The sequence below is a fragment of the Episyrphus balteatus genome, chromosome X, assembly GCF_945859705.1.
Source record: "Episyrphus balteatus chromosome X, idEpiBalt1.1, whole genome shotgun sequence".
Classification (NCBI taxonomy): Eukaryota; Metazoa; Arthropoda; class Insecta; order Diptera; family Syrphidae; genus Episyrphus; species Episyrphus balteatus.
Window position 1 is genome coordinate 2,076,231 of NC_079138.1, and position 144,179 is coordinate 2,220,409.

At 30.6% G+C, this 144,179-nt stretch overlaps 5 protein-coding genes and 1 long non-coding RNA gene across 16 annotated transcripts; 4 read left to right on the forward strand and 2 right to left on the reverse strand.

Annotated features, from left to right (window-relative positions):
• Positions 1-2,095: 2,095 nt before the first annotated feature.
• Positions 2,096-35,178, reverse strand: LOC129920496 (tau-tubulin kinase homolog Asator). 10 transcript variants are annotated; one of them, XR_008773260.1, is made up of 18 exons: positions 34,740-35,175; positions 34,378-34,425; positions 17,175-17,529; positions 16,663-17,028; positions 16,206-16,595; positions 15,931-16,143; positions 15,796-15,867; positions 15,160-15,567; positions 14,225-15,100; positions 13,927-14,027; positions 13,544-13,688; positions 11,329-11,431; positions 10,738-11,262; positions 9,020-9,886; positions 7,071-7,164; positions 4,455-6,963; positions 4,287-4,345; positions 2,096-4,225 (listed from the first exon to the last, which is right to left on the reverse strand). XR_008773260.1 is itself a non-coding variant. In XM_056001756.1 (16 exons), exons 2-16 carry the CDS (start codon positions 34,419-34,421, stop codon positions 6,468-6,470), a joined length of 5,055 nt encoding a protein of 1,684 aa, XP_055857731.1. In that variant the 5' UTR covers positions 34,422-34,425; positions 34,740-35,175; the 3' UTR covers positions 2,096-6,467. The 10 variants fall into 10 exon arrangements, 6 of the variants coding, with proteins under 6 accessions (XP_055857731.1, XP_055857737.1, XP_055857732.1 ...); XR_008773259.1 differs by having other exon boundaries at positions 2,096-4,345; XR_008773257.1 differs by having other exon boundaries at positions 4,287-6,963.
• Positions 7,052-7,669, forward strand: LOC129920497 (uncharacterized). Its single transcript, XR_008773261.1, has 2 exons — positions 7,052-7,177; positions 7,373-7,669. It is a non-coding gene; the product is annotated as an uncharacterized LOC129920497 (long non-coding RNA).
• Positions 35,179-40,445: 5,267 nt separating the features above from the next.
• Positions 40,446-47,351, forward strand: LOC129920730 (43 kDa receptor-associated protein of the synapse). The gene is made up of 9 exons (XM_056002291.1): positions 40,446-40,547; positions 43,147-43,279; positions 43,345-43,427; positions 43,487-43,653; positions 44,156-44,818; positions 44,880-44,978; positions 45,042-45,233; positions 45,494-45,693; positions 46,670-47,351. Exons 2-9 carry the CDS (start codon positions 43,242-43,244, stop codon positions 47,097-47,099), a joined length of 1,872 nt encoding a protein of 623 aa, XP_055858266.1. The 5' UTR covers positions 40,446-40,547; positions 43,147-43,241; the 3' UTR covers positions 47,100-47,351.
• Positions 47,352-55,799: 8,448 nt separating this feature from the next.
• Positions 55,800-62,979, forward strand: LOC129920648 (homeobox protein 5). Of its 2 annotated transcripts, none has more exons than XM_056002088.1 (8): positions 55,800-56,358; positions 56,435-56,991; positions 57,051-57,284; positions 60,464-60,770; positions 60,832-61,165; positions 61,388-61,478; positions 61,551-61,699; positions 61,771-62,979. In XM_056002088.1, the coding sequence occupies exons 2-8, from the start codon at positions 56,455-56,457 to the stop codon at positions 62,780-62,782; spliced, it is 2,664 nt and encodes an 887-aa protein (XP_055858063.1). In that variant the 5' UTR covers positions 55,800-56,358; positions 56,435-56,454; the 3' UTR covers positions 62,783-62,979. The 2 variants fall into 2 exon arrangements, with proteins under 2 accessions (XP_055858063.1, XP_055858062.1); XM_056002087.1 differs by having other exon boundaries at positions 55,801-56,358; positions 56,451-56,991.
• Positions 62,980-64,937: 1,958 nt separating this feature from the next.
• Positions 64,938-70,660, forward strand: LOC129920629 (vesicle transport protein SFT2B). The gene is made up of 4 exons (XM_056002045.1): positions 64,938-65,159; positions 69,842-70,011; positions 70,077-70,194; positions 70,258-70,660. The coding sequence occupies exons 1-4, from the start codon at positions 65,088-65,090 to the stop codon at positions 70,387-70,389; spliced, it is 492 nt and encodes a 163-aa protein (XP_055858020.1). The 5' UTR covers positions 64,938-65,087; the 3' UTR covers positions 70,390-70,660.
• Positions 70,661-79,557: 8,897 nt separating this feature from the next.
• Positions 79,558-81,725, reverse strand: LOC129920631 (fork head domain-containing protein crocodile). Its single transcript, XM_056002046.1, has 2 exons — positions 80,516-81,725; positions 79,558-80,410 (listed from the first exon to the last, which is right to left on the reverse strand). The coding sequence occupies exons 1-2, from the start codon at positions 81,668-81,670 to the stop codon at positions 79,565-79,567; spliced, it is 2,001 nt and encodes a 666-aa protein (XP_055858021.1). The 5' UTR covers positions 81,671-81,725; the 3' UTR covers positions 79,558-79,564.
• Between the last annotated feature and the right edge of the window lie 62,454 nt (positions 81,726-144,179).

Genomic DNA, 144,179 nt, shown 5'->3' on the forward strand with positions numbered 1-144,179 from the left:
TGAAAAAAATTTTAATGTATATGAAAAAGGGCCCAGGCTTTAAACAGTAGATTTCACAACCCTCATCAAGTCATTTAATTCTGGGGGTAGTAGGTACTTTGGATGCTAGAACTTGTCGATGAAGAAAGCAGTGTCAATGAATCGTTTCGTTTGGCATTTTAAATTTCAATTTTGCAATAAGTCCACTTTTGATGCTGATCTAGGGTTACCATTCGTCCCCCTTTACATTTCAAGAACTAATTTGTCCCCCATAACTGAAAATATGAAAGGAGGACACAATATTCCCCTTTTTTAAGCATCCGTTATATATTTTTATTTTGGATCAATATTTTTCTTCGCAAAAACTTGTTCCAGTTCTGAATACATCCATCATAGCTATTCAAATTTTCACAGCTGCAGGATTGTAAAATATTATATTTTCAATGGATTTGCATTTATATTAATAAATATTTTGAAACAAAAAAAAAATAAAATAAATAATGAGTTTTGATACTAGTCGAATTTCTTACAATTTTTACTATAACTTCTCACTTAAAAAAAAAAAAAAAATTACCAAAAATCCCTCATTTCCAAGATTTGGAAATGGTAACCCTATGCCAATCAATGCTTTAACACGATCGCTACTATGGCAAAAAATTTGTCCAATGCAATTCGTGGTCGTGACACCTTTCTAAAAAATGCAAATACAAAATAAAAACAAAATAAATTGTCTTCTTAAACAGATTGATTGATTGATTTGACAACTCAGTTCCCAGTCTTGGTATAGTTTGTTGATACGTCACTTACAGACTATATTGTGTCAGTTAGCCAAAATGTTTTTCTTATTAAGGAGGTCGCGAACAAACACTGATCTAGAGTAAACTCCTTATTGGAGAGGAGGAATTCGACGATTTATGCTTCGAGGTGTGTTTCCGACAGGTAAAAACTGTCCGATTACCTCGCTAGAAACGAACATTTTATGGGTTTTATTAGTTTCCTGAAGAAAGAATGAAATAAAACAAATAATTATGTCTGATTTAAGCCATGTTTATGAGAACCTCATTTTTTTTATTTCTTAGTTCAAGTTGTTATAGGTTAATAAAATATGTTGTTTTTCTTGTACGAATAAATATGTTTATCATTTTTACTTTTTTAATTTATTTAAAAACAAAAGGTTAATATCAATGCATGATCAATAATGAAGTTTTTTTCTCTAGTTTTTTTTTTTTTAAGCCATGTTTATGAGAACCTCATTTTTTCACTCAAAATCAAAAAAAAAAATATAAACAGAAAAATATGTGTGTTTTAAAACATTTATTTTTTGTTTTTCATCTGTTTTTTATGTATATTCTAATATATTCTTTTCGGTTTTTTTTTTATTAAGTTTTTTTATTCAACCATGTGTATATATATTTTTATTATTTTTTTTTTCGAAGAATTAGGAAATGCACTTATCGTTTTTATTTTCTGTCTATTATTATTATTATAGAACATTATTATTTATGTTTGTTTTATTATTGTTATTTATATCAATAAAATCTTTTTTTTTTTGCCTTTGGTTATTAGGTTCGTTTCATATTTTTAATTCTTTTTTTTTAAGGAAGTACAATAATTTATTTTATTAGAATTCTAAGCAGAAAACACTATGTACATATATAACATTTTTTTCTTTCATATTATTATTTTTTTTTTCTATAAATGATTCTATAATTATTTAATATTTCACTTAATAATAATAATAATTAAAGGTGTGTGTGTGTGTGTATTGCAGGGTAAAGTGAGATTCGATTAAATTAAAAACTTGATTATCATCCAGCTGTCTTTAAATGATTTTTGTTTGCTTGGTTTGTCTTTTAAATTGAAGCGCTGAAAGCGAGGTGTTAAGTGACACATTTTTTGTTTAATTCAAAAAATGTTTCAAATTAACAATAAATTATAATTGAAACTATAGGTTCAGTTCCTTCGTTTAAAACTCGATATAGTAAATCTTAACATTATAGGCTTTCACTGGATTCGCATTTATAAGCTAACAAAAAAAAAAAAAATAAAAAACATAAATATATCAAATAGTTTAACGTAACCCCTTTTCATTCTAAACGCTTCAATTATTCTCATATTGTGTGTTAATTTTTATTTCAAATTTGTTTATTTTTTTCTTATAATTTCACTCCAAATTTCTTGTATTTCCTTTTTTTCATACAGTTATCCATTTTTATATCCACTAAACATTATCACAAGAAAATCCAAATCTAATTAAATTGCTTCTTTAATTTTTTTTTTTTTTTGTATAAATAAATATAAATAGACATTCTAACTAAATTGATAATTTAAATGTTTTAATAAGTTATTATTAGCAACTTATTTTAGGTACAATTTATGTATATATTTTATTCGGTTTTTTTTTTTCTTTCTGATCTTTGCACATTAATATTTGAGTTTAATTTGTTTATAAAATAAATTTATTATTTACTAATTTATTCATCTAAGCTTATAGGTTCGTTCATCTATAAAATAATAATAATAAAAAACAATAACATAATATTCTTTAAAAAAATCTTTCTCCAAATTGTATGGCATTAGTTTTCTATTTTAATTTAATGCTGTTTATATATGTTTAAAGTGGAAAATATTATCCACTCTTTTTCGCAAAGATTTTCTTAAATGTATTTTAACGTTCGTTACAATTTAAGATCTATTCATGTCTCCAATTTATAAGGAGCACATAGGGGAAGGCATTAGTGGCAGTGAATGGGCCACAGTCTTCGAAAGGTTAAGTCTTTTTTGCGAACTAAACATTCGGCGTTATCATAAATTCTATTAGTATCGTAGTTTTGTTAGAACACACAGAAAAAAACCTATCACTTGTCTTTGTCGTACCAAATCTATGATACGGATGGAATTCATGATAAAAACAAATGTAATGTTGTCCCTATAACAGAGGAGGTGCGTAGAAGTAACATCACTTCAAATGGGTAAAACAATAGTTCATCTTTAGAAACATTGCACAAAGGTATGTGTATAAGAGTACTCGAAGAGTTTTTAACGAAAATGAAGCCCATACACAACACACAATATATATCAAAATTTGTTGATTTTTTTGTGTCGGTGTCACGATCTAAAACATGTGATTAAACAAAGTATATGCTGTATTCGAGAAGGGAGGCACAACAATTTAAGGAACCAAGAGGTCCTTTACAAGACCTTATACATCCAAGTCCTGCTGTATGGAGTGAAGGCATTAATATCAACAAGAGCGGATGAAAACCTTCTGTTTTGCTTTGAGAGAAAGAGTGTTCGAGTAATATTTGATCCAGTATGCATCGGCGGTGAATCGAGGAAAAGGTACAACAACAAGCTGTATTGCCTTTACATCGACCTGGTCAGAAAGCTGTAAATTCAGGGGTTAAAATGACTGGGTCATGTGGAGCGTATGAACACCGACGCACCAGCCCGGTGAGTTTTCATATACATATAACCCTGATGGACAACGTGGAAGAGGATGACCTCATCTTAGGTGGCGCGCTCAATTAGAGAAAAACCTCAACCAACTTGATGTGCGCAACTGGAGAATAAGGACCGAGCTAGCTGGAAAGGCTTGTCCGTTCAGGCCGAGATCGACCCGGGACTCCGAGCGCCACCTTGATTAAGTAAGTAAGTCACGATCGGTGTTCTGCGTACGAATTATACACAAAACTTAAGAACTTAAGAAAATAATAGCTTAAATGCATCATCAAATGATGTTTTCTATGTGGACACTGAAATCATATGAAAATACATTACAATCTTACTAATATTTTCTTTCAAATATTGATTGAAGGTTGCACTTGGGATACATTATATACAACACATATACATATTACATATTAAAAAAAAAGAGAGCGAACAAGCTGAAAACACACTCGAGCATTGCGTGAACAACTATTCAAATAGCTAACATCGATCAAAGTATAAATGGGGAAATATTTTGTTTTGTTTTATAAATAAGGGCAAAATTTAAATTAATTCTAGTTTTAAGTCTTCCATCTTCAACAGTCTTTAAGCATATTGCAGAAATACTGCAAAGATAAAATAAAAATATCATCAATATCAATTTGTTTCATAAATCTCAGATATCACCTTCGTGGGTAACTTATCTCTTTTATTCTGAAATCCAATGTAACGCAGGTAAATTCACTTAGTAATTAAAACTTACTAATGCAATTCCTGCCTAAAGCATAGTAAAAAACAAAGGACAATTGCCATACAACTGCGAATTAAATAAAAAGAGAATACATAAAACAATTTTTTTTTACTAAGGTAGATTGTACCTTTATTATTAACTTATTAGCCTGTTAAGTCCAAGTTAAACAACTTTGTAATCAAGAAACTCAAAACAATTACAAATCCGATTAGATAAGCCGTGTTTTTGTGGTAACTCAGTACTTAGCTGAGTAAACATTTTATATTGTGAACAACAAACGATTGTTTAGACAAACATTTTCTATGTAAAGCAACCATTGGTTGTTGTTTGCCGTGCAAAATTTTACTGAGCTAGCTAAGTACTGAGTTACAACTAAAACACGGCTATAGTGAACAAAGTCGCAAAGACTTTCCGATTTGTTCAAAAAATTTTTAATTTTCAAGTTGAGATTTCTCAAAAACGAAGAATCAAATGTGCGTTGAGATGCCACAAAATCAGACTAACGCGTTTAACTGCGTGTGATCTTGTTTTTTGTAAGCTTTATGTAACCGACACCATGAAGAAATAACGGATACCATAATAGGACTTTATATCTTAAGAAACGACCTTCTGCACATATTTACATGTTGGCAAATGTTTGAAGAATAAGACTTCTATTGTCAGTCAAATCGACATACATTCTTATAATCAATTTTCTTGCTCATATTGCTGTGTGTATTTGTTTATTAGGCTATACAAACAAACAATTACATATGTATATTATATTTTTTTCATAAAGTCAAAGAGGCAAATAATAATTGCATTTGCCAGATCAAACTGAGCATGGGTGGCTGATGACAGTGTTTGACTGAGATTCAGTTTGCATATTTCAGGTTTTTTTTTTCAGTTATCATTTCTTGAGAGCTGTAATTATGCTCGACTAAAAAGTCAGTTTGATTGCAGCCTTGAGACAAAATAGCATTTATGTACATACATAATATGTTAACATAATAAATTAACATGAGGTATATATTATATACCTCATGTTAATTTATTGCCTCTCTATTCGTTTCAAATTTTTGAATGAACATTTTGATGCTACAAATATTAAAATATTTTGTTTTCTTTTTTAAAATTTATTTTTTAATTTTTTTCAAATTTAATTGCCTTTTTTTGGGGCTGGATTTTTATACAATTCATTGATTATTCTTATTTTCTTTTCATCATTTCGACTAATAATTCTATATATATTAAAACAGGCCTTAAATATATCATCTCTTTTTTTATCTTTTTCTCAGTGCAATATTGCTTAATTTTAGAAACTTATCAGAAAAAGAGAGAGAAAGAGAGCATTAGATACAGATTTAATTTGTTTGTTTTTTAAGTTAATTTTTAATTATTATTAATTTTTTTTTTATGTGAAACTCAGTTTTTATTGTTTAATTTAGACAGGTTAAGATTATTATTTTCGGATTATAGTATGTATATTGTTTACTTATGCAACTAAATAATCCGGCAAAAATCTTAAAATGTCTAAGGACCACAGCAAAAGCCTCAATTTTTTAAATTTATTTTTCTTTTTTTTTAAATGTTTTTTTTTGACATAAATAATTTATGTATATATATGAGCTACCCTAGCAAAACTTGTATTTGTTGCATTTCATTTTCTTTTTGTTTTATAATCAGATAATGAATTTTTGTTTTTGTCGTATTTTAATTTGTATATATATAACGAGAATTTTTGGGAAGTAACTATTTTGTCTTAGTTTAATTTTTTAATTTTTGTTTTTTTATATTTACTTTTATTAGATTAGGAAAATTTATATTAATAGATTTATAGCAATAAAAAGTATGTTTATGAGAAAAAAAAGATGAGGAGCGATCTTTTGAGGGTGTTGGGGAATTGGATTGTTGGGTCAGCGATATTAACAACGACTTATGAATACCATTTCCTTACATAATAAAAGAAAATAAATTCATAGTTTTTAGGCCTGCCATCATCTTGACCAAACAATCAAATCATACATATTTAAACTCAACATAATACATATGTATATTTTAGGGGCAATGCGAAACATGAATTTTTTTGCATTCGTATTATTGAATAGAGTTTTATTGGCCTTAGTGCTACTTGGATAAACTTGTCATTTATTCTCAATTTATCTATAAATAATTCGCTTGATCCAACAATGACCGTAAGTGTGTTGTCTCTTTTTTTTTTTTCTTATTTGTTTTTTTTTTTTTCTAAAAATTTACCAATAAAAATACTTGCCATTTTATGTTTTTTGTTGTAAATATTCAAATCTTCTAGTTTTATTTTTTATTAGTTTTAATCTAAATTGTGTCTATAACGTCTTAAACGAGCTGTATTTTCAAGTTTTGGTGCACCTGGAGGTGGTGTAATATCATTACGTATTGCCTCGGCAGCAGCAAGGCTTAAATCTCTTGCCAATGTAGTATAAACATCAAGTGGTTCTTGATTATTTTCAAATTTACTATTAGTACCAACAAATGAGTGATGATGATGTTGATGGATAGATGTTGGTGTTGTTGTTGTTGTTGCATCAATATCACAACTATTGCCGTTACGACTCATTAATAGCTGTGTTGTGGATGGAGGACAAATCTTATTATTTGCTGATGGCTCAATCAAAAGCTCAGACTTGTTATGTCGTTGTTGTTGCTTTTGTTCAACGGGTGCTGCTGCAAAAGCTGTTGGATGTTGTAAACCTCGCTGCTGTTGCTGACTAAACGATTTCTCTTCACTATTATCGGATGAATGATCATCAAATTGACCCAAGAGATGTGTTGGAATACTTTGAGTTCTTTTGTGTCGTTTGATTGTTTTTTTTTTTTTTTTTTGATTTATTTATATTTTATTGTTAAAATTTTTGAAAATTATTATTGAAAAAAAAAATTATTATCTATTTACCTGCTAGCATTTCGAGATCTAGGACGTGCAAATCTTAAATTTAACTGAGATGGATCTGTGACATATTTTTCAGTTTGGCGACGTCTTCTTAGTCCTGCATTTCCAGAGTAAGTTTCATTAGGCAAGAATGTAAAGTAAAAAAGAAGATATTCCAAAAATATGTTTGTTTTTTTTTTCTTTTTTTTCAAGAAAATAAAAATAAAGAAAAAAACCTTACAACGCGAGATAGAGAGAAATAAATACAAAATCAAGATGACAAATATGAAAATATCAGAAATAATATATTTCTTTTTTATTTACAGGGAAAAAATGGGCAAGCACTGGGATTGGTAAAAGAACGAGTATTATTAATATTTGTTCGTCATTTGGTTTTCAAGTGATCTCACACAGTTTTGAAAATTGTATGTATTGAATAATATTGTTGAAGGAATAATTGGAAAAAAGTGGAAGCATAAAACAAATTAAATAAAAGAACTGTAAAAGTGAGTGTTTTTTTTTAATTTTTGGTTTAAGAAATTATGTATGCTCATGATTGTATTTTTGGTAAAAAAAAAAAAAAATAAATAACGAAGTAAAATCCCAATTTTCAAGTTAATGTATGACGTTGAATCCGCACTCGAGACTCTTTTTGAGTTTATACACGTTAATGTCGTAATCGATTGGTTTCACTCTGGGTTTATTATTCATGTATAGATTTGAATCAATTTTAAACGTTAATCAGAAACTATTTCTATCGGGATCATTTTCATTGAGCCAAACATTAGTTCCAATTTTGATTAACAGATGGCTTTTCTACACACATGAACATTGTACAGTGCGGTTGGAAAAGTTTTGGTCGCACATTTTACTACTCTTTTCGGGCACATTTAAGTAGCAAATTTTCGTTCAAATACTGCACAAAAGTCTGAAAAATTTATTAAAATCCTCTGCGGTGGAAAAAAAAACAATACAAAACAATATTGCATTTTTTATAAATCGTTAAAAATGAGCCAGGCACCAGAAACCTTTGTTTCTGTGTAATCACTTTTTGCTGCCGTGACCGTGTATAAAAGTAAATGAAACGTTTAAAACCCTATAATATAAACAAATCCTCACTAAAAATTATATAGTTCTTGCAACACATTTGACAAAATTCGAAAAAAAAGTTTGAACAACATTTTTGTGAAAGCCACTGTAAGAATAACTACACTTGTAGTAGATCTGCTTTGATTTTGTTCTTCTGATTTGAAGTATTTCCATCAAGTTTATTTTACATTCAAAATCGTTTTAAATGTAGAAGATTTTCTAAAGAAAGATAAAAAAACATAAGCTTATAGGTATTTGGGAACGAATTTCATATTAGAATTTTTTGAGAAAATACGGTTAAAAAAGTTATCATTACTTTACTTCTGTTTAACAATAGAGGTAAAAGAATTATTTTTGTTATCATAATATTAATTGCCACATTTGTTTTGGAAATCTTCACTTTTTCTTAAGCAACTTTCTTAACTTTGCTGTTTTAGATTTTTAATCCCTAATTGAAAGTGCAACGAATGTTCATAATTTGTATTTTGAAAGATTAAAAAGACCACCCGCAGGTTTTCTTTTTTAAATAAATACATACTTATACATAAAAACAGTTCTATCAAGAATTGCCAGTCTCAGCAGCATTTTCGTTTCATGAGCAAAAAAAAAAAAGAATACATTTCTTTCTTGGTTTAAAGAAGAAAAATATGACCTTCTTGTTTTATTTTTCTTCGTGAGTGCACTTTTAGAACTTTCAGCTTTAAAAATTTCATACATTAATATCATCTGTTTCTTAAAAAAAAAAATATAACAAAAACAAAATTGAGGAAAGTATAAAAAAAAAATCAAATTTTCACAAAGAACACATTACACACGATTTTGTTTGTATATTATGGTGGCTATGTGTTTTAAAAAAAAAAAAAAATAAAGTCTTTCTCACCAACCTGGATTAATATCCGCAAAATCAGGATTTTGATAGCCAATTAGAAAACTACCACCACTTATATTATTACCCTCACCACTACCAACAAGACCACTGTTATTGCTTCCGCTTGGTGCAACAACAACATTATTACTTGCAAATAAATTGGCTGCAGCGGTAGCATCACAGCCGGCCCATGAAGCACACTTAGATAAGCGTAAATTGGGATTTAAAATTGGAATTTTACTAGCACCAAGTCCAATACAACAGTTTGCTGGTAATGGTACTGGCGCTGCTACTGATGATGAGGCATCACCCTTTGTACCTGTTGATGCTGTTGTTGTTGTTTCTGTGATGGTTGTCGTTGTTGTGTGTGCTGAATTAATAGTAGCAGGAGTACCAATTTGTGTAGAATCATCAATAAACGATGACGATGATATTCTTGATTTTTTTCCTTTCAATTGCAATGCTGTTTTTATGAGATCATCAGCTTCACCACCACCACCACCACCTTCATGCCCTTCTCCATCATCAACTGTACTATCTGTAGTTGTATCATTTTTATCACTACAACAAGGTGCTTGTATAATATTATATTTTTTTAATTTAAGTGCATCTGTTGCGGGTGGTGCTGCAGAATCACTACAACTGCCGCTGCCTATCACATGAGCTAAGCTCGAAGAATTAATATTTTTGCTACTATTTGCTATTGATCGCTGACTATTGTTACTTTTTAGTATGGCTTGTGGTTGTTGTGCTAAAGGTGTTTTACTCAAATTTGCAGTGGATATTGGATGTTGTTGTTGGGTGAAAATTGAATTATTTACTGTCACACCAGTTGTTGCTGCTAATGCATCATAATACACAGATTCATCAGGATTTGGACTCTCTGTTGTTGACAAAATAAATAAATAAAATAAATGAATAGGCAGTGCAGTTATGTTAAGGCTCTTTTGAAAAATTCAGATTAAATATTGAAATATTGTTCTTAAAAAATAAATAGTCCGTTATTTTTATGAATTAATCTTAAATATTCACGTACATATGTATACTTTTTTATACCACGAAAAGAAAACAATCGCAAGATATTGCCAGGTCTACCGAAGTGCAGGGTTTCACTAGCCCACCACAACATAACCCCTGGTTTGATGATAAATGCCGGTAAGCACATGCAGCTTAACAGAAAGCCCAAGTTTTTGCAGTTTGTGAAACCGCAAAATAAATCTCCACATGCGAATTGAATGACAAGAACATTGATATCTTTATAGAGAGCCAGACGGAAATCAAAGCTAGAACCCAAAAAAAAGCTCTCGGGGAATACATCTTCGACGAGCTAGATGACGTCTAGTCCTTGCCACTAAAGAACATTATGAAATTTATTAAAATTTCAAGATGGTTCAGGGAGACACCCCATACCAATAGTTAAAATTCAACTAAACCAAAGGAAGGGTGATACATGGAACAGCGAGTAAATTCTTACTACGAATACACGAATTATTTTTCGATTCTTTTCGGGAAGCGAGTTATTTCTTATAACGAGTACACGAATTATTTTTCGATATCTCCATTTCGTTTTCAAAATTAAAAAAAAAATATATTTCTCATCATTTTAAATTTCATGTACTTAGGTATTTTTTTAGTAATAAATGAGTTTAAAGAACAATATTTCGTAAAAGGAACAGATAAAAATAAAAACGGGTTCAAACAAAGTACACTTATGTAGATAACAAAATAAATTACCTTGAGGAATCACTCGGATTTCTAAGCGACCACTTACAGCACATCCGTCGTCGTTAGTTGTTTCTTCGCCGGCACTATTAACACCGCCAGTTGATATTGATGTGGCGGCGGCACATTGAACTTGTTGCTGTTGCTGCTGCTGTGATGAAAGACAGACAGAAGGAGGATGAGGCAGAGGAGGGGGAAGAGGTTGTTGTTGTTGAGCATTAGGCGTTGCTATTGTAGTTTGTGTTGTTGTTGTCTCAACTCTCCATGGAATAAATTTAAGCTCACAATTTGATTGAAATAAATTTGCTGACGATAAAAGTTTTATACTATCGCCACCTAAAACTGTTGCTGCTGCACCTGTACCAGTAGCCCCTTCTATTAATGGGGCTTGCTCATTGCCTTTGACTGGAAGATTCAATGTGCCATCGATTTGAAGTTCTTGAAATTCAGGAAATGCAACATTTGGTAAACTGTTACGATGCTTCGATGTTAATAAACGACCGCCATTGCCATTATTGTTATTATTGGTATTGTTTTCTAAATTTTTTTTGAACAAGTTACTTATTAATTAACAATATTGATGTATATAATAGAATTAGTTACCTTTTGTTGCAGCAGAAATAACTGCATTAGCATCTGTTGTATTTGCCTTATCTGAACAAATTTCACGAACGCATACATTTCGAGTGATATCCATGCGATAAATCTAATGTAAAAATAATTAATATAATTTAACATTGTTTTCATATTAAGTGATAATGAAATTTTAAGAGCATTTCATGCAAGACATAAAACATTAACAAAACTAAGCTAGAAAAAACAAAGATGTTATTACATTTATAACAAAGATTTTTTGTTGATATTGAAACACATACTTATTGAAACACACTAACATAGCCACGCAAAAAAAAAAACAAGGAAAACAAAACCTCGAAGAGAATACATGGGTAGGAAAAATGTGAGTTTTTTGCGTGCTTACGTTAGCTTGTATCAATATTTTTGTACAACTATACAATTGTAGGGTCAAATGGAAAAACGGCACATGTCCACTTCAGATCAAAAATAAACTAATGATGAGGTCTTGTAGTAATTACTGAGCTCTAGCTGATGACATCCTTACTTTTAGAAAACAAATAAAAGCTTTACTGAACAAAATAAATAAAAGATTTATTTTAGTACAAAGTTGTAAAGAGACAAAATTTTAAATTGCGTTTCTCTCGGAATGAGATGGAATGGATGGCCATGTGCTGTTTTTCCCTTGGACCCTTAAATTTGTAATGAAGTCAAGAGAAAACGATTATTTTAAAGCAAACTAAAACTATGGGGTTAAATGAGGAAAACCAATACAAAATGGACGAAATAAGGTTTCAGTTTATTCAGTTCAAATTTAAAAGAATTTTTTTTTGTTTCTGCTGTCTTTTTTTTTTGTGACATCAAATTAAAAATCTTGAGGACAATAAAATCATCTAGCACATTATATTTTAATTAATAAACAGAGGTAACAACCAGCAGTCTACTAAAAACCTATCTTTAAAGAATTTTAAAACAACAAAATGCGGACGAAAACTCTTCGAAGCTGGTATTGACATATTGAATGAAGAAGGGCTGTATACTTGTGGAAAAAATGAAATAAAATTACCTTAAGAAGAAGACTTAAGAAGAAGATGTGACAAATCGTTATAATAGTAAAACCGAGCCTGGAATCTCAAAATAAAATAAATTTTATTTCTTTGTTAGGGTCGACAAAAAGGAAATTATTACAAATCGTTTTTCTCGGAAATTAAGATTTTTATAATCAGATTTATATCACAAACAGATTGCAAAATGCCAAAAGAAACTGAGTGTCAGACTGGGGTCTCAACCAATATTATGTATATAAACTAATATCTTAGAAAGTTTTTTTTTTAAGGAACCTGTTGTGCACTTTTTGAAAGAAAAATGTAAAAATCTATTGAGAACAGACCTTATTTATTTTATTTTTATATTTTTTTACTTGCTTTTTAATCAGTTCAAGTTGAAACACATTCTTGAAAACAAATATGTTGGTTGTTTTCAGTGTTATCTTGTTCTAACATTTTTCACTATACAGAGCCATGTTACTCTCTGCCCTTTTTCTAGGAATCAGGATCAGCCATTCATGAGTCACATGAGTTTACATTCCTATAGCAGTCATGAAGGGCTAGTCTTCTTATTTATTACTGATACGTTTCATGAGTTTTGATATTAAAACGTGGCACTCTGCGTTAATTGGGTCATCAAGTGGGTTAGCTTATGACCGCCACTTCTACCTACCTTATTTATTGTGCTTATTTATTGATCGACTATTCATATGTCTACATATGAATCAAACTGATACTTACACAATTGGCAAATCGTACATCACACTTCATTCAATTAAAAAAAAAAAGAATCGCTAGTACAAGTAGTTGTGTAACAAAAAAAAAATATTGCGTACCAAATCAGGATTTTTGAGGATTGTGTACTTTTACACACATGCGAAATATTTGAGATCTTCGATCGTATGGGATTTTGTTAAAATTTTTTAGTAATAATTGCTTCTATCATCTTTTATTATTCATAAAATAAAAAAAGCATTTTTTAGATTTATGTCCATTTGGTTCCTAAATTTTCGTCTCTAGTGATCCAAAGTTTTTCAAGTAAATTAAAACTTTTCCTCAACAATAAGTTATAAAGACTTACACCTCATTTCAACCATTTCGCTAGGCAGAGTTTTTTTTTGTTTTTTCATTTCAATATAGAAAGCAAAACATAATTGATTTCTTTTTTAAATAAAACAAAATTAATAAATATTTCTTACTGTATAATCGAATGCGGCCTGTTGTATCACTGGCGGTTCAAGATCCCTGCGTAAGATATTACCCAACGCTGGCTCTGACCAACAATGAGGTAGTGATTCTTGTAAATTTGTATAGTTTTCAATACCGGCTATATTAAGATTGCACCTGAGATAGAATAATTTTTTTGAATGTAAAATATCGCGTTATGAAATTCATATATCAGTCAGATTGTTAAAATAATTATAGTTAAAGTCTTGAGGAGTTCAATTATCTGTTATTTTTGTTTTTAACTCTATTTTGATTCAAAATCAAAAGCAACTCCTCACAAAAGGAATGAAAATATAATTAAAAAAAAAAAAAACTATTTTAATAAAAAAAAAATAATTAAAATTTGAAAACATACTTTTTCCGTTTAGCGTCACGTTTACGCGAGGTCGGTTGCTTACTGACTAAGTTTGGTTGTGATTGTGAGACTAAATGACTTTTACCTCGGTGATCAGGGCTCTGTAAGAAAAAAACATACAAAAATAAAGAAAAAAAAAAAGGAAGACAAACAAAAGCGAGGGCGAAGAATTTACATATCAAGAAGAAAAGAGGAACAGATTTTTTTTTGTGCAGTGTGAAGAGGGACAAAACACACAATTATTCACTCTTTTTACAATTTTATACTTATATTAGACATTTGCTCAATATATTCTTACCTGTGGCTCTTGTTTCCATTCATTGTCAGTGGTTTCTTCAGAATCATCAAATTGACTCTTCCACTGAGAAGCTAGAGTCAAAGCACCACCACCTTTAGTCATTTGTTGCAATGCGGAGACATTTTCATCGTCGATCAAAGCAAATTGTGTGACCGAGTGATCTCGAGTTGTGCCACCACTTAGTCTTTGAGTTGAACCAGTTCCTGTACCAGGAGATGGTCTGAGATTAGAACGGCGACCTGAACCACAACCGCCAGCACTGCTAGCATTCGCCGAACCACCTCCACCTCCACCACCACTTGAACCACCTCCACCAACTAGGCGACCACTCACAGCCGCGGATTCACCAGCACTTTGATGATTTCGATTATTACGCACATAATCGGCAGAACTTTTATTGGCATCAAGAGAGAATGGAAAAGCTTCGTTTTCTCTTGGAGAACCTGTCTCAGAAGCTATCAATTCATGCACACAACTAGGTGGGGCTGTGAGAACGCGCAATCGCCCATAAGTTGACTTATCCTGGGACTTATGACCACCAGCTGTGGTCACATTATCGTTCGCATGAGTTTCAGTTTCAGTTTGATCAATTTGCGATGTGGATCGGCGTGCTTTGGCAGGACTACTGATTCCGTTGGGATTTGCTGTTGTTGCAGTTCCACCTCCGTCATTTACTGTAGTTCCAGAATATATTTTCTTTGGAAGAATATCACCAGTTAATGAGCCACCACCACCACTACCATTTCCAGTTGGTGGCGTGAAATTGTGCTGAAGATCTGTGGGTGGTATGCCAACCATGGAAGTTAGACCTTGGAATTTTGATGATTTATTAGCAGGCGAATCGATTAATGATTCAATTGGAACGCCCTGATGGAACTGAAACGAAAAGAAAATAAAAAATCCGCTAAATAATTGGATTGTGTTGAAGCACGTACCATTGGCGGCAAAGAAGCAGAATTATTTTGTGTTTGTTGTTGTTGTTGATGAATGTGAGTATTTGTTAAAAGTTGCTGCTGCTGCTGTTGGTGTTGTTTTTGTTGCAGCAACACTGGATTTGAGGAAACATTTGGTATTCCGGCTGTAAGATTAGTTGATTTTAGAAGACCTGTCGATGATGCCGTAGCTATATGCTGAGCCATTGGATCATTTGAAATTATTCCTACTGCTGCAGAAGCCGCTGTATTCACACCAACAACATTAGGAGTTTTCGAGTTTACTTGATGTTGTTGGAGCTGTTGTTGCTGAATATTTTGTTGCTGGCAACTATTATTCTGATTTAAGCCGCCAGCATTTTGAATAATTTCATTATGCGGTGATGTTGTGGCATTACAATTTTTATCAACCTAAAGGAAGAAATCAATATCGAATATGAGAGAGTGCATATTGTTGAACAATATTTTCGAAAATCTTCCGCGATTAACTTCAGAGACAACATTTTCGGGATTGAAAACTCTATTTTTAATAATCTTCGATATAGTGATTTGTTGTTTGTTATATCCATTTTTATCAAGACAACGCTTTAACTTCAAGAAATTTCAAAACTCTAATTTTCAGAATTTTAATATATTTACCTTATCTTTAAGATGATTGGCGGGCTCAGTTGATGCTAAATGCGCAGTGTCAACTTCATTTCTTCTTCGTATCTGTTATAAAAGATTTTTTTTTACAGTTTAAAACATAGATTTCTTGGTTTAAATTTAGCTTACATATTCAGTTCCGCTAGCATTTGAAGCAGCTACCGTCATTTGTGTTACATTTCCATGCACATATTCATTTTTGGTCTGAACTAGAACGTTATTGACTTGAGAAGTAGATGTTGCACCACCAGTCCCCACTACATCAGTTTTTTCCCAGTCATATGGATCGGAATCTTTAACGCCACGTCTTTTCATACAGCGCTCAAATAGTGAGATCAACATCTGCAAAAAAAAAAAAAAAAAACAATCAGGAGTTGGAAAATTGGAAAGGTACAAGAACTTACATTATAATCCGGTCGATCAGCATAAGTCAACGATTGTATGTGTTCGAGAAATTGCTTTAAATCGGATGGAAGATGTTTGAGTAAAGCACGATGATCGTATTTTTCTTTGGTTAGACCAACTTGTTCCTTATCTTTGATTTTTCGCCATGGCAATTGGCCATTGACAAATTCGACTAGCATATAAAAAAGTGACCAGAGATCATCATGACGACCCATTTCACGATTTCGATGAGCATTTATTGAGGCATAGCGTACAGTTCCACGAAAGCCAGCAGCTGCTCGGGGACATCGTACTTCTCCGGTGCCCGTAGTGTATTGACGTGCCAGACCAAAATCCAACATATAAACGCGTCGGCAATTGTATGGCAATCGACCAATCGAAAAGTTGCTCTAAAAAAAAAAACAAAATTAAAAGAATTTAGTTCATCTACAGATTTGAACAAGGCAAAATGCTTACCGGTTTGATGTCACGATGTAAAAACCCAACCGAATGTATGGACTCAATAGCTTTGAGAATTTGTAATCCTAGACGGAGCGTAGTACTCAAAGAAAATGCTCCTCTAGGTTGAGCACGCCGCAATTCGGCCAAATTCTTACCCTGAAGTTGCATTACAACATAATTGAATCGGTCATTTCGACCACAACCGATAAATCTGCAAACATGTTCTTTGCCTTGGAGTTTTTTCAACACAGCAACTTCCATTTTGAGAACTTGTTTTGGTTGTCGCGCTGATTCAACTTTTAAGGCCACTTGTTCACGGGTAATTAAATCTTGGCCTTCATAAATCTCACCAAAGCCACCGCCTCCAATCTTTCGAACAACCTATCAATATAAATGAAATGCTTTAAAACTTATATTTTATATAAAAAAAAAAAAACTGTAACTAAATAAATTAGTTAATGAGTAAGAAGATTTAACAAAAAAGAAAAACAAAAAATGAAAATACTTGAGCAACAAATATTAAATACCTTCCATCGCTCTTTAACCACATGACCTGGTTGCAATAGATCTTCTGAAGTCATTTTTGTGTTTAGAAAATTATTGTTTTGGTGATTTTGTTGTTGGATATTACAATTATCGTTGTTATTGTAATTATGATGTTGGTTGTTATTGATATTTCTTTCAATTGGTCCAGCTTGTCCCGGCGAACCCACACGAAAAGTGACACGGTTACGGACACCTAATCGTCTTGGATTAGCGGGAAGTGTTGCAGAACGTTGTAATGCATTTCCAGGCGACTTTACATCATTAATATTATTGTTGTTTTGGTGTGATTCAATATGGTTGTTGTTGTTGTTGGTGGTGCCGGCATTATCGCCCCGCCTAAAATAATTAAAAATAATAAAACGTTCTACATTAGTAATTATTTAACTATTCGGTTGAGTATGAACAAACAAAATCTTGAGATTTCTTACCGTTAAAATAAATTTATTGCATGGGTCAAACTTTAGTCTTGAGTATGATTTGGGACCATATATTTTTTTAATTAGAACTTAAATACCAACCCCTAAGGGCCAGAAGTATGAGTGTGCAAATTTTTTAATTTCGAGTTTATTGGTTGATTGGATTACCTTTTAGGTGATCGATCTATGATTTACCAAAATTTAGAATACACAGCCATCAAGGAGGAGTTAATGGCATGAATGAAAAGTTTATTTTCACTAAGTTTGGCCAAAAACACGAATGTGATGCATTCAAAATTCTGGCTTGTAACTAACAGTTGCATATAACTTAGTCATAAGGTAACCAAATAGAAGGCTTTATTTGGACCAATAAGTTTTAATTAATTTATCTTGTGAGCCAAACTGCAAGCCTAAGCAAAATCTTTAAATACATATATGTAATTGATTCAGGTGACAGAAGCACTCAATACTTTTTTAACCCCCGATATAAATCATATTAAGATTTCAAGAACATTGATTAACCCGTTTTGATAAAATTAATTTTTCAAAAATCCAAAATTAAAAGTTAGGAATTTATTTGGTTACTAATAACGTTTTGAACAAAAATATTCATTGAAATCAACGATCCTGACATACAAAAGGCGTTATGTCATGTGTGATTGTTATTCGGACTCGATTTTCTTATGTAGGTATCCTAAGCGGGTCAAAATTCTGGCTTACAATTTTTAACATTTACCAAGCCCTTGTTTAATTTTTTGAAAAGCAGAATTTTGAAAAACAGAATTTCAAAAAGCAGAAATTTGACAAAAGATTTCGATCCCGGCAGAATTTTGACCCTAACCCATCCTAAGCTTGCCCTGCTATAGTACCAATATCACAAGTAAAAAGGCTAAAAATCTTACATAATTAAATCATTATTAAGTTAATTTTTTTTTAATCTATCAAAAGTTTCTAGGGGGGGCAACTTTCCCCCCCCGCCCCCCCCCCCCCCTTGCGTACGGCCTTGAATGCAACCGCCCACCCATCACAGCTCAGCTCACTTTCATATTTGGTAAAGACATGCCAAAAGCTGCAATAAAAACTATTACTATTACTGGCAAAAGTTTGACCTATCAAAAAATATTTTACGAATCTCATTTGTTGGTATTTGGCCTGACCAAGTCTGTAATGATATCTTTTATCAATCATATCATAAAAGAATAAAAGATATTGTGTGGCTAAAAGACTTTTTTAAAGTAGCAAATTTCCAATAGAATAAGATACTTTTCTTTTATTTATACCTTAATTCATAGTTAAATGGAATATAAGTAAATTGTAATTGATACAACACCGAACAAAAAAAAAATTTAAATAGGTCAAATCAATTGCAGTTGCAGCTTCCAAGAAGGGGAGGGAGCACCAACAGCAACTAAGTTAATCAACAAGCAAAGCAGTAACCCTGCTTCGATAAATATAATTGACACATGCAATTTATTTACTGGACAGCTCCACCAGGTCAAAATCAAATTAAATATTTCAATGATGCAGCCCAACCACACACGTCTTAACAACAACACCATCAGAAAAAAAGCAATTATAATCTCGAAAAGAAAGAATTAACCTCCTGCAGCTCATATTTTGCAAACCAATAGCAGCAACAAAGCACCAAGATTAGTCTACCTGCCCTTTCATCAAGGAACCGCCATCGCCACAAAGAAGATCGGGCGTCCTCATTGTATTCAATTGCAATCTACACAACCTACCACCTCTTTTGGACGACTCTTACACTTGATGCAGAGTTATTTTATAAAGAAATAGTTTTTAAGAAGAATAAAGCTCATATTTTATTTATAAACAATAAAGGTTATACATAAAACACTTTTGTTTAGCTTTTATTTTTCTGTAGGCATTTTATGTTTTTTTGTGATGGCTTCTGCCATTGGTTTGTTGATGGTGGAGTAAAGATTTTTAAATTTGAAAAGATTTTTGATGATACGATTCTCTGATTGTGTTTTTTTTTTGGGACAAAAATATGAAATCTGTCAAATTTTTAAAAGTTGCGTGAAATTCTCTTGAATAAAGAAAAACTGTGCAAAGTATTCAAAGGCTTGTTACTCAGTAATTTACTTAGTTAATATTTTTTGCTGTAAACAACAACAAACGATTACATTTATGTATTTTTAATAATCCTTTATTTTTGAAGGTTAACAATGTAGATGTTTAGAAAAATGATTATGTTTTGTCTTTTTTGTGGGATAAAGTTTTTTTTTTCGGGTGCAATTGATTAATAGAAGGGTCTTAAAAATAGTTCTTGACCTATCTGATATAATAAGAGGTTGACCAATCTCAAAAATACAAAAAACAAGCCATACAATTCATATAAATCTGGTAAAAATAATTCTTAATAATCAACGAATTTTTTTTTTTTTTTTTAATAAAACAAAATCTAAAATCAAATTGCCCTCCGAAAAAAGTATGCAGTTTTATTTGATATGTTTAGGTGCATTTTTAGAAAAAAAATTTTCAAAATCGTTAGAGCCGTTTTTTAAAAAAACTAATTTTTTATAAATAATTATATAAATGCTTCTTCACAAAAAGTTTCGTTGAAATCGAATAAGCGGTTTCGGAGCAAATCGGATTTTAAAAAAACGATTCTATGGCAGGTACCGTTAATAATGATTTTCAAAAAAAAAATTTCATTAAAAGGTAGACCTTGTCTTAAAACTTACATTTGAATTTTTTAAACAAAATCGTTGGAGCCGTTTTTGAGAAATTTCAACTTTACTAAAATCGGTATATGACAAGTACCGTTATTTTTGGTCCAAAAAAATTAATTCCAAAAACCCCTCTGGGGAGTCGCCAAATAACGCTAAATACCAAGTTTGTCATTAATCGGTCCATCCGTTTAGGGTGGAGCTTCGTATATAGACAGACAGACTGACAGACGGACTTCCGGGACCCACTTTTTTGCAAAAATTGAGAACACCCCACAAACCTGCATTTTTTGAACTAAATATTAACTTTTATACAGATATTAATTTTTTTGTTGGTCATAGTACTAATAATGCAATCGCTAATGCATTAATTTTCAAATTTTGATTATTGCAACAAAAAATAAAAAATAACACTGGTTTACATCCAAAATGGACACTCAATTCCACTATTTTTTTCTTACGTATTTTGACCTCAGGAACTCCGGAAATCACTTTTAAAAAAATTACGATGAGGTATTCATTACAAAAAAAAGCGGAACAATCTTTTCAAAATTTAACTAAAAATCACATCTTTAACCCTTGTTCCCGTAGCATTTTTTTCTTAGTTTTTTCACAAAAAAAAAAAAAAAATAAAAGTAAAAATTCTAGCTAATATTACAAAAGTTGGAATGTACATAGTTACAGTAAAAAAAAAAAATTTTAAATTCCATTAAAATCCAATTGCTCAAAATTTTAAACGATTAAGAGCCAATTTTTCAATCTTCTAATAAACAGTCAGTTAACTGTTCGACGAATAAAGTTATTTGGCTCATAAACAATCAGATAAAAACAATCAATTTTTCAATCAAGAATAATTTATTCTACAGAATAAAGCTAGAACTACATCGAAACACAAAGTGAAAAAAAGTTTAAAAAGTAAACAAAAGTACAAAAAAACAAAAACAAATTCATTGATGTGACATTTAAAAATTTAAATTATTTGAAAAATAAGAAACTTTTTTTTACTTTTTTTCACTTTGTGTTTCTATGTAGTTCAGGCTTAACAAAAAAAAAAATTGTCAAATTCAAAAATATTTAAAATTAAACGTCATTTTTATTCATGATTGTTTTTGTTTTCTTGTGTTCCACTGTATTTTTTTCAAAATTCTTTCAAAATAGCTTTGACAACTGACACAATATTTTTGTTGAGTTTATTCCTTAGAATAATTTTTATTCGTCTCTGAAAGAAGCAGATAGTTTTATTCTAAGGAATAAGCTATATCTGCTTGTTGAAAAATTGATTTTTTCTCTATTTTTCTAAATGACTGTTTAACTGACTATTGAAAAATTGGCCCTTAGTTAAATGCTAATAGAATTTTTAGTTAGTTACTATTTAAGATAAGAAATGGTCTTTTTGACTTAGCAACTTACTTAAGCGGCCTTATATTTTTCTTAAACGTTTAAAATTTTGCTACTTGAGTCTAACAATAAGGTACCTACTGTAATAGATAATAAAATTTAAATTAATCATTAAAATAATGTTTTGTTGGTCAGAGAATTCACTAACCAGTACCTCATACGCACATTTTTGAGTTTTGATTATATTGGAACAGAACACAAAAAAGAATTGAGGAGATAATAGACCAAAATAAAAACGCCTCGCTTTTAATGAACTCGATTCGTTTTTTGAATAAGGAATGAATTAAGAGTAGCATACAAAAAATGAGATTTTTAAAGGCTTCAAAAGAGTACAATCCCGGACAATTGATAGAAACTATCCCGGACGTCCCCCATACAGCCAAAAAAGAGTACATGTCCGGGAAAACCCGGACGCATGGCAACCCTACATTATGATTTATTGCAAACTAAATTCCCAAATTTGTTTTGAACTAAAATTTTGCAACTAATTTACCTATATTTTTTCTATTTAAATGACTTTTTTATGCATTACAATTTTTTTTATATATAAATTCTGCGATTAGATATCCCCCAAATTCAGTGATTGAGATATTCTCTCCTCGCAGATCACACTCACAATACACATTTGTATGTAATCTGCTAGCTTCTATTGGAAAGATTTTGTAAATTAAGCCTACGTTTGACCCAACATGCAATTAGTAATTTTAGCCTAAGACATTAATAGTAAATTAGGACATAAGGTCCATCCCACTGACGCACATTGAAATTATGCAGTTAGAACGTGGGAGTGGTACTTTGTAGATCAGAGACAACAGAAATACAAAAAAAAGCAAAAAAGGAAAATTTTAGGGTGTTTAAATTTGTAATTGGAAGAGATTGAAACAACAAACCTGAACACATATTAATTAACATTGATTAATCAAAATTTCTTATTTATATTTGTTATTTATGAATTTTTTGATTGTTAGTTGTTCGTTAGTCTGTTTTTTTTTTTTCTTAATCTTTATAAATTTCTTGTTGCATTAAGAAGATGAATGAAAAATAACACAAATTAACTTTGCAAAACTAAAAAACAACACTTTCTTGCTAAAAACAATACAACAAAAAAAAAACCAAACAACACTGTTGCTATAGCAATCAACAAACAACAACAACAACAACAACAAAAATAACAGGCACTTTGGTATTGTTTTTGCTTTCACTGCTGACGGATATACACGTTTCAGATTCTAATTTGTGTACTTGTTTTTTTTGTCAATTATTTATTAAGGAAACAATATTTAAAATTTACATGGATATTAGTTTCCTGGAGTGTGCTAAGCATCGCATTTCAAATATTTTTGTATTTTTTTCATAAAAAAAAAGTTTATGTAAATAAAATTAGGTAAAAAATAATAATAATAATAAAAGATCACAGCACTGAGAGAAATAATTTACTTACTATAACTGTTATAAATGACAGCTTGTCATATGATATTGAATGAAAGATGAGAAGGTTTAGTCCACAGTACAGTTATGTATAAGTGTACTCTGGGTTTACATTAGACGATTTTTTTTTTTTTTTGAATCACTGATCTTTAGAGCGTCACTGTTTTGTATATAGAAATTGTATACAGATTCAATATATATATATAAATAACAAGGTATTTCAGGGTAATTAAATAACTAAACTCTAATATTATAAAACTTAACATATAATTCTTATAAAAAAAAAGCAATGGATGATTTATTACTGAAAAAAAAAAATTATTATAGGTATATTTTTCATTTCAATCGTCATTTGAGCTGTAAACCAAAATCGAATGGGGAAATTTCATTCATTAACTCACCACGATTTTTTTTTCGCACAAAACAATGTGCATCCCATTGTTTTGGCTGAAAAAAAACATACAATTTAATTTGTGTTTCAGCCACACGGAAAACACTGAATGAGAATGGTGGATTGATATACAAAAATGTTGACTTCAATTCAAGCACACACATTGTTTATAAGGCGATCCGAATCGAATCAGGATTGAAGTATATGTATAAGAAAGATCGAATTGAATCTGGATTATGCAATTCGATCCGACTTAGGGAGCTGAATCGAATCGAAAATATGTATGTATATCTAGATTGGAGAATTGACGACTCAAAATATCAGCTCAGATATCAAAATATCATACTCAGATTTTCGTAATTTTATCTCATTCTCATTTTATGAAGTCATCTATATTATTCAAATTTTTTTATACGAAGTTTCCATAGATTAAACATGTGAATGTGTTGTATTTGTTGCTTTCCATAGATAAGACATTCAAGTGTGCCTGCCTTTGATCTGTAAGGCGCTGTTAGCATTCGATTTATAATACACATGACGTCATCAAAATTCCGAATGTATATTACCTTGTATTCTGTATATATTGATACCAAGGCACAAGGGAAATCACAAGACACTCCCAAAATAGGCTTGTTTCGTTCGCGAACGAACTACTTCAATCGTTCAATGAGCTAGTTCATTTTGGTAGCTAGTGAACTTAGTTCACTTGCTAAGTTCAATTTAAGTTTGCGATTAGTGATTTTTTTTTCAACAAAATAAACAGCAACCTAGAGCAGTTGTAAAATGGCATGGCAAAACAGCTTGCACTAACCTTACACCATCATTTTTTTTTTTTATAAATTCTTTGGCGAAAGAAAGTCCCACCTGTATAGGAAATTTTAAAATTTTTTCACTGACAGCACCCTTCTTTACCGCAAGATTTAGATGTAAAAGCGCACAAAGTCACTTTGTTGCACCTTTTCTTGCAAAATGTAAAAACATATTTTATAAACAATTTTAAGCACTTGTGGTAGGTATAAAAAAAAATCTATAGGAATGTACCTACCCTTCAAGTAAGAAAACTGAGTTCAGAAAAGACACTCCGAACTCAAAACGCGAAAAACGAGGTTGCACTCACACACTTGCACCTTTTTGTGTATGAACACAAAGTCGAAGGAGAAATCGTGGTGAAAATACCAATACATATGCAATCGGCTTCGCGGTGATCATAATTTCCATACTGATTTGAGCCGCCGTGAGACCCGTTTTGTAGTCGAGGTTGGACTCACTTCGGAGCCGATTCGGACCGAGGACGGACTCGTGTGCTTGAAGGGTAGATGACCAACGTTTTTTAAAAACATGCACGTCTAAAGAGAACTTCAGGATGGTAGCATTTTTTATCTTATACTACGTTTCCACCTACCTTATCCATTCCTTACCGGACACCCTGTATTATATGTACAAAGTTTTATTACGATACGATAATTGAAAGTAGGCTAAAAGGGTTTGGACCACTAAAATATTGTGTTGTCGTCTGAACTACATATGTGCAAAGTTACAAATCGATACGATAAGTTGAAGTGTGTCAAATTTCAGTTCCAAAATTTTATTACTGAAGCTAATAAAAGCATATTAAAAATAAAAAAAAAAATAGAAATAATTTGTTTTACTGCTTTTATTTTAAGGTATTTTTGTGCGATTGTTCCCAAATTATTTACTGATCATTTAAAGTTTATAAAAACAAAATTTTAACTGATAGTAGTAAACAGAAGAAATTTTCAAAGTTTAAAAAACCGACTTTTTGATTAAGTGATGGTTATTTTTAAGAAATTAAAATTACTTGGTGCAGTTTCAGTACGAGCTTTTGAATAAAAAAAAAAGAAAATTTCTTAAGAGCCTAGTTTCGAGAACGCTTTTTTCTTGTCAATCACTAATATTTTCCAGGGTAAGACTTAAAAAAAAAAAAAAATTGTTTGAAGCACCCTAATATACATACATATACAATATACATATATTTGTAAACCATTCTAAAAATTTATTTTAATAAGAATCAACTACATAAATAAAATAATCGTGCCATAATTAGATGTTTAGTGGTCAGTTATATAGTTGTCATTGAAATGCATCATTGAATTTTGAATTTTTGTTTTCGTTTTTAAGACAGTGAAGTGCTTACAAAGGGTAACAACGCAAGGCTTACAACAATAAGTTATAGAATGTTTCTACTAAAAAAGATACTTCATTAAAATTTCAATGATATATTTGATATGATAAAATTGCATTTAAAAAAAAAATTACCTAAGTTTTTTTTTTGTAAGAAATCCAGGTATTATTTATTAAGTTGAGCTTCTTATTTCTTTTTATTTCGATGAATTATATTGATAACTACAAAAGTTACACCTGTTCAAATATTGAAAGGTCAACAAAAGAAATAGCACCAGTTGCAATTTATTTTTTTTTTCTATAAAAACAAAGTTTAAGTTTTTCAAAATAACTTTACTTCTTACTTTGATTCAATCTCATTCCAAAATATAATTAAAAAAAAAAATAAAATATTTTGTCTGAGTAAGAAATAAACAAATAGATCGTACTAAAATAACGAACAAAATTATCGTATTTTGTACTTTCTAAATCACAATTGCTCAAATTTAAAAATTATAAGGTCGAATATTTTAAGCCTTTTTTATTAACTAAATAATAAAATTTATTTCATTCAATTATCTTTACAAATGTGAAAGTTATCCACCAATTTAAAAACATTAACCCGTTTATGTGGTGTTACACCCAGCCTTAAATCTGACCGTTTTACACCCCAAAATAGAAATGAACCGTTTTAAACTGAAGTCCGAGCCCTGGTATGGAGAATGAAGGTACTTATCTCTCACATCTTGAGATGAAAATATGTATAGTTCCATTAGATTTTTTTTATAAAATAGAAACACACTTTTAATGCTTATTACTCAAACTTTTATAAACAAGTATGTCTTTTGGCTTAATACTCGATGAAGTCTCAAATTAGGATCAACTCTTAAATGATTCAAAGTAATTCGACGTATCATTTACCAAGTGACAGTTAGACCGTTTATACATAGGTAGGCAATGCACATTTTCACAAAAAATATCGCCCACGTCTTTTGCTACACAAACCAACATTACTCATGAAGCACACATACAAATTAACGCATAGGCACATTTCAAAAAATTAAAAAAAAAAAAAATCATGCTCTAATTTAACTAAGTAGTTAGAATACCAAAAAAAATGATATAAGAAAAATAAATTTTAATTAAAACAGGCGAGGCCCTAAAGTCACACCTTAAAAAAATAATAAGAAGAATCAGGAGCAGAAGTAGCAAACGTACTATAATGTACCTATATAATTTTATCTTTAGCAAACACAAAACTTTAAAAGTTAAAATTATTCAGTTTAACTTAGTTTTTTTTTTATTTAACTTTAACAGTTCGATGACACTAGGCTATCTTAGCTCAATTAAAAATTCTATAAGTATTTTATACTTTTTGTTTAATAGGTGGGTGGATTGCTGTAATGATTTATAAAGTAACAGGACTATAAACTTCAAGGATTACTCATCTACTTTTCGAGCTGTTCTCTTAGTGTAGGTTGCTAAGGAGTTTTTCCTTTCTTATTCTTTCCAGGATTATATTCATTCAATTTAAACTAAATTCTTAGATATTCTTACCTTCAAATTCAATTTTTTATTATCAGCCCTTTTGTCACTGCTTCTTATGTTGTAAGTTAGCAACAAATCACCACAAACTAAATAATATTGCTTTTGTCGAGGATTTCACACACACATTGAAAAACATAAAATTCCTTTGGTTTTCTTTCTTTCTCACTCAAAAAAAAAAAAAAAAATTAGGAACTTTTTTCCTTTGCACAAAAAAAAAATATCACATGCGCATGATTTGTGTCATGTAATAATATGGGAAAGTGACACCGAGTATTTTTTTTTTTTTTTTGGTTTACAAAATTCTAACACGCAAGGAGCCTATCAAAAGTCAACTTTTGTTTATCTCCAAAACTAACCTTAAATTTGATGAAAATTTTTTTGGTTTTTTGGAATCGACTCAAATGTCAGAAATCTAAGTTAAAAATAGATAAAATGACAGTTCATAAAAGAGAACAAAATACATTATTTATGTAATTTTGTATTAAAAAAAAAAATATTTAAATATTTAAAACTTTGTGTGAATGCAATACACATTGAAAAAATATACAAAGAAATAACGAGCACATTCTAATGTTTAATACATCACAGAGCCTTTTATTTTATTAAAATTATTATTTATAAACTAAAAAATGGAAAATAAGTATTTTCATGCAATATCCTCGAATAAGATAACTCAATTTTTCTATTGACTTTTGCTTCATAGAACCGAGATGAAATTTTTCAAATTTAATATTAAAAAATTGATTTTTGCTAAAAATGATGATAATTTTTAAGCTAGAACAAGATTTTCGATTGCATAGTTTAAGGAAATTTTTTGCATGTAACTTTTTCTTAAGAAACAAAAAGGCTTTATCTTTCAGTACACACTAATAAATTATACATATCCTTAATATGTAATAAAATAAATCGATTAAGGCAACAATAAGAAGAAGGTACACTTAGCCACCTCACAATTTTGTCATTTTTATCTAAGAAATAAAATAAACAATACAAAAAAAAAAAAAAACTTGAACAAAATTTCAGTCAAATGTTTATTTTTATTTTTATTAATTTAAATTTTTTGATTTTGCACGATTCCGACACAAAAAAAATATTATCGTGGCCGCCTATAGAGAAAGTGATGCTTCGGGAGGGTTTCTAGGGTGTTCTAATGAGTTAACGTTGGGGAAAACTTAAGTTCACCTGTGTTTACACGCAATAGAACAAACAAAAATAAGAAATAAAATAATCCAAGAATTTATTTAATGGAAAAGGCTTGGCAGTTTGTATTTTTTGACATATTCCATCATCATCGTCATCACATCAACTTGCGTGAAGCTTTCTTTCAATTACGCGCATGTCCTTATTTTTCTCCTGTCCTGTTATGTGAATATGATTTCTTCCAACCCTTGTTATGGGGTTTACTTCTGTTCTTCATGTTTGGAGTTTAAGTGCTGGGGGTTTTTTTTTGTCGTTGTGGTTTTTGGAGAGTAAGAATAACCCTTTTGTAATACGTTATGAGGGGTAATCATGGAACGGTGTGTAAAATCTGGGTAAACCTGGTAAATGTGGTAATGTCAAATTTTTGTATGGATTTGACAGTTCGGTTACTACATGATAAACACAAAACAAGGTATACTCAAAAGAGCATACTTTATACTTATTTTCACAAAAAGTGAGAAAAAAATATTTTTACTTTTGGAAAAAGTGCTGCATGTAGTTAGTGAAGGCTTTAAACAGGGTTGTACAAAATAATTTTTTTTTTTAATGCATTTATTTCCAAAAATATTCTTAATTCAAATTTTACATTATAACGTACTATGATGATATTGAATGAATAGTTTTGAAATATAAAGGCCCAATTATAGTAGGCAACATGAGCTCGCATGATCATAATATGTATTATATTATGTCAAAATCGAACGAACTACTTCTTCATGTTTCTGAAAACATGAGGAGCAAACATAATGAACACATGAGCTCACCAGCTTTATGTCACAATTTGTGTTTTTTGTCCATCATTAAATTAAAAAAAGACGCTAAAGACTTGCGGTTCAGAGCGCATGACATATTATGCTTAACGAAAGTTAATGAATCACGCATATGGGCATTATGGCTATTTTCATAAAAATTGTTTGTATTTACTTAACCGCTTATGCCATTTTGACATACTTATGCATACATGCTTACTACTTCTGAGTTCTGACTTCTGAAGGACTCATTTAAGTGTTCAAAGAAAGTACTGTTGAATGTGAATTAAAAGTACATCGACTAGTATTTCGTTCATGGGGGGAAATTCACAAATTTTTTGCATGTTAGAAATAAAGTAAATACCTGAGTTTTTTCACGACTGCCTATCATTTTTTCAGTGAAAACATAGTTTTTGAAGTTATACTTCTTTTGTGGCATTTGGGTATGAAAAACTTCTTTTCGAAAAGAAATGTCAAAGGGATTAACAAGTAGCACAATCTAGTGCTCATAATTGTATAACAGTTTTGTTATGGTATGAACCATTGACTTAATATATATGGACTGCTAGAAGCATATTCAGGTTGGTTCCACTTGTTTCTTCGCGATACTAGCGCCCTAAAAAAAAGCGGAGAATAAGTGCAACATTTTTGACGAAGTGCGAAAGGAACAAATATAGAAAAACAGAGAAAGCACTACCTTTTAACGACAGATGTCATTCACTAAAAGTTTCCTCTTTTCGCCGACTAAGGTTATACCGCTAGTAGAGCTAGAAAGATGTGGAATCATTTTTTTTCAATTTTTCTATGGAAAAGTCAAACGACTAGCAGTCCATATATAGTAGGTCAATGGTATGAACCTACTAAGTGAATTTCTGTGAGTGAGAAATATAACTTCATTGCGTGTACCTGTACATGTGTACTACACTCACTCTTTTTTAATTCGTACATAATTCACCGGTTGTTTGTTCGCTAGCTGGTTATGCGATTTTGGTCGTTCGGAAACATATCGAAAACTCAATTATTTTCGATAGCATATCTGATTCCCGAACGTGACCATTGGACTCAACCCACAGTACACGTCATAAGGTACACATATAAATTATACATATTGCGCATGCTATCAAGCGCACTAGATGACAGAATACAAACAACATGGTAAACAGAAAACAAGGTATGCTCGATAGATTTTTGACAATTCGCTGTGACGTCATCGCCATCTTACTTAGAATTAAGGTCTTACTACATTGACTCGAAAAGTGTAAGGGAACAAAAACGAAAATTTTCAAATGTACTTTTTTATAGTTTTTCCAAATGGAAAACTTAAAAAAAAATGATGCAGAAAGCTTAATTTGTGATCTAAAAAACTATTTATATTGTCTTTTTCACAAATTAGCGACAAGCAAAGTATTTTTACTTTTGGAAAAAGTGGTGAATGTAGTTACGGCTTTAAATAAAAGAAACAAAATTCCAACAACAAATTCGATTGACAAACTCGGAGAATGGACGAAAAACTAGCGCCCCCTATAAAAGATTCACGTTTGGAACTCCACAAGCTCTTTATATAATTTCTTCTAAGCATTTCTTTTTTATATAAAATATTTTAAATTCTTAACAACTTGAAATCTAAGACATATATTATGTGCAACGAAGCCATGCATTTTATTTGTTTTACAACTAAATAACTTTATATAAAGTAACTATGGATATTGCAAGGACTCAAGTTAAAATCTTTCACTGATCACCGTGTTTTGGATCCTTTTAAGGTTTTTTACATTACTATCCATTATAACACGTACATAATTGCTATCTACCTACATCATACAGCTGGAAAATTCGTTTCAACATTGATAATTCTAAGTGAGGTAAAGAAACTTCGTTCCAGGAAAAAAATAAAATAAAAAATAAAATTGGAGGATAATTTATTGACAGATTTACTTGCGTAAAAAAAAGAACAAACAAAAACCTAAATGTCATATAAGTTACATGAACTTTGTTTGATGTCATACATCGTTAGAAACAGTAACTTGCGTAAGACATTTCCAAGAAAAAAAATGAAGTAAACATATCTTCATCAGTAGAAATAACCCCTGTGGACTTGTCAACAGCAATCGCAATTTTTCGAATTGTTTTAACAATTATACCCACATATGAATGTAGAGTAGGTAGATATAGCCTTTATCATATAGCTTTAAGTATTTAAAATTTAATTGTTTCTAGAAACTACATTTTTGGGAAGGAGTCTTTTTTCAGCTAATTTTCAATAGTTGGCTTTATTTAACTTTCACCAAAAGAAGCCAATCAAGATGTTTAAATCATTTCAACTTTTTAAGGAACTAGTTTTATTGCAAAGTTGTCTTATATCAGTTTGAAGACGTTTTGAAAATTGAATAGATACTTCAAATACTTTTTGGAAATTTTCCAACTCTTGAATTTTCCAAAACTGGAATAGGTATATAACTTTTAAGTTGAATGTTAATATTTTTTAAAAGTGGGATATTTTCTTTAGAAGGGGTTCATTTTAGGTCACCAATACCTACTTTTGCAAAAATTGGCCAATGTTGTTGAGGCTTTGTTTTCCACAATTCTCACAAAATTTATCAAACAAACTTAATAAATAAAAACCGATCTTTTGCAAGCTATGTTTTTGCTTTTTTAAGAATATGTATAGGTACAAGAATTCATGTGACGAAATATATTTTATTTTATTCTGGAAAATATATTCGACATAAATAAACAATTATTTACAAGGTATACAGCCAAATCATATGCAACACCTCAAGTTGTTTGTGCCAAAAAAAAAAACAGGTGAAAAAATTTTTTTTTAGCATGTCGCTCATAACATTATTAAAATGCCAACCAAATCCATAAGCAAAACAAAATATAAATTGAGTTGTATTCAAAAGAACTATTTTCGCTGCGAGAATTGCGACGACAAAATGTTGACAGTTATCCAATAAAATTAAGATAACATGAATATTATTTTGAGAATGACAGTGAGAAAAATACAAGTGCCAGGACCAGATTTAGGGCTACACGATCGCCTCGCCCTGGCTACAACAGTTCGGTGAATTTTATTTTGACATTGATAATATTCTACCCTTCAAGCAAGAAAACCGAGTTCAGAAAAGTAACTCCGACCTCAAAACGCGAAAAACGAGGTTGCACTCACACACTTGCAACTTTTTGTGTATGAACACAAAGTCGAAGAAGAAATCGTGGTGAAAATACCAATACATATGCAATCGGCTTCGCGGTGATTATAATTTCCATACTAATTTGAGCCGCCGTGGGACCCGTTTCGTAGTCGAGGTCGGACTCACTCGGAGCCGATTCGGACCGAGGTCGGACTAGTTTATCGCAGTTCACTGGCGATAACAATTTTTCATCTAGATACATGAAAATGCTAAACTAAATTGTCTTTCAAAAAAACTTTTCTTAAATCCCGCTTTTCAAGGACTCGGAATTAGCAAAGTAGCGCATATCTGTGGTGAACAGATGACAGTTGTAAGTTTTTTTCCGCAAAAAACAATGAGCTGCACATTGTTTTGCGAGAAAAAAAATCGTGGTGAGTATAATTTTTTTTTTCGATTTTGGTTTACAGCTGTGGTGGTTTTCGGAAAAAATCTAAAAAAATTTCTCCCATAAGAAATGCATTGGTTTGTTTTTTTTTTGCTGGAAGAACTGTATATTTAGCTCAGCAAAAAAAAAAATGCAGACATATTCTATTTTATAAAGACATTGTATATGATTATAACTTCTTCTCCGTGTGGGGGCGCTTTTTCGTTCGGGCCTGAAAAAAATAACTAAAGCCGGCTGTGATAATTGCATTCGTCAAATTCTATCTTTTCCCTTTATTCAATCACAAAGATCAAAAAATTATCATTCATGCGTATACTAGGGGACCATCGATAAAAATGGGCAAACGTTGTATGTTTTTAAAAAAATTGTATAGAATTTCTCGTTTCAAAATTTAATTTGTATTGTGTATCGTATCAGAATTTTGCAAAGTGTTAAATACAGCAACAACTTATCCTCGGAAATATTAGCATGAAATTAAATTCTTTTGCTCTATCTATTTTGCGAATGAGATGGTGATGACGTCACAGCAAAACTGTCAAAAACCTGTCACGCATACCTTGTTTTTTCAATTAAGAGTTTGCAAAACAATATCAACTAACCTTAGAAGGCGATATTAAGTTAACTCTCCAAATTAATCAAAATTGGTAAATCTTTAAAATTTTAAATCTTAAAATTGAAAAATTTGTAGAAATGACTTTTGGATTTCTAATATAGTTATGAGAAAAAATTGCATTCTTCAGATTAATAAAATTCTCAATATGCACGACTTCCTAAAGGCAGTCCATTCTCCCCTTATTTGTAAGCTCGTTGACATTGAGCAGATGAATTTTTTCAAATAAATAGAAATAGTGTCTGTTTATTTAAAAGAACCAACCAAAAGAATCCAACAGGTTGTTGTTTAGCTATTAATAAAACTCTCTCTTAATATTTTAAGAAACTATTTAAAAACAGCAAAACCATAATTTTCAAAAATTTAACAAAAAAAAAAAAGAAACATTTTTATAGGTAGATAAAAATGGAGATGGAAAAGAGCAAGGTATTAATATGGTTGCGAAGGGGAGGAACATTTTGCGGATATTTTGGCATTTACAAGAAAAAATGATAGCGAACGTTTCGATGAGATACAAAATAGGTTGCTACATATTTATATGAAAGGCAATTGAATTTTTTTGAAAATTGCAATGACAAGCTTGAATTTTATAAATATTTTTGACATTTTTCATTTGTTTATTATGAATCAAATAAAAAAAAAAAAAAACACACGTGTGTAAGAAAACTTGATGATCGTGGGTTGCAAGAAACTAAATTAAATTTTGATGATTGCACATCATCCACCAGGGTTTTAATCTTTCTTATACAAAATTATAAAAAGAAAAGAATTTCCGATTATTTTTGTTAATTCCAAATGAGTAATAAAATTAAAAACAAACAAACAACAACAAAATATAAAAGAAAAAAACATCAATTCGCCTACACAAACGCCACATGCTTTGGGGTTAAATTTAAATTTAACACATTAAACAACAACAAAACAAGGTAAAAATGAGAACACATATCAAAATGTTATTAAATTCAAAAAATTTAAATTGCACGTATTTTGTAACAAAAATATAAAAATTGTTTCATCAAGAATAAAAAAAAGGAATGGCTGTCACTCTCACCTTTGCTTTTCGTTTAGTTGCATTTTTGGAGGTCTTTTTATCATTTATCTTTTTTTATCACCAAATTTTCAAAAAAAAAAAAAAAAACAAACAAACAAAGTAAATTGAATTTTAAAATAAATTTTCGGATTTTTAATTGTTTGGGTGCGAAAGGGCAAAAGTTATTAACTATATGAAAAAGGATTATTAACAATGATTGAGATATATTCTACAACAATTTGGGAATATTAAACAATAAAATATATAAATACTTTGTATATTTGTTTAAGCAACATAAACATATATTTTTTTTTTTTATTTATTTCAATTAAATATATAAAGTTATCTACATGAAAATATATGCATATGTTTTCGTAACTCACAAGTAATTTTTTTGATTGCAACTTTGCACCCAAAAGCAAAACATAATTTAATTAATGTTTGTTAAAATTATTGAGGAATAAACTGTTATTCTACTCTTCCACAGCACAGATGATTTTTTTTTTTTTTTTTTTCTAAACTTATGTAGGTTTTTTTTGTTAATGTTTTGTTCCGAATAATTTTCGCTCGTATAACCGCTAGAGACTATTTAGTTTTCTTTTTTAACAATTTTAAAACATTTTTAACCGTTATTGTTGAGCTAACATACATACATACAAATTTTTTTTATTTCTTATTAAATATTAAAATTTAAGAAACAAAAAGATATCACTTTGTGTTGAACTAAAAACTTCCCCAGTGAATATGCCCAGTTTCGATATATATCGGTATCGCACGTTTCAGAACTTATGCAAAATATGGAACGAAAAGTCAAAAACAACAACAAAAACAACAACTCAACTCGGAACGAGGAACAAATGAACATGAATTTCAAAAAAATAAACTTTCGAATTAAGTTTTCTTTTTTTTTGTTGTTTCATCTTTTCGTTTGTGGGATTCTTCTACGAAAGTGACACACACATTTTTTTCAATACATTTGCACTCCGAATCGCTTGATTTGAATACCTAGATATTTATTTTATTTATTTATTTTAAAAAACGTATTGTTGAATATTGTGAATTTTTCGTTCAGTTTTCGTTCATGTTAAATATTCGATGACATAAAAAGTATCTGTCTTTCAAGATATTATTAAATTGTTCATTAATAATGACATTAACTTATATTAAGGTACATCATTTTTGAGGTTTCTGAATGTTCATTAATCTTACATTCGTAGACAAATTAAAAATTTATGACACAAGAGTAGGTAATTTTCGAACGATCATTGCCAAAAATTTCATCACATGTTTAAGATTAACACTTAAATAAAAACAAAAAACTTAATGAAATCACATGGAGTGTATTTACTATTTTATTTATTATTATTTTTTTATTTTAAACACACGGGTGTGTTAGAAAATAGATGAACTAATTATATTTGTTTGTACCCCATAATAAATTTGTTGTTTTCTTTTTTCTAATGAGAAAAACTCCTGGGTGAAGGTAGATATATTTGCATTATGTTGAGAACCAGTGGTCGTTTTTGTTAGCGTTGCCACACAGAAGTTTCCGATGGGGCCTTATTTTGTACTGATTTTTTTGTAGTTTACAAGTCTAATTTTTCTACAACTCAGTAGTTATCCTTTTTTTTTCATCTAAATCCCCAAAGCTAAATATATCATCTATTTTCCCAAATAGGTTTTCCCATTGTACGATGAAAAATAATTTAAGAATTCCAATTTTTTGCACACGTTCTTAAATCAATCTCTCGAATATAAATATCTGAACGCACAACTTACTTTTTGGGGCCAGTTATAGCGATCAGGAAAATGAATCCGGAAAAAATTTCAAAACACAAATGCTTTACCAATCGAATTATAAATGACTGAAAGAATTTTTATTGAAAGTAAAATTTACAATAGAGCTGTTTATTTTTTCTCAAAATTGTATTTATTTGTTTTCCTGATGCAAATTCATTTTTCGTGCCAACTGATTGACATTTAAAACAAAATGAAACAAATCGTTCCCCTGAAGTATATCAAACTCCCATCAGGAAAAAAATATTTAATGTCATACTGATTCTTTTTTCATGATTTCCAGATCGCTATAAGCGGCGGCGGCGCCTTTAATATAATATCTGAACGCACATCATATAACACCCCTGGGTTTTGGGTACATGCAAAATATCCCACTTGATGTATACAGCGCCACCTCCTGGAAGGAAGAGTTCTAGAAGAAGACGAGAAATTACCCACTAACTGGAACTCCAAAATGGATATAAATCGATAGTGCGGACTACAACCGGATACAGTTAAGTGATTGATATAGTTTGTTTATTTGAGCTCAAATAAATGTAAATTGAATTGAAATAAGGTGCGGTTTATTTCAAGGGAAAGTAGAGACATAAGTTTTATTGCGAACCTCAATAAAACATTGCAATATTCCCGATTAACAATTTTGCTTCTATAAAGCTTTACAGGTGCTATGGTTGCTTGTGTAAAGCTTTATATAAGCAAAATTGTTTGTAGGGTTATCTTTTCAAATATCCTATTTCGATGTGGAAGTGAAGCTTCGCTTAGAATAAAGATGAGCTCTTTTCTAAAAAAAAAATTGAAATTGAAAATTGTCTCACTACATCATTCATCGTGGCAACGCTAGTTGTTCAAATAGTTTTATTTTAATACATACAAAAAACAAGCATTATCTAAAAATACTACAACGAAACCACTATGTTTCTCTGCATTAAGTTTATCAACTTATCGCAACATTTTTGTTTAGTTTTTTTATTTTTCTCACAAAAAACACATGAATTAAATGTCCGAAACGTGAACAATTATTTTAAATACCTAGAGCCTAGACCATGCCGCACAGGGGTATAATAAAAGTTAAAACTTTTGATTGGTTTCACAAGGTAATTCACGCATTCTGAAAATTGAAAGGAACAGGTCAGTTCGCTTCCGCTTCCACTAAATTGTGAAACTTCATATCTACTCTGTGTTTTCTCAAAACCGATTGTTTTCCGCTTTTGTATGTGTGTTTCAAAGTTTCAAATTGTTCCCGAATCATGTTTGCTATAAAAAATTAAATACACAACTGGGGCGCACGCACTCGCTCTTATTTTAAAAGTTGCTTGGTATATTAAAGGTTCTTAGAAATTCATGAAAGAACTATTTTAACAAATAAAAAGAGAAATGTAAAAATTAAATTTGGTTTTGAGTTACAAACATCAAACAAAAAATTGATTTTTCAAATTTTTTTAAATTCAACAATGATTTTTTTTTATACACATTCTTGGGACACATTCAGGACACGTTTGGGACAAATTCGGGACACATTCGGAACACGTTCAGGACACATTCGAGACACGTTCGGGACATGTTCTGGGACACGTTCAGGACACATTCGAGACACGTTCGGGAAACATTTGGGACACATTCGGGACCCGTATGGGACATGTTCGGGACACAATCAGGACACGTTCGGAAAAAAGAGTTGATTTAGTTTAAGTTAGTATTAATAAGTTTTTCAGTTATAGCTTGTACTAAGCTTAAATAAATAAATAATTTTAGTACTAAGGGTAGGCTAGCGAAAAAAAAGGTTGGGCTATCCTGGGCTAACCTTGAGCAATCGATCCAGGCAGTTTAAAAAAAAAAAAAATTAGCATTTGGCGGTGCCAACTTCACATAGCCCTCATGAAGCTACTCCATGGGAATAACCCTTGACGTGGCGGAGGGTGTTACGGTGGAGATATGTTCTATAAGAAAAGCATCGTTTGATTCAAGTGTTGTTTATGGATGTCACGAACCAGTAAACCACATGCTACTAAAAGTATGCAATCCTCCAAACTTTCTGTCAAAATAATTCGTTAACGTGAAATCCGTCTACATCAGTGGTAACTATAATAGACATTGGCGTATGTCAAAATGACATAGTCTTATGGGGCTAGCCATACCATAATGCGCAGATGCGTGATTCCTTTAACTTTCGTTAAGCATATGCTTGGGCTATGATAGAACTAATTTAATTTTTACTTAGTGAAAATATTGATTTTAGATTTTGACATAAGGCCTTACAGAGCCAGATTAATTAGGTTTTCCATTGGTATAAAAATATCTATTTATTTTTTATCTAAATCTGATTTCTGATTTTTGATCTTTTTATTTTGAATTGACTCATGTCAAAATCATTTTTTTTTTTGACAGATTAAAACTAAATTGTTTTTCATTTATCAATTAAAAAATCCCATAATTTTCTTTTCACAATATTTGTCTTGCAAAATAAAAAGAACTGATTTATGCAGCTGAAATATAGTGTTTTGTGTACTGTAGTAGATACGTATGCATCTTTCTAGTTCAGTCAATGGGGGAAAATCTGAAAAAAGTTGTGACGTCATTCAAGTTTAGATGATTTTTTTTTCTTTTTAAGTACAAATCTTAGTTTTCGAATTCTTTGGGCTTGTAGAATGACCATTTTAAAAAATCCGTTACTCGGGAACGACATGTCGCAAAAAAAAGCACCTATACATTATTTTCTTATGGCATACATAATTTCAGACTTACTGAACCTCTAATTCTGTTTTTCCATGTTTTTAATAACTGGTAACGGGCAAATTTTCTAAATACATCTGGATGTAAGCAAATTTAAATCCAAAAAATAAATCCAAGTTCGTTATATGTACTTTTTAAATCCTAACTTAAATACAATTTTTTAAATACAATCCTGCTTATGAAATTTATTTATGAAATTTGGATTTTAGAAATTCGGATTTGAATCATTGGATTTAAAATTCACTTTAATCCAAACTAAATCCACAGTTTATAATAATATTGTTGTAATAGTTAAATGGGAAATGACTGAAAATGAAAAACATACTTTCCGGTAGTCTAACTCTAAAATGTAAAAGAAAGAAAGATAATATTTCCAACCAGAAAGTTTCTATAGAAAATTGTAGATGATGCAAGTTACATTTTACAAAATGGCGGAGTTTTATACGCATCCAAACTCTGCTGACGTCACAACTTTTTTCAAATCCTTTGCATTCGCTTCCTCATTGACTGAACTATACTCCCTGGATGATGAATATGAGGATGCTGTATGGTATTCTGATGACGATGACTATCTACTCCTTTTATTTTTCATCACGTATATCTGAGAGAAATCTCATAGAGCAAAAAAAAAAAAAAAAAAAAAAAAACAATAATTTTCCAGTAAAAATTTTCCGCGCATGATTTTCATTTTCTCTCACATAGGAAAAAAAGCTGAATTATCCTTCTCAGTTCTCATCCTTGCTGTTTTAACTTTGGCATTGAGAGTAATTTGCTTCCTTCCTTCCATCTCTCTGTCTAGTTGTGAAAAGCATATCCGTTAAAGAAGAAGAAGCAATTTTATAGTTTTCTCCTCAGAAAAACAGAAAATTCGTCTCGAATAATAAAATCCTCCAAGTTAGGTTAGGTTTGTTGTGGGGAGTCTTTTTTTTTTTTTATGTGCCCATTTTCCGCGTGTGAAAAGTTCAAATAAAAAAAAAGGTAAAAATGATGTCTTTTCCATCCGATGGGTGGCATTTTTTTTGGTGAAGATGTATTTGTTATTGGTCCTTAATTTTTTCTTCTTCTCCTAATACGTATGTATCTGTTATGCATTTTTGTTTCCGAAGCTCTTAAAATCGTCTTCAGTTCGCATTCATAGCCTTAACATAGTTCTCGTCTCTTGTTAAAACTATAACAAGAAATAAAGAATATAAGAAAAAAAAAAGAGAGAAATCATTGTTTCATAAACTATATTGCAAAATTTTACTGGATTATTGATAACAAACAAATCGAAATCGAGGGACGAGAACATAAAATACAATTCAACTTGCATATCTAAAAATTATTTTTAAAATTTTTGTAAATTTAAATATAAAAACAATTTTTTTGAAAAATTGGTTGTGCTAGTTAGTTAATTTTTGAACTAAAATATCTCTTGTTGTTGTTATTGTTGGAAATCAAACAAAAAAAAAATGTTTTTGAAATTTTCTTTTTGAATATTTAAAGTTTTGGAAATCTTAATTTATCTTAATTAATGTGAAGCCTTAATTTGTGTTGTGGAAATATTTTGATATTCTTAAAAGTTCTTAAAAGAATTTTGTTTTTTTTTTTTGTGTTGACACAGTCGAGAGTATATTGTGACATTTTCACAAGAAGAATACCTATCCTCAATTTTTGACAGATAAGTAAGTTTTGAAAATTGAAAAACATTTTTTAAAAAAAGCAAAACCCTGTATCCCAGATATATGCCCCTTATGTATTTTATCAGCCTTGATGTGTGTATATCTACACCAAAAATATTTGTTCAATTATTCAACCTATTTTTTGTATGGCAGATAGACTCTTGAGGATGTGGTGCTGATAATGTGAAGTAAAAACCTATATTATGTTTGATGTTCAGCCTCCAAGGTTTTGGGTACATCCCATACGTATTTTTCGAACGTTAGGTACATTCATAGAATGTGTGAATGTGAAGTGATGCTCCTTAGGCATATTTTGAATGAATGAAAGGAATAATTATTAATATGGGAGATACACAAACAAACACAAACCGCACCTCCCTGTATTTATTCTCACAATGGTGATGTGATTGTGCATTGAATCAAATAATAATAATAATTAAAAAAAACTACCAGAAAAGTTGTCCATTGTGAATCTGTTTATATGTTACTGCACCTATCATTGACGTCAAGTGCACGGTATAAGATAAGTTACATGTAAAATTGTCAGAAATTTAAATATTTTGTGCAGCGCACTAGCAGGTTTTTTTTCATACTTTGTACCTACAACAACAAACCAGCCCCTTTTGCTCCTGTGGTGTGCAATTCCTTCCTGCAATTTTAATTTTTACTATTTTCACGTTAGTAGGTATAATATATTTGTAGCTATGTGTGTTGCTATAGCTGTTCTGGGTCAAAGTGGTGCATCTTCTGTTCAGTTTTCAAGGACATGGCAATTACTGTAATGATTAAGATTTAAAATGAGCCCATTGTTACTTATACGAAGTGAATACTTAAAATTATCCACTTGACTTTAGGAGGTTAATTCTATTCATGGATTTACGTGATGGAATGTCCCTGAACTTAAACTTTGAAAAAAAAAAAGAAAAGTGAGAAAGTCACCAGCTGATATTTTTTAGAATTTCCCCGCCAAAATAATGGTCCTGCCCATATCCAAATTCAATTTTATATTAACACTCTCTTCCCCTCCGCCTGACCACAAACAATTTCATTTGACCTTTAAAGGAAAATTACTACTAATCCCCTTGAAACCGCAGTAGGTATTGGGTTAAAAATTTAATTGATAAAATCATTCTTGTGCTCGAAGGTTGATCCTGTGAAAGATGAGATAGGAGGAGTATTTTTACATGCAATATTTTAGCACATAGGTTTACAAAAAGCGTGTGAAAGCTACATTCTTCTAATTTTAGGATATACATTAAACATTTGGAACTATCCAAAAGCCAAAATTTTCGAATTTTTGTTTGTTTTTTATTTTTCTCTGATAAAGTTATTTTTTATTTAAAAAAAATGTGATTTATTAAGCTTTAAGTTACTTTTTGTTTCAAACTCCTACAATTTTTTAGGCTGCAGTATCAGTTATCAAGCCAAAAACCATACTCTTGACTTTGACTATCAACACCTGAACAACGGATCACTTTATAATTCAAGCCTGGTACGCAGATCGCGCTAAATTTTAGCCGAGATAAAATTCCCATATAAGTTATCGATAATTTTATGGGATACGTTTTAGCTCGGATAATTTTTTTTCGATAATTTGTATGGGAGCTTAAATTTAGCGCGAACTGCGTACCAGGCTTCAAAAATAAATTTATGAAAAAAAAAAATGTTTTCTTAAGCTGGATCCACACTAGGTTGATCAACACGTTCAACATTTCCAAATTTTTCTAACTGATGCATATATGAAATATCTGAGCCCACACATCAATTGAACTAGTTTGGAACGGTTTAACTTGTCAAAAATGTCACTCTGTCCAAACATAAGTTAGTGACATTAAAAGCAAAGGGCTCCTTTTCCATTTTTTTGGAAAAAGTGGTGCTTAATCATCCCAGATCTTTCTACGAGTCATTGATGTTGGTTGCTCGTCTAATTTGTGTACTTTTTAAAACTTCGAATGTTTAGGATGCTTTGTTGCAGATTTTGGACGGAATCAAAGAATTTTGATAATGCGTTTTTAGTCCAGGACTGTTTCTCTGTAGATCGTTTATATTAAGCAACCATTTTCACATTAAAGAAAATGAAAATGTAAAAGTTAGTATAAAATGGCACGGTATGCCATTTTACCCGAGTGCTAAATAGAACATTTTTCCCGCTTTGGTGGCTAGAGACCTGTAAAATTTTGAATAACGGCTTGAAATTGTTAACATTTCGTATAAATCGGTTTTGCCAGGTAAACTAAAGAATCGCATTTACAAAAGCTTCTAATTCTGTTCGATTCTACGATATACAAAGAAAAAAAAATTTAAATTTGAGAATTTTAGCCAGGGAGCGTGGTAACCGCCCATTTTAACTCAATTTTCATCAAATATTATAGAGCACTTAATCTTATATAGCTTGGTAGAATCTTATGTAAAATAAATATTTAAAAAAAAGACATTCTCTCCCAACTAACAATTTTGCTTCTATAAAGCTTTAAAAGCAAAAGAAGCAGGTATAAAGCTTTACAGAAGCAAAATTGTTAGTTGAGCTGGTCATATTTATAACTATGGTTGCGTGAATACTTATGTACCTATATACCTACATAAATTCATTTTTTTTTTTCAGAATTGGAAAGTCACTGTTTGACGTTAGACTCATTATCCTTCTGTTTATTGCAATAAGCAAAGAGCGAATCGAATAAGATTATCTTTCAGGGAGTCATGTCATGGGAGACTATCGCTTCAAGAGATCTTCTTAGGTAAATAGTTTTCAAAAAAATAAAATGTATATAAAACTATCAACTAAAAATGCTCAAACATTTAGCATACCGCATAGTCATAATCTATCTGCAACACACCTCTTAGCATCTCCAGATGGATCAAGATATTTACTTGAAAATTCAACTGGTAATTTATATTTTTGCCAAAAATTTTTGAAAAAGTTTGTTAATAAATTTTTTTGATAGATATTTGTCAGTTGGATGAAAGTTATTCACGATTGGCTGGATACGGGTCAAGCCCGGATGGTACATCATTATGGGCTCGCCACGGATTTTCCCGGTCTAGGAATTCTGTAATAAATTGTTTTTTGGCATGTCAAAGATCTCTAAAGCAGTATTTGGCGAGGAGAAAGGTAAATAAAGTTAAAAACAAAATACATTGTTAGTTGTTTTAAATTTCGTATGTTTTTACTCCACTTGGCGTTAAAGGTATTTTTTTAACGTCTTCAATATTTTTTTTTTTTTTCAATATTTATGTTGCATTAAATTTATATATTTATTATAATCGACTCTATCTTAAGTTTCACGTGAAAAATTGAATTTCACTTTTCCCCTATTGCGATAGTTTCGGGCGAAAAGTTGTTCAAGTTCAGAAAACCGATCGTTTTTGGGAACGGATCAAAATTCTGACTTCAAGATTCTGGTTTTCGAAATTCTGTTTTTTTCACGAAAATTCTGTTTTCAATTCTGTCTTTCAAATTGCCACACAATAACTTTTAAGATTTCGGGTGAAAGATTTCCACGTGAAACTCAAAATAAGACTGATTATATTTTGCCTTATGTGTAGTTTGAGCCTTCTTTGCTAATTTTTCAAAATGAAGTATTTTTTTTTTGTTGATAAAATCAATTTTATAGATGGAAAGAGGTCTACGTTTGTACGAGCAACACAATCAAAATGCAGCAGTTCGAACATGGCGAAGTGCTCTAAAATCGACAAATCGTCGCGAAGACAGATTTACACTTTTAGGCTATCTCTATCAAGCTCACATGGATTGGGGAAAATATAGAGAAGCTATAGAATTTGGTCATCGACAACTTGGCATATCCGAAGAGTTAGACTCACCAACAATGCGTGCAGAAACCTATTTAAATTTAGCTCGGGCTCATGAACGTTTGGGTGGTCTTGAGCGTGCCTTAAGCTATGCACGTCATTCGCTCTACAATGAATGTGGTACACAATGTCAGACAGGTGGATTGGTTCATCTGACAGTTGCTAAAGTGTATTTAGAAATGGGTGGTTTTTCGAGAGCTTTGGAAGGTCTTCAAGGAGCGCATAAAATTGCTACATCAATCGGTGATCCATCATTGGAATTACAAGTTTATGTTGCTTTATCCGAGTTATTTGGTCGTTTGCAAGATAATGACAAAAGTGCCACGTATGCTTCTAAGGCGTATGATCTATCGCGATCTTTACAGTTGGGAGATTTAAATTCATCACATCATCGGGCAGCACTTCTTCGAATGGCAGCTGCTCTTCGCAAACAAGGAGATTTAGGAGATGCCCATGACTATTGTACGGTAAGTGAAAATTTAGTTATTTTTATTGAACAAATTTGGTATATAAAAAATTATATTTTAGGAAGCTACACGACTTGCTCTTATATCCGGAGATCAGGCAACATATACTCGCAGTATACGTGTTATGGGTGATATTTACAGAAAAAAAATGGATATTGATGTTTGTTGATATTATTTGGGTAAAAATAACTCTTGACAGTTCAATGGTTTAATTTTTTTTTAGAGGGCATTTCGCCAATATGAACAAGCTATGGGCACTGCTGCAGCCCTAGGTGATCGCATGGCACAAATGGAAGCAATGGACGGTGCTGCTAGATGTTTAGAAGCTTTGAGACTGCAGCAAAAAATATGCAACTGCCGTCCTTTAGAATTTAACACACGTCTGCTAGAAGTAGCAAGTTCCATTGGAGCTAAGGTTTGAATTTGTATACACGTTGAGAGCAACTGTGACACTAAACAAAAAAAACTTTGTTTTGAGATACCGGCGACATTAGAGACTAGACCAGGTTTCCAGAATGACAATCGTCGCAAAAGATGCGAGTGCCACTGTTGTTTAGTGCCACTGTTCATCTAAACGTGTTAAGTGACACTGTTGTTATCAACCTGCGACTATCGAAATGAAAAAAGTAAAATGTTATTATTGCTGATACCTACTTTATTGTTCTTTTTATAAAGCTTTTAGTAAGAAAAATTCGAACTCGCCTAGCCTTAATATATCGAGCTTTAGGAGATGAGGAACAATTTAACACACACTCCCGTTTAGCTACTCAAACTGAAGCAGCTTTGGGACTTAATTGTGGAGCTTGCGGTGAAGTATTTGGAATCGACGCTGATGCATTGGAGGCATTACCTTGCGCGCACATCTTACACGCTAGGTAATTCAATATTTTGTTTTACATTGAATACCATAATAATACTGGTAAACAATAGGGAAGCTTCTGAATCCGTCAAAGCCATTTTACACGACGCGACCATGAAAACCATATATAGTGCAACCCCAACAAATAATTTTGCTTCTGTAAAGCCTTAAAGAAGTTAAAAAAGAACCTGTAAGTCAAGCGTTACTTTGATGAAGCTGATAGATAGTGCAACCCCAACAAATAATTTTGCTTCTGTAAAGCTTTAAAGAAGTGATACCTGCTGTCAATGTCTCTAAGTACAATCCCAACTTATAAATTTCTCTTCTGTTAAGCTTTACAGAAGATTAAAAGAACATGAAAGATTTTACAAAAGCAAAATTGATAGAAACAAGAAAGATTAATGCCTCTTAAATATCTTAATTTTTCTTGAGAAAATTTGCATTGAAGCTATAAAGCTTAAATTCTTTTTTTCCCTATCTATCACTCCTTATTCATCATATTTTGGGAAAAGTGACAAACGAGTTCGATTAAGCTGAAACACTTTTTCACAGACATACTTACAGGAAGTTTTATATTTCAATTAGCTGTTCAAAGTCACAGTGACAGAAGAGCGCTTTGAGGATTTCTTAACGTTAATCGAAGAAATCTTTCGTAGAGCATGATTATGTTTTAGCTTTTTAATTTTTTTTTTAATTAACTGATATGAGCTACTTAGGTACTATCCCTACTAACAATTTTGCTTCTTTAATGCTTTACAGAAGCAACAATTGCAATCCCGGCAAACAATTTTGGTTCTATAAAGCTTTACAGATGCAATTGTTGCTTCTGTAAAGCATTATAGAAGCAAAATTGTTAGCAGGGATAGTTGGGTCTTAAGATTTATATTGGTCATGTTTCATAATTATCAATTTATACCAGTAACAATTTTTATTTGAAGGATTTTTGACAGCAAACTAATAAAAGAAATTTTCTCCATTTTATTTATCAACAGATGTGCCCATGAAATATTTCGTCGACGAGAAAAAGGTGTATCAAGAGCATGTCCAGCATGCAATAAGGTCCTTAGTTCTAGACTCCATCTTTATGCTGAGTCAAATACATCAGTTGTCGGTGGTGCTAGTGTACCTGTCAACAATAGCAACACATTAACTTCAGTACCAGCCGTTCCTGCTGCAACCACAACAAATGTTACTACATGCGACGGTGGCGGCAATGATGCATTTAATAATAATGGCGGTGTCACCTGTATTAATGCCAAAAATAATGCATTGTTGGCTATGCCGGCAGTTGATAGTACTGCACTCCTGCTAACATCATCTCCCAGTACATTATATCGAAGTAATTTGTCTTTGGCATCGTTAAGCTTACGTGCATCCAGTTTGACAATTGATAGTGAACGTCATGCAACATCATCTGTTTGAGACCAAGGGCTAGTGGCAGTATCGACAATTGATCTGCCATGGTGAAACTTAAGAGACTATTTTTGTTTAATTATTTTTTTCTTCAGATATTGCAATACAATTATGTTTAAAAGCAACTTTATAATAGGTAAGTTATTTTTTAATACTATTTTGTAACATATACCTAATTTGTTTATTTAAGATATTTAATTTTGTTGAGAAAAAATCCAAATCGATTACGATAGTTACCTGGTGGCAAAATAACATGACTAGAGCAGAGTACGATAATTTAGGCGACAAGAATTGATAACGGTTTTTTGTAAATTGACAGATAAAAAAAAATTATTAAAAACAACGGCAACACTTACAGTTATTAATGATTCCCAAATTTTGACTTTGAAATCGTTTATTTCAAAAACAGTTGATTGAAATAACATGATTTAAAACATGTAAATTAAGTGTACAATTTTTGATTTAGAATCATCTAAAGTACGTGTTTCCGTTGTTTCTTAATATATTTCGTCATTTTTTAGAAAATTGCCCCTCCAGCCTAAACGGAGGAAGTTAGATTACCCCCCTCAAATAGTAAAAAGTTACAAAAAACCGTTATCAATTCTTATCGCCTAAGTTATCGTGCTCCTGTTCACGACTGACTGACAAAACTAAATTATACCTAAACAAAATCATGAACGAAATCTGTTTATATTAGAGATTTTTCTGTGTTTTTTTTGTATCACGCCCGGGCTGAACTGGACAAACAAAAAGCAGTCGAGGCTGAGCAATTTATATGTTAAAAGAGACTACACGCTAGCACCTTGGGCTAAATTGCTTAGCCCGGAGAATTTTCGGGACTTAACAGCATTTTTAACAGATTTCAATCTGCGCTACCAAAATTAATTTTTGTCATAAATTTATTTAGAAAAGTCAAAACTGACGTTTTGAACATAATTGAACTTTCTCAAAATTGACAGTAAATCTTGTAAATCACAAACCCATAGAATACGTCGCATCCGTTACGTCGACGGATTTAACTGACGGCTCGATAAAATACAAACTTTGTTATGAGAACCATAAAACGTATCCGTCGTGTCCGTCATGCATGGGTCGGTTCTCATAAGAACGTGTGTGAATTTTATCGGCCTGTCAGTTGAAAACTTCGATTCTATTTCACCTTTAATGTATGTTCTATACATAAACAAAAGCAATAACATGACACAATTCGAAAGAATTAAAGCAATTTAAATTTTTGATAGCTGCCTAATTTAATACTCAAAATGCCAGTAATTGACATTATATTCAATGATAGGTACATATTTTTAATCACAGAAAACTTAACAAAACTTAGAGTATTTTTTTTTTTTTTTTTTTTTTTTTTGTTATTTTACTAGGTATACAAAACAGACCGTCTATGGAATCTTCATTTGTCTCAAAATATTATGTATAGAAAAGGTTGTATCATACTATTTTATTATACAACATTACAATAAACTTTTTTTAACTGCACAATTTTTTTTTTTTAAATTGCATTTTTAAGTTTAAAAAAAAAAACCAACATGTAAGAAATATTTTAATCAAAAGTAACTGAAAGGAACAAACGAATGATACAAATGAAATGCAAATTTTAAGGAAAAGTTAACAAGGACAATCAGGGAGAGAAAATTATTTGAAGAAAACACTTAAAAAAAAATGATTTATCTTTGAAAGAATCAAGTAAATTAAATATAATGACAAAAGAAACACCGAATTGGAGTGAGCTGATGTGTAACAAATGGAACGCATTTTCTGATATTATGTAAGTAAGCTGCCCTCTGCCCTCTATGCGGTTTTTTTTACAAAAATAATACAAAATTATAGAATGAATGAATAATTTTAAAATTTATGTATGATCGTTTTTTTGTAAGCACACTTTTTTGTTGCGATTCAGTAAATAACTGAATGAAGAAGTTTTTATTTATTTATTTTTTAATTATTTCCTTACACAAAATATAAAGTTGAAGATTATATCAATTATATAGTTAAAATGTCAAAAGAAATACAATTATAGAAAAAAAACCTAACTAATAAAACCTTCACCATTTACGCACTCAGATATCACTGCCAAGTTACTGTTTTCATCCATCATGCTTTTTTAAAATTAAATAAAACAGATATATATATATATTTAAAATAAAATAAATCAATATATTTTACAGATTAAGAAAATTTATTAAAACAAATGTAATACATAAACTCCTACAGGTTCCTTTATTAATTTTTATTTTTGTTTTAAAAACTATAAAAAAAAAACAAACAATAATTTTTCGTTGAGAAAAGTTAAAACAGAAAAACAACAAAACAAAATCTACCTATTTTCGTATGAAAAAAAAAGGATAATTAAAGTTTTCCTTAAGATAAATAAAATTCATACCATTGAAGGAATAATTTATTAAAAATAATAAAAAAAAATGTGGCTCGAGACATGCGAACAGTATGACGATGACGGTGTGTAATAAGCGTATTTCGGTAATAATTGTTGATCAAGTTCGCACAGATTGTCAGGATAGTTTATGCGATTGTTTTAAGTGTGTTTATGGGCCTGACATTGACAGTTTAACATAATGTACAATAATGACACTAAAATCCATTTTGGTTTCTAGACAACCTGAGCAGTATAATTGTTTATTATTATGTTAACTATGCTTTCAAGTATCGTAAAGATCAGTGAAAAAATTGTATGCTTCTAAACTTTGTATAAACAATTGCCACATCCCGACTAATTTTGCTTCTATAAAGCTTTACAGATGCTACCCTTGATTCTATAAGGCTTTATAGAAGCAATATTTCACAATTCTCTCTTTCCTACTTGTGCTTGGAGTTATACAGGTTTAAAAATCTCTTGTTGCAGTTTCATTTTCAAAAGCATGCTTTCGGGATCGTAGCCGTAGGTGGAGAACGATAAAGCAGCTATATATTTTCATATAGCAAGCAAGAGAAAGCATGATTTTAAGATTAAATAGAAAAATTATTTCTAAATCTTGAATTTCAATTTTCCAATACGTGCCTAAATCTTTTTAAATAGGTGGGTACCTACTCAAAACTTCAAAAAAAAGGTTTCATGCCAAAAGTTGTTGCATAGAATTCAAGAAGTGCGGTCGCCAAAAATGAGGAGGAGAGAAGAACTATGTGGAAGTGTTCTGATGGTGTCCTTATTAAACTCATATTAAACGCAAACCTAAATGACCACTTGAGATTTGACTAGACTATTAATACAAATACTCCGATTTGCCCCACAATCACAACTTGTGGGAGTCACAAAAAGAATTTATTCTTCGTTAAAGCCTGGTATGCAGATCCAGATAAGCCCTTCAAGCAAACAAGTCCGACCTCGGTCCGAATCCGCTCCGCCTCAGGTGGAGCTGTGTCCGACTTGGTCCGAAGGCGGCTCAAGTTAGTATGGAAATTATAATCACCGCGGAGCCGATTTTATATGTATTGGTTTTTTCACCACAATTTCTCCTTCGACTTTGTGTTCATACACAAAAAGTTGCAAGTGTTTTTCTCGGTCGGAGTGTCTTTTCTGAACTCCGTTTTCTTGCTTGAAGGGAGTTTTAGCCGAGTTGTGATCTGCCCCATAGGAGATCACAACTTTAAGAATTTTATGACTGTCACAAGTTGTGACTGTGCGGTAAAATAAGGATGTAAATATACAAGGAACCCGCGTTTAACGCAGGCAACTTGAAATTAAGTTCTGAATTTTTAAAGAGCTATGATTGGTCAGATGTCATAAAAAGTTAAGTGAAATTTAACTGACATTTTGTTCTGGCCAATCGGAGCGTCTAAAAATTAAGAACTAATGTTCAGATGATGAAAAAAAAAGTAGATACACAGCCGTTCAACTAGTTTTTTCGAGACACATGAATATGAAATAATGACATAATATTAAAGTATGTAAAATAGCTGCCCTGAATCTAGATTGTTTAAAGAGAAAAGAAGAACATGCATTTGAATTATAACATTACTTACACTCTTCTACACCAGTGTATTAAGGTTATTGTTTGTTTTTTTTTTTTGTTCAAATAATATTCATATACAGTCATGGCCAAAAGTATTAGGTATCCTCTGAAAAATGTTGCTTTAAAAAAATAAGATGTAGGAGAAAAATATCGTTAAGTGTTGCCATCTTCGGGTCTTAAGAACTTTTGCTGTAGTGATTTTATGACTGTGCATCACTACCAGTGCTGCCAAATATAATGATTTGGCAAAGTTTTTCATGCTAAAATACGTTTTTTGAATGTTTTCGAGTCGAAAAACATGTTTTATCTTTTTTATTACAAAATTTATAGATTTTATTAAATTTGAATTTCTGAACAACAATATTCTAAACGATTGCTGTTAGAAATGCTACATTAACAAAGGAATGAAAATGTTGTAAAGAAGAGAAGAACAGATTGCAATGGTCTTATTAATTAATTCAATATGTATTATTAAGTTATTCAGCTAAGAGTTAAATATAGATTTATTATACTGTAAATTTTGAGTTTATTTTTATTTGAAATATTGTTTTATTTCACTTGTATAAAAAATTTATATTAAACTAAGTAAACAAACTAGATATAAAATTGGAAATGCAATGCGGTCTAGGTCTAAGACCAACAAAAACCGAGATATTTGCTCCTATAAGAAACACTTGATTTATGACTCGTGTAAAAAAAATTATCACAAAACCTACTCGTACCTAGTTGAAATCCGATGTTGGCACTTTAAAAGATATTTTTTTCTAAAAACATTTTTTGATGCTTCCGGTTTCTTTTCTAAACTACTTTTTAAACTATAGCGTTTTTAAGAGATGTCAAATACCTAGTTATTTGGCCATGATTGTATAGTGTATGTCCATTGTCCATGTCCATACACACAAAGTAATAAAGATAAACCTTAAAACACTGTTAATCTTTGTTTGTAAATTCGAATCCATATCTTTGAAAAGCCACACAAAATACAAACTAAAATGAAAAACGTGTTATAAATAGTATGAATTAGAAAAAATATAAAATCTCACAAGATAACAACAATAACAAAAAAAAAAAAAAATAATAATACAAATTAATAAAAAAAAAAAAACAAAAACAAGAACCATTTCTCACCTTAAATTTAAAAAAAAAAACTATTTATCTATTTCTTTAGACAAAAATATAAAATCAAATCATTCCATTAAAAAAAAATTATATTATGTATACATCATAGTATTTAACTCCAAATATACATATATATTTAGTGTTGTTAGCTTTTGCGGGTTAAATTGAAGATAAATGTATTAAATGTAACTAATCAAAATGAAAACCAACTAAAATTTTATCTTTTAAGAAATGTAAATGTTTTAAAATAAAATTAAATAACAAATATAAATGCATATATATATATATTCTTAAACTGACAAAAAAGAATTAATTTAACATAAAAGAGACATTTAAAAAAAAGAAAAAACAAACAAAGTAACTATCCTTAGTTTATAGAAAGAGCCACAAATTAAACATACAAAAATATTTACTGAACAAATATTTAAAACAAAAAACCTGTTAATTATTAAATTAAAAACAAAATAAATATTTTTTAGACAAAAATTAAAAATAAACTTAATCTAAAAAAAAAACAAAAAAAAAAACTAAGAGATATTTTTTCATATAAAAAGTTTAAAACTCTGTTGAATCTAAAAAAATAAAACACTTTTTTCCTATGCAGATGTTAAAATTAAAAATTTTTAAAAATTATATATTTAATATATATACAACATATATATATTTCACACTGTGATATGTGAGCTAAATGTAAATCAACAAAATTAAAACTTAAAAAAAAAAACAAAGAAAATTTAGAAAGAAATTTAGAACAGAAAATATATACAAAAAAAAAAAGTATATATAAACACATTCTGAAGGTCTATATATATATCTATATGTATACACATATATATATATATATATAAATATATATATATATATATATATATAAATGTTGGTCAAAAAAAAAAAATATATTGCTGTTATAGCCAATTATTATTGTAAATGTACTGTATAACAAACAGAAAAGAAACTAAATTATTTAACACAATGTTAATGCAGAAGATAAATAGAAATATATATTTATTTTAATGAAGATAAAATTGTTAACCAAATGAATTTATGTAAATAAAACAAACGAAGGAAAAAAAAAAGACAACAAATACATACAATTTAAATCAATTCAAAAGAATAAAACAAAAATACCTAAAACAAAAACGAAATGATCATCAACGATTCGTCAATTTCAATATTGCAAAAAACAAATGTATGTTTTGAATTATGGTTTTCTGTTTGCATCTGTTTAAAACTTAATAAAAGTTATCATGGAGAAAGAATAATATTGTTTTTTTTATTGATTTTCGACCAAACTAAGGATCTACTTTAAGTAAGCTCCTCTTGATACAATCGAATTAAGTCGTTGTACTTTTTAATAAAAAAGCTGTTGACATTGGCGCCTGCCTGGCGACTTTACGTACAGGACCCGGAAAGGGAGTTAAAGTTAGTTAAAAGCTGTTGACATTAGGCAAATTCATCAAACAGTAGGGATATTCATGAAATGGTGTAAACTCTAGGTAAACGTGGTAAATATGTCAAAATTTTGTATTAGTTTGACAGTTCGTTTACCAAATTTACCATTTTACCAGGTTTTCCCAGAGTTTACACTGTTTAATGAATACCCTTAGTGTAAATGTGTTAAATTGGTAAATATGGTAAATGGGCTTTCAAAATCTGTATTTAAAAACTTTACTAAAATATGGTAAACTTTCTCGCACAACTTTGTGTAATAAAGTTTACTATCTGAATGTAGTAAATGTGGAAAACGTATGATGTGAAATAAGCTAAAATGTCGCAAGAAGTCGAAAGAAGTTTTTTGAAACGATGGTAAACCTGGTAAAGTGGTAAATGTGTCAAAATTTCATATAGGGTAGACCTGTTTGTTTACCATATTTACCATTTTACCATATTGCCAAGAGTTTACATCGTTACATGAATACCCTTATTTATAAACGCTTATCATGAAACGCGTATAGGGTATTTTTTTCCATTTTGCGATGTGGTACTTCATCAATCAATTTCATATTGAAAGAAGCATTCAATTTGTTTTGTTTTAAAGTATTTTTCTCGAAATTTTAACTTTGAAATCGATTATTTAAAAAACACGATAATGCTATATTGATATGATTATAATTGACTCAAAGATTTTTTTACTGAAAATAAAATTTACAAAAGAACTATATTTTGCTTAAATTGAATTTGTAGCCGTGTTTTATTATTCATGTGGCTCTGGATTTGGATCAATTTTACACGTAAATGCTAGTACGGAGTTCGAAAATAATTCAGGTACCATACATCCTGGAATTTTTTGGTTTTCAGATATGAATAGAGCTTAAAGAGACCTTTTATTCGATATTTCAATTTATGGATTTGGAGGAAATGTTTGAAAATTTATTTTTTTGTGGCCTTGATTTTTTCTCGAAAATCTTAAAAAAATAGATTTGTAATTTTTTGACCTGAATGTATAGACCTGTCCACTGTGAACTCATATCTGTCGACCAAAACTTATTTCCAGCATTTGATCTAAATATCTGCTGAGGAATATAAAAAAAAAAATATTTCTATTGAAAATAATTCAGAAACAATTCCTCCTTGCATTTTTTGGTTTTCAGATATGAATATAGCTTAAAGAGACTTTTCATTCGATATCTCACTCGATGAATTTGGAGGAAATGTTTGAAAATTTATTTTTTTTATGGCAAGTGCCTTGATTTTTTCTAGAAAATCTTAAAAAATAGATTTGTAATTTTTTATATTTTAGCTTCCATACAAATTATCGAAAAAATTTAGCCGAACTAAAATCTATCCCATAACAAATTATCGATCATTTGTATGGGAGCTTTTAGCTCTGTAAAGCCTGGTACGAAGATCGAGATAAATTTTAGCTCCCATACAAATTATCGAAAAAATGTAGCTGAGCTAAAAACTATCCCATACAAATTATCGATAACTTGTATGTAAATTTTATCTCTGCTAATATTTAGCTCGAACTGAAACACAAATTACGAAATTTAAAATACATTTTTATAATGAATTTTTTAATAAATGTGTTTTTTTTTGGTTTTTGCCGTGTTAAAAAATCAAAATTAAAACTTTAAAAAGAAAGAGAAGGCAAGGACAAATTTTCGATCTTCCCAATATGGATAAATAAAACGTAGCTATTTTTTTTTCCTGATGCAATTTCATTTTTCATGCCAGTTGATTGAGATTTCAAATAAAATAGCATCCCGACAAACAATTTTAGTTTTATAAAGCTATACAGATGCAATTGTTGCTTCTGTAAAGCATTATAGAAGCGAAATTGTTAGTAGAGATAAATCGTTCCACTGCAAACAAACAACTTTTTCGTATACATTTCAATCAAAAGAAGCGAAGTTTTCTTGATCGCTATAACCGACCATCAGAATAAAAATCAATTTCATACAACTTCTTTTAATGATCGTATAACCACCCCCTTAGAAAGAGAGTAAAAAAAACACTCCTATCATACTACTTTCGCCAGCACTGATTTTACTGATGACAATATCCAGTTTTACCAACCTACACAAATTAAAACTGAAGATCACTAGAAAAAAACAAAATGAAGCAACAAGGAAAATAAAAATGTAACGAAAGACAAAACTAAAAGAAAACGACAAAAGAATATAAAAAAAAAATCAACACAAATCATCAAAAAACCAGCCCATGGCTAGGAAAAAAATTGAAAATTGAAATTCTCTAATTTATTAAAACAAATAAAATATATTTTTCATATAAAAATTCAAACAAAACATCCTTCATTAACTTTGTTGACGATCACATATATTTTTTTAAGAAAACTATCAACAAATCATAAAACTTTTTTCGATCGAAAAACGTTACTAGAAAGAAAAAAAAAAAAAAACAACGATCGTGTAATAAATTTGTGTGTGACTGTGTCTGTGCGCCTGGTGCACTTCATATTCAATCAGGTTTTTTTTTTTATTCTTTAAACTGAATGAATAATTGAAATTAATCATAACTTTAAACAAATAAGCAATTTTTCTCTTTTGTTGTTATTAAACAAAATGCAAATTAATTGAAAAATTAAAAAAACAATTCGTTGAAATGCACCAAAGAACCAAAATTTAATTTGCTTATTTTCTTTGTATTGTCATTCGTGGAGCTATAATTTTAATGGTGCTTCGTTGGACATTTATTTTTTGTTGACGGTATGTTGTAGCCTTTTTTTTTTATTTGGTCTATCAGAGATCATTTTTACTGAGCATAAATTCACTTAATTCAAAGTGTTATATTTTCTCAGAGAGATGCGTTCGCAGAGCCCAATTTTAACAAAAACTCTTTGTTCTCTGACACTTTCAAATAACAATAACAACAACAACAAAGAACACCACAATAATCGATCAACAACGCCAATTATTCATCAATCACATCATCAAAAAAGCAAATTAATTCAAATGACTACTGGCAGTGGTATAAATACAAACAATCACAACAATAACAATTTCCCACAAGAAATAACAACAACAACAACAGTACAACAACAACAATCAAATAATCCATCAACATGCAATACAATACCATCGACATCATCATCCATGAATACCCTGGGTAAATCATCATCGACAACAACGACGACGACAATACGACACAATAATGTTGTCAATAATAACAATTCAACGACTGCTATAAATAATAATAATAATAATAAATTAAGTACAAATAACAATAACAACGAATCGAATTCAAATTCAAGTAAATTACAAACACTCGAACAACGTAAATTAGAATTAGAAAAGTTACTCAACGAAAAGAATTGGCTACTTCAGCAGATTCATAAACAAGTAATAAAACACATTTAATTTGACAAAGTTTATTTAAAAACTTATTCTTCTTTCCACAGGAAGCTCAAATTCTTAATGGTAACTATGAGAATTTCAATTTATTTGAAATTGGTAGCAAACTAGGTGGACCATCGATTTCATTGACTGGCGGTGGCGGTGTTGGTATTGTTTCTAGTTCTGGTTCTGGATCTGGATCAACACAAACGACGAATACAAGTAATTCGATTCTACGACGTAAAACTAGTTCGAGTTTAAAGCTTCCGAAAAGTAATGTTCATTTCAATGGCAAAGGTGTAAGTATAGTTTTCTCTAAAAGGGTGGGGAGGGGGGGGGGGGGAGGGGAGAAATGGAGGGGCACTAGCGAGAGTTTTAAAGAATTTTTGTTTACTAGATGATATTATTAGAAAACTTCTTAACCCATTTACTCCCAAGGTCGTTTAAAACCGGGTCCAATGAAACCCGGTACCAAAATATCCGGGTACCTGAGTATTATTATTATTGTTATCTAATATATAAAAATCTCATGTCGCAGTGTTTGTTATCAAACTCCTTCGAAACGGCTAGACTGATTTTTATGAAATTTTGTACACATATCGGGTAGGTCTGAGAATCGGCCAACATCTATTTTTCATACCTCTAAATTGTTAGGGTGGTCCAGCCAAGTTTTTTTATTATATCTTCTTGGAACGATTTTTTCGAAATTTTTTGTGTATGTCGGGAAGTCTGAGAATCAGCCATTCGACCCACATGAATTTTCATATCATTAAATCGGGTTGGGGTCAAAATTCTGCCGGGGGCAAAATTCTTTTGTCAAAATTCTGCTTTCAAAATTCTGCTTTTCAAAATTCTGTTTTTCAAAATTCTGTTTTTCAAAATTCTGCTTTTCAAAATTCTGTTTTTCAAAATTCTGCAAAAAATTAAAAATTCCAAACCCTTTTTTATTTTTTTGCAAAAATTTGTAAAATCATCTTCTTGAAAAATTTTCTGCTTATTTGATTACTTACCTTCATAATTTGTCATTCTTTGAAAGCAAACTAATTTTTGTTTTATAAATAAATAAATTTGAAAATATTAAGAAAAGGTTTTTAATACATTTCCGAAAATAATTAAAATTTTTTTAATTTATCAAATAAAGATGAATATTCAAAAATTTGAATAAGAAAAGGAATATTTTGTATCAAACAACATCGGTTCCAATAAGTTAAACATAGATTTTATTTGAAAGAAAGTCAGTCTATGCATTTTAAAAAATATTTGCGACACTTAAACAAAAAAATTTAGGAAAGTACCAATGTTGAATTACATTAATGAGGTGTATTTTTCTTTAGTCAGCGCATATGCTATAAAAAAAAACAGAATTGGCAGAATTTTTTTGTTCAATTATAATGCTGGCAGAATTTTGAAAAGCAGAATTTTAAAAAGCAGAATTTTGAAAAACAGAATTTTCGTTAAAAAAGCAGAATTTTGAAAAGCAGAATTTTGAAGCCAGAATTTTGACCCGATCCCCATTAAATCGTTAGGGTGGTCCAATCAAAAAAATTTCTATATTTTATTGAAATGATTTTTATGAAATTTTTATTTTTATTCCACTAAATATTGAGGGTGGTCCAACCAAACATTTTTTTTATATATATTTTTGGAACGATTTTTATGGAATTTTGTGGGTACATCGGGTAGGTCTAAGAATCGGTCAAAATCTATTTCCATACCATAAATGGTTAGCGTGGTCCACTCCAAATTTGTTTTGAATGATTTTTTCAAGGGATTCAAAAAAGTTAGCTTTCCAAATCATATGAATAGCCTAAATTCGTAATATTTCATATTCTAAATATAGAAACTTTAAGCCTACAAACATCAATCTTGATAATGGGATCAATAGAACTCAAAAGAACACATTCTTTTAATTATAAAGACTTGGAGTCGAACTACGGCAAACGTTTGTTAACGTTTTGACTATTGCTCTCTCTCTATTTAATCAGAAGAAAATGATAGAGACATAAGGCGTCAATACGTTAACTAACGTATGCCGTAGTTCGACCTCTTTATACTATATTTGATGTTGTGACCTGATTTTTTTTTTGGAAAAGATTGACACAATCCAAAATTGGAAGTAAATAGCCGAAGAGGCGTAACGAAGTCCGCCGGGTCAGCTAGTTATTATTATAAAATTCTTTATTTAAAAAATAAAAGATTAGTATAAAAACAGAGTATATTCAACAGCTCGTGCAACCAAGTAGATACGCAAATACAAAACATATTTTTGTGTTTTTTTCTTATTTTGCTATAATTTATTAATCTGGTTGACAATTTTTAAGAGTTTGTTTGGCATTATTAGCATTTTCGCTTAACCTAATTTCATATGGGATATGGTCTGTGAAAATAGGTCTGTTTGTTGTTTTCCCGCTCCAGGGCACTCTCTGAGTCATGTTAATCAACTGTCACAAAAATCAGGGTTCCTCAGGTTTTATTTTACATCGAATACCTCTGAGCTTTAGTTTCATCAGCTGATTTCTGTTTCAACATTTTCTTCTTTATCTAGTTTCTTATTTCATGAATTTTGTGAAAAATCAAACGACAAACTCCAAACAATTTTTTTTTTCTTAAATGACAACAGCTGATTTGATTTTGATAACTCTGAATTCCGCGCTCTGACAAAATATACAGAGTTATTGAGGGTGCGTTCTAAGCGAACATCGAACAAAGAGGAAATAACTCTGGTTGAAAAAGGAGCTACAAAAAACGCTTGATAACGAATTCGGAGCGACCCAGAAACCTAATGTCAATTTTTGTCAGTGAGCTACAAATTACCGATTTAAAAAAAAAAACGTAAAAGTGCTTATTAAAATAACACAAGTTTACAAAAAAATCAAAAATTTTTGGACACCAAGTGCCATGATACTTTAACCCAAACATTTCGAAAATCAATCAGTTGTTTTTCGAGGCATAATTGGTCTTCGGGCTATATCTTGAGTATAATGATGGTCACACAAATTGTCTCTTATCCCGAAACTACTTTCATGATTTTATAAAAATGTTCAAATAAAACAGATTTGGCCGTAATATGTTTAATATTTAGAAATTTTTGAAAATATATCTTGCATTGAGTAGTTTTATGGTTTGAATTTATATTAAAGAAGTAGAAGTAATGCATACAATTAAACTACAAAAAGTGAATAGTACTCAAGTCGAACTTTTTCACCAATTTCAATAACCAATTTTGAAGAAAAAATATATTAAATTAATCCCTCTAACTCGAAACAATTTTCAAATCCCGTGAAAGTTCGACTTATAGAGAGTCGACTGTAATATGTTTATTAAGCTATACCCTAGCAGGTACTATTTGAAGATACGGCTTCTAAATTCAACAAAACAAAAATTCTTTTTTGTAAACCCTAGAGTTAGTGCTTAGACCCTTAAAAAATTTTCAAAAAAAACAGAAACATGTTCCTTATTCTTATTTAAATATTTACAGAATCGATTCACACTTTCTAAATCAGAGTATGATCTTGCTCAGGAAAATGAAAAAGTATCATCAGGCAATCCGAATGTCATTAGTATCAAAAAACGCCAAGGCCCACCACAGAAAACGAATTCATTTCATGACAGTACATCCGTGTCAGCTTTGAGTTTAACAAAATCCCCATCGTTTGAATATAATAACAGTGGCGGAGGAAATGGTGCAAATGGAAGTTTAGGCAACGGTTTAAAACACAGCATTGTCCGTCCACCTCACCACAACAGCAGCAGTAGCAATGAGAATTTGTCAAATAATCTTGGCAGTAAGTTTTTTTTTTTGTTTTCGTTTAATATGTAACATCTTCTTATTTGTACTTTTTAAAGTAACACAATGTGATAAGTACTACTTGTCTCCAACGAGCCAAATGTACACCGATGGCAATGGATTCATCAAAGCCAGTCAAAACATAAAACAATGTTTATCTTCACCATCGCCAATGCATAAAATTATGACTATGAATGATGGCCAAACACATAATACAAATAATGGTAATCATTCTTTGGTAAATCACAATGGAAGTCAACCGCATTTGGAACAATACGAAAGTATCGATGCATTATCTTTGTCACCATCAAATACATGTGAGCAGCAAAATCAACATACGAATTTTTGGAGAGTTATGTCGAATAATGATCGATCTGCATGGTGCGATAATAGGTGAGTAATTTGTCTTCTCAATAAGAACTTGACAACACTTGGCAAATAAGTCCCAAACCAAATGTAAATGTGCTAACAACTCCGCTTAATATTAACATTTTATCAGAAACAAATATTTGATACTAAGGTCGTGAAACTATAAAAAGTAGCTTTTCAAATGTTTTTATTTTTTTTATTTGTTCCGAGACCAAATTTTTCTTTAATTCTTTTATTATCTTGCAGTTACATTGAATTAGATAATGAGAGTGTGAATCAATATCATAGTTTGAAACCTATGGCCAAAAAAGTTTTACCCCATGGTTCTTCTTTGAGCGTAAGTAAAACAAATGAATTTTTCAAATAATTTTTTTTTCTTATATGAGTTTTGTCTTTTTATATTAAGCAGCAACATTCACCTGAGAGTCCATCACTAGGAAACTTTTATCCAGTCGTTGTGGGAGCTTCCTATCCAAGCACATTCGAAAAGTCATGTGATGAATTGTCAATATCTTCGGTGAATAGTGAAACAAGTAAAAAACCAAAAAACAAACAATGGTAATTAAATGAACAAAATATTAATTATCCCAATTTTATAATAAACAAATTCTCATCTCTCATTTCAAAAGGATGGAATCATCTTTAGATGGACCAATAATTCGTTCGAATATACTACAAACTACTCCATTAGTTACCGATGCAATTGCACTTTATCCAGCTATGTCGCCAACGCTTAGCCAAAATCCGCTACAGTATGCATATTATAATGTTGCTCGTCAATCTGCAGCCACAGCTGCATCAAATTCTGCAACACCAAGTGGAAAACTAACACCATCACCATCCGTAGTGGCTGGTGGGGTTAATGGAAACGGATTGCTTTTAGTGCCAGTTGTCAACTCAAGGCCACCAACTCGTACTCTAACACATCACTCACACCCTCAGCAGCTTAATAAACAAAATTTCCATCGAGAACGTACAAAATTATCGTCGCAATCAATGTCTAGCAGCAGCTATCGAACACCAAAGACTAAATTAGATGATGAAAATAGTCATTTAAGTCATTCGACGTCATATTTGAATTATGATCCATACCATTATCACCATTTTCAACAACAACAGCAACAGCAGCAACAATCTCAATTATATCACCACAATCATTATCATTTGGAAATTCCAACCGGACCATTCCAACAACAACATCAGAAGCAAATTCAACAACAAAAATCACCCAAAGCCCCCCCTCCTCCATCATCAACGTCGCAGCCTAAATTCAGTCCAACTATTCAACCACCAGCATCTTCATCATTGGTGAATGATGATTTTGGAACAATTCGCTATGCCACTTCAGTTGCCACTCAATCATCTAGATTGTGCAGTTCAAGCCAAGCCCTGACTAAGAAACCTGTTCCTCCAAATTCACTATCTATTAATACTATACCACAAATTTCACCCGTAGCCTCAGCTACATCTCCAGATATTCGAATTGAATCACCGAAGAATATGACTGTAGTACAGCAAGCTACATTTTTGCCTTACAAAGAAATAACAAAGCCTTTTGAGATGTCAGATTTTTATAAATATTCTACCAAGTTTCGCCAGAAAGAAGCAAATACATCTACAATGACGAAAAACCCAACATAAAATGGTCGAATGAAAAAAAAAAAAAAAAATGCTGATAATTTTAAAATTTGTTTTTGTGAATAGCTAAAGCGTTTTCCACTACTTCCTCTTGACCATTTGATTAGTTTTAAATTTTATTATAAATAAAAAAAATGTATATTTAGTACATATAAATGACATTTTATATAAAAATATATGTATATATATTTTATCTGTAAGCTTAAACTTATTTCTTTAAAAGGGCTTTGACAACACCATCAGGCGTTGAAACTTGAAAGGAACATTTTGCATTCATAATCAATAATCATATTCTTTTAATTCAATAGCAAAAAGATTTCAATGTGTAAATAATTTAATAAAGAGGTTATGATCTGGTAAAAAAGTTACCATGTCAGTTTTAGAATAGAAAATTTATGAATACTAGGAGAGAATTTGAAAAAGTACGAAAGAGAATATTTTCAAATGTATTTTTTATAGCTTTTCCGGGTGCAAAACTAAAAATAATGATGCAGAAAGCTAATTTTTTGTCTAAAATTTATATACTCTGTTTTTTTTTTTTTTTTTGCAAAAAGTGGCCAGTAATGTAGTTAAGGCTTTACAATTAATAGGGGTATTCATGCAACGGTGTAAACCTGGTAAACGCATTTAAATGGTAAATGTGTCAAAATTTTGTATAGATTTGACCCAGAGTGTACACCGTTGCATGAATACCTCATTATATTGGTAAAGTTTTTCCTTGTATGGGAATTTTATCTCTCGGCTAAAATTTAGCTCGAACAGAGTACCAGGCTTTAACTACATGGGATCAAAAAGTGAAAAAGTACAAAAGTGAAAATTTTCAAACGCATTTTTGTACAATTTTTCGGGTAAAACCCGGTACGCAGTTAGAGCTAAATTTTAGCTCCCATACAAATTATCGAAAAAAATTATCCGAGCTAAAACGTATCCCATACAAATTATCGATAACTTGTATGGGAATTTTATTTCGGCGAAAATTTATCGCCATCTGTGTACCAGGCTTTACTCTTTTTCAAAAAATATTCTTCGAAAAAATCGTCGAATGTAAACCCTGGCCAGCGAGGAATAAATTAACAAAACAAACAGATCCATCAATCAGGGGTGGAAAATTACATTTTTTTTATATTGTACTGATAATTTCATTTGTATTGTACTGAAATGGCTTCAATTGTATTGAAATATATTTTTCACACGAAAAATTAATAAAATTATATATTTTTTATTTTTGATATAAAATAAATATGGGAAAAAATACATATTCACAGGAGAATACAAAATTGAAAAAAAAAAAAAAACAAAAATTGTGAGGATGCAAAAATAATAGTGCAATTTTGACAGGTTTTTAGATAGGTAATGGCTCAGTTTTTAACTTAAAATTATTTTTATAAACTGATGTACATAAACATGCCTATGCCAGAGCTGTTGTAGCTCTTCGGGGTTAAAGCCATAACTGCAATGACCTAGAAAGTGAAAAAGTGTTAAATTTACAAAAGTAAAATATTTGCATTTCTTTAGCGCTATTTGTTTTTGGAAAAAACTTCAAAAATTGTTTTTTAAACCAAAAAATAAGCATCATTATTTTTAATTTTGTGGTTAGAAAAACTGTCTCAAAATGAGTTTGAAAATTTTCATTTTTTTCTGTATTTATAACAGAGTGTAGTCAATTCGGCATTTCGACTTAATAAGTCTCTGATTCGAAGAGCTTTTACAATATTTGTTAATGAATGTCGAAAAAATAGAACAGCTTGATCAGTTTCATAAATATTAAAAAAAAAAAAAACAACAAGTCACTACGCTCAAATTGTAACATTTATTTGGGTTTAAAAATCTAAAATTGATTAAAACTTTAACAAATATTCGTAGGGTAGATCTGGCGTTTATTCATTCTTTCGATTTTCTCTTATTAGCTTTGCAAAAGAATTTTTAAGAAACGGATTAAAAAATTGTATCAAATTGTATTTTTGTACACCAGCAAACTCATTTTTGTATTGAATTTGATACAATTGTATCGACTTTTCCATGCCTGCCATCAATACGTCAATTATCTTTCTCTCTCTTGGTCATACTACTATTTCTTTCTTTCTTTGTCACAGTCGCAGTTGTCATTTCATTTCATTTGTTGCTCATATTTTTCTTCTTTTTGTTTTTTGTTTTTTTGTTTTTTTTGTTTAATTTTGTTGTCATTTTTGCAAAAGAAATTTATTTATTTCAGTTAAAAAAATATTAGTTTAATATATTTATTTTCTTTTATATTGTAAATTTATAATAATTTTAAAAGAAAAACAAAATAGAATAAAGAAAACTAAGCATGGACAAGCTTCGCAAAGTATTAAGCGGCGAAGATCGTACTCCTGATGAGGAAAGCAGCATAATTCAACAAGTAAGAATTTAAATTTATGTATGTTTTAAAATGACAAGAATTTATGAGAATAGAAATAAATTAGAATCAAATTTACACAAAGAATATTTTTGTTACAAAAAGAATCAATATTTGCAAAGGTTCTATGGAATTTAAGGTATGTATACCTCTGAACTTACGCCCATTGTTTTTTTGTTTTTTTTTTTTTTTACAAAAATGGTCATTGTCATATTGTTCATTTCAATACAAAATTATTTACGTCTTGATGGCATTCGTTTAGTTTTAAGAAAAATTCATTAAACTATCAATTTACATTAAATGAGTTCTCGTAAGGACAAAGTAATTGCTTTAGTTTATCAGGGGCCGATTCAATAAGACCAAACCCAGTTAGGCTTTGTCGACAAAACTTCCAAACACGATGTAGGTACATTCTCAAAACTGACACCGTTTAGGCGGCACTTGGAACTTGGCAAAGTGTTCCAAGGGGCCAGTTATAGCTATCATTGGTTTACATCATTGAAATCAATCAATGGAATTTTCATGACAGGTCGTTTATAGTAATCATTGAAAATGTCTGTCATTGAAAATTCTTATCATTGAAAATTTCAGTTTTCCTGGTTGAAATCCAACCGATAAATTTTATCTGACAGAAATGTATCAGTGAAATTTATCGACTGGATTCAACCAGGAAAAATGAAATTTTCAATGATAAGAATTTTCAATGACAGACATTTTCAATGATTACTATAAACGACCTGTCATGAAAATTCCATTGATTGATTTCAATGATGAAAACCAATGATAGCTATAACTGGCCCCTTAGAACACTTTGCAAAATTCCAAGTGCCGCCTAAACGGTTTTTTATTTACATATTTACTACAGTACTTTTTCTTAAATCGGGAACACGTTTTTTGAATATCGATGTGAGTTGAAGAATGAATACACAACTAATTTTTCATATAACTATGAATTGAATATGCATTTCAAATATACATGCTATGCTTATTTGTGAATAAAAATGAATGTTTTTTTAATTTTTCGGAATTAAACGTGTAAAAAGCGATTTTTGAAAAAGTCTGAAAAAAAATGACTTTTTTTAACAAGCTAAATCTCTAAAATTATAACAATTAAAAATCTGAAAAATGTTCACATGATAGCTACACTTATTAAATTTGAGCCTGTAAAGTTTTAAATTTATTGAACAAATGGTTTGGCTGGAATTTAAGATTGATCGAACAAGGTCCAAGAGACCCCATGTTATTCCCATAAGAAACTTCAACCGCTTGGCGGCATGGGTTAGAATTAAGTTAGAGACTTGAAACTAGGGGAATATTTTTTTTACTTTATTTTCAACCATATAAGATTCTAGGAGCATAAAAATTCTTATTATTTTAAAATAACGAACACCCTATTGTGCAGCTTGCAATTCATATCATGAAAAGCCACATTTTCTATTTACGTACTTTTTCGTATCATAGATTCCGCAGTTTTGGTCAAATTCAATAAAAAAAATACGCCAATATAATATATATAATAAATGTATATTCTTTCAGAATATAACCTTACTTAATTTTTTTGTTTGGTTTATTTTCCAAAAAAAAATTGGGTAAAGTTGAAAAAATTGAGAAAAAAATCACTTTTTCAAGATAAAAACCTACACTTAATTTGTTTAAACAATAGACTTCTATACATCATTCAAAAGATCTGGAAATCCTCATATAACATATTGAGAGTTGTAAGAAAAATGACTGAGATATTGATAGATTACATCGTAAAGTCTGTAAAAATGGTTTTTTGTAAATAAAAAAAAAATGGAGGGTTCCAAAAATATAACAAAAATATTTTTATGCATTATTCGACCATACGAACAGCCTAAACTATGTAATTCGTCGGGTGTATTTTCAGTGTCGCACCGTGTAATGGGTCAAGTACACTTCTCTTTTTGTTGGATATTTTAAGGTCTTAAAAATTAAGAGTTTATATTTTATATCAAATAAAATAAAAGAAAGAGATATATGAGCTATCGATTTGTGAAACATTTATTTCAATAGTTCCTTTAGTTTCTGAGATAAAGCTTCTCAAAGTTCAGAATAACGCACAAATTTCAAATGGACTTGACCCATTATTATTCTGAACCAGAGACCAGAAATAACAGTCAACCTTTATTTTCAATCGGTTTCTCTCTGAGAGTTACCACATTACTTTAAATAGTTTCGGTTAAGGTTTGAGATTTATTTTAAAAAATCAAAAATAAAAGTTATCGGTTGAAATTTATTTTTTATTTTTTTAAATATCTTTCAAGGGTTGAGATTTTTACAAAAAAAAAAATAAATGGAAAAGGTCAACCTTTAACCGTTTTCGCTGAAAATAAATCAAAAATGGTCAATTCAAAGGAAAATGTCGAATATTACAAGAATGTCTTTATAATGCAAAAATAAATATGAAAAGGATGTTTTTTCTAAGTTTATGTATTAAAGAATGTATGAACTTAATAGACTCTCAAAGTTCTTTAGACCCAAGATTATATCTCTTTTCGTTTAAAGTAAAATCTAAAGACGAAAATGTGTTTTCCACTGTGATTTGAGTCGCTGGGACGACAAGCACAAAACCAATGCAATTTCGAATATTTCAGGAGACCGATGTTCTAATACCTAGGTCAAAGTGTTCAGCTTCCAGAAGCGTTTTCGCCCACCCAACTTCAAACGGCTATATTTCGGAATTTTGAAAAAAAATGAAAAAAAAAAATTTTATGCCAAAAGGTAGCAGGGGACTCTAACCTACATTTAGGTACAACTCCCATCCCTGTAGGTGCACGCGTTCTCAAACCGGGAGAACTTAAAGGTAAAAAAAATGTTAAGCCCGATTCTGAAAAAATAGGCATGATGTGGCGGTTTAACATGGAAGATGATTTTTTAAAAATCTGACAGTGTGCAAAGCGTAGGCCCATGAAACAAGCTATCATTTGGCATCACTCCCAAAAATTGCTCTCAAGCGGTTTAGCTTCCAGGAGCGTTAAAAGATTCGGGGATTTTTCGAAAAAAAATTTTACCCTAACTTTCAAACGCGATTGTCTCGGAATTTTGAAAAAAAAAATCCAAAACCCGATTATATTACTATCGGGTAGCTGAGAATATAAGCATTCATATGGCACCACTCCCATGTCTCTAGGAATTGATACATTTGCAGATGAGATTTATTTTTTTCTCTCAGCGATAAATCTCACTGGTTGACCGAAACATACAAAAATACAAAATAAAGGTTTCTCTCAGATCTTGACCGAAATTTTTCTTTTTTAAAAATAAAGGTTATTTTATGACCTATATTGAAAATGGATACAAATAGGAGTTATTAAGGAACCTTTCAAAAGGTTGAGATTTATTTCTGATTTCTGTTCTGAACGTCTCATATTTTGTTTCCACTTTTCCACAATGTATATTTGTTTTGTTATTTATTACTAAAATAAAAATAAAAGAATCTAACTTGAAGTCTGATAAATTTAATACAAAGTACTAATAATTATTTCTTTTTTTTTTATTTTTTGTTTATTTGTTATCATAAATCTAAGTTAATTTGAAGTTGAAAAAAAATGATGAAAAAAAAATGAAAAATATGAGTTTTTATGAACAATTTTAGAAATTGGCGATTTTTGGCTCCAAGACTTCTAAAATTCGGCTCCTTGCCTCTAAAAGTCTCTGGCAACACTGATGATTACTATAAACGACCTGTCATAAAAACTCCAATGATTGGTTTCAATGATGAAAACCAATGATAGCTATAACTGGTCCCTAAGATTACCGAATGCTTATAATGTCGCGTCCATATAAAAACATATTTGAGTTTTTCGCGCTGCACAGTAGAGTGGACAGTTTTTGGACTTAAAAACTTTGTTAATAATTGAATCGTCTGTTTTTTTAAGTCCACTTTTTTTCGAAATTGATTTTTTGATGCAAATGTTATCTTTAGGCGTTGACAAATCTTCTAAAATGTGTGTCGAAGTTACAGGACTTGAAAAAGTTTATAAATTTGAAGAACAGAATGGATGAACAGTGGATGTCTTCATTAAGACATCCACAAATCGATGTAAAGATTTGTTCCATTGTTTGGTGAAATAAACTATCAGATCAACAGTGGACCTATTGCTACGAAAGACGTACCGCCAAAACTGAGCATTAATATTTCACTAACCATTATCGATGACTGAATCGAAAATTCAAATACAGTATTAAAAACTGCAGTTCAATTTCTAAAATTTTATGGGAGCGAAGTTTAAAATAATTTTTAATTTAAAATGATTTTCAATCAAATTACTGATAGTATTTTCGCAGCCAGTACTTAAAAAAGTTTTTTTAGGGGTACTGCCTCTGGAGGAATTGACAAAGCCTCCAAGAGTAAACATTCGGACTCGGATGTAAATTGAAGGTCCCTTCCATACACGCACAAAAGAATCGTTGAGAGTTGTTAGTCATTAGGCCCTGCTCCTTCATGGAGTGTCGCATGTGTGACATGTCGTGTCCCCATTTGTTTTTATTGTTAAAAGCAGCGTATTGCTTCAATTTTTCTATTGCTTCTAAAAGCAAAGTGTGTAAGGCAAAAAATAAAATCATAAGCAAGGAGATGCTAGGAAAATCTCCCGCAACAACTTTTTTTAAAAAGCTTCCTATATTTTTTTTTATTTTTTTTTTCCTTTATTTTTTTCTTTCAGATTAATGAAGTTTCCACGCTTAGTTGGTCGACACGCATCAAAGGCTTTTGTATTTGTTTTGTTATTGGAATTCTGTTATCATTTCTCGGTTCCTTAGCTATGTTTTTACCTCGTGGGATCGTACTTTTTGCAGTCTTTTATACTCTGGGCAATATTATGTCCATGGCAAGGTAATGTATACATATATCAATCCGTTTATTTTTTGTTTATTTAATTTATATTTTTGAAAATACAGTACTTGTTTTTTGATGGGGCCAGTTAATCAAATTAAGAAAATGTTTGATCCAACTAGACTTATAGCTACATGTATAGTTTTGGTAACATTTGTTTTGACAATTATAGCAGCTTGTGTGGTAAATACTTATTCATTTTTTTTTTATTATTTAATATTTATTTATTTTTTTATTTTTGTATAGCTACATAAAGCTGGTCTTACGTTAATTCTCATTATTGTCCAGTCATTGGCTATGACTTGGTATTCAATATCATACATTCCATTGGCTCGTGATGCTGTCAAAAAGACTGTATCCAGTTGTCTTGATGTTTGATTTGACATTTTTTTTAATTATTTATTTGTATTATATATATTTTTTTTTTTGAGATGCACCACGTTCAAAATCATATCTTTTCGTTTAGTGGTTAGAAAGTGAAATATGCCTCAACAGAGAGTCAACAGTTTGTTTTGATTGAACTAAAATGCACAATAATAGAATATTTAAAGTAACGCGACAAGTTTGAAAATATTTAATAAAATATAAAAGTTATTTGTTTTCTTTCTAAGAACAAAACAAAAATAAAAATTTTTATTTTATTTAAAAACCGATTATATTTATTCAATTTAGTGTAATCACAACAAAAACATTACTGTTAAAAAAAGAGCCAAGTTCTAATATGTTGAAGTTATGCTAGCACAAAAAGTACTGAAATGTAAAAGTGTACCAAGTTCTAAAGCTTGGCTTTAAATTTGTATACAAAATGTTGATTGTTCTCTTGACAATTTTTCTTTAAATTACCGATTTTTAAAGCTATTTGAAAAATTGCCAAGTAAACAATCAACTTTTTGTATACAAATTTAAAGCCAAGCTTTAGAACTTGGTACACTTTTACATTTCAGTACTTTTTGTGCTAGCATAACTTCAACATATTAGAACTTGGCTCTTTTTTTAACAGTAATGTTTTTGTTGTGATTTCACTACTTTTTGCAAGGTATTGCTCAGAAAAAATGGGCGGTTACCACGACCCTTGTCTAGAATTGTCAAATTTAAAATGTTTTCTTTTGTATAAACTACCAGGTCTACCATTCTACCAAATTTTAATGTTCTACGAAAGTTAGAAATGCTCTATAATATTTGATGAAAATTCACCGGAAATAGGCAGTTGCCACGCAGCCCCTGGCTAAAATTCTCAGATTAAATTTTTTTTCCTTTGTATAAACTACCAGCTCTACCATTCTACCAAATTTCAAGATTCTACGATAATCAGAAGTGCTCTATAATATTTGATGAAAATTCAGCGGAAATGGGCGATTGCCACGCCCCCTGGCTGAAATTCTCAAATTTTAAATTTTTTCCTTTGTATAAACTACCAGCTCTACCATTCTACCAAAATTTCAAGAGTCTACGATAATCAGAAGTGCTCTATAATATTTTATGATAATTCAGCGGAAATGGGCGGATGCCACGCCCCCTGAATTGAAAATCTCAAGTTTTCGATTTTTTCCTTTGTATACACCACAAGTCCTATCACCGTGTAAAATTTCAAGTTTCTACGATATCGGGAAGTTCTCTATAATTTTGATGATCTGTCAGTGAGTCAGTGAATCAGTGAGTCAGTGAGTCAGTGAGTCAGTTACGGTTTTTGCGATTTTTAAAGCCCTATGTCTCAGAAACTACTCATCGTAGGAGGCTGAAATTTTGCGAGGTGTTTGGTTTTGACCAGCTCAACAAATGTAGCGAGTTTGAAATTTCTAGCATCTTTGGTGTAGAAGTTAGAGGGGGGTCGAAAATGGCCTGAGTTGTTTCCTGTAAATAAGGGTGTAGTGCCGAAGTTGCCAGAGAACTTGGCTGGGCACTACCGTGCCCCTTGATTCGATAGACAGTGATACCCTGAAAACTATTAAACATTCTCGAAACATATTTTTCAGTTGCTATCTAATATAAATATCTACACAGAGAAAAATAGACCACATAAAATAGAACAAAAACAATAAGATTTCTCTATGGTTTTCATCCAAGAAGGAAACCTTATTAAAACAATCGGGTTTTCCTTATTGTTTTAAAATCTGCAAAAAAATAAAAAAAACCATGACCAGGCTGGGAATCGAACTGGAGACTTCAAATCATTAGTCGCCCACCTTACCACCTGAACCAACCTGCCATGAAAATATTGATCGCGATTTTCGTTCTAGTGCTAAGTTGCAAAAAAAATCAACTTTTCAGTCAAATTTTAATAAGATTTTCTCTATAAAAATAATAAGAAATCTCCTTAAAAAAACCTTATTAATCGTTGATTTTAATAAGATTTCCTTATGAAATGTATGGACGTTAAAACAATATGGCAATCTGTTAGTTTTTAGCGGGTCATATTTTTCTCTGTGTATAAAGAAAATGGAGGACCTTGCATTAAAAGGGGGGACAGGCCCATATTTTAAGCCCAAGCAGATCCAAACTTAAAAAAATCTCAGTAATTATTAATATTTTTATAAAATTTGATTAAAAAATGTGAAAATATGCATATTTTTTAAATAGCATACGTTATTTTATAACATTTGTGCATTAATTAATTTTGCAATGAATTATTTATAGAATTTATTATTTGATGCAAGGTTCTCAATTTTATTATTACTTGAGTTAAATGATTTTAAGTCTTTAGATTTTTGAAAACTTATGATCGGTTCATCTCATATTTTCTAACTTTTGCATCAATGAAAATCATGATTTTAGATAGGAACACAACGCCCCCACTTTATTGCTTGACATTATGACTCCAAATTTGGTGTTGTTCGGTTTTGAAATGTTCCATGTTTGAGGCCAACTGAATTTTGCATTTTTGAACTGGGTAGGGTTTTTTTTGTACATTTTATCCATGAAGGTGTTTCTGACGTGAAGGCTTCCCCGGATTTTCTTGATTTTCAATCCAAATATGTATTTTTTCTTGAATATTCGGAAACAGTTATCTTTGAATCCAAGTTTCTAAACAGCCTAAGAAAAAGGCATTTTGAAAAATTTCCATCATTATCCTTCGAGTAAGGAATCAAAAGAAGGATCTTTTTAAAAATATTGCAAACTTAGTACTTACCTCCTTGCAGGTATTGGACCATATTGTTTTTTTTTTCATAAGATGTATTGATGTAAGTGTGGGGTAAGTGGGGTTTGCTTATTCATAAATACTACCTGTGTTATAACTTTAGACCACAGTCTAATTTTGGACTGGGTTGAAAATAGAACTTTGAATATGAGTATGTTAATCTTCAAGAGAAAAAATAAATCACTTATTTGGGGAATCATGTATATCATTTTATATATTTGTGTATTTGTTTTAATTAATTTTTTTCTTAAATAATTTTTTTTAATAGTAAAATCTTATTGCTTCTTTTTTTCACTTGAAATTGTATAAATTACAGTAATAACATTATGATTTCTATGTTTGCTTTGTTTTTGTTTTTTTTTTTTAACTTAATTAAGCGCTTTAAAATAAACAATTCTAATACAAATTTAGTTTTTTTTTATCTATAAACTTATTATTTTTGTGTATATATATATATATGGCAATTAAACAATTTATTCTTATTTTTTTAAGCTTAAACTTACAAAATAAAGAAACAAAATACTTAATTAAGGATTTACTTTTTACAATTTGATAATGTCTATGGCTAATGTATGCAAATTTTGCTTTTGTTTTATTAAAAATTTGAAATACAAAAAAACAACAATTTTGCTTATATAAAGCTTTAAAGACTTGGTTTTTTTTCTGCTTCTCTAAAGCTTTATAGAAGCAAAAAACTTAGTTGGGTGAGAGGAAATTATTTAAGAAGTATTTCTCGATTGCTCTTCTTGTAAAATTTGATTTATATTTTCTTGTTTTGGATTTAAAAAGGTTATTCTATCTTTCCCTTCAATAAAACTGGGTCTATTTTTTTGCAAAAAATGTCGTTTTCATCTAAAAAAAAATCAGTGCCTCAGCAAAGAGAACTATTCTGATAGCAATGACGAAAAATTTTAAACGATTTTGTAAAATGCTTAATTCAGTTTAGCAAAGAACTATACTAAGTTAAAAAGCAGACCAAATTTTTAGACTGCTGCCCGATGATGGTTCTATTAAACTAAACTATTAATTTACAATAAATTTTGTGATAAATTAAGTTTTTAATAAAAAATAATAAAAATAATATTTAAATATGTTCTTTTATTTTAATTTTATTTATGTATACAATCAATCACACAAATTGGAGACTTTACCTCAAAGAAATTGTAAAAATCTTCTGAGGAATGCGGCTGCTGAAATTCTAAATTGGGAGGTTTTTATTTTGACAGTTGAATAATGATATCCCTGCAAAATTGACTTAAATCTAGTCTTCCGTCTTCCCCTCTCCTGGACATATCCATTATTAAAATTTTTTTTAAAACTAGTCCTATGCCAAGAAAATTTCAGTTTTACAATAATTGCCAATAAACTATAAGGTCTGTTTTACACTCGGATTTGATTTTCCCTGCTCTCGCTAAAGAGAGTCTGTTACTTACTCGAAAATTGTATTGACCAGAAAGTTGAAGAATTATTGTTGTTTTTAAAATAACGCGGTTGCAACCTTTTATAATTTTCTCAATTAGATTTAAAATGGTTTCGTTTTCAAATGAAATATAATTTTTTTTTATCTGAACAATGCAAGAACAAGAAGTTTTATTTTTGATTCTATATGAAAGTCGGAATTAAGATTTAAAAGAAAAAGATTTGATTTTTGAACTGAAAATCATTTCTTCTTTCAAGACATTATTTTTTGAGTTTTGAAATATGCAATTTTTTCTATGTGAAGAACCGAGGAAGTCTAGATGCAAAAAATAGCATCTGCCGAAAAATAAAAATTTAGACAAGACCGACTCAGTTGGTATTGTCATCAAAAAGGCAATATCATACAACGTTCCAGTACGACCGCGAAGCAAGAAGAAAGGTAGGCCATAAAAACTCTTGGTACAAGCAAATGCAAAAACCATCAGCACTAATGAAACAATACAAAACCGGAAGGCTTGACGCCGATTTTGCTATTTTTGATGTCAACCCGGCGAACCTTACAGCCGGATCACTTGTGTGAAGCCGATACGTGGGAAAGTTATGATCCATTTGACTTTCAGATCACAACAGCCGAATAAAAGGAAGAAGAAGATTGTGAAACATGGTTTTAAATATAAAAAGAAAAGAATTGAAGTTCATTTCTCCTTCTGCTCAAAATTTAAACAACTATCCTCATTCTGCCCACAGTAGGTAGAAAAGTTGCTCAAATGTAAAAGTATTACAGCTGAGGCGGAAGGTTTTTAGAGTAGAGTATGAAAATGTAAAGAGAAAATAAAATCGTTTTGTTTTTTGGATTAATGCAAACAAAGCAAAATCCATATTCATAGATTTATATTATAGGCAGGTTATTTTGGTCAATTTGAATTTAAATGTAAATGAATAAACTTTACTTTTAATCTTTTTTCCAACGTTTCGTCGCTATTCACCATTTCTTAAGGGTTTTTATTGATCTTTAATTTAACAATATACAAAATTGTGTTTTGTTTATATAGTCTATATAGGCGTTGGAGTATGAAAATTTACTTTTTGAAAAAGAAATATTATCAAATAGATTAACAAGTAGCACCATCTAGTGCTCATAATTATTGTAAAACAGTTTTGTTATGAAATAAACCTACTAAGTGATAAGGTATGCGGTAGCGGTACGGATAATTGTATGAAAATAAAATCCAAACTCGAACGTTTATGTTCAGATGCGGAATTTTTTCATACAAATACCTACCCGTTCCGCGTCTTGTGGTACTCAGTATTTTACTAAGTAAACATTGTATGCTGTAAACAACAACAACAAACGACTACTTTTATTTATTTATTAATAATAATCCTTTATTGTTGAAGGGTCAAAAATTTAGAAGCTTAGACAAAAATCTTCTCTGTCAACCAAAAAATGTTTATCCTTAGCAATAGTTTGTTTTTGTTTCCCGTGAAAAATTTTAATGAGCTAAATACTGGGCACGAGTACGATAACCAAGGCGACAAGAATTGATAATGGTTTTTTTTTGTAGAGGAGTTTAATACAATCATTTTTTACTAAGACCAGGGGGTCTACATCCCCCTGTTTATGCAGGAGGGGCAATTTAAAAAAAAATTACTGAGTTACCAAAGAACCACAGCTTTTGTTAGCAAAAGTTAACTTTCATCGTTCCTAAGTTCAAAGTATAACATAATATGACGTCACAACATCGTTCCTAAATGCAATGTTAAACTGTCAAATAGTTACATTTTGTAACATTTTCTAACTTAGCTTTTGGACTTGTTGATTTTCAATTTTAATTTGTGAAACACAACTCAAAAAATGTGGAAGGGAAAACATGTGAGAATTTCATATTTGTTTTGAAATTGTTTAAGCATATATCTATTTGTGTTTCATTTGGTTAAGAATTCAATTTGAAAGAATTATTTTAGAACAAAAAATAATTCTTTCGTGTTTATTCAATTTTAAAATTGATCTCAAATAATTTTTGTTTTTGACAAAATCTTACACTGGCCGTTCCTTTATGAAAGCTGGCATTTTGTATCAATACTAGACAAAAACAACGATTTTTTTGACTCAATAACCAAAAGTTACCTTTATTGCAAAAAAGAACGGGCCACAGATGTCAAAAAATCGTTGAAGAATGGGCACGTTCAAAGAGCTAACATAAAGCTATCGGATAGCTTTTTGTTGTTGTAAACAATGTTAAAAATTAGCAAGGAAACGAACCATTTTCTGTCAAAAAATAATCTGAAGGTATCCCAGAATTTATGGTATACCTCAGGTATCCGAGTGATCAGCTGATATACATTTGGCTTTTTTTTATTTTGATTACTTTTTGGGCGATTATTCAGCTTCAAATAAAAAAAAATTGCAAGAAATAAAGTCAAACAATAACAATAAAAAAAATGTAATTTGCTCAAAAGAAAAAGTTTCCTCTTCTCAATATTTACATATTTTTTTAGTAGCTGCTTGGGCAAGCTATCTGGATACCTCTTTGTTCAAAAAGATATTCCAGATACGGGTATCCCAGATAGCCTATCCGATAGGTGTTTGAACGTGCCCAATGAGTAACCGCGTGACGTGCTGTCAAATTACATATACAAAAATGCATAGGTTAAGTTAGGTTAGGTTAGATGTCATGGATGTTTAAAAAATTAATTTGAAATAAAAAAAAAGTATTTGTATTTTAATTGGTATTTTAATTGGCATTAAAAAAAAAATATTTATTGCAACTGAAAAATATTTGCATTTAAAAAAAATATTTATTGCAATCTGCAACTAAAAATATTCTGCATTAAAAAAAATGTATTGCAAATGGAAAAAAATTTAATTGAAAATAAAATTTTCATTGCAAATTAAAATATTTTGCAATGAAAAAAAAAAAAAAAAAAATTATTGGAAATAAAAAATTTTCTGCATTGAAAAAAAATTAAATGTAAAATGTGTTGATAATAAATATTTTTTTTTTAATATTCGTCGAATTTCTTATAATTTTCACTATTTGAACATATATTAGCTATTTCAACTATAACATTGAACATACATATCGTCGGTCTCATGAGAAAACCTCGTAACTCCACTTTTTTTTTCAAAAATGACTTTTAAATGCCATTCTTTAGAAAATATGACAGCGGAGCAACCCAGAAAATTTGGGGTCATTCCGAAAACTCTAAAAAGACTTAAATTCAAATTTTGCACAGCGCGTTTCTTCATAAACTACTCTGTTGTTTGTTTACTCTTTCGTCTCTCCTGTAACATTTTAATTTTGGGAGTTACGAGGTTTTCTCATAAGACCGACGATATGTAAGGTCAAATATTCAAAACTTTAGGAAATTCGACGGTTATTAAAAAAATATACCTATTTAATGCATACACTTTGCAGAAAATTTTTTATTTGCAATGAATTTTTTTTTTTCAATCCATAATATTTTTCTTTGCAATAAAGCTTTTATTTCAATGCAAATTTTTTTTCATCTTCAGTAAAATTTGTTTATGCAAATATTTTTCAGTTGCAACAAATATTTTTTTTTCAATGGAAATTTTGCATATTTTTTATTTAAATATTGCAAAATATTTTTAGTTGCAATAAATATTTATTTTTTTTTAATGCAAATATTTTCAGTTGCAATAAATATTTTTTTTTATGCAAATATTTTTCAGTTGCAACAGAAATTTTTTTTTCAATGGAAATTTTTTTTTATTTGCAATAAATATTAAAAAAAAAACATTTTTTTGTATCTCTTTCGTGAGAAAGCAACATAGAAATGTGAAAATGAGACCAATGTGAATACCGCCAAAATTTGAAAAATTTAATCTTTTTAGCGAATCGCTGGGACAACAAGCGACGGCATTCTATAGCCGATGAGCGACTTCCATAAAAAAAAAATTATTCAGCTCCGCAACAGCTCTAGTTAAAAAATCACATTTTTGTTTTCAAATGTAGGTACATTTTTTATTTGAAACGAAAGAAAGTGAAGAAAATCGAAATTATGCGTGATTCGCGTAGGCTTTTGGATTTAATTAGATGCAAAACTAACCTTTTTTTTATATAATTATAAACACGAGTTAACGAGATTCAATTTAAAAACCACCACAATTTGAATTGTTTTCTTTTTTTCCATTTTATTGGGCATTTGACAGAACTCATAATTCTGTCAAAAGAATTTTTCTGAAAATAAGCGGATGCCACCTTAAATTAAGCGGATTTCTGCATAGTTTTTTGCAACTTAAGCTAAAGTATGACCATAATTAAAAACATTTTTTTTTGTCGGTTTTTTAAGATGAACATTCAGATTTAAATGAAATAAAGTTCACCTTCAATTAAGGTGGAGACCACTTATTTTAAGTGGGAATCGTTTTGTTTTAAGGTGGGCATCATCTTATTTTAAGGTGCCCTTTTTTTTCTCCGTGTAAAAATCTTGTATTCAATACTTTTATCCACTGATGGTGATTTATATATTTCAGTGCACTGAACGCAAATAAACCTTGATTAAAATCTAGTACTTTATACATCCTGAACCATCCAACATTCTATTGAATTCTAAAATGAAATTTGAATTGACATTAAAAAAAAAAAAAAAAAAATAGACCACAGAATAAAACAAGAGAAGATATCTCCCAACTAACAATGTTGGCTTCAATAAAGCTTAACAGAAGCAAAATTACCACCTGTTAAACTTTATAGAAGCAAAATTGTTGTTGATGATGGGACTAGATTAGATACAAATTTAAATTAACACAAAAGTAATAAGTGATTTACTAACTTATATTAAATAAAAGCAATTGCAATCATAAATTCCAATTAGGTAATATAAAACTGACAGTCAAATTAAAAATATTATTATCTGTCATAGATACTAAATAAATTATAATTCTTGTATTACTTATATGCAAAAGATTTGAAAAAACAAAACTAAATAGATTTTTTTATAATTTTTTTTTGTATGTATACCTAATTTCGACTAACATTCATATGATTGTTGCTTGTGTTGTTGTTGTTGTTTTTGTAAGGATGTTGATACCGCTGCATTCGATTGCTGTTTGTTTGCTGCTGAATTTTGATGTTGATGACCGATTACAGCAGCTGCTGCTGCGGCGGCCGCTGCTGCTGGAAAAACTCCAGCTACCCGACGCGCCGCTGCCGCTGCCATATATTGGCTGTAGTAACGCCCGAATATTCGCGGATCCATGGTGGCGGCAGCGGCAGCTGCTGCAGCCGCTGATCCAAATTCATTGGGCCAATGTTGCATTAGTCCTTGCCAATTGGCTGCGGTGGAATTTTGATTGTTATTGTTGTTGTTGTTATTATTGCTTTGAATATCGGCGGCGGTTAAATCAGACGATGGCTGACTATGGGGACTACTGGAATTCTGGTGATAAACAGGTCGATTGTTAAAGTCGAGTGGTGGGCTAAAGGACGAAGAAGAATTATTCGCAGCTTCTTTTCCCTGATGAATATTAATTCGCTGATATTGATGATGATGATGATTATTCGGCGAACGGTGATTACTATAAGGATGATCCTCGTCGACACGCAGAATATGCTCTTGTTCGTCGTCCACATCACTAGCAACAACATCGATATCTTCATCCTCAGTGAGCGGAATTCGCTGTTTGCTCATCATCAATGGCAGATGGTGACCTTTGTACGGTGATTGCGGATGATGATGATGATGGTGGTGATGATGCTCATGGTGGTCAGGAGTAGTGTCATCGGGGGCCAATAACGATGCCACATCAAATTGTCTTTTTCTGGTCTGTGAGTAAAGATTAGCTATGACCCCAGCTGCTGTTGTCGTTTGAGATGTCTCACTACCCACCCCACTTATAATAACCGATGACAGAGGATTTGGATAATGTTGATGATTGGCATGATGAGCATTCGCATAGGGATTGTTGCCCACCAATAAAACCCCTGCATGGGGTGGAGGTGCCATTGGTGGTGGTGTTATTGCCAATGGTGGGGGGCTTGGCGAATCGGTGCCTTCATCGTCGACGGCTAAACCCATATGCTTTCGAACTTTACGCTGGGCTTTGCGCCGTCGGAAGTCACCTTTTCGAAAATCATCCAAATTAGCCGGATGCACTGCCCAATAATGGCCTTTACCATTTGCACTACGACCTGCCTTAATAAAACAATCATTTAACGACAGATTGTGGCGTATCGAATTCCGCCAGCCAGGACCTCGACTTCGGAAATATGGATAATTATCGAGAATATATTGATAAATATCCGACAAGACCAGTTTTGATTCCGGCGAGCTTAATATCGCCATTGCTATCAATCCAATATAACTGTGTTGCGGTTTTGGTTCTTCCGGTTGGAACATTCTATTTGGAAAAAGTCCCATCGAGAGAGCAAATCGTGTTGGCGCATATGGCCCATTGCCGACGGGACCTCCCGGTGAACCCGGATAACCTGACGCATACAATGGGCCCGGATATTGTTGCTGCGGACCTGCTCGTAATCGCTCAACATTCATAGCATAGCTGTACAATTGTAAACGATAATGATCTAGAGGTCCCAGAATACCAGGTGGAACGAGCCCATAGCCTCCTAAAATCGATGTCATCCGTCGTGTATTATTTAAAAGTTGATCACTGGAATTGTGGTGACCATTTGTCGATTGAGGTGGCAAAGATGGTGACATTGAATGCTGGCCTGGTGTTGTTCCGGCAGCTGATGACTGCATCTCAACTGGAGCAGCGATAGGCATTCTGCTGTCTAATGGTGGTGACGAAGAGGATAATAATGATTGACAATTATAAGATGATGATGATGATGATGGTTCCAATTTTGGTGATGCCAAATTACTATTATCTTCTTTTAACTGACAATTGACCGTTAAATTATTATTGAAATTCACTAGACGATTAACACTTGCTAGGGATTGGGATTGGACAGAATTAAACGATGACAGCGACGAGTGCGGCGGTGGCGGCGGCAGCGGTGGAGGAGGTGATGCAGTTTGATAAGGCGATAATTGTTGTCCGCCGTCGGAAGTATCGTATTCTTCGGTTTTTAAAATCAATTCACTGTTTGTTTGTTGTTTTTCATTTGAATTCATTGTTGATGGACGCGTACATCAATAAAAAGAATTATTATAATAAACTATTTTTCAACTGGTGGTGTTTAGGGTTGCCGCCTTACCGCCGTCGGCGAAAATCACAGATAATCTAAATTTGATCATTTAAATTTTATTTTATTATCGTACAAAATTTCATCAAAAAAAAACAAAAAACAAAAAACTTCACTTTTAAATAAGTATATTTTGAACAAACGAAGGTATTCGGAATGACGACGTTATTTTATAAAATCCTAGAAAATACGATTGATTTGTTTGTTTGATAAGAGTTTGTTTTTTTAATTATTATTGAAAACATAACATCATCGCGCACGCTATATAGATCAACTGATGGATGAGATTCAACTGAAAGTAGAATAGCCCAAGTCCAAACCGCGTGTGTACCGATACCGACTGAGTACCGTGTACAGTTTTTGTTTATGAGTATTTCACAGCAGAACTTCAGTTTCACGTTCACGTTCACAGCCCGCCCAGAGCCTACTCTATACAAAAACTCTCCCGTATGACTCTTCAACTGAATATAAGAATTTATTGAAATACACCACATAAATACAAGAAAAACAAAACAAATCCCAACAAAGCAACAAAAGCAAAAAAGAAAAAGAAGAAAAAAACCTAAAAATATAAACACTCTCAGTCTCAGCTTCAACTGTTCACCGTTCACCGTTTATACCAGTGTCGTTGTACCCTTGTGTTGTGTTTTAAAATGTTTGTGTTAGTGTACCCCATTATCCTCTCCTATCCTATCAAATAGCATTTCTACCTACCAGAGCTGCCAGCTACCACCATCACCACTACCACCATTTTTACATTTGCTATTGTCAAATTGAACGAATGTTTACCTTATCAACAACAACAATAACAAGTTACCCTTTGCGTCACTGTTTAACGTTTTGTTCCTCGCCTTGTTTCGTATTCTCCGTAACAGTAACCAATATGCAACTATACCAAGTTTATGGCATAAACAACATTCGTATGTATACAAACAAAAAAAACAAGCAACAACCAACGGTATACAGAAACACACACACCCTACAAGCTGCGATTGCTTCTGTCCAATGGGAGGGGTGTTAACATCTATCTACAATTTACTTAAATGTCTGCAAGAGTGAAGAGATTGGTTGATTGGAAAAACAAGGATGACAATACAAAATGGGGGTTGTTACTTTATGATATAGTTTTCATCTCTGTTATTCTCACTGTTATAAATGGCATTTGTTTCATTCATTTTATTTGCATTGAAAAATCAGCACTTCTCTTATTGTTTTTTCTTGTGTTTGCTGGTGTTTTCTTCTTATTTATTATGCTCATCATTGGAATATATTTATATTTTGTTTATGATAATGTAAAAAATAAAATAGAAATAAGTTAAGAAAATACCTACCATATAAAAGTGGGATGCAACTCAGAGAAACAAAAGAAAACTTTTTTTCGTAACTATGGTTGATGTAAATTTAACATAGAAATAGTAGCTGTGGCAAATGGAAGTTGTGCTGATGCTGAGTAAAGGTTTCTACTAGAAAAGATGTTGATGAGAGTTAACTTTCTTTTAAATATCTGTCTTCTAAACAAACCCCTCCCATTCTTGGAGCTATCCCCCGGTCCCGATTTGAAAATATAAGGATTTGCTACCCAAGTAAATTTCATTGTTGTAGTCCTGATATTTCTATATCAGAAGCAAAATTTGCATTTTTTTTATCTTCCCGAGGGAAAACTAAAAAATTTATAGAAACATACGCGTCCATGCAGGTGTGTTAGGTACCTACAAATAACAAAAACAGGAGAAATAAAGTGCGTTGCTTAAATGTTTAACTTTAGGAATGAATAAGAACAACGAAAACCGCACAAACAATGTGTTGAAACATACGTTTTCGAATCGCTGCTGTTAATCTTGTGGAAAAATAATTTGAAATTTGACAGGTCAAACGGTCTCTAGCCATTTTAAAAAGTAGATTCCCTAAAATTTTCTGAAAAATTTTTGACAAGAAACTCTTTTCGAACTATTTTAGATTTTTCGGTGCTAAATCTCAAATAAAAAACACCCAAAGGCCAAATTGGCCTACTTAACACTCTGTTAAAACGGCATAGTGTGCCATTTTATTTTTAAACATTTTCATTTTCATTATAGTGAAAATGGTTGGTAAATATAAACGACAGATAGGCAGCCCATTCACGAAACAGCAAATGTACGAAAGACAATTACGTGATACGTTAAACGTGAACAGCGATTGGAATGGCGGCATACGTTAGCAAACTGAACTTTCAAACGAATGACAATCCGTTCAGTTGAATTTCGGTGACAAGTTAAGCTAAGTATATACACAATTAGAAGATCTTCCAATATTGGCCGATTTTTTCCACCGAATTTTCACAAATTTTCTATGAACCATGTAAAATCCAATTTTATCTGTCAAATGTGACAGAAATAAATTGCACGACTGGGGTCGCACGTACTTGCTCTTATGCTTAAAGTAACTATAATGTTAAAGCTTTTTATTCAAGAAATTTAAAATTCGATATTTTTTAGAAATTTCATAAGTAGTAAAAAAAAATTAAATCTGTTTTTATAATTAATAAACCTCCGTTTTAAAATATCTTAAAAAAAAAAACAAATATGCCATTTTATTTCTCGTATAAAAAGGTATTTTTAGAAAAAAAATTTTGAAAATTGTAGGAGCCGTTTTTTAAAAAAATAATTTTTTATATATAAAATTTTTTTAACATTTTTCAAAAAAAAAGTTGGTATGCCATTTTGAAGAAATAATTAATTTACACATAAAAACTAAATTTCAAAATTTTTCATTGATCCGTTTTCAAAAAATTGATTTTTCAAAAAAAAATTTTGAAATATTTTTTAAAAAACCAAAAATGCGTTTTTTGAAAATTTTCTAAAATTTTAATATTATCTTTACTTACACACTTTTGTATAAAAATTTTCATTTAAATCGGGTTAATTTTGTACGAGATATTCAGAAACGAAAAAAACCGTTCTATGACAGGTACCGTTAATAACGGTACAAAAAATATTTTTTTTATTTAAAAAGTTGGCCCTTATGTGTAGTATTACACACAAAAATTTTAATCAAAATCGTTAGAGCCGTTTTTGAAAAAAATTAACTTTTCTATTTCCGTTATATGGCAGGTACCGTTAGTTTTGGTCATAAAAAAAAAAATTCAATTTCCCCTCTAGGGAATCACCAAAAACTGCTAACTACCAAGTTTGAAGAAAATCACTTAACTCGTTTAGGCTGCAGCTCCAGATAGAGACAGACGGACAGACAGACAGACAGACAGACAGACAGACAGAATTGCCGGACCCACTTTTTTGGCATTCTCCATCATCGTAATGTCATGTAAAATTGTTATCTCGAGTTCGAATTTTTTTACGAATCCTAAACTTGCCCTATAGTACCTATATCGCAAGTAAAAATAATTGGCAACCATTTTTTTGGCCAGTTTTTTATCATAAAATTGGCCGACTTCTTGCAATCGTTTAAAATCGTCTTACCACACAATTTTTCTTTATTTTCCAATTCTTGTATTCGTTTTAGAGAAAAATTTTAAAAGGCAGTTTTTTTTTTTTAATTTCTTAAAAACGTCAAAACAATTTCGCATTCGGTTTTCTATTATTGACTAAAAATTAATGAGAGAATTGAAGACAACGTTAATATACTCAAATTTATATTGTATTTTCTTTTCAAAATTTTTAAATCGAAAATGAAATCGTTAATTCAATTTTTTGCTCTTTAAAGTCTTCAAAACATGTAATAAGACAATTTTTAATTGGATGCCAAAAAATTGGTGTCAGTTGTCAGTCGTTATTTTAAAACCGTGGTTTATTTGCCCAAGGTAAGCCTAGGATAGCCCAAATTTTATTTTCGGTATCCTACCCTTTGTTTAAAACTTATAGAAGCATTATTTTTTATTCACAAAAAAAAAAAAAAAAATAGTACACATACACCACAGTGACCTTTTTTTAATTTATAATTTAGAAAAAGTAAATCCACTGGTTTGTACACTGCGCCTCAAATTTCCTATCGATATGCATCTTTTTAAAAATAAAATAAAAAAATATTGTTAAAAAAATTAAGAAAAACTGTACAAAAAAGAAAAAAAAAAAACATATTTTTTATAATTTGAACATTTATAGACATTTAACAAATGGAAAAAGAAAAGGAAATAATTGATCTTTTAACATGATGGCAGCAAAAATTGAAGCTGCTTAAATTGGATGAAATATGTACTTTCAAAATTTACATTTACAGTTCTGTGGTCTTTTTGATCTCGAAAATGTAGGTATCCATTCTATTTTTTTTAATATGATTTCCGAGTCAATTATTATTCAGAAGCTGTAACCAAAATGTCTAAAAATTTAATGTAAGGTACATTTAGTAAGGATTTTTATGCACTTAAAAATCCAAAATATGTGCATAAAATGCACCTTAAATCTGAAAATATGCGCTTAAAACAATGAAAATATGCATTAAAAAAACACATTAAAAACCAAAAAATTAACTGAACTGAAATTTTTTTTACACCACAAAATATTTCCTGAATTTTTTAATGATAAAATTCTGCCTATTTGGCCTGACTACTGTTCAAATTCAGTCGGTGTCATTGGAGCATTTTTGAACGCAAGTATCTCTTTGTTTTGACGAAACGATTTTTCAGCATTGTTTTACATTTTTTTTTAGTTTTTTTTTTTTATATAAAGTCATCCAATTAATTGAAAACTTCTTCAAAATTTTCAAAATTGTTTGCATAGTAGGTTTTTCACTGCAGTAAAACTAGAAACTGTGACGGTTGGAATTGTGTTCTGTTAAGTGCTGCAAAATGCGTTCTTTCATGGATGTTGAAATTAAAATGATTAAGTTGCATACCTAAACCCTTTAATCAAATTAAAAATTAAGTGAAACAAAAAAAAAATCTTCCCTTTTTTCAAAAATATCACACAAAAATATGTGTTTATCATAAAAATATGCACTAAAAACCGAAATATGCATTTAAAGCAAAATATGCAAAAATATGCACTAGCAAATAAATGCCATTTTAAAGGAAGTTGCTTGATTCGAAAAACTGTCTTATTCCAATGCTTCTATTATTGCGGAAAAAAAATATGTTTTCACATAAGAATCCTTGCCCTGGTAATGACTAATAGGCCTTATTTAAAAATAATTATTTGATTTTTTTTAACAAAATCATTGGAGACGTTTTAGAAAGAATATAAATTTTCCAAAATTGGTATATGACAGGCACAAAAAAATTTATTTCAAAAACCCACTTGGTAAGTCTCCAAAAAAACTTACATATGTAAAAATAGTCGTATTGAGTGTCCATTATGACTGTAAGCCAGTAAATAAAAGATGTTTTCCAAAGTGCAGAAATAATTGTCTGTTTATTTTTTATTTTTTCTAATCAACGAAAAAAAAAAGTTCTTTCTTAATAATTTTTCCCTAATGCAGATTTCCAAATGTCTTATGTGCATATACTTTTTTATTTCCAAAAAAGAAAAATTGTTTTTAGTTATTATTGTTGCAGAGTGTGTTTATTTAAGGAGAACACGCATTCATTCTTAACATTTTATTCCTATTTATCAGACAATTCGTCGTCCTTATACCTTTCATACTATAGAGGTACATATGCAGAGCATCTTCACCACCAACTTAGCCCAAGATTGGCAGATATCGGAGCTCAGAGGGTCCCTTATTTAAGGTGTCACAATCGCAAGCAACACTTCAAGAACTATAAAGCAGCAGCCAGAAGCATTAAGCAAAAGGATCCTTTTGTGTTTTTTTTTTTTTTTATTTTTTTTGTTTCCTTTTCATTTTTCCAATTTGTTTTCTTTCTTGCTAAGTAAGTTGGTTGTGTTTTGTTCACAATTTTTATTTTCTTCCACACTCAACACAAAGGCACATATTAAGATATATTTAAGGGATCAATAGAAGCATAGGTGTTAAAAGAATTGGAAATGTACGTTTATTGTTGTCTCTTCTCGATTATCCTGAAACCTCTTGAAATTAACTTTGGTTTATTTAGTCCTTTAAATGTAAAGGCAAAGGGCCCGATGTTACTAATTGAGATTATAGGTGTGTGCTAATAAAAAAAAGGAAATCGGGTAGGATGTAGAAGAGCAAGCATATTTGCAACAACAACAAGAAAATTCATATAGGTGTAAGTATGTTATAACAATTTTTGAAAAAAAAAAAGGAAAAGGCGTGTTAAATTAATTGGTTTATTAATTCTTTTTTAAGTGCAGAGTGGTTTTATTGAGTGTAATCTGAGATGGGATGAGATGAGATAGATTTTATCGCTTACCAGACTTTTTTTTTTTTGTTACGAAAGTTTCACTTTACCAACAAAAAAGAAATGAAAATAAAGGGCATCATGTTTTTTTTTTCAAAAGACATCTTAAAGAAATTCAATTAGTTGAATGAATAAAGAGCAGATATAGTTAAAAAAAAGTGCATTCAATCAATTGCTACAATGGTGAATACAGCAGCAGAAAAATAGTTGGTAACGTTACTGTATCGCACTCACTTAGGATGACCAGCTCTTTTAGGTGACTATGATCCATTGTAGATCATTGCACATATTTCAGCAACCAGACCTCGAACAAACTTTTGGTTTGCAGCTATGAATAGAGTTAAAAGAGACCTTTCTTTTGATATCTCACTCAATGGATTTGGAGGAAATTTTTGAAAAACTAATTTTTTTTGGGCAAGGGGTTAACCTTGATTTTTTTTGCGAAAATCTGAAAAAAATAAATTTTTAATTTTTTTACATAAAAAAATAGGCGTGTTCATTGTGAACTTGTATCTGTAAACCAAAACTTGTTTCGAGACTTTGATCCGAATATATCAGCTTTTGAAAAAAAAAAAAAAAATGTTTCGAACGCAAATATTTCAGCAACCAGACCTCGAAGAAACTTGCGGTTTGCAGCTATGAATAGAGCTTAAAGAGACCTTTCTTTTGATATCTCACTCAATGGATTTGAAGGAAATTTTTGAAAAACTGTTTTTTTTAGGCAGGTTAACCTTGATTTGTTCGCGAAAATCTGAAAAAAATAGATGTTCAATTTTTTTACATACAAAGATAGGCCTGTTTATTGTCGCGCATCGTCATCCAGGCGGACGAACTTGGCAGAGATGCCAAAATTAAAGCCTTTGTAGAGATTGTTGAGGTGATGTATCCAAATTGCGATTTTACCACCACGTTTCCTTGATAAGAAGGTATTACCTGTGTTATGGTCTCTCTCTTTAACAAACAAAACATAAGAGTGTTTACTCAACTGGCGGTCTATAGGTTTGCTGAAAACTGTTTATCCTCGATGTTTTCCTGCCATTAATTCTTCTCCAAATATTAACTTAAATAGGCCTTAAATTTTGTTCTTTAATAAGTTTATATAATTTTTAAAGAAATATTTTCATTCAATTGCATTTATGCTTTACAGTGTACAAAGAAAAAGACTCCACTGTTCAGAGAGTGTATTTTACAAAATTTTGAATTTTGCAAGTTTGGGTGTCGTGGAAAATACACTTATTTTACACTGAAATATTAGTCACGTTTTGGAAACATTAAATATTGAATGTTTAGTCAACGTAACGTCATCTTTTGAATTCGGTATTGAACCAAGGTTTGAACTCGCCCACTGTCAATTATTTTTATATAGGTATACATGGAAAAAATAGACCTTTTTAAAACAAGCAGATTCCACATTAAATTAAACGGATTTCTGCATGTTTTTTGCCAACATGACCTTCGTCTAAAATTAAGCGGAAAAAATCTTCTTAGAATATTGAATGCGCAAATTTAAAAACGAAAACCACTTAATTTAAGCAGAAAATCATCTTATTTTTATGTGGTAACATTTTTAAAATAAAAAACAGACAGCCAATGGGGATCGAACCTACAACTGTTGGGTCAATAGAAATGAAATAAAGTTCATCTTAAAATTAACAGAATTTAAGCAGTTTCCACTTATTTTAAGAGGAATCGTATTGTTTAAAAAGGGTGGGATTTTTTGCTCCGTTTATAATTCTATGTTAATGAAAAAGACACATTTTAAACTTTTTTTAAACTTCCAAACTGTGTGTTTTATCGTAGATAATATCGACAAATTAAGGACGATGTAGTCATGGTGGCTTCGTAATCCTTATTTTATTTTTTTGACATTGTCAACACACCTCACTTATAGAGCATTTCCTCACACACAAAAATTCCATTAAATTCTATTATTCGGACCCAAATTTTTATGAAATCACAATCTTGTATTTTAGTAGGCTTTGTACCTAGTATAAACAATAAATAGATCAGAAAAACTCATATCACACAGTTTTTAAATAAATGCAAACGAAATTTTACTAAAAGATCTTGCTTTTTGACTTTGGTAAATCTGTCAAAGGATTATATAGAGAAGAAACCTGTACAACGAACCAAAACAAATCCACACAGATCTATAGTTTTCATTCCATACTAAGTTCTTCTTCTATTTAGACGAGCAAAAAAAAAAAAGCAATTTCTTCAAGATTTATAATCAGTGATAAGCTTCTTTCCCATCAGCATCACTATGGATAATTTTTTATTTTACCTTCATCTTGATACAATAAGAAAAAAAATCTCTCATAGAAATATAGGAAAAAAACCAAAAAAAAACCACAAGATAACCGTGAATGATAAGTCTTACTTCTAAGCAGGGAGAGTATAGAAAATGCAATAAGATTAAAATTTTGTTTTGCAGATTTGCAAACCGAAAGATGGTGATATGAAATTTGATGCACGTGTTTTGTTGTTTTTTTTTTGTGTCCTGATCCACTTGGTTCTTTTGATTTTTTGTGGGAAAAATATGTGTTTTGATAATATTTTGACTGATTTATTTGTATTTTGAAATCAAGATTAAATCGCCATGGAAATATGATAAAATATACTCAAATTGCTATATACTTTATTCAGAGAAATGTATTGGATTGGAACATTAAACAAAACAAGCATTGATTTGCGGGTGAAAATTATTGAATTTCAAAAATGCTCACATGAGAACTCATTGATAATAATTTCTTTATAATTTTTCTCACACAAATAGAAATTTATCTATCGATTTTTTAAAAACTCTCAAATTAAAAATGTGTCCTTTTGTGTAAATTACCAGCTCTATTATTTTACCAATTTTCAAGATTTGACGATGATCATTATTTTATGCTCTTTAATATTTCAAATGATTAAAAAAGGAGCTGTCATAGTTTTTAATACAACCTTTTGAAATATGCCTTTTTCAAAACAAAAATTAGACTGGTCGGCAACGAAAATAGAGCTGAAGCAAACCATACTTTTCTAAAGGATTTGTAGGTATGTGCTTATTCTGAATCCAAAGTCAAAATTTCACTGGCACGTTAAATTTTTGAAATATTTGAACATTAACAGGTCAAAAACACGTATTTTTGGGACTTTTGACGTCGAATTACATCACCGTTAAATTTTGTATTGCAAAACTACTTATCTATGCAATTTCAGCAAGCTATATTTTATCGTTGTTTATTCTTTTTACAAAATTTAATTTTTCTAAAAGACATTTGAAATATAAGTATAAATTTATTATATGTCAGAATCTTATTGGTTAACGTAACTAATGTTTTTTTTGAAGCAGTTTTGAAGTAAAATCCAGTTTTTGACTACCAACTGATTTGGATAGAAAAAAAAAGCAAAATAATACGGAAAAATATATATTTTATATCAAATATCAAAAAGCATTTACCTAATTCAAAAGTAGTTTTTGAGACTTTATAGCGAAAGAAGTGATGAGTAGTTAGAGCTCAAAAACTATAGACGTGATGGAATAAATCTGTAAACAGTTTTTTTTGTTTTTTTACCGACCAGTGTTAATAGTTTTTAATATTGCGATTTTTTTTAGATACACAGTTTTTTGATAATTTTTTTTATTTATTTCAAATACGAAAAAATAAAATGTATTTGTTTCATTAGTTTGCATCTAAATTATAACTTTATCTGGTTAAGAATTGAAATAAAATATCATTTTTTTAATACAAGAAAATCAAATTTTAGTCAATTTGTATTAAAACCGTAAACGAAAATGGAAGCCATTTTAAAAAAGAAATACAATTTTTTTTTGTCTGGATTTAGGGTTATCGCTACATGAAAAAGTACCTATTTAAAACAATTTGGGTTCAAAAAAATGAATTTGGTAAGCTTTTTTTCTGATAAAAAGTAAAAAATCAGAATTTGCAATATTTTCTGTGTTTTTTCGAAGCAAAATGTATGGATTACTGAAAAAATTTCTGCGGCAGTATGATTTTAGGTAGGGGAGAGTGGGGCTAAATGTAACAGGGGTAAGAATTAACAGCTAAAAAAAGCGATGTTCCTTTCAATATTAAGAAACGCGTAAAGGAGAAAAATGCTCAATTTTTGCGTATCTACCGGCACATTTTCTTCAGATGAAGATTAGACGACAGGGTGAGAAGTTACACTAGTGGTGCCCAAAAAATACATGTTTGTAACTTTTTTTTTTAATTTTATTTTTGGTCTACCTCTTTACCCGAAAAAGATAGAGTGCTAAGTGTTTTTTTGTTATATGCAACTGTGTTTTGGCTCAAATTGCGTGTATATGTTATGTCTATATCAGTTTCGCTTTTTTTTTAATTGATTTTGTTGTGCCAAATTTCATGCTGGGGCTAATTGTAACATTTTTCCGGGGCAAGTTGTACCATGTAAAAACCTACCTATACTGAAAAATTGTTTACCTTATATAATTAACAACCCTGAATATGAATGCTTATAATTGAATTTGTATTTATTTTGAAATTGGAAACACATTTTTGAACCACCACTTGAATTCATAAAGCTTATAAAACAATTTATGAATTCGAATAACTTTTATTTAAGACTACTGTCAAATTTTCTCTGGAAATCTTGGATTTGCTCCACTTTTTACAAATTTGCACCAAAATTTCATGACTGATGTTTGTTTTTATTGTTATTAATTAAAAATAAATAAATATAAACAAATAAAGGTATTTTTCTCTTATTTTTAGTTTTTGGTACAAACTACCCCGGTATGTGTTACACTTTGCCCCGTATGTGGGGTAAGTTGAAACAACACGATTTTTTTTTTGGAAGCTTTATTTTTCAACATTACCGTTATGTTTTGCTAAATTTTTATGATGGATCTTGGAGCTAAAACATGGGTCTTTAATTTAAAAAAGGTCTGGTTGACCCACTTTCAAATTTGTAGGAGAACCATCGATTTTAGAAAAAAGTGTTACATTTGGCCCCACTCTCCCCTACTTCCCATGTTTCTGAAAAAAAAAATCATGTGTTCAATTCACACGTGGTTGAAGTGAAACCTTAAAAATCATTTAAAAAAAATCGAAAAAATATAACTTTTTTTTATTCCATCACTTTTTTTATATGACGACGTACAAAAAATTTTATACCATCTGAAAGCTTATTATTTCAGCTCAAAATATTTATATCGACCATGTCTATACAACATCTACAAAAAGAGCTTTAGTTTTCATGAAAAAAAGCAAAACAATCAATCTTTTTTCTCTTCTAACGCCATTAAATCCATTTTTTTAAAAGACAACCTATAATAAATTTTATAACATTATTATTCCACCTTTTATATGACTCTTCAATCATATTTCTACCATGCCTACAAAAAAAGTAAGAATTTTTTAAAGCCAACCATGTCGGTACTTCCTCTACTGCTGGCTGGTCATCGGCAACAAATCTTCACAGGTGTTTTTTGGTATTTTTCAAGTTTTTCAATTAAAGATTATATAACTTGTAGAGCAAGTACCGTTATGTGTGATGTATTAAATGAAAGGTAATATTACCAGCATGCGTATTAAAGTTAAATAAATTTGTTATGTGCTCTAGATCAAAAGATATAACGTGTTTAGAAAAAGAACATCTTTTCACCGTTATCTCAGAATTTTGAATATGAAATTAATTGAAATTTTGCACAATTTTAATATATTTGATTACCTTTCTACTGTATAAATATCATTCATCTATCTATTAAAACAAAAAAAGTTATGATCAATTGATTTTTCGTGTCGCTTTTTCGTTTCATCTTGTTTCAAATCACTACGATATTAAAGAAGTTTTCACTTCAAAATAAAAGAGTTAATATCAGCATTATTATTTTATATGATGAGTTGAGAATTGTTTCGTTTCATTTTTAAGAAATAAGAAAGAAAATATGTACTTGAAATAATAAAAAATAATGAAAAAGAAAGAAATATCATTATAATAAATTGAAACTTTAAATTAAGGAATACGTCTTTGATTTTTAATACAAAAATATTTAAATTTTAGTAAATTTTGTATCAGACTTAAAAAAACGTATGCAATCAAAGTATTAAATTGAAATAGAATTTTGGTGTTGCCTCAAATAACCCAAATTTTCGAAATCTACACCAAAATTTTTAATCGTGTAAATGAAAATGGTATTTCTCTTGAAAAATAGCGGCTGTTTCCGTAGTCCTATCCAGGGTTGCCAGAATATTTTCGAGGCAAGGAGCCGATTATGAAAAATCTTGGAGCCGTTTTCAAAAATGGTAAAAAACGCACAATAAAATTTGTGGAATGAGATTTTAATTTTTTTTTTATTTTCAAATAACGTAAACATAAATTTTAAATGAAAATCAAATGAGAAATGTATGCAAATTGGTTGTCTGTTTACAATTTTGGTGGATTTTTGCTGGAAAATGCTTTGATTTTAAGCAAGGAGCCTGAAATCGCCAAGTTCAAACATAAAAGTGCCAAAATCCGATAAATCGAAAATCAAAATTTTAAAGAGCGAGTTAAAAGTTCAAGGAGCCTGTTTGGCAACACTGGTCCTATTATGATAAGGACAAATAGTACCCGAACACATTCCATCAAAAAAATTTTGTCCCGCGAAAAATGCGATTTCATGATCATATTTTGAACATTTTGACGAAAACCCAATTTTCATAACATTTCGTACATTCTGATAAATTTTCTGTATGAAACCTATAAAATAACTAAAAACAAAAGTCCTACCATAAAGCATAAAATAACAAGATTTCTTAATTTTCCGCAACTACCGATATATTCATATAATCCATCCCACTGGGACAATTACTTCCCCCTGGCTTTTCATATAATACTTCTAATTATTATGATTATTTTACTATAACCAGGAGACAAAAAAAAAAAAAAAAAAATGAAACGTATTTAATTTGCTGTAATCCCTTTCTTTTACTTACAGACAACAGAGTACCTATAGTAACCATCACAGTTAACAACAACATCCACCAACAACAAATTCATTAGAAAGCAATGCCACAATATGTAACACGCGTTTTGAAGCCAAATAAATTCTATCCTAATTCACCCACAAGTTGCAACCAGCATCATCACCCACAAGGAGGTGGTTACCTTGTGATGGATTCTAAAGAAGGATACACCACAAAATATAGAAAAGCAGAACAAGATGACTACCGATGATGATGATGATGATGATGATGATGATTGAAAAGTTTCCTAAGGCTTTCTGCGACGACAGTTGTGAGATTTTTTTTTTTTCTCGTGATGCACGCTACAGATACATAAGTGACGGCGATGAGGGTTATAAAGAGCCCCGTTTATTACGGATAACAAATCCGTTTAGAGGATTTTGCCAAAGGCTTAGCCAAGGCCTCTTGGGAAATTCCCATCACATCATCAAAGTTTTACCTTTTTTTGAAAAAGAAAAAAAAAAAAAAAAAATTGAATAGAGCATCAAAGCGTTAACAACGCGCGAGACATATTAGCAGTTTTAAGTCGTCTCATTTTTGTTATTTCAATAAAAGAGAAAAAAGAAAAACAACCCCCACCGATTTCTGTGGCTCACAAGTCTGTTATATACAGACAATGGTGGTGGGTGGTCTGGTTCTGGTGATGGCAAATGAACCCATCCGGCTGGCAAAAAGGAAGTTCCTTCAACAACACAGTCAATTCGCCAAGGCTAATATTGTTAGTAAAATAATAGCTTCCTTTTGTACGGTACCAGCTTTTCATGGAAAATTCAAAGGTTCGTCCGTTCGGGGTAAGAATTTCGTTCAGCAACAATGTTTAACAATAATTATTATAATAAGGACACATTCGTCACATGAATAACAATAGATAAGGGTTTTTCTTTTTTTTTTTTTCTTAATTTTGCATTTGGCGTTTTTGAAGCGAGAGGACGAGATGCTATCAAGTGGCAAAGAAACATAAGTTTTCCAGCTATACCAGGGGTGTAGCTATCGCTGTATTCAATTGTATCCATGTAACAGGGTACAGGGCCCCCGGTATGTAAAAAAAAAAAAATTGTTGCACTTGAGGATTGCCGCGGTAAAGCTATTGCATTGCATTTTGTATTAACTTATGCAATTATTATTATTTTTTTTTTGTATTTTTGCCCGATTTTTTTTTCTTTGTTATGAATTCAAGACAAAAAAAAAATTATACTAAAGAATCAAGCCATAACTAAAGCATATATGTTTTGTAAAATCGTTTTTAATTTCTTGAAATCAATATCTACTGTCAAGATTTTTACACTTCAATCATGTTTGTACGGCATCTAGAAAAAAAGCTGGAATTTTTTAAATTCAATCAATTTGCATCAAAAAACAAAAAAAAACTTTTTTTTTTTTCTATTTCAATTTGGTCCATTTTTTTATTTGACAACTAATAATAAATTTTATATCATTGAAAAGCCTATCATTTCACATTTAAAAATATACCTCAACCATATCTGTACGACACCTACAAAAAAAGTTACAATTTTTTAAAGACAACCACTTCAAAATTAAAACTGAGATTACGATACTTCCCCTACTGGTGGCTGGTGTGTCGGCAAACGATCTCCCCCACAGGTGGTTTTTTCTCGCTTGTCTCGATACGTGCAAGCTTCGTTGTACCAAATACAAACACGTCAAGCGTGGTGTATGTTTTTTTCATTACGCGATAAAATCTATGCAATAGCTTAAAATAAAATTTTATTATTAAATATGTTATGATATCCATTTTTTTATAGGTACATGCTCCAAGGACTAATTTCGAAGCCATTGAGAAGGATTTCAAGAAAAAAAGGGGCTTCAGTTTTCTTTTTTTTTTTAATTTTGCATTTGGCGTTGTTGAAGCGAGAGGAAGAGGTGCAATCAAATTTTCAAAGAAACATAAGTTTCCTAGCTATATCAGGGGTGTAGCTACCGCTGTATCAATTGTATCCATGTAACAGGGTACAGGGCCCCCGGTATGTAAACAAAAAAATCCCTAAAATCTAGATATACACCTAAAATATATGACATCCATTTTTTATAGATACATGCTCCAAGGACTTATTTCGAAGATTTTGAGAATGCAGTCATTGAAAAAGATTTTAAGAAAAAATTTTTTTTATTTTATAAATTTTTACACTCAGAGAAAGACTAGTAAAAATTGGGATGATTATTTTAACACGTTGACTGCCACCATATTAAAAAAAAAAAAACTATTACAAAACTTTTAAACTGTAAATATCGTTTCATACTGGCTATTATTTGTGTGTTAAGTTAATTAATTTGTTTTTTTTTTTTCAACATTATATATGAAAAGAATAAGCATTTATCTACACCGAAAAAAAAAACTAATATCAATTTAACATTTTGCAAATATCAAATTAACATTTTTTAAATATCAGCAAAAAATGCTCTATAAATTGTGTTTTATGATAATTAAAATATTAAAACAATAGTTTTATTATCAGGATGATATTTAAATATCACATTTTTGAATTTTTTGTTTGATATTTTTTTATCAATTTTTTTTTAATATCAATTTCTCATTCCAAATTATTGAAAAATATTAAATAAAAAACTCTTAATTGTGCATAAAATTTGATCGACAATAAGATTTTACTTTACATAGTTTGGGAGAAAGTAACAAAACAAATAGAAATAGAAAATAGAAAAAATAATATCACAACTATTTTATAAAGAATATTCAATTTCAGTAATGTTTTGAAAAAAAAAAAAAAAATACTTAAAATAATAAAAAAGAAAAAGAAAAAAAATACCATTATAAAAAACTCAAACGTAAAATCTAGTCAACATTGACATTTTAATTGTCAAAGTGAAATTTTCACTATCCAACTAAAATTAAAAAATGTCAAAATGATATCACAATCATATCAAAATTGTTGGACGACTTTTGTCACTCAAAAATGTTAATTTGATAGCTGTTATTATCAATTTTTTTTTTTTGGTGTACAAACTAGCAAATCATGTGAACCACGGGTGATACACGCCTCATGTTAAAAAAAAAAAAATGTGTACCACCGGTGGCTCACGTGGCAACCAATGTGTTAAATAGTCGTTTTTTTTGACTATTTGAATGGTCACATGCAACTATTTCAATAGTTTAAATTGACTATTTTATAATACCTACAAAATTCGATTGTCTATTAAAATGGTCACAAATAACCGATATAAACTATTTTTTTCTCTGAGTGTACAATGTACACGTATTCTAAATAAAAAAGGCAAATAAAAATGAGGCATATACATAACAAGAATTGAAGATTGTTTTTACTGAAGTTACCAAAACTTTGTTTAAGAATCTGGTAAACATAACATTCGTTCGTAAACAGCTTTTAAGAAGTATTTGAAATCCAAACGAATTATGCTATTTAATATATTGTCTTGATTTTTTGAGAACATAATCATTTTTATCAAATAATCCTTTTTTTTATCAAAAAACATAACCAACTTCCATGGGTTTTATGGTTTTTCTAATAGTTCCTATGGCTATAACTGAACGAAATTGAAATGGGACCACATTGCAGCCACCAGCTTTCCAATACAAAAAGAATTATCAAAATTGGTTCACTAAGTTCAAAGTTATGAGGTAACAAACATAAAAAAAAAAAAAACAAAATACAGACGAATTCAATAAATCCTCCTTTTTGTAAGTCGGTAAAAAATTGAAGTGGATTGGGTATTAGGGCGGAGTGAAACTGCACTTTTTTTTCTTTTTTTTTTTTTCTTCTTCTACATACCAGGGACGGGTGCCGTTAGTCATCAAAAAAGAGCATACCAAATCTCAGCCCGATCAAAAAATATCTTGAGGGTTCACAACGCCCTTTAAAATTTACATGCTTGTTGGAAGTAATGTACTGGGAGCAATTTTCAAAAGAGATGGAGCAATGTGCCAAAAAGTTAGAGCGTGTAGGTTCGGTCGAGACAAGAAAAAAATCGTATGGAAGGAGGGTCTATTCCCCTTCGTTTAGCGGGGAGGGGCAATTTAAAAAAGAAATTATTTAATTTGAAACAAAAAAATATTAAAAATCAACGGTTATACTTACAATAACGTGCTATACCTTTATGTAAAGCCAAAAACCTCGTCTTTTACAAAAATGTTTAATATGGCCATTTTCTGGCACAGTTTTTGAAAAATTAATTTTCGAAATCAAAATTTTGAAAAAAAAAAAAATTCAAACTAAATTTTTTCAAAATTTTATGTAACTAAGGACTACTTAGGTTATTAAAATTCGATGCTCTTATTTGTTTTTAAACAAAAACAGAAAACCGCATCCAAAAACATCTTGTCATTTTCGAGAAATTAACAAAAAACCAAAACTATTTTTGTCTAAGAAATTTCTTTATTTTTGGTTTTTACGTGGCTGGATTATGGGGGTTGGGGGTGCTCGCCGCCCATGGATTCTTGCAGAAAGGGCATTAAGTCAATAAAATCGTAATTTTTAAATGAAAATTGAACAATAAATAATAATGTACATGTTTTTCGAATCAAAAAAACTGAGTAAAACAATAAAAACTCAAAAAAATCCATAAAATAACCTTTATGGTGTTTTCATTTTTTTCAAGTGACTTGTGAACCCTCTAAAACTTCTTTGATTGATCTGAAACTTTTTTCCTGTTATTTAAGTTCCAAATGGCACCCATCCTGGCTATGTAGAACAAAAAATAAGACAACTTTTTTTTCACTCCACCCTATTGGGTATGTATGTTCCTCAAGGATGTTTCAGCTGTTGGGTAAAAAATCGATTGCTAGACACCTCTTAAACATACTCACCAATTATGAGCTCTTAATATTAATGGGAAGATCCTCCGCTTCGCAGTTTTCCATTTTTATATCAATTGCATATTAAAAAAAAATCATTTTTTTATCAATCAACTTTTAAGAAAATTGTTTTACATATTCTTGTAGGAAATTGAATCCTCTAAACACTTTTTCGTTTATCAAACCGTTCAAAAGATATTCGAGGTCCAAATTTTGACAAAATTATTACCAAAAAATTCGTTTTTTATTCATAATTTTATTGTACAAATTGAAAAATTATAGTATCTAATCAAACAAGCATGACATATTCTTGTTGGAAACAAGATTCTAAACATTTGAAAGATATCCGATAACTGAGGTCAAAGTTAAAAAAAGAACATTTTGTACTTGTTCAAAATTTTCTAATTCACATTATTTATTATCAAGATGTAGGAGGTCGAACGTTCTACAAGAGAGGTCCTTGGTATTAAATTGATTGCTTTATCCGTTTCGAGGGTATTCGTATTCAAACTTCCAAGCCCTATTGCCCACTAAATTCAATAGTTTTTTATGACTAGTATTCTGCAAACCATCAGTGAGTAACAAAATTAATAGGTGCAAACAAATCGCTCGTTTTTTAGCTATTCTTATACTCCCATCAGGGGTCTTCGAATAGGGGGTTTCAAAAAACTTTCTGTGAAAGACAAGTTTAGCATTTTCATGTAAATTATGAAGAATGAAATTTTTTTTTTATAAAATTAAATTAAGCCCCAAAACTAGTGTTAGGGTCTATCGGAAAATATGCAAAAAAAAAATAAGATAACACTAAAAAATTTGAGAAGTTTCGATGTTTTTGTTTTGTGTGCCTTTGGGTATTATGTATTTTGGGGTATTATTTCCTGGGGCCTAATATCGTGGAGCAAAACAAAAACTGTCTAAACATTAAAGCAAAATTAAGTCAACAAGCTTCTTTTACATTCGCTTGGAAAAGTGGTGTTAAGTCTCCCCAGATCTCTCTGTGCGAGCCATTCAAAATCTTGTTTTTGTTACTTGGTCGTTTTTTTAGTATAGTTTTTGAAACTTCCAATATTTTCGATGCTTTTTTTTAAGCCACTTTCATATTTATTTCATATGAGTGCTAAGTAGGCCATTCTGCTCGTTTCTAGTATTTTTTAAAGTTTTAGTTAACAAAAAAAATGAAACTTATTTCAGAAAATTATTACATAAAACTTGTTTTTTTGTTTTTAAAAAAAAATTTTCACACCATTTTAGTGAGTTTACTTTTTGAGATGGCTAGAGACAATTTGATCTGTCAAATTTCAAATAACGGCTTGAAGTTGCTTAAATTATGTATTTATGTCAGTGCTGCATGATAAACTAACGAATTTTAACCAAAAAACTTTCGAATTCAGTTCGATTCTAAGTTTTCCAGCAAGGGGGCCATTTTACCTTGGTGGGCCATTTTAGGCAACCTTACCCTACTAACATTTAGTTTTTAGTAATTTGTTGTTTACTACAAGGTTTTTGTCTATTTTCACCAAAGATTCTATTAAATCGACTTTGGTTTTGAAGCTACTATACGCTTTTCTTGAGTATATAATCCTTTTGCTTTTGATGAAACAAACAAAAGGGTTTAAAGTATAGATACTTTCAACCATTTATAGTCATATTCAATTTCATCATTATAGATGCTTCCTTTTTGTTTTCATTTATCTGGCTCAATGCTTGTTTCGCACAACACAACCAATATATCCCTTTTTGACAATAATGAGATTAAGTACAAGGGACAAAAAAAAAAAAAAAAAAAAAAAACAGGAACTCTCATTAAACTCCTAATACACTTTTAATCTAATTCACTTATTGTTATCCCTGCACAAATATTGTGCAAACTATATCTCTCTCTCCGCAGAAACGAGTCTCGGTCTCGGTATAAGGATTATACAGGGTCTTTCATCGCAGTAAACATCTCGTTCAAATTGACACATCACGCATTTAATTGCTGTCAAACCATTCTGTGTATATATCAAGGACTTTTATTAAATTCCCCTGTCTCCTTTATTTTTCATTCTTTGCCTGACGTTCATCAAATCAAACGCATCATCAGAATCTAAATCGCTGCAAAGGGGACAAAAGATGAGGAGGTATTGTGATGTGGTATATGTATTTATTTATTCTTTTGCGTGCAATATCAACATTATAATGTGGAGGATAAATTATGTTGAATGGCATGTGGCGGCGGCGGCGGGCGGAATTCAATGGCGGTATGTCCTTTTATTGGGACAAAACACAAATTCGAATTATTAGCGTTAAATGCGATTATCTTGAGACACAAACTGTGTGCTTGTTGAATTTATTTTCCTTTTTTATATTTATAAATCAGATATAAAGATAAGGATAAAAAGGATGGGTTATTGTTGCGGTATAAAGAGAATATTTAAAATTGGTCGAATAGCTCTTTGTAATTGTTTTGATAATTTCCAACTTTTGTTGTAATTCTTGTACTTTTTCTTTTATGATGTCAATATGGCTTCGTTATATGTATCTACTAAAATGAACAATGTGACAATAGCACCAGTAACAGCAGCAGCCGCCGCCGCCGCCGCACCGGAAAAGCCATCATCCGCAGTATAAGTAAACGCCGCGCATCACGCTCTCCAGGAAGAAGAGAAAGGCAGGAGCCCCAAAATAATTGTGCGTTAAATTCGTGTAAGATGAAGCAGAAAATTTGCCATGGCACGAGGGCAACAAACGGAATGGTGGTTATCGATCCAAGTAAGCAAAAGCTAAAAAGATATATGTTACTAGGTATGTGTGTGTAGGAACACCATCATCATCTCCATTAACAGTGGGGAGTTGAAGACTCTACTTGGAAAAACCAATATTTGTTGTCAGTTGGTAAGTGTGGAGCAGACGAAAATATAAAATACAACTTTTGAATTTAAATTTGACACAACAAATTTGATTTATATCAGAGAAATTATTAAAAACTAAAAAAAAAATTAGGGGAGGGTGGCCTTAAATGGCCCACCAAGGTATAAACAACGTAAAACTCGTGTAAAATTAACAGAGAAGATTGTTAATATAGCAGCTGCAAGCATACCCCGGTTAAAATTAAACGAGTTGACTTAATTATTTTAAAATTGTTTAATCCTGCCGATGTCAAAATTCTGTTTTTTCAAACTCTGCTTTTCAAAATTCTGCTTTTCATAATTCTGCTTTACAAAATTTTGAAAAACTGAATTTTCGTTAAAAAATCAGAATTTTGAAAAGCAGAATTTTAAAGCCAGAATTTTGACCCGCTCCCGGTATTAAAGCTTAAATTAAAAAAATTAAGCGGCAAAATGACCTACTTAGAAGTCAGTTAAAATGATAAAGTGTGCCATTTTCTTTTTTTAGTGAGATGCAGTCCTGGGGCCCTATTGCACCAACCACTTTGCACTTTGCATTTTTGCAAACTTTGCACTTTAACTTTGCAAATTCTGTTGAACCAAACTACAGGAAATTATTTTTTTGAAAAGTAAAACAAAAATTCCTTCTTTGCAAATTTTGTTGCAAAGTACTATTCTGAAAAGTGCAAAGTTTTGCAAATTTGCAAAGAATTCTTTGATTTCGTTGCACCAAACAAGAAAACTTTGCACTTTCTATTTCAAATTCTGCAAAGTTTTGCAATAATATGCAAAGACAAAATTTCATTTGCGGATGGCCATTTCTCGTGTAAAGTTCAGGTATATTAAATGATAATTTAAAATGAACGACTTTTGAAGATGAAGAGTAAAGTACCTAATAGTTACGTGAGTGATGTAAAATTAAGAATAAATTTTGAATATAATAAAATATATATTTAAAATAAAATAATAATAATAATGTCTTGAAAATCAAACATTTAATTTTAAAGATCAACACACTAAATTCATATCATGGAAGTGAGTTGGAGATAGTTACAAATGGTGACTATTTGACACTTCAAAGGAGTTTAGGAAGCTGTCAAATAGTTACAAAAGACCATGGTTCGATATTATAAACATAAGTAAACTATGTTAAATAAAGAACGCACCTCTTCATGGCCACATATAGCCTCCTTTAGAATTGCCAACCATCTTATTCAAAATAATGCGTCATTCAAAAAAACGATTGTAATTTAAAATTAAAATAATGATATTAAAAATAATGATATTATATTTACTTCTTCAATCAAAATACAGCAAAGCAACATTTGAATCAAATATGACCAAAAAATGACAAATGATTTAGTATAGTACAAAAAAAAATTCGAAAGACATCGTTGTTAAAGTAAAAAAATACAGGTTCTCAACTATTTAAACAACGACAAGAAATTTGAAACTATTCACATTGCTTTTACTTTGCAACTTTTCAAATTATGCAAAGTTCCTTTTTTAGTTGGTGCAACGCCCGCACATTTTACTTTGCAAAAAAAAAAAAACATCAAAAATTACAAAGTGCAAAGTGGGGAACTTTTAATTTTGGTGCAACACCTTGCACTTTTACTTTGCAGAAAAGTAATGTTTTGCAAAGTTGCAAAATGCAAAGTGCAAAGTGGTTGGTGCAATAGGGCCCTGGATTGAGGATGTATTACTATAAACCCTTGATGCCGTCCAAAACAAGAAATGGTCTGGGAAAGGTATTCAAAAGTTTTCCGGGTTCTAAAAACTTTATTCAGGAGACGAGAAACCAATCACAACAACATTTTGAATGGCTCACAGAAAGGTCTAGGGCGAGATTTAGCATAGCTTTTTCCAAGCAATTGCAAAAGCATCTTGAAGACGATATTTTGCTTCTAGAGTCCGGGAAAATTTGATCAGTGAAATTTGAAGACGTTTTGAAAATCAAATACTTTTTATACCTTTGGTGCCTTTTTAACTCTTTTTTTTTGAGTTTGCGATCCCTTTCATGCAAAAAAAACTTTTTGGCGACCTAAAACACAATTTCGCATTGCAACCAGATAAACCTCCATCTACAGATCTATCAGACGGTGCCCAAATTTTTGTATTTGTCCGTTTTTTAAGTACCTATTAAATTAAAACATTGAAGAATACTTACATTTTTCGAGCTTTTTATTATTGATACAATTTTCTGTAAATATTTATGTTAGTGATTTATTTTATTTTTAATATAGTTTCTCAATGCATTTTTTTTGCTTACAATCATTAAATCAACTTTAAATACATCGCATCCATTGAATAAAAATTTTGGGAATATTCATTCAATGATCCAATCAGAATTTTTTTTTGCTATTAAGTTGTGAAGTAAAAACAAAACGTTCAGTTTTAAAATGCATTTCAACCCTCTTATAAGTGGATATCATATAACACTTGTCGCGCACTCTCCACCCCACTTTTTTTTTCTGGAGGACGACGTGAGCGATAAGGAATATACAGGAGTACGAGGGGAGGATACATCATTTTTGTGAAGCTCCTTTTGCAACTTTTTTTTTTTTTTTTTTTTTTTGTATTTATGGTGGCGGCAATAATGTTTAGGTATCTTGTTACACTCTACAACTTAAACTGATTATAATGCTTTCATTGAAATGTTAAAATTGAATTAGTCGTGTAAAGTGCCGGGATATTTTCCAGAACATTTGTGCAAATGCTTTTATCAATAATTATTATACAGGGTGATTCGTTGCGGAAGCCTTTGATTGAAAACACAAAAAAGGTTCGAGTGGATGCAGTTTTGGTTCTTGTACTTGTGAGGATGTTGTCCAACTGTCTAAGAGGTTATTCGACACGCGACTAGAGAAGAACCTGGTAATTTCTTGCGATTGGCAGGATAAGACTTTATGCCTTAATCTGCCTCCAACCGATGAATCTACAGACGTATAAGCACGAGATGTGTGTGTGCAAGTGTCTTATATTAATATGAATCACCCTGTATATCAAGAGGATTTCCTTTCATTCTTCATATAACACTTCATTGAGAGGGTGGTAGCTGTTTAAAATCTAATTTTTGAGAACGCAATACAAATTGATGAAAAGGCCATCCTGCTGTTTAAGTGAATGATTTAAGGTGTTGATATAAATTTCCACTTTGATTATGGGATGGGTGTGGGATAGAAATTTAGTATGATATAGATCAGGAGGCCAATTTCTACATCAGCTGAATTATTTCGTCTACATAAAAAATATTTCTCAAAATTCACTGTGTATAGGTAAATATGGAAATTGAATTTCATTTTTACTCGCTATTGTAATTTCCTTTCTTTCAATGATGTTTTTTAATAAGTTTTATTAACCCGAGTAAAAATAGAAATTGAATTTTTAAAGAAAAACATTTTTGCCGCTGCACTACAGCTGCACCTTGCACCACCGCCGTTTGGAGGAAAATTTTGGTGCACCACCGCCACACCATGACTGCACCACGTCCGCACCATTTAATTTTGTATGACAAATTCGCTGCACCATGATACATAATTTTGGATTATTGAAAAATAAAAAAAAAATAAAGACGTGAAGGAGATTCACCACCATGTCACATTTGTACGAACTGGCAATTTGTTGCTTAAGTCAAAATATCTTTGAAGACGACTTTAACATCTGTATAAGAACGAAAATAGAATTTTTGATCATGGTGCAGACGTGGTGCGGCGGTGGTGCATCGAATTTTTCATTCAAAATGAAATGGTGCGGACCTGGTGCAGCGGTGGTGCGGTGGTCAAAAAGTGGTGCGGACGTGGTGCAGCGCTGGTGCGACGGAATTCCATTTTTTTTGTTTATTAAAATCATTTGCTTTTGTTTCGAAAGATTTTTGATAAAAAAAACGTCCCCTTTCTTTCCTCTCAAAAGTTTTCTTTTTCTCCAATAATTCTTTAAAATTTTAAAAGCTCTTTTGGATTTCAGCATATCCTAACATAGAATTTTCAAAATTATTCCTTTAGTTCTACTTGCATACAAATGCCGATGTCGACTATGAAATTCTCTTTTATTTGATTATCACTCTATTTGAATAAACAAAGAGAATCTAACTGAGTATATAATTTGTCAATTATCCTGTCAAGAACAACTTGCATAAAACATTTGTCGATGAGAGTAGAATACAAAAATACAGCAGCATGGCATAATTGAAGGTCCCTTTTAGCTTGATTCGATAAACTACCCGCATATGAACACCCTTTTTTTTTCGTCCAGTCTTCCAATTGTCACCCTCTCATTGTTATAAGCTATTTGCTTTTCCCGCGAGACTATATGGAAATTTGAAATTATTAGTTACTGGCATGTTATTTTTGAAGTGTTTATCTGTATTTAGTTGGTTTACATTATAAATTCATACAAATACAAAGATATTCGTTGAAGAAGAAAGATTAGAAGATGTTAAAGATTTGTAAGATTTGCAAAGTGGCTGTTTTCAAGAACTCAATTCTGTTGTTATTTATTTTATTGTTTTTTCGTATGAAAAATTTAAGTTGCAAAACAAAACAAAAAATCCAGACAAAAAGTCAGAGACTTATATTTTTTTAAAGGATTTTCTACAAGTAGTTGGAGATTATCACACATTAAGAACTCTTAAAGATCTTTTTTTCTTATTTCACACGAGCCATAGAATTTACAATAACAGGCACAAAATAAACCACCAAAACAATTCAAAGATCTCAGAAAAGTAAAAGAAAAGATTTAACAGAAAACAAATCCCTGTTTACTTGGAAAAAGGATCAACCAGACCATGATGATGATTGAGATTATAAAGGTTAACCAGAGACTGTACACAGGTACATAGCTTCTTTAATTTGGCAAAAAAAAAAAAATATTAATAGGTACTTCCCATAAGTGCTTTATATTCTAGTGATTATTCTGTAGGATGAGGTACAATTAAAGGATTTTTAAGGATATTGGGTCTTATATTGTAAATATCCTATTAAAGTGTTATACAGTCTCGTTCGTGTCAAAAAGTTTCATTCAATGAAATTCATTCATATTATTGGTTTTGCGTTGAAAGAATTCAAGATAAATCTTATAAATATTAGGGATGAGCTGATTGTCAATGAGAAACTTATTGAACTAATGATGGGATTTTACTTGATTATATGTATCAAAAAAGGTACTCTAATTTGCAAAATTCTTCAAGACAATTGGAATGGAATTGGTGTGACAGTCTTAGGACAAAGAGCCATATAAAGGAAGTCTTTACCTTAGTTTCTAAGTTTTGATCGTCGGAATTTTCTAACTCTTGATTATTTTTCCTATCAGTGGATTTTGGTGATTTACTTGATCCTGGATCCCAGTGCAAATTAGCAGCCTTATAAGTTGCATAGTTTCATGTAAAGCAGCTTAGTACTCTGGCTGAGCGCGTTTAGCTAAACTCCATCAGAAGGTTGATTTTAGTGCTTTTTGTAATGCTTTGTGGGTCGTCATTTTCACTGATCCTGGGGACTGTTTCTCGACAAGCAACATCAATATAAAACTCCATTTATTACCTAAGAAACATTGTTTGTGGTCGGAATATTTCAAAAATACTAAAATTTTATCAGTGAGACCCGATGGGACGGAGATATAGAAGTTTAAAGGAAACTGCTCCTAATTTGGATCCTTGTGTAACTTCGTTTCTTATAGACCTTGTTGTTGATTGGTAACATCCAATTTGGACATCATCTAAAAAAAGGTTGGATAAAGTAGCGAGAGAGCTTTCCATCTGCTGTAAGGAAGGCTCTCCCGACAAACAATTTTGATTCTATAAAGCTTTACAGATGCAATTGTTGCTTCTGTAAAGCATTATAGAAGCAATTATGTTGGTCGCATTTGGAGTAGAAATGGAAATTGAATTTCTAAATAATTATCTTTTTCTGACATCCGAAGAACAGCCTAACCTTCTTTTTTATTATTATTTATTACACAGGTCGACAAAAATAAAAATATTTTTTTTGTGCTTGGGTTCAATTTGCACTTTTTGGATTCATGGTAAACCAAAACCCTCCTAAGATTTGCTTTTGTAGTGTTGGGAGCAAAAATACAATTTTCATACCCTGTGAGCCTAAATCGAGTCTTAATAAACCAGAAGCACAAAATACAAATTTTTTTGGTCTTGTTGCTCTGAAATAAAAGTAAGAAATTGAGTTTTTATGAAACTCGGAACTCTTAATTAATTTGCAAAAAAAAATGGACTATGAAATAAAAAATATTTTTATTAGTTAATTGTTTCTTATTGTTAAAAAATGTTTTAGTGAAATAATTGTAAAAAAACAAAAATCAATTATGGGCAGAGGAAGCAAAATACTGTTGCAAAGTAGGGATTTTTTGAAATTTCACAAGAACTCTGTAAGTATTTGGGATGAACAAGTTACCAAATTCTGAGAGAACTTAAGTTAGCCTATTTCGTTTAATCCATTACTTTTTAGACACCCTTTATATGCAACAAAATAATAATAAAAAAAAAAAACTATACAAAAAAATTAATTTAACTTTTCAATAAGTAAAGACAGTTTATATACAGTTATTTGTGTAAGCAGTTATTTTTTGTATACCTAATAAAAATACCATCAGAGTGAATTACTTTTACCATAAATATTGAAAATAGAAGGTATCAAAAAATGCCTCCCATTTGACAAAAATTCGAAAAAAAACGAAAATTTCGATTTAATTTTTCTTTTTTCTTCTTAAATTTCTTTTTTTTTTTTTAATTTTTCTGAATACACTCGTCTGCAAAATTTAACTTTTTTTTTCTCCTTCAAATAATTTTTTGATATTATGAAAGATTAGACTTTCCTGAATCTAAATCTGGTTTCAGAAAAATTCTATCAGGTACCATTTTTATAAAAATGATTTTTGAAAAATGTGGGTAGTTTCTAAAAAATCAACCTTTTAGATTTATTTGAACTCGTGCAAAATTAAAACTAAATTTGGAGGACTTATTCCTCGTAATATGGCTTATCGATTGACACCAAATATGTCCTTTTACATTAATGTTTACTCATATATTATAAAAAAAGCAGAAATATCGAAATCCTTTACTTTTTATTAAATCCAACATGAACAAAAACACCTTAATTAAGGAAAATGTAAAATATCAACGCCGATTATATTTAAAAAGTCAAATATGTAAAGAAAGCCATAATAAAATACATTAAACTAAATTTTTACGTGTTTTGTAATTTTATATACTATTAATCTGTTAAGAAATATCTTATTTGTAATAAACCATTCGATAAACTGCCTTGTAAAGTTTCAGATTTGTTTCTCCAAGAAACAAAAGTATACTTTTCTTATAGTTTTTGATGTGCTGAGTTTAAATTTGAAGGCAAAAAAATTCTATCACGTGAGGATTTTAAGATATTCGCATTAAAGTATCACAAAATCAAGTTTTTTCTTAAAAAATCTCAATTAAAACTACTATATCTCACAAACCAGAGCTGACCGAAATTTTTTGAGTTTGGATTCAAAATCAGCACTCTAAAGTCCATTAGAAAAGTATTTTTTTTGTTCTAGAGAGAAAGCTATATTAATTTTTAGAGATCAGTTTTTTGTTAAGATATCTCGGAGAAGAAAAGAGATATTGAGAAGATTGAAACTGAATTTGAAAGAAAAAAATAAGTTCTTTTATAAACTGTAACAATTTTAATTGAAAAATATTACATTATGCCAAAATATTTCTTCGAAAACAGCAAAAAAATGGGTTTTTGGGATTTTCTAACGGGAATATCTAAGAAACGTGACGTGCTAGATCAGTTCTGACTTCGGATTCGGAATCAGCATACAAAAATCCTTTAGAAAAGTATAGTTTTATTTAAAGGAGGATTTCTTTGCAGACCAGTGATATTAATATGAAAACAGTATTAAAATGAAGAAAACAAAACAAAAATCGGCCAAAACGGGTAAGACGTTCTCGAGTTTTTGCCAAAATTACGCACGACAATTTTTGTAAAAGACAGATTTACTTGAAAACTGAAAATTGCTATGCTGACTTCAAAAACAAATTAAAAAAAAAATTTCATAGTCACAACCCAAGCACAAATTTCGTGTTGACCTGTGTTATTATTCCAAAAATCTGCCTTCCTTCGTCTTGGTGACTTGTGCTTATTAAACAGTTGTTATTTTCAAATTTAAAAAAAAACTTTTATTTCCATCATTTTTAATGCACTGAAAAAAATTGCAAAGTCAAAATTTTAAAGAATTCATAAAAGACACTCGCACAAAAACCAACACTTAGTCAAAATACATGGTGTTGAAATCTCTCGTAACGGTCGGTGTGCCCTCTTTCCACTTTTTCTTTGACGGATAATAAATTAACCAAATAATCCCAAAGTATAGCATTGGTGCAATTTTCGCTGTTGTCAAAACCATAATATTTTATGTTCTGAAGCTGATTTTCATCTCGATTTCCTAAACATTTGCAACAAAAGCACAATAGATTTCAATAAAAATGTTCATCATTTCAATCACAAAAAAGTGGGAGGTGTTTTTTCAAATAACAGCATGTTAATGTTTGTTGGATGATGTGAAGATGTATTTTGTATTGGTGTTTCGTCGTCGATTATATTTAATCATAATGTTGTCTCTATATTGTCTAACGACTGTGCGCAGTAAAGCACCTTACAGTAGTACATTTGTATTTTTGGTTCCATGTATCTACAAATACTTGCTCAAATCTTATCCTTTTTCATCAATCTATCCTTTCGAGTGGTATTATTTCATAATAAAACTTAGGCCAATGTAGGGAAATCGTGGTAATAAATTGATAAGTTTATTGCTTAACTTATTGACTTTCAGCACAAGTCTTTTTTTGTGAAGAATCATACAATTCATGAGCTCTTTTGAGCTATTCCTTATGTGAGAGTTATGTTTTTGTGAGTCGATATCGATAACATTTTTCGAGTTCCCGACAATTAGACTAAGAGCCCACGACTGCCAGACCTTCGTCATTTTATAAGAGCTGAAAGTTTGTCTGTTCATACCCCCCATATAGGTAAGAACGACCAGGGACTTTTTAGTTTTGGTTGCTTTGGCAGAAAATTTTGTATTTACATCCACAGTCTTTACACAAATAATATTCAATGTAATTTTTTAAACTTTTTTTTTTCACAAATTTTGACTTTGAAATCAATTATTTCAAAAACTATTGCTTGAAATGACTTGATTTAAAAATTAAAATTAAGTGTACAATTCTGGCTTTTGAAAAAAGTATCATTTATTACTGTAAGTGTTTCCGTCGTTTTTTAATATTTTTTTTTTTTATTTTGAGTCATTTTTTAGAAAATTGTGTCTGGCAAGGTGTTGCAACCATCAAAACTGTCTGGCTCTTGAGGTAACATCTTTTCATAGGTCCCCAAATAACATATATAAAATTTAGCTGGTATACTATGACGAAAGTAGGGTCATAATTTTTTCAAGTTTAGGGGTGTCTGGCAGGGGGAAGCAACCGTCATAGGTGTTTGGCAATGGACGACGAGACTTCTGAAGTTATCCTTAAGAAAATATATAAAAATGAAGCGGTATACTTTAACGAAAGTAAGGTACTATTTTTTACACCTTTAGTACCGTTTAGCTGCCAAAGCAACCACAACCCAGATCTAAAAAGTCCCTGGTCGTTCTTACCTCTATGGGGAGACAAACTTTCAGCTCTTATAAAATGACGAAGGTCTGGCAGTCGTGGGCTCTTGCTCTAAATAATAACATAAAAAAGTTACAACAAAATCCGAGTAAAAATGGCTTTTTGAGAGCCGAAACATAGCTTAACTACAGCCGTACTGAGGTCTCATGTTTCCGCCAAGAGACTGTTGTTCGGTTGTGCTTCGATGGTGGTTCGGCAATTGGATAACTATTGATACTGAGTGAACAGAATTTTTTGGCAAATTAATATTTCCTTTTTTTTTTTCAAGCAAATTTATTTAATAGTACTGAATGTTGACAAAGTTTAAAACAAGCATGAGTAACAATGTGCAACACAGTTGAGCCTTTTTTATTTGTATCTATCATTCTGTGTGTCTGATGTGATTGTATTAGTTTATTTTATTTTAGATACCCATAAAGTCCTGTGTATGTCTCCCTGTTTTCGAAATAACCTTTGGCGTTTATCATGTCACCTCCAACGTTTCTATTATTTCAATTTCCCCCCCCAAGTAATCGTCCAACTTGGACTAAATCCCCCCATATAACTTTGTTTTGGTTTGCATTAACAACTATATGCAGAGGTGTGTTGTTGGAAAGACAGACACAGAAAATAAAACAAAAAAAAAAAAAAAGAAGTGAAAATAACTTTTGTGTTCGAATATTAAATGATGGTTGGTTTCATATTTCCATATTTCCATATTGTTTCCTTTTCTTTTGGTGGCAAGGAAAATTAAGGGGAGTCGTATTGTATTGTAACAAAAGAAGATTGTTGAGAGTTGTATGTAAGAAGAGGTGTGCCCTAAGGATTCTTTAGGCGAGCAATGCAATGGGTTCATTAAAAAAAAAAACTGAACATTTAATTGTTTAAAAGAATTATTTGAACAATTTTATGTAAAAGATACCTTAGCTGATAGTAGTTTAACTATACAATGTACAAAACATCCACAAAGTGCTGTTTACTAATTTGGTACTTTTTGAACTTTTAGCTAATTTTTTAACTAATACTTTTACAGTTTCGAAAAAGAAGATTCTATAAATGCTTTTTCTGTCCGCCATTTTGAAACCACAATTTTGAACTAAAAAAAATTGAATCTTTTCATATCTCTTTATTTTATTTTTAATTACAAATAGGGTACTAAATTTCATGACCTTCCGTCAAGAAATGAGTGGGCAAATGATTTTTTACGCCAAAAGCACCAAACACACACGAATCTGTGCGGCGGCGAGGAGAATGGTAAATATCTTCAGCGAGTTCATGACTTTCCGGAACGGGTCGTTATTCTGCATTCCAAAATTCTGTAAATCCAAAATATTGTTTTAAAAATTTTGCAAATCCATTATTCTGCTTTTTGGAAAAAAAAGTGCGCACTTTTTTCATTATCAAAACAATTTTTATTTTATCATTTACACAATTTTGGAATACAGAATTTTGTTTTTACAGAATTTTAGAATACAGAATTTTAAAATACAGAATTTCAGAATACAGAATTTTGAAAACCTAATTTTGGCCCATACAGAATTTCGACCCAACCCTATGTAGTTTATAAAAAAGAAAAAAATGTCGTAAAAATAGGGTTTTTGTCTTTTTTCGAGATATTTCGAAACGCATGGGCGACGGAAATCTCTAACCAATTTGAATCAATTTTTTTTCCGCTATATCTTTGCCGCCAGGTACAAAGGGGTTAAATCACGAAATTGCACTTTTCGTTTTTCGATGATATAAGAGTAACCTCTTTTTTCTCTTTTATTTGGTATCAAAAACATGAATTTAGAGCAACTCTTTTATATAAAAAATAAGAGGACCAATGCTCAAAAATTCATTGATTAGCTGAACTTCACATTTTCTGGCCAACTTTCATTTATGACTGAACCCCTTTGTACCCGGCGGCAAAGAGTTTTCTTTAGCTAATTATGTTCAATAAGTAAGATGTTAGGGTGATCAAATTTCTTTTTTTTTTTTTGGAAAAATACAATTAAAAAAATTAGTTTTTTCAAACTTCAGAGGCGATGCGCGACGCTTCTTAGTCTTAACCATTTGCAACTTTTCCGTGCCATTAAGATTTAAATTTCGGCCTACTCTATTACACATACTGGCAAGTCGAATATTTCTGATATACTTTCTTACTTACTTACTTACTAAGGCTGACCAGCAGCGTCTTCAGCGTTGGCGGCATGGCTCTACAACCCATTGTGGATTTGGACCTCAACCAATAAGCTTCTGCGACCAGCTTTATCCATAGGCGATCCTTTACTATTATCCCCTTCCACCATTTCCGGGGCAGATCATTGTTTTAATTGCACTCCACATGACCTATCCTCATTAGTCGCTGCTGTCCATCGTGACTTTTTGTCAAGTAAGTCGTTGTTGAGTGTCCTTTATTAAGGACATAGAAGATACTTGGTTTTTCTTAATTGACAGTTTAACTTTCGCTTTGATTCTTATAAAAGCACCACTGACATGTTCTTCCGATTTTGTCAATATCGTCAGAAAGTGCAAGCAGCTGAACAGGAGATTTGTAAAATGGTTTATCTATAGTGTTGAAGTTTCAAGAAGGATCTTAAAGAAGTCGCATGACACAAGTTTCTGTTTCATGAAGCCACACACTGATATGAACTTATCAGATTGTTGACGTAAAGGGCTTCAGACGTTAGGTAATACATTACGACAGAGAGAATCTTATAGGAGAAGTTAAGCAGACTGATCACTGATACAATACTAAGATTCTATTCTGCGGTAGATGAGCTAGTGCATACTCCCTTGCTTCATCATCGCCATTATAGAGATTGCAGAAACAATTTCTCCAAATTTTCATTTCCTTATTTTTAGTTTTTTTAACCTTCTAGGCCTTCTTTTAAAAGCGTACGGTCGAAAGTTAACTAATTTTTTGTACTATTTATAGCTGGCGATGAAATATCTACAAATGTCTACTTTCCAAATAAAAAAAAAAAAAAACCATCATAATTTCTCGGCTGCACCTATGAAATGATTTCGCTTTTTTTTCTGGCCCATTGCATAGTCTTTCAAAATGTGTCGAAAAAATCCTTCATCATGACTCAAAAGAATATATAATTTGTTATATCGATTCAATAAAATGCAACTGCGTAGGGGACCCCGGTTCTTATAATAACTATTTTAATTTCAGAGCACGTGATTGAGCCTTATATCCGATTCTTGCTATTGTGTTGTGCCTCGAAGGTAAATAAATGTAATATACTTATAAGAGTTTAAGGAATACCAAATAACCAACCCTTAGATATGCTGGACACAATATATATTAACTCTGTGGGTGTAATGACACATATAATGTTATATCTAAACAATGCAGGTTGTTAGGCCAAACATTTGTGTGTTTTTTTTTTTTTTTTTATTTATCTATTTGATGTGTTGATATGGCAGGGCATAGAAAAAGTAGAATTCACTATATTTCATAAATGTTTTACTAACTCAAATACTAAGAACTAAGGCCCAGTGCCGACTTGCATTTTTTTAAAGTTATTCCAATTTTTTTGAGTTGACTTGCATTAAAGAAAGCATGTTTTAGCGAAGCTTTTGTGACGACATAGATATAATAAATGTATGACATTTGAAGAATATTATTTAAAATTTTCAGAAAGAAATATTAAAAAACACAGCAATGGCGGCAATTAATCGAACGCATCTTCGAAAAAAAAGTAGAATTGCGGTGACCCTCACGAACTTGTTACTGATTCATGTAATTGGGACATATTCATAGTCGTTTTAAATTTGTAGTTTCGGTTGAATTTCACTTATCATGATGAAAAAGTACAAATTAGTTGAAAAACTATAGCGAGCTATAAATAAAAAGCTGTTAACTCTAATAAAATCAAATGGAAAATAACGCAAATTTTAAATGAATTTGTTTTTCTTTTTAATTCTTCGCGATTTCTCCAAATGATTTCCTTCCCAAATCTTTGGCATAAATTATTTTTCTTTCTTATATTGTGTGAAGGAACTGGTACATATTAAGATTTTTTTATTCAAAGTTAAAAACAATCACCGAAAAACTAACGAAAATTAAAAGAGTATTAAATCCAAAACTAAGTTCGCTGATCAGCTCTTTTGTTTGGTCGTTTTTTTGGCTTGAAATTGGTGAAACCTTTTGAAAAAGAAAAAAAAAATCATTTAAAACTTTCTCACTTAGAAATATTCAAGAAATCTATAACATCGCTGCAAATATTATAATATTATTGATTAAAATATCACCATTAAAATAAATTTAAAAAAAATATTGATAAAAATTTGCATATTTTTTTTTTCAAAATTCACTGCCTTAATTAGTATTAGCATCAAAAAGTATTCTGGCTCATTTATTCTTTATCATCAGTCAAAAACTACTCATAACAACACTTGTTTTGGTATTGTAAGCCACGTTGTCAAAACCGTTGCGTCTAGTCGTCGTGTTAGTCCTCGTCATCGGTCATTCAGTCATCCCGCCATCCAGTACTATAAAATCACCACGTGAGGTCTTTCTGAACAACGCGTAATCTGTTCCCAATAGCAAATTAAGTTGCTTGCCTAAATTGTATGCTGAACGCCAAAGGACAAAAGTAAACAAAAGAATATGCCACATTGTTACAACCAACGAACACACACCAACCTTTTTATTAACACTTGAAGAAATTCACTTTTTATAAGGTTGATTGTTTCATTGCAACTTCACTCCTCATAATCTTTTGTTACAACAAAAAATCTGAGACGACGACGACGGCAACGGTAACGGCGAGCAGAATAAATGAATGATTCCCATTCAAGTGGAATGAACGCGAGAACAATGAAATTAAAGAATATTTCGCCAAATCGGTCACAAAATTGAATGAGTGAAGTGAATCAATATTTTGTATATTTTTGGTGCCACAGAGAGTGTTTACACACTCGAAAATGGTGTGAATGGAAAAAAAAAAAGAAATAAAATATTTCGGTCGGTGTTTTAGAGTAAATTCACACTTGAATGATTTGTAGTTTATATAAATAGAAATTAAGAGTAAAAGTCATTTGATTACAATAACATTAATGATTATTTTTATGTAATATACCACAGTAGCTCCTGAAATTAAGAACTCCTGTCAGTGGGATTTTAATGTGATGCAGATATAATGATGAGAGACATATGATGGGGTTGAATAGTTTCGCTAATGTAACGTATGAACATTTAAAATTCCTCCCTAACTATTATAATGGGCTTAAATTCAACCATTTTATTTATACTTGATTGCAAATGAGTTTGAAAAGTTTTGGCACACAAAGTTGTGACGTCTGATGAACGAAAAATTACTTAAGATCATTTTAAAATTTAGCCAAATGTCATAGTCATGGTTAGTATTTATCCCGCATTAAAATATACTTACTTTGATTTAGGCCCAATTCATTCACACTCCATTAAATTTAAATACGCCATTAAAAAAAGGGAAGTTTTAAAATTTGTATGTGATTTGACAGTTTTCTAATTTTTAATGGAGCCTTTAAATATAGGTAATGGAGACTGAATAAATTGGGCTTTAGTGTTTTAAAATGCGTAGCACAAATTTTTTTAAAATAATAATTAGCTATTAGATTTTATTAAATTAGTTGCAAGCAATTTAACTTAAAGTTTTTCTAGGAATTCTGATTTTTTGATAAATAAGTGTTTTCTGAGATCTTACTTAATAAATGATTTTCAAGCATTTATTATTATCAATATGAGGGAGAACTAATACGATTCTGAAAACCACATTTTGAGATTCGAAGTCCTTCTTTTGTAGTGGTTTTTTTTGAAAACTAATTTCAGTAAGTTTATTATTTTGAACTACTCCCTTTTGATATTTTCGTGTCTCCTTTTTGACAAATGTTCCCAATTATATCTGAGGTAGTTGAAATTCTTCCTAATTTTTGTAATTGCTGAGAACTGAAATTTTAGTTGAAAAAAAAAATAAATTTTTTAATCAATTTTAGGAGATTTGATTTTTATATAAGATATGAAGCGTTTGGATGAAGAAGGGGATAAGTGACATTTTTTCTATTTTCGTTTTTTTTTTTTTTGAAAAATGAGGATGTCTTGAGAAAACTTAAATTTCCGTCTAATTTACGTCACGCTACGATTAGTATTTTCTTATTTAGCGCTTTAATTTTTGGTATAAAAGGGTTACTAACAACTAAAAATCGTATAATATGGGTGGAAGAATGGGGTAACAGCACTTAACTCCTTTTTGGGTGTAATAAAAAAAAAACAAGACTTTTTCGTCTGAGAAAAAAAAAGATAAAGCAGCTTTCTGTTAAGAAAATAAAAAATTTAAAGGAACAAATGATGTTCATACCAAGGGAACACCACTGGTTTTATGAAAAAGCTTTATCGGAACCATGCGAACAGAAAACAACTATTCAAAATAAAAAGAAAAAAAATGAATTTTGTTACTTAACCCCTTTGTATTCTTAAAAATTCAAAATATACTTATAAGCTTTTTGTGCAAGAAAGAGTTAACTGCTATCGAGCTACTGTTTTGAAATAAAAGTAACATTGCTAAAAAGCTATTATTTTTCTTGTTTTATTTTATTAAGATTGGAATACGAAAAAAGTTCTCAACAAAAAACTTTAAGTCCTTATGTCTCGAAATGTTGCAAATGTCACTTACCCCCTTCTACATCCAAACGCTTCGTATGTTGTTCCGAAAAAATGGCTATCTATAAATATTTCCAACCTCAAAGTAGTCTTTTTTCATGAATTTTTCTTTAAAAACCTGTTTCCGAAAATTCATAAAGGTAGCCGCTGCTTTCAACTATTTCTAGAAAAATCGTTTAAATAATGCAAGAGCTGATTTTTTTTTAAATTCATCGACCAACTGTAAGTAAAAAATAAGATTTCTTTTCAAATTTTAAAAATCAACGTAGGCTCAACAATGCGTTCGCCATTTTGTTTAACTCAATTCGTGGAATTGCTAGATTGCACGATAACTCTGCCATTCTTAAGTAACGGAGAGGACATATTTTGTTTTACCTTATTGATGTCCTAAAAAAAAAACTTACTAAACGAAATAATAAAAAGACACGTACGATTTAGTAATTTAGAATATTGTTCATGTTAAGTTCGAAATTCTTCTCGAATTATCAGGATATTTTTTTTTTGATGTTTTAATATTGTCAACTGGTTATCGTAATTGTTATTGGTATCAAATCCTCATCCAAAAGTTCCTTAGCTTCTGGGCACCACCGCACAATGGGACCAAACGACCAAAACCATCTCAAAATTGGTTTTAACAAATGTGATCATTTCAAAAAAGTAATGATTGTTTAACATAATAGAAATGTGCGCAATTATGATAGCATACATTGTTTTTAATATATTTTGGATAAAAGTACTTAAAATGAGTCTCGAACCTTACATTTTAATTTTTATTGTTTTTCGTCCTATTTTATATAACAGTTTAAACTTAGTTTTCTCAGAAGTTTGTGAAGAAACCTTATAAGTGTTGTATATCAATAAAAAGGTTAGAATCTCTACTTTATAAATCCGTCATTTGTTTTTGAATGTACTTTAAATTGATTGCTTGAAAAAAATAACAATTAATGGGAAGTAATTTGGCCAACTTTAATTTTCAATTGTAGATTTCTACTTTGCCGACGACTGCCGATGTCGAGTTATGAATGAATTTAGAATCTCATATTACTCAAAATTAAGGAATAAAAATAAAATTTTGCGCATATTTGCGCCATTTTGATTTACGGTCAAAAATGTATAAAATAAAAATTTTGCAAAAATGTTTGCAAATCTTTTTTTTACTGTCATCTACAGGGTGTCTCAAAATTAATGATTCGAATGAAATATTCTCATAGGCTTTTTAAAGGGCTCTTAAAATTTTTTAACTTGTTTATCCCAAATATTTACGGTTTTCGATTAAATGCACTTCTTGTGAAATTTTGAAAAATTCCTACTTTAAAACAGTATTTTGCTTCCCCTGTTCATAATTTATTTTTGTTTTTTACAAATGTGTCCCTAAAACAATAATTGATAATAAAGAACAATTAACAAACAAAAAAAAATTATTGCGCTTGCCATTTCGCCACAAATTAGTTTAAACAAAAACATATGTTTTTTTATTGTTTTTTCTTACTCTGAAAAACCTTGTTTCGTTAAATTCAAATTATAGTATCTTTCGTTATAACTTCAATTTCCGAAACTTTAATACTTTTTTTTAAACCGTGATAACTAGGTAGGTTTTAAAAATTATTATAAACCAGTTTCAAAATTTACAATTTATATTTTCAATAAAAGTAAGAAATTGAGTTTCATTAAGACTCAAAACTGCTAACTAATTAGTAGCGATATGGCGAACGAAATAAAAAGTGTTTGGATTAAATAATAACGATTTGTAAAAACAAAAATCAATTATGAACAGGGGAAGCAAAATACTGTTTCAAAGTAGGAATTTTTCGAAATTTCACAAGATGTGCATTTAATCGAAAATGGTAAGAACTTGGGATATGTTGTTTAAATTATTACTTTTGGGACACCTTATGTATGTATATAGAGAATTCCCAACAAGCTTGACATTCGGAACGGATTTCGAGTCCCATCAAAATCCATCCCATCAAGTGCCAAAAATCAAAATCTGCAGATTTGATGTAATTTAATTTGAAAAAAAAACATAAATTATTTTCATATTCTGTTTCGTTTTGATACTTTTTTCCTCTTTAAACCCATTTTTGTTGTTTGATTTTTTTTAAAATACACACTAATTTTGATTTAATTAAGAAAGTGGTTAATTTAGTTTCTACGTTTGTGAATACTTATCTCTTTAACATTTTTCTTTCTTTTCTTACTTATAAAATAAATTCTACCTATATACAATGAGTTTTATATTCTCTTTCGTTCGTATGCTTTTTTTAAATTTATAATCTTTTAATTTTTGCTTTCTTATCAAGATATTATATCCAGGATAACTTCACTTATATTTAAAAACAAAATACAAAGACTTAAATAAAATTTTGTATATGAATTTAGCCATTAATTGATGAATTTGAGCACTTTTTCATAATTTCTGTTTTTAATACAGTCAAATAAGGAGAAAAAAGGGGTAAATCTCGGAATGAATGTTAGTAGAAATTTTTTTTGCTCAATATCTTCCTTTTGCCATTCTATAACATATCTCAAAAGTCTAGAAAAATCTCATGTCCGCTTGTCGCTATTTCAAGGTCAAATCGCGAAATGGAGATTTTCAAAATTAGCAAAAATAGGCTATGGTATTATATACACATATGATACATGATTTCAAGGTATTTTTTAATGCAAATTCCAAAAAAATCTAAAATCAAGACAATCTGACGTCTCTGGAAAAAGTTATACCTGTTTTTCATCTGTCAACTCATATTATTATAACAGTTGCAAACTTACTGCCGAAAAAACCTTAAAAGTTATGGTAGATGAACCAAATTTTGCATGAAAATTTTAGAATCCATCATTATTAAAAATCAAAACAATCCATTACAAAAAATATATATACCTACGAAATAATGGCATTTTTTGATGGAGGGGCAAATTTTAGGATATGCACTAAAGAAGATTCTTGTTCATCTTAGGAATAAGTGCTAATAGGCTAATTTTTTCATTTTAATCTTTGTTTGGATATTCTTTAACTACCCTCAAAAATTTAAAAACATCTCATGTCCACAAGTCCTAATTTTCTTGGTTTGAAAATAAGGTGCAGATTTTAAAAAATTAATAAGAAAAGTTTAAATTTTTATATGTATACCAACATAAGCGACATGATATAAAGGTATTCTTTAACACTTATTCCAATAAAACTCACAAACAAGTCAACCTGACCATCCTTGAAAAGTAATGCACCTTATTCATGTTGATCTGACACAAATATCTGAAGTGTAGTTTTTCAATTTTTTTAAATCTGCAACTTATCTTCAAACCAAGAAAAGTAGGACTTGCGGACATGAGATTTTTTTAGATTTTTGAGGGTAGTTAAAGAATATCCAAACAAAGATTAAAATGAAAAAATTAGCCTATTAGCACTTATTCCTAAGATGAACAAGAATCTTCTTTAGTGCATATCCTAAAATTTGCCCCTCCATAAAAAAACCATTATTTCGTAGGTATATATATTTTTTGTAATGGATTGTTTTGATTTTTAATAATGATGGATTCTAAAATCTTCATGCAAAATTTGGTTCATCTACCATAACTTTTAAGGGTTTTTCGGCAGTAAGTTTGCAACTGTTATAATAATATGAGTTGACAGATGAAAAACAGGTATAACTTTTTCCAGAGACGTCAGATTGTCTTGATTTTAGATTTTTTGGAATTTGCATTAAAAAATACCTTCAAATCATGTATCATATGTGTATATAATACCATAGCCTATTTTTGCTAATTTTAAAAATCTCCATTTCGCGATTTGACCTTGAAATCGCGACAAGCGGACATGAGATTTTTCTAGACTTTTGAGATATGTTATAGAATGGCAAAAGGAAGATATTGAGCAAAAAAAATGTCTACTAACATTCATTCCGAGGTTAAACCCTTATTTGACTGGATTATTTATAATAAATACATACCTAGTTTTTTTAGCTCTGATTTTTATTACATGTTGAAGCATATACATTGTAGTATATTCGTGAAAAATTTCAAAAAAAAATATTGAGAAACAAAAAAGTTATGGAATTTTGAGATGATTTACATCGTTTGGTCCCATAGTGCACCGCTCTACAGGATCAGGATGTCTTGGCGCTTCTTACGTATCCTGTTGTATTGTATGAATAATGCATATGTAATCTTTATGATCTTGATATTGAAGATTGCTTTTACAGCTTAAGCTTTGCTTTTTGGCTGTATCAGTTTCTTTTCCGCATTAGTGGATGAATGCGATGAAAAGATGCACAATGCACTTTACCAGGTCAATCGTGCCAGGATGCGGACGGGAAGACCTGTGGTTTTCGTTACTACTAAAAGCCATCTTTCACTTCCAATTCGAAATTGTTCTTTAGCTCGATGAGTTGAGCGTTTCTGCAGTGGCCTCCTTGCCTATTTGTGAACATTTTGGAAAAGCATTCGACAGTGACTTGGTGTCCGTTTAAACAGACGGCAACATACAGTGTTTTCCCAGGAATCCGAACTGCATAATTGGCACAATGATTTCCTCGAGTATCTTCCTCATATTGCATAAAAGTGAAATGGACTTATATCCTTAGACGTCCTTGTTGCATTCCATCTTCGGTCACGACTTTAGCTCTTTTTTATTTGCTTGGATTGCCAACTTTGTCATTTCCTGACAGAGTAAAAGATGTTACCTTATCTGGTCCTGTTGACTTCTTTTGATAGTTTCTTTGTAAAATGTTCTTTATTTCATCCGGAGTGGTAATATCAAACTTGTCTGTAATGTCGGTGCCAAGATTGTTGTTACATGTATTTACTGGTTCAGTGATTGTTTGGGTGCGTTAGACTTAAATGTTGACTTCGTTTTTAAACCTAAAGGTCCAAATGCGTATTTGGTTTGAAGTGGTTGTAAAAGTATTGGGCAAACAACGCTTGTGCTTGATCTTTCAGTGTATAATCAGATGATAGACAGCTTTCTCTCTTGAAAGAAATTGGGAAGCTGTCTTATAAGCTGCTTAATGTTAAGTACGGCCATTTCAAAGTAACGGAGAAGACATATTGATCTTGTTTCCAGTTTATCTCGTTGAAGAAGCAATCTTTTTTCTTGAAACTTGGAAGGTCTTAAGGTCTCATGATAAAATTGATGTTCTAGAAGTTTCACGAAAAACTAATTAAACGTAGCCAAATTATTCACAGATAAAGCGTTTCTCCGTTACCGTCTTTGTCTGTTAATAATTCAGCTATTTTGAATTAGTTTTTCTTAAAACTTCTATAACTTCAACTTTATCATGAGCCCTTAAGACCTACCAAGTTTTAAGAAAAAAAATTGCTACTTCAACGAGATAAACTGGATAATAAGTGTGAAAATGTCCTAAAAATGCAAATGGAATGGCCGAGTAACATTTAAGTCGGTTAAAACGGTTCTGGTACCTATGTGGTTTTCTGATCTTTTGTCATCTGATGCGTACTGCTTATCTATTTCCGATTTGACAGAATTTATTTAAAAGTAACAACGTTCAAAATTTTTAGTGAAGCTATATTATAATACCTACAAACTTTGTAAAAATATTCTATTTTTATATTGATTTATCCTAAAAATATACAGTGCCTTCTTTCAGTTTTAAATAACATAAATAAAGCTTGTTTTTTCAATCTAATTTATGAAAAAGGAGACTCAATCCAAAGAACCCACATAAATATTCAACAGCAAATGGAAGGTAGGTAGGCAAGTATACTTTCCCTAAAAACAAAAAAACAAATCTATGTATCAACCTATACAAAATGTACACATCTACCTACAATAAGTTAGTTATATTTAGTATAAAATTTTATTTTCATGTAAATATGTAGTTATGTAAAAATACACAGCAGCAGTAGCTTTGATTGTATAGATATAAAGCCTTCTTATGTTTCAAATTCTCCTAACCAAATTCATGTCATTAAAACTTGTAAGGACTTCCTTTCCTTATATTTCCATGCAAAGTTATATGGAAGTCCTCAGACAAAGTCTTCTGTTCTGGTTGCATTTTTTTTTTGTTGGTTGCTATTTCATTTATAGGTTCAAAAAAATATACAATTTTACAAAAAAAAAAGAAGAAAATAAACGTTCTGTTTCTGCCACATCCTTTTATCAGAAAAAATGACCTTGGATTTTATTTTTGTTTTGATGTTTCGAAAAACCCTCCACTTAAAAATTAGGAATTTTGATTTAGCAGAAGCTCAAACTTAAATACCTACTTCACCTTCCTACCAAACCAAGGTATATTAACTGAGCATTCGAAACACATAAAAAAGGACTCGTTTTCAAAAAAAAAAAAAAAAAAAAAAAACAACAATATTTTGATGACTTGAGATATTTTAGTAACGCCCACTTTAAGGTTCAGAGACATGGTTGCTTAAGACTATGCTCCGCCCTCTTGCAGTAATTGGTGAGATGCTTTTAGAAAGTTACCACCCATCTGTACAAATACAAACAAAATATATTTGAAAGTAGACATTTACTTATTACCTACCTATCTAGATATACACACACATACACACTAAAACACACATACAGACAGAGAGAAGGTTAATGGATGGAAGGACTCATTCGAAATTGTCATACAAATCCTTCCAGCAATTGATTATTATGAGAACACATGCGCTTAGCTCATTTCTGATCCGATCCAAAAAGGATTCCAATATGGATATCAATTTATGAGTTTGTAGGTACTATAAGATATCTCTACTCTAAGTAGGTACCAACGTATATTTAAAGCAGTTGCATTTTTAAAACAAAAAAAAAAAGGATGATGCCATAGAAATTTTCTTAATATACTTGTTTATTTCATTGTCTGGTCTCTTGTTAATTTTTTACAAATCCATGAGGTTTGATTTTTGTTTCGAGTCACCAAATCATTGAAATAGTTTATTTTACCTTTTGATGTTCAGCACAGTGAATTAAGAAAATTAAAATTTTAAACAATATATTTAGAGTTTTTATGCTTTAATTTTTAATATAATAACATTTGCACCAATATTATATAATTCTTTAATATTTCTTAGTGAAGAATAGAAAACTTGCAACAATTTTCAAAAATTAATGTTTATAATTTATTATCATTTATCAAGTTTTTACCAGAATATCTGAGCATGTTTTCTTTTTAAATTAATTTTTATTTAGTTTTAATTTTCAAAAAAATTTTTTTCAAAAGGATTCACAAATTTCGAGCTAAGAAATCATCCAAACGAAAGAGCTGATCAGCGAACTTAGTTTTGAATTTAGGTACCTAATACTTTTTTTTATTTTCGTTATAGCTTCTAAAAAAAATCTTAATATATATTTTCAGTCATACTTACACACATAAAAAATTAGAATAATTTATGCCAAACAATAAAAATTAAAAAAAAAAAAAAATAATTCAATAAAAACTGGAAATACTTTCAAGTTAACAAATCTAGATTATAACTTTTAATAAAATTATTTTTTTTATCCGGAAGTGTTGACTCAAGTTGTTCTCCATAGCATATCGTTTGGTGGTTTTTCAAATACTAGTTTTGAAACATCCTCTCTCATATTAAAAGTATAGTTAAACGTTGCTTTAACCGTTTAGAAGATATTCTTATCCAAAATAATGCCCACTGATTTCAATAGTTTTCTTATGACCCGTATGCATTGCGATTTGGATACGAATATCTTTTAAACGGTTTAATCAATTTGATGCCAAGGAATTTTTTGTAGAACGTTTAAGCCACTAATTGCCAATTTAAAAATAATGAATTTTCAGTGTATTGGCAATTTTTGAAAAGTTAAATTTTTTTTTTAAACTTAAAAAAACGTAAGAAGAGTGAACATTTCTTCCACTTTTTTTTTTCAAATAGGTACCCATAACTTACAAAATATATGGCTACGATTTTTTTTATTATATTTATTATCTATATTATAGCAATTTCTTTAAATTATCAAGTTTAAAGCCAATCGCTTATTTGTATAAAATAAAGCTATCTTGCTTAAAGGAAAAATATCACAAAAAAACAACAACAATATAGATTTTTGCATTGTTGTTTTTTTTTTTAACTCTTCGAGTTAGACTTTTCCATCTTTGAGTTAGATAACGACATCTTCGATATCTTTTTCTTAACAATTTGTATATAAGAAAACATTGTGTTAGTTCGTTTTTTTGGTTTCCAAGTAATTTTTTTACACTTTTTTTTAACAAAAATCAATTTCATACAATGTGTTTTCCCATATTGGAATGAAAAAAAATATCTCCTTTGATTATAAACAATTTCCTGGTTCCTGGACCTGGGCATTGCATGCCACAAACTCGAGGCGTCAATTTTAATAGGCTGCAGAGCCGACATTGTATCAATACTTCATAATGTCATTAATATCATGTACTTTTCCGATTTGCTTCCAGTTTTTTAAACAAAATTATTCAAAAAGCTGTTGTCCAGAGGGATTTCCCAATTTAATGCAAATAATATTTATTTTTATTTCAAATGCATTACAAAAAAAAAAACCATTTCATCTCTTTAATGAAAGAGGTTTCACGGGAACTGGGAAAGACTTAAGTGTATCGTAAAAACTGTAGCAAATAAAAATTAGACCGTTATTGAAAAAAAAAAAAAATGCACAATTCATGTAAAAATATTACTTTTTGACCGCTTTTCTATAAAAATGGACTTGTTTAGCTGAAAGAAAATTTAAACATTTTAGCAACAGAACATTTTTTGTACCTAAGAAAAATTGGATAGATTTCCTTCCCCCCTTTTCACAAAAGCTTTCTTCGTCATTATTTCGGTTAAGGACGAAACTGAGCAGCCCTTAACGTAAATAAAAAATTTCCAATTCTTCAAAAGCTTTTTCTATTCATTCTATTCACAAAGTCTAAAGTTTCGACTTTTGGTAAAAGCAAAAAAGGTGCTATCAACTTTGAAGTTTATAACACTAAAAGCTCTCCAGAAACGAAACTTTGAGATTAAAGTTTAGTTGACTACACGGAGAAAATAAGACACCTTAAAATAAAGTGATGCCTCACTCAATGGATTTGGAGGAAATTTTTGAAAAACTATTTTTTTTTTTAGGCAAGGGGTTAACCTTGATTTTTTCGCGAAAATCTGAAAAAAATAAATGTGTAATTTTTTTACATAAAAAGATAGGCCTGTTCATTATGCACTCGTATCTGTAAATCAAAACTTGTTTCGAGACTTTGATCCGAAAATATCAGCTTTTGAAGAAAAGAAAAAAAAAATTATTTCGATAGCAAATATTTCAGCAACCAGACCTCGAAGAAACTTGCGGTTTGCAGCTATGAATAGAGCCTAAAGAGACCACACAAGAGTTGAAGGATCGATCCCCAGTGGAAAATCATATTGTTTTAAGAAGACGCGGGATTTGAAGTGAGCATAATGTTATTATTATAATCAAAATTATAAATTATAAACAAAAAAATTTACAAATACACATTAGGGTGGGCTAAAAAAATATTTTTTAGACACCTCTAGAATATACTCACCAAATATGAGCTCTTTAGATTAATGGGAAGGTCCTAATTTTTCATTTTTACATCAAGCTTCTATTAAAAAAAATATTTTTTTTATAAATCGACTTTTTAGCAAATTTCTTTACATATTCTTGAATGAAATTGAAGGCTTTACAAAAAAGCTTTATGTCCTTTTTTCGTTTATCTAAAAGTTTAAAAGATATTTGAGTTCTAAATTTTTTAATTTTGTAAAAAATTGAAAAATTATAATATTCTTGTAGGAAACAGATTCTTCCACTAAAAAGAGGTTAGTATTTATACTTTTTTCATCAATCTAAAAATTCTCGAATGTCGAGGTCAAAGTTAAAAATAAAATTAAAAAACACTTTTTCACTTTTCAAAATGTTCTAATTCACTGAAAATTCATTATTTTCAAATTTTGCTGTATTCTTGAAGGGGCTTAAACGTTCTACAAAAAAGTTCTTCGCATCAAATTGATTGCCTTAACCGTTTAGAACATAATTTAAATTTATTAACAATTTTTTGATGTTTGACCGACATTTTTTTAGGGTCAACCCATCAAACCCCACATCCACATGAGGAGCCTAAAGGTGAAAAAGTTAAGTAGGAGAGTTTTGATCCCATATTCGAGACAATAACAATCGTCTCTATATAAAAAAGAATAAAAAGAATAAGAAGACACTATTTAACCTTCCATCTAGATCTAGTTTTCATTCAGCTTTTTTTTTGTTTTCCTTCTTGAATACAAGTAAACAAAAATTCTATCAATTATTAGAAGTGGGTATACAAGTCTGCGAGGTTCCTCTTTATAGGAGAGAAAAGATAATATTTATTAAAAGTCACTCCTTGTTGATGGTTTCGATTTTGATCGATCCACCTTCAACGGTGCGATGTTGTTATAAGTTTTGTGCATACAAAACCTATTTTAAATTTATTGACCCTATTGCGTGTTGTGGTCGGCGCGCCGGCGCACGTCCCTCACCGTGCGTCGTCATCATCATGATCATGGTAAAGCCATGCAAATGACACAACTTTAAGAGAGCTCTTAGAGGTGTGGCGGTGTGTCGGTCGGTCGGTGGCGGAAAGTGATGAGCTCTAAATCGGTGACGGCTAGCCGGGACGGCACGCGGGTGGTTGTGGTGGGTTTCAGCCAAGTGGTAGGTACGCGTGCGTTGTGCCATACAAAATACAAGTGCTCCATAAGTACCTCTGCGTACACACTTGCACTCTAGGTTGATTTTTTTGTTATGTTTTTCTTTCTCCTTTTTCTATTGATCTCGTGTGGTTTGGATACATAATCGAATCTCAAGATTATTGAATTTTATGATGGTTGTGGATTTATAGACCGCTTGCACCATTTGACTTTCAAGTATCTATGCCACCAATGTCGATGACTAAAGGTAAGGTACAAGACTTTGGCTGCGCCTGCGCCTGCGCCACAACCATACTATATTCATTCGTGTTTATCATGAGGACAGAATCAACTATAGATAGCCAACCCGTTTGAGTATTTGCTCACAATAAGACATGAGTGTGTGTCGCAGTTTTTCCCTAGTTTGTTTTCATTATTTAAAATACTTGATATTTCAAAACGGGAAGTATGGCTACTTGGCATATACGAAATTAAAACAATCAGTGATAGAAAAGACGCTAATATAGAAAAATAAAAACAAGGAAAAATCGAACTAATAACTAACATACATCAGATAAAGAGATAATATGCATGCCACAAGCTTTTGACTTTTGGAAAACAGATAGCAACCGAAAAGTTATAGCTTTTCTCATACTTTAAAGCAATAATTCTGCCGAGTTATACCAAAAGTTCAAAAAAAGAAAGTTTTTCCAAGCTTTTTTTTCTTGAAAAAAAGCTTTTTTTCGCAAAAAAGCTTTCATTACAAAAAAGAGTCCTGAGCTTCTTTTTTCAAATAACACAAAAGTTCCTGATACCTAGATTAAAAAATACTAAAATGCACGACTGAAGTCGCACGTACTTGCTCTTATGCTTAAAGTTACTTCAATGTTACAGCTTTTTATTCAAGAAAATTAGGGAAATTAAAAAAAAAATCTGTTTTTATAATTAAATAAACACCGTTTTAAATAATCTTTTACCTATGCCATTTTATTTCTTGTATAACAAGGAATATTTCGAAAAAAAAATTTCCGAAATCGTTAGAGCCGTTTTTTTAAAATATAATTTTTTATATATAAAAATTTTCTAATATTTTGTAAAAAAAAATTTTGGTATTCCATTTTGATGAAATAATTTAAAAATTTTTCATAAACCCGTTTTCAAAGAATTGATTTTTCAAAAAAAAATTTTGAAATATTTTTTAAAAATCCAAAAATGTGTTTTTTTTTGTAAATTTTCTAAAATTTTAATATTACTTTTACTAGAACGCTTTTGTATAAAAATTTTCGTTGAAATCAGGTTAGTCTTGTACGAGTTATTCATAAATAAAAAAAAAACCGTTCTATGACAGGCACCGTTAAAAACGGTACAAAAAATATTTGTTTTATTTCAAAAGTTGGCTCTTATGAGCCGTATTTTAAAAAAGTTAACTTTTCTATTTCCGTTATATGGCAGGTACCGTTAGTTTTGGTCTTAAAAAAAAAAATTTCAATTTCTCCACTAGGGAATCACCAAAAACTGCTAACTACCAAGTTTGAACAAAATCAATCCTTTAGTTTAGGCTGCAGCTCCAGGTACTTACAGACAGACAGACAGAATTGCCGGACCCACTTTTTTGGCATTCTCCATCATCGTAATGTCATGTAAAATTATTATCTCGAGTTCGATTTTTTTTACGAATCCTAAACTTGCCCTATAGTACCTATATCGCAAGTAAAAAACAGATTTTATAAAAATTAAAGAGCTCCGAAGTTCCTTCCGGGAAAGCATATCATGAATCAGGATCCTTTTTTTTGATAGATATCATATGTTTTTTTTCTTACCGAGTCCGGGCCATTCCACACGTCGTCGAAAACCGGCCCGGTACCGGATAAAATCACCTTTTAGATGGTTGCAACCTGCCAAAATGAGCTTTTATCTGGTTCCGGGCCGGTTTTCGGCGATGTGTGAAATCACCCTAAAAGTAAGTGAAGGATTGGTGCTAACTTGAAAACCCCTCAACGGTTATTGAGAATTTATTTACCATACAAAACAAGACAAAGCACAACAATCTACATCATCGTTGTTGTTGTGTTTCTTTTTAAAGTATCAATCTGATTGTTATATTTTTTCGATTTATTTGTGTAAACACATTATACGCCATACTTATTATTGTGTTGTCATGAAACTCTCGGCCACAAAAGATCGTGTGTGGGTTTGATGGCTATAGCAGCAATTTTAAGGCTCTCAACTTATAACAATAACAATGCATAAAAAAATCAATAATATCCAATTGTTGATTTTAACGTGTTTATTCAGTTTCAATTCTTAATGTCGGATGATGATGTAAGACGTATAACATATCTTTTGAACATAAAAACAAGCAATAAACTTTGTCAGAGTTGCATTCTGTTGGCCGTTTTTCGTTGGTCATTTATGTGCTCTTCATCAAAAATTATGAAGGTATATCTGTTTTTCGTTTACTCATGTCACTAAAGGGATAATGTACTGTAGTTGTGAAAAAATATAAATGGCTTAAAATCTAGTAAAGTTCTTAACCACTTCGTGGCTTTTTTATATGCTAGGGAAACTTTTGTTTTGGATGACATTTTTAGGCAAAAATATATTTTGAAATTTGCATCTATATTTTTATTTTTTATTTGTTTTAAGTTGATGTACAATGGTTATATTTTAATCAACATTAACATTTGCGGCGTTTTCTTGAAAGATATTTCTATATTAATGACAGTTTAAACAAAAATGCGTTACTTAACTACAAATTTCTGCTTTATTTAAAATTATACAGGGTGTCCCACAGTCACCGCCCCAAACGAAAACCATGGATTCCTGAGGTCATTTTAAGTCGAAAAACCTAAGAGGTAATTTTCCCGTTTTCGTCCTGTTTTCGAGTTACCACGGTTTTTATGATTTTTGTTCTCTTTTCCCTTATCTGGCTTTATCTTTGCCAAACTACGTTTGATTTGAAAAATTTTTTTTACAACCAATCAAGAATTTATTACAGTTTTAGTTTGTCTCAAAACTTTTTTTCTGCGGACAACCGTTTCTCCACAATTTTGCATCAAACACAATTTTCTTCGTTTTTTAAGTTGTTTTTTACACTTTCATATCATTTAAGTCAAAAAAACACGTTAATGAGTATTAATTTTTTGTGCTTTTTATTAAAGCCCAGTTTATTTTCATAAAAAAAATAAGTTTTATTTCATAAAAAAGGCTACTGAAAGTAATTAAAAAAAAAATAAACAAACTGAGTGAATTAAAAAAAAAATAATATTTAAATAAAAAATTAATTTAAATGAATTAAAACTTTTTCTGAGCTATTGTGGTTAAGAAAAGAACAAATAAATAAAGCTCAGAAAAAGTTTTAATTCATTTAAATAAATTTTGTATTTAAAAATTATTTTTTTTTTAATTCACTCAGTTTGTTTATTTTTTTTTTAATTACTTTCAGTAGCCTTTTTTATGAAATAAAACTTATTTTTTTTATGAAAATAAACTGGGCTTTAATAAAAAGCACAAAAAATTAATACTCATTAACGTGTTTTTTTGACTTAAATGATATGAAAGTGTAAAAAACAACTTAAAAAACGAAGAAAATTGTGTTTGATGCAAAATTGTGGAGAAACGGTTGTCCGCAGAAAAAAAAGTTTTGAGACAAACTAAAACTGTAATAAATTCTTGATTGGTTGTAAAAAAAATTTTTCAAATCAAACGTAGTTTGGCAAAGATAAAGCCAGATAAGGGAAAAGAGAACAAAAATCATAAAAACCGTGGTAACTCGAAAACAGGACGAAAACGAGAAAATTACCTCTTAAGTTTTTCGACTTAAAATGACCTCAGGAATCCATGGTTTTCGTTTGGGGCGGTGACTGTGGGACACCCTGTATAAATATCCTCTTTGATATAACAGTTGGAAACAATACTTTTAACTTTAGTCTCCTATAAAGTTAAAACACAAAAACATTAACTTTAATTCAAAATTATTATCTAAGAGTTTATATCATTGCGTTACCAAAAATTTACTAACAAACTTCAACTTTTTTAAAAACCGAGGAAAAACTATAAGATTGTATTGATAATATTTTTAAAAGTTACGACAAGTCAAACTAAATAAGGTACCTACATTAAATTACTCTACAGTCACTTTAAGTTTGTTTTCACATGTGTAACGCAAGGTAAAATATTTTTAATTATTTAAATTAAGTGTAAGATTGGAACTGGGATTGGAACAAAGTTGAAAACTCATAAACAACACCGTCTTTGAGTTGAGAAATTTCTGTTTATATAATAATAATTCATGAGACAAATGCTCTTGTACAATAATATTTTTTTTTATGAAAATCAACTGCGTTACCAAAATAGACCGAAATGTAATCGTGATTTGCAAATAATTCAATCGAAATTTGGACTTTTTTTTGTACATTTTAATAGAAGTGTTCACTTTAGTTTTTCCAAGAATTTGTACTTTCTCCTCATGAAAAAATGAAATTCAATCAAAAGGCGGACAAAATTAATTTTTTTAGGCATCAAATAGTATTTTGGCCCTTTGAGCAGTTTGGTGCGACTTTTGTCAAAGATTTAATATTTTTTTCAGCTAAACTGCGGTTTTATAATAGAATGTGTATTACAGTACCGTTTGAAAAATTTTGGTAATCTTTTTGTTTGTTTTTAAATCTGGTCAAATTTGTTTGCAATATATTTTTTAATGATACATTTTGAGTGTTAATGCTTTTCACGGGACCAAAAAGTGATTATACCCAAAAATTGGTTTTCAAAATTTTTAGAAGAGATTGTTTTTGAGCAATATCCACTAATTTGGAAATGTCATGTATTATTGTCAAATTGAGTCGTGACAGAAACAAAATATTTACCGTTATTGCGATTTGTTACAATCAATAAATTGATAGTTGATAAAAATCAAGTAAGAAGATATTTCTTAATTCATAAAAGTTTTGAGAACAGAAAATGATTTCTACAGTTATTAATTGAAATGTAATTGAACAATTCCATAAAAAAGTTTACTACTTTTCCCATAAATTAAGTTTTAAAACATCAAATTTGACTATCTGTCAAATATCAATTAATAGTTGACAGTTAGTTTTGGACTACTTTTATTTACAAAAATATCACATTTTATGCAGTCTTCAGTATTTGAACGAGATTATAAGCGTTGAGCCCGAAAACGTTTATAAAATGTTTAAACAAATTTCTTCGAACGGTACTGTAGAAATACACACTTTAGATACATCTTTCTCTGATGTGTGATTTTATTCTACTTAGTCCTATAATAGCACTTGAAAGTTATTTGCTTGTACACCTTTTTGCTTTCATTCTTTTCTTTGCTTAAAACTTGTTGAGAAAAAAGGTCTACATTCGAAGACTATGGGAGATTGAGACTCTGTTGTGAAGAGAGATAATATATTTTTGTAGAAATCGATCGATATGTGTGGGTTAAATTTTTTTTTTTTCAAATGAAATTTGTTACTATTAAGAATATTGGCAATCTAACTCTCTAACACAGTTTGTATATTTCTCAGAAAAGCACCTGTCCATCTCAAGTTCTGAGTCTGACCGCATATCTTGATCAAAATAAAAAACAAAAAACTACAACAGATATCAGAGAAAATTATCAACAGGCGTGTGAAGATATTAAAAGCAGCTCCTATCATCAGAAAATAGCACTTAACACGCTTTATTGTCGTCGTCGTCGTCGTAGTCATCCTCCATTCATTCTCTCACAAGACCTTTGGTGCATGTGTAAATCAATTAATGTCGGTTTGTTGGTTTGATATTAATTTGAATGACTGCGTTTTTTTTTTTTTCTTTTTTTTGTTCTTAATTCGAAAATCTTCGGCATCTTTGGATTGGATAAGTTTTAAGGAAATTGCAATTTATTGTTTTTTTTTTTTGTTGTTTAATTTTTTTTGAAGAGAAAAATACGATCAAACAAAAGACACGGTTTCTTTTGTCTTTTTTTTTTCAACTCTGTTGATTTTATTGGTTGCTATTTTTTAATTTTTCAAACAAAAAAGAAAAGAATGAAAAAAAAACCATCATCAAGCAGACACTTTATTTTGAAAGGTGTTTGATGGCCGGCAGAGGTATTAAAATAAATGGAAGCAATTTTAATGGAGGCGTTGATGTTGATTGAGGAGATTAAACGTGGATTACCTAATTGAGTTTGTCGAAGGTAAGAGATAAGATTGACATTTTATGCTGCAGAGAACATGAAACAAAACGGCATCAGCGTTGAGAACAATTAAGGATTACCCTTGGAAATGCAAAACGACTGAGAGACTAAAGTTGAAGCTTTTGGTATAATCCAATTTGAGAAGTACGAAAATATGAGGTATATATTGTGCTATGAAATATCATGCAATTTTGCAGCCGAAGTTGAAGAACAAAATTGAATGCCAGAACGATTTTTTCGGGACATTTTGAAGATTTGAAGAGTGTCGTGATATCTTCTTCTTTTTTCTAAACTAATTTGGTTGTTTATAAAGTTGGTTTATGGAAGATAATCTATGTGATAAAGTCGTAAGAAAATTTAGTAATATTCGTGCCCCTGGGAACCTGCTCTTAGATGAATTTTTATATACAAATATTGGGTAAATGTATATGAAACAAAATTAGCAATACCATAAAATTCGTCCTTCAAATATAAAAAAAAAATTGTAATGACATTGAGCTCCAAAACAAGTATGTACTTTATTTTTTTTTTTTATTAAAAAAAGTTTTTTTTTTTTTATTAAAAAAAGTTTTTTTTCAATAAAAAAAGTTTTTTTTTCATTAAAAAATTTTTTTTTTTTAAAAAAAAAAAAAAGATTTTTTTTATAAATTTTTTGAAACAATTTTTTTTTTTCTAAATAAAGTTGTAATGTTATTTGAGTAGTTGCTATACAATCAACATCTTAAAACAAAATTTGAAAAAAAAAAAAAAAATAGTAGCTCGTTTTCGAAAATTTGAAAATTTCTTAAAAATCCTTTTTTTTTCATCCTGTTTTCTGGTTTTTTTTTAAAAAAAAAACATAACAGCATTGATTTTTGAAAACTTAATTAGTACTTTTACATTAAATTTCGAAAAAAAAATAGTTCGAAATATTTTGTTCGTAATATTTTTCAAAGTTCTGATTTTGAAAATTATTTTTTCAAAAACTATTTCATAAAACAAGTATAATTAAAAAAAAAACACAGGAGCATGTCCTGAAGATGTCTTGAGCATGTCCAGAAGTTGTAGCATTTCAAGGAATTTTTTCTTGAAAATGTACGTCTATTTTCAAGTATAACTTTCTTAGTATCAATTTCACAGAAAAAAGTACCTAATAAAATTGTAGAGAAATAAATTATCTACAAAAACGTAATGAACAAATTTTTTGTGGGACTTACGGTTCGCAAGATATCGGTAAAAAACTGTTTATACCACTTCTTCACATCACATTAACCCCCCTAACATGAAAACAAAAAAAATCTTGTCCCATCCAAAATTCAAGGTTACATTTCAATGAACTAAACGAACGAAAAATATCGATTTGTTTTCGTTTTTTAGAAGATATGCAGCTGTAGTGAAAAATTCAAGTTTATGTGGAGAGTTTTCACTAACTTGTCACTTTTTTCTTCATTCATTTTCCATTAATTCAAAAATTAATTTTAAATTAATTTGGATTTTTTTTTTATTTTGACTTTTCGCTGTCGATATGAATAAGTACTTCAAAATTTACTTAGTTTTTTGAACACGATATTCAAAAAGTTTCCTGAATAATATAGTAAATGGTCATAAAATAGGGAAATTGGCTAAAAGGATTAATACAAAAAGGGTGAAATGAATAGGGGTTAAAATACAGTACCTATATTTCCTCATATGAGCAAAATAGCTCAAAGCTGCACGTATTCTGATTTTTTATGATCATTTAATGATACTAAATTGAGAAACGAAACAAATTTTTCCTATCTACTTACGGGACACCCTGTATATACAAAATGGCAGTAAGGACACTGAACGAAAGGTTTGTGAATCTGGAATATTTTTTTAAGCTATTGAATACACAAACCATTTAGTTGGTAGTTTTCGGAAAACAAGAGATAAATAAAAAAGATTTAAGAATTGCCCCAAACAACGACCACCGACGAAAAAAAGAAATTGGTGAATCGTAGTGTCGTTTCGTCGTTGCCGACACCTTTTTTGGATTAAAAAAAACTCTAAACCGGAACATCGACGTTCAGGTGTACATGTTTCATTAAAAAACGCACAATTTACGTGTCTCCATCAACAACTTGATACCCATATGATTCAGGGGTTTACCATGTCCTGTGTAAACTCAAAATAGCAAAAATAAAACTTAACTTTACAACAATTAAATGAAGGTTCTGTTATTTGCTACAGTAATTTTTTTTTAGTTACTAAATAATTATAGCTTCAACTTTGTCAGCTTTTATGTCAATCTTTTCAAATATTACAGTCTTTGAGAGGTAGATGGCAATAAACTATATTCAAACAAATTTTATGCGAGTTTTACCTGAAGTTAGGTCAGTGGGCTTATGAGACTAGATATTGATTTTTTTCACCCAAATTTCAATGTTTATACACAAGAAATTTGAACTGAAATTCTTTTATCTTTTAATAAAATAAATTAATAAATAAAATCCCTTTCATTTTTAGTTTCAAATAGGTAATTAGAACTTTCTAGACAAAATTTTTAACGTATTATTTTATGATGCTAAATTTAGAAAACTTGGACTGTTTTCGATCGTTTAATACAAGTCATATTGAATGAATTCAAGTCTGTAATTCACAATATAAATACTGGTGTACCTCAAGGCTCCGTTCTTTCTCCAAGTATCTTCCTCATTTTTTTATTGATCTGAAACTTCTTATTCACTCAACTGTTTCTTTACAGTTTTTCATTTTTGTTTGAGGATTCACAACCATGTTTTTCGGATTTACTCTGAACTAGTTTAATTAGTATACTGTAACAAAATAAATGCCTGAACGCACTTCACAAAATATCCATGAATACCACAAAATACCCCACTGAATATGTCCTGGAAAGCGCCTTCTTCTTTCTGGAAAGGTTCCTTAATTGGATAATCTCGAATTTTGAATTTCGGTAGAAAAAGGTCAAGTCTAAGTAAAATAATAATATTTTACTAAGTAGGTATTCCTCGTGTCTTAAAATCAAAACTGCAATATTTTCCTCGTATATCTGTGAAAATAGCGTTACTATCACGGTTAATCATTATCCACATTTTAATAAAAATCTAGCTGATAAGATGATGTCAATGTGACTTTTTTTTTTACTAAATTTGTATGTGTTTGTGCCATTTTTGCTGTGTTAGGTATTTAAGTTGTACTCAGTGGTGTAGCTAGTCCTTTGGAGGCCCTGTATCCACATTTTTTTTGGGGCCCCCTCCATTTCCTAGACTTGGATACAGTTTTAAGCCTTAACAAGATTGGCTCGAAAAGTGAAAATTTTCAAACGCATTTATGTATAGTTTGTCGGACTGTTTTGCAGAAATTTGAAGTTACCCAGACCCAGACGGGAATATAAGCGATTCATCTCGGTCTAGCTTCAAAATCTGCAAAAAAAATTAAAATTAGCATATTTTCGTATTTTGAAAGTTAACTTGTATTTATAAAACCTTAAATATTTCAAAAAGAGTTGACCTACAAAATTGGGCTTTGCACCATATAAGCTATAATTACTAACAAAAAATAAAATGATAAAAAGCAGGGGCGTAGCTGCTGCTGTATCAGCTGTATCAACTTAACAGGGCCCCGGAATATAGGGGGCCAATTCCCCCTTGACACCAGAGCACAAGACGTGTCCCATGAAACATGTCTCATGAGATACGTCTTGTGCTCTAGTCTTAAGGGAGAGGGGCCCCCTTAATTCATGGAGCCCTGTTACGTAGATACAGCTGATAGAGCAGCAGCAGCTACGTCCCTGTTTGTACTCCAAATAACCAGTCCTAAGTCATAAAAGAGGACTTAAAGAAAAAGAAGGTGTCAATATGTCTGGCATACGAAAATGTACGTAGAGGTATACTTGTGGAATATTTGTTTTTTTTTTTTTTTTGTTTGACATGAAAATCATGTTCATTAACTCAGACTTCGTTCTGTATACAGTAAGGCATTTGTTTTTGTGAAGTGAAAAAAAGCATAATGCCATACCTTTTTCAAGAGTCGCTCTGAATGAAAGTTAGGTACCATTACACCACACACGCCTCTCTGGATCCTACTGTGTGGCGTATTATTGCTTGTATGCATGCATACATCCTTTTTCTATTCATTTTCGTCACACCAAGTAAACACAATCATCATATGGGGAAGGGGAACGAGACAGAGAATAGAAAGAATACCTTGTGGGTGCCGAGTTTATAATGTGATGGTACAAAAAAAAAAAATAAAAATAAAAATCAAAAGCTAAAGGACGAACGCATTTCAACAGAGTTAGAGGCTTCAGGATTTGTATGCAGCGGCGGCAGTGGTGATGGCGGCTGCACTATGGAGGCAAAGCCGAGGGGCTTACAAAAAGGTGATAGGAACAACATACATAAAAATATCTATGGGAGATATCATACACTCGTGTAGTTGTCACAACGCCATGAGATGTGTAGTAACTTCCATTCCCAGCGCAGTAAACTACAAGTCTCATGTGTAAATTGTGCATGGGTCCACCAGTATAAAAGTGTTGACTGTTGAGGATGGGTATAAAAAGTCTCCGTATGAACATTGTTAAACGTACCACACGTCAGTAGTGAGAAGTACATTTTTATTTACCAGATCTGTCTTGCTATCTAGTGGTGCTAGCAATTTGTTTTTTTCTTCCTTTTTTTCATTTATTGCGATTTTTCAATTTTTCCAAGGTAAATATAAACTTGGATGGGGCGTTGGATTCACGGATTTTATAGTTGTTACCAGAACCGAAGCGTTTGCATCAAAGTTTCCACATACAAATAATATGATTTCCCGTTTATATTAAGTAGATATCTTTTAAATTTGCAAATTGAAGAAATTAATATGATTTGCCTGCTTAGTTTAAAAAGGGAGGTCATCTTGACAAAAAAACATGCAGAGAAATCTGTTTAATTTAACGTGGAATCCGCTTGTTTTTAGGTGGTGTTTTTCTCCTTACACTATGGCCCAATATTAGCGATAGGCTAACCGCACCTGGAACTTTTTTGCGATTTTAGTCTTGGGATTACTGTTTTTAAATCTTGTATTCGATTGGGCAGATAGCCATCATCGTTTAAGAAGAATATACTGTTTTGCCCTTAAGCAGAATTGTGTACATCTTCGCCGTTAATAAGCTTAGAAAAGTGGATTTGGTTGCTGCGTTACCCCAGCGGCAGAAATTTTGAAACTAAAAACTTCAAAACATAGTAAATCAATAAAGGACATCAGAAATCAAAACATGCAGCTCCAAAATTCATTGTGAAATTTTCGTTTCCTAAGGTCGTTAACATTTGGATCTTCCATATTCGTGCCTCGTAGTGGGTTCATAAAGGATTTGGTTCCTGCGTTACCCCAGCGGCAGAAATTTCGAAACCAAAAACTTTGAAACAACGTAAATCATTAAAAGGTATTAGAAATCAAAACATACAATTTAAAAATTCATTGTAAAATTTTTGTTTCTTAAGGTCGTCAGTCCATTCGTAAAGGATTGTTCCTGCGTTACCCCAGCGGCAGAAATTTCGAAACCAAAAACTTCAAAACATCGTAAATCATTAAAAGGTATTAGAAATCAAAACATACAATTCAAAAATTCATTGTACAATTTTCGTTTCCTAAGGTCGTCAGTCCATTCGTAAAGGATTGTTCCTGCGTTACCCCATCGGCAGAAAATTTTAAACTAAAAACTTCAAAACATAGTAAATCATTAAAAGGAATTAGAAATCAAAACATACAATTTAAAAATTCATTGTAAAATTTTCGTTTCCTAAGGTCGTCAGTCCATTCGTAAAGGATTGTTCCTGCGTTACCCCATCGGTAGAAATTTCGAAACCAAAAACTTTGAAACATCGTAAATCATTAAAAGGTATTAGAAATCAAAACATGCAGCTCCAAAATTCATTGTACAATTTTCGTTTCCTAAGGTCGTTAACATTTGGATCTTCCATATTCGAACCTTGTAGAGCGTTCATAGAGAATTTGGTTGCTGCGTTACCCCAGCGGCAGAAAATTGGAAACTAAAAACTTCAAAACATAGTAAATCATTTAAAGACATCAGAAATCAAAACATATACAGCTCCAAAATTCATTGTAAAATTTTCGTTACCTAAGGTCGTCAACATTTAGATCTTCCATCTCCGAGGCTTTTAGTTGGTTCATAACTCAAAAATTATACTCCTTAGTTACTCCAGCCAGCAGCAGGAGATTGCAAAACTAAAAACTTTAAAACAACGTAAATCATTAAATATCCCGCTACACTACACACACACACATATGCCCCAATTAAACTCTTTTTGAGTAACATGCGAGTACGGACTTTCAATGCTCTCTCCACTCCTGCTAAATGTACTTGCAAACAAAGGCTTTGAAATTGAAGAATTGAATAGAATTTAGCTTCTCTGTTTGAAAATTCAAATAGGCAAAAATATACTACTAACATTGACTGGCGAACAACATCCACACAACAAAGAGCATGTTAATATGCTCTCTGTTCGTTCCTATTTGCGCCTGCAGCAGCTTCACATAGAAATTATCAGGATAATGAGGTTTTAGCTACATCGAATATTCGATTCGGTGTAAAAAGAAAACTGAGATTTAACCACCTCCATCCACGGAAACAAAGCTTCATTCAATTTTATTCATTAACTGAAAACTTAAGGCTTTTAAAGGTTTTGGTTTTTAATTTTGTTTGAGAAAAAATTGATGATTGTTATTTTTTGGCAACCAATTTTTCTAGTCGGTTTTTGGCAAAATAAAACCACTGATCCTTTAGAATCCTGGTAAAGCCCTTTTGTCCGACTTGTACCTCCCCAAGCCGTTGTTGGATCTGAGAGTTTTTGAGGTATTGCTTAAAAGACACTGTAAAGACGGCTCACTTTTTTTCTTCAATAAAATATTTCTCAAACTCGAAGAATCGTCTTTGAACAATAAAAAAACACCTTTAGCCTCCTAATGACTTATTCTGTTATGCCACACTTCAAGAGAGCCGAGTCTTCGCACCTTTTTATTTAAGGTGGTGGAGGCTGGGAATCGGACCAAGATCTCTATCGTCATAGTTGCACTAAATATCATGCTACTAATCGCTTATAAAATTAGGTCAGTAGAAAAAACAGAGAAAACCTTGAACTTTTGAAAAAAAAAAAAAAAAAAATAATAATAATAATAATACCAATCCTTGCCCCCTGGTTTATAGTTTTACATCAATCAATTCCTTATTGATGTGGAAGACACGGCTTCCTATGTGAAATGTTTTCGTTAACTTCAACGGATTAGAATTCAATCGATGCCGATGGAGAGAAAGTGTAATTGTACTAAAAAAAAAGTTTTGTCCAGACATTGTCCAGACTTATTCTATTTGTTTGGTATGCTCTAGAAAATTTCATTAATTGCTTAAGTCATGTTTCATAAACATCTAACAGAGGGCGGAAATTGAAACTTTGGCACCCAAACAAACCATCATTCACCGAACGAACCAACCAACCGCCCCAGCCGACTACTACCAACTCAAATCAATCCAAAGTAATTACTGTTACAGACGGAGTAATCGCTTCATCAGTGCTTCTAGATGCACTAGACTTGAAAAGGAGTATAAAGGGAAAAAGCCCTTTAATAAAAAAAAAAAAAAAAAAGAAAGAAAAATTTTGCAAGCATCGGAGAAACCAATTTACGAATGCTTTGCTATGGGCTTCTCAGATCACTACAAAAACTTCATAAAAGAACCCCTCAGTTCCACCGCCGCCATTTGCCATCGCCAACTTGAAATGGAACGAAGCTTTCCTATATATAAAAAAAAAAAAAAAAAAATGTCTGAAAAGGTCTTTTAAATAAGGATTCTTGGGTTTGAGTGGTTTGAACACGGCAAGGGAGGGGGGAAGGTTGATTGCTGCGGCGGTAGTGGCAGTAGCAGTGGCAGCGACAATGATGACTGGAGCAATGGTGAAAGTAGTACTGTTGCTGATGGTGCTGGTTCGCCTGGAGAGCTGAAAAAGGATAACGAAAGGACAACGAACACAACAACGACAACGACGAACGGACGCTAAACGAAAGAAAGTAAAAGATTTTGGATTTTTTTCCTCAACTCACTCGGTTATATGGATAAGAGATAGAAGATACTCTAAGATAGGTGCGTTGGTTGGCTCAGGTGGTGATGGTAATATTGAAATGTATTTCCTTCTTCGCTTCCTATATGTAACCATTTTAAATCGTTAAATGTGTATGTTTGCTCAAGGACTTTTTCTAGTATGATGGCTTAGGTGTGTATTCTTTTTTTTTTATCTCCTCTCATCGCTCTACTCTATTTTGATGACTTAAAACAAAAAAGAGGATGAACAAAAAAAAAAAAAAGTTGTTTTTCTATGTTTTGTGTGTGCAGAGATTTGCAGCTTCAGATTGAGATCCTTTCATTTCATTTATGTTTAGTATCTTTCTTTATTTTTAGATCTTGAGAAATATGCGTAACGTATGTGTGTGAGTGTGGAAGTGTTTGTATTTGCTGAGTATAGTGTGTATTGATTGTTTTCTTA

Coding starts and splice junctions, on each gene's coding strand:
- LOC129920629 (XM_056002045.1), top strand. CDS start 65,088: ATGGACAAGCTTCGCAAAGTATTAAGCGGCGAAGATCGTACTCCTGAT. Junction 70,012..70,076: donor AATATTATGTCCATGGCAAG/GTAATGTATACA, acceptor TTGAAAATACAG/TACTTGTTTTTTGATGGGGC. Junction 70,195..70,257: donor CAATTATAGCAGCTTGTGTG/GTAAATACTTAT, acceptor ATTTTTGTATAG/CTACATAAAGCTGGTCTTAC.
- LOC129920730 (XM_056002291.1), top strand. CDS start 43,242: ATGTCATGGGAGACTATCGCTTCAAGAGATCTTCTTAG. Junction 43,280..43,344: donor GCTTCAAGAGATCTTCTTAG/GTAAATAGTTTT, acceptor TCAAACATTTAG/CATACCGCATAGTCATAATC. Junction 43,428..43,486: donor TTTACTTGAAAATTCAACTG/GTAATTTATATT, acceptor TTTTTTTGATAG/ATATTTGTCAGTTGGATGAA.
- LOC129920496 (XM_056001757.1), bottom strand. CDS start 34,783: ATGTTTTGCTTTTGGGTGCAAAGTTGCAATCAAAAAAATTACTT. Junction 16,596..16,662: donor TACATCGTGACATCAAACCG/GTAAGCATTTTG, acceptor TTTTTTTTTTAG/AGCAACTTTTCGATTGGTCG. Junction 15,568..15,795: donor CCAATCATCTTAAAGATAAG/GTAAATATATTA, acceptor TTCTTCCTTTAG/GTTGATAAAAATTGTAATGC.
- LOC129920648 (XM_056002088.1), top strand. CDS start 56,455: ATGCGTTCGCAGAGCCCAATTTTAACAAAAACTCTTTGTTCTCTGACA. Junction 56,992..57,050: donor TTCAGCAGATTCATAAACAA/GTAATAAAACAC, acceptor TTCTTTCCACAG/GAAGCTCAAATTCTTAATGG. Junction 61,479..61,550: donor CCCATGGTTCTTCTTTGAGC/GTAAGTAAAACA, acceptor TATATTAAGCAG/CAACATTCACCTGAGAGTCC.
- LOC129920631 (XM_056002046.1), bottom strand. CDS start 81,670: ATGAATTCAAATGAAAAACAACAAACAAACAGTGAATTGATTTTAAAA. Junction 80,411..80,515: donor CACCTCCACCCCATGCAGGG/GTTTTATTGGTG, acceptor GTGGGTAGTGAG/ACATCTCAAACGACAACAGC.